The sequence below is a fragment of the Pelobates fuscus genome, chromosome 1 (genome assembly GCF_036172605.1).
Source record: "Pelobates fuscus isolate aPelFus1 chromosome 1, aPelFus1.pri, whole genome shotgun sequence".
NCBI lineage: Eukaryota > Metazoa > Chordata > Amphibia > Anura > Pelobatidae > Pelobates > Pelobates fuscus.
This window is the reverse complement of record NC_086317.1, coordinates 341,294,549-341,405,055: the sequence shown is the minus strand read 5'-3', so window position 1 is coordinate 341,405,055 and position 110,507 is coordinate 341,294,549. Positions and strand designations below refer to the sequence as shown.

At 41.0% G+C, this 110,507-nt stretch overlaps 2 protein-coding genes across 2 annotated transcripts; one reads left to right on the top strand and one right to left on the bottom strand.

Moving 5' to 3' along the window:
• Positions 1-20,112: 20,112 nt before the first annotated feature.
• TGDS (TDP-glucose 4,6-dehydratase) lies at positions 20,113-75,985 on the bottom strand. The gene is made up of 12 exons (XM_063425775.1): positions 75,745-75,985; positions 58,964-59,030; positions 56,131-56,199; positions 49,623-49,713; positions 49,002-49,144; positions 46,630-46,728; positions 34,946-35,005; positions 33,029-33,072; positions 27,837-28,002; positions 26,355-26,413; positions 21,631-21,728; positions 20,113-20,930 (listed from the first exon to the last, which is right to left on the bottom strand). Exons 1-12 carry the CDS (start codon positions 75,789-75,791, stop codon positions 20,854-20,856), a joined length of 1,020 nt encoding a protein of 339 aa, XP_063281845.1. The 5' UTR covers positions 75,792-75,985; the 3' UTR covers positions 20,113-20,853.
• Positions 75,986-76,070: 85 nt separating this feature from the next.
• On the top strand, positions 76,071-93,243 carry GPR180 (G protein-coupled receptor 180). The gene is made up of 9 exons (XM_063444679.1): positions 76,071-76,283; positions 77,761-77,919; positions 78,799-78,999; positions 83,816-83,996; positions 84,079-84,128; positions 85,224-85,381; positions 88,647-88,838; positions 90,210-90,287; positions 92,428-93,243. Exons 1-9 carry the CDS (start codon positions 76,148-76,150, stop codon positions 92,584-92,586), a joined length of 1,314 nt encoding a protein of 437 aa, XP_063300749.1. The 5' UTR covers positions 76,071-76,147; the 3' UTR covers positions 92,587-93,243.
• Positions 93,244-110,507: the final 17,264 nt, after the last annotated feature.

Below are 110,507 nucleotides of genomic sequence, written 5' to 3'. Positions count from 1 at the left end.
TTCGGAAGTACCCGAATGTCCGAATTTATATTCGGACTGAAACGAATTGCACATGTCTAGTGTGAACTAAAAAAATTTCTAGAACCTTGTTCAACTCATTCTGCTAAGACATCAGGCTATCCTGAGTGTGGAAGTGAGTACTAACAGGGTTATGCACTAAAGTGAAAATTCAAGGTCAAAATAGCCCAACTGGAAAAATTCCCTAAGTCAGCTATGATCCAGTTCGGCTGCTTTGGCTTCAAATGTGAAATTCACTTTAAATTCAGTAAATTGTTAGTGCTTCAAAAATAATTCAAAATAAATATAAATTTTAATTGATTTCAAAATGAAAAGGTTGTCACCAGAACAATTAGAGCTTAATGTAGTAGTTCTGGTGTCTATAGCCAGCCCCTGGAGGCTTTGCAAAGAAAAGGCAGTATATACATTGTTGCCTGTAACACCTCTAGAGACAGTCACTCTGGGTGGTTAGGCATGAGGACATCCTGTGTCTGCTAAATCCCCATAGTAAAGAATCGATTTAATGCTTTTCTATGGAGAAGCCTATTGCAAGTGCGGGGGAGGAGCCGGACCCAGCGTCGAGGGATACCAGCGCTGAGTGGGGGCACTATAGGGAACTATAGTGCCAGGAAAACAACTTTGTTTTCCTGGCACTATAGTATCCCTTTAAAAGGAGTAGGAAAAGGTGGAGGCTAAAGAGGAAGGGGTGGGTACTTAATCAGGAAGAGGTAGGAAGGGGTGGGGCAAACTTAGATTAAGGAGGTGCCCAGGTTTAGTCATGCCTAAGGCAGCAGGAAACCAAAATACACAGAGACGGCTCTAGACTTTATGAGGCCTTAGGCGAAAAGCAAACATGAGGCCCCACTAACAAAAAAGTGTCACATATACACATTGATGCATTGTCTACCTGTGTATGTGCCTGTGAGTGTGTCTGACAGAGAGTATCCTTGTGTGTGTGAATGTATGTCTCTGTGAGCATGTTTGCGTTTTTGTCTGAGACCCTATGTGTATGGGGTATCTGCTTGAAGTGTGTTGTGTGTATGGGGGGCGGGTGATGGTGAGGGGGGGTGATGGTGAGGGGGGGTGATGGTGAGGGGGGGTGATGGTGAGGGGGGTGATGGTGTGGGGGTGATAGGGAGAGGGGGGTGATGGTGAGAGGGAGAGGGGGTGATGGTGTGGGGGTGATGGTGAGAGGGAGAGGGGGGTGATGGTGAGAGGGGGGTGATGGTGAGAGGGAGAGGGGGGTGATGGTGAGAGGGAGAGGGGGGGTGATGGTGTGAGGGTGATGATGAGATGGAGAGGGGGGTGATGGTGTGAGGGTGATGGTGAGAGGGAGAGGGGGTGATGGTGTGAGGGTGATGGTGAGAGGGAGAGGGGGTGATGGTGTGGGGGGGGATGGTGAGAGGGAGATGATGGTGAGAGGGAGATGATGGTGAGAGGGGGCGGGGGGTGATGGTGTGATGGTGAGAGGGGGCGGGGGGTGATGGTGTGATGGTGAGAGGGGGCGGGGGGTGATGGTGAGAGGGGGCGGGGGGTGATGGTGTGATGGTGAGAGGGGGCGGGGGGTGATGGTGTGATGGTGAGAGGGGGCGGGGGGTGATGGTGAGAGGTAGAGGGGGGTGATGGTGTGATGGTGAGAGGGAGAGGGGGGTGATGGTGAGAGGGAGAGGGGGGTGATGGTGTGAGGGTGATGGTGAGAGGGAGAGGGGGGTGATGGTGTGGGGGGGATGGTGAGAGGGAGATGATGGTGAGAGGGAGAGGGGGGTGATGGTGTGATGGTGAGAGGGAGAGGGGGGTGATGGTGATGGTGAGAGGGAGAGGGGGTGATGGTGTGAGGGTGATGGTGAGAGGGAGAGGGGGGTGATGGTGTGATGGTGAGAGGGAGAGGGGGGTGATGGTGAGAGGTGGGTGATGGTGTGGGGGGATGGTGAGAGGGTGTGGGGGGGTTGGTGAGAGGGAGATGATGGTGAGAGGGAGCGTGGGGTGATGGTGAGAGGGAGCGTGGGGTGATGGTGAGAGGGAGCGGGGGGTGATGGTAAGAGGGAGCGGGGAGTTGATGGTGAGAGGGAGCGGGGAGTTGATGGTGAGAGGGAGCGGGGGGTTGATGGTGATAGGGAGCGGGGGTGATGGTAATGTGAGAGTGAGAGGGGGGTAATGTGAAAGTGAGTGGGGGGTTGATGGTGAGAGGGAGCGGGGGGTGATGGTAATGTGAGAGGGAGAGGGGGGTAATGTGAGAGGGAGAGGGGGGGTAATGTGAGAGGGTGGTGATGTGAGGGTGGGTGATGTGAGAAGGAGGGGGGGTGATGGTGAGGGGGTGAGGCTGAGGGTGGTGGGGGGGTGATGATGTTGAAGGTGGTGAAGGGTGATGCTGAGGGTGGTGAGTGGTGAAGCTGAGGGTGGTGAGGGGGTGAAGCTGAGGGTGGTGAGGCTGGGGTGGTGAGGCTGAGGGTGGTGGGGGTGGTGAGTGTGGTGAGCTGAGAGTGGTGAGGGGGGTGAGGCTCAGGGTGGTTGGGGGTGAGGCTCAGGGTGGTTGGGGGTGAGGCTGAGGATGGTGGGGGGTGAGGCTGAGGGTGGTGAGGCTCAGGGTGGTGGGGTGGTTATGCTGAGGGTGGTGGGGGGTGGTTATGCTGAGGGTGGTGAGGGGTGATGCTGAGGGTGGTGGGGGGGTGATGCTGAGGGTGGTGGGTGGGGGTGGTGCTGAGGGTGGTGATGCTGAGGATGGTTAGGGGAGTGGTGAGGCTGAGGGTGGTGAGGGGGGTGGTGAGGCTGAGGGGTGAAGGTGGTGAGGCTGAGGGTGGTGAGACTGAGGCTGGTGGGGGTGTTGAGGCTGAGGGTGGTGGGGGGTGATGGTGAGGGGGGTGAGGGAGAACCTACCTTAATTTCCCTGGTGGTCCAGTGGGCTCCCTGGTGGTCCAGTGGCCAGTACCCGCGGTAACCCGCGGCAACGCTGATTGGCCAGTTCTCTCGAGACACATGGTCTGCAGCTCTGCTCACTACCGTGTCTGCGGTGGCTGGCCGGGCAGCCAGGAGGGGCCTCGCAAGCCGCCGGGCCCCCTCCTGGTGTCGGGTCCTCTGTCACTGACCGAGGACCTGACACAGTCTGCCCTCAGGTGGTTTAGGCGGCCGCGAGGCCCCAGCCACCGCTTAATTAGAGAGCTGCCTCTGAAAATACATCACTGCATTTGACTGCACTTAAAGTCTGCATAGTACATTGTAACCAGGCCCGGACTGGCCATCGGGCATACCGGGCAAATGCGCCGGCCCTGCTGTGTGTCTCCATGGGCCGGTAGGGAGATCAAAGATCTCCCTCACCGGCCCAGAGACACTGAGATGCGGCCGCCGGCAGTAGAGGGAGGGAGGCAGGAGAGAACACCAGCGGAGCTCTAGCCAGCAGCTCCGCCGGGTCCTCTCGCGAGGTCTGAGTGTTGCCGCGGTAACCGCGGCAACGCTCAGATCTCGCGAGAGTGAACTCTAGCCTCTAGGCTAGAGTTCACTCTCACCACTAGGACCACCAAGGAAGGAAGCTGCAGAAAGGATCCCCCCTCCCAGGCATGATGTAAGAAGGGAGGGAGAATATTAAGCAATCTGCCCCACCTCCACTAGGACCACCAGGGATCAGGCACCCCCCCATGGAAACCCGGCTTCCCACCCCCTAAAGGTAAGAAGGGGGGAGGATATAACTTTTTATTTTGTATTATTAATAAAAAAAATATATTTAAATTTAAATTCAAAATACACTCACACTAACAGCCCCCCCAGACACACACACAGCCCCCCAGACACACACACAGCCCCCCCCGACACACACACAGCCCCCCCAGACACACACACAGCACTCCCAGACACACACAGCACTCCCAGACACACACAGCACTCCCAGACACACACAGCACTCCCAGACACACACAGCGCACCCCCAGACACACACAGCGAACCCCCAGATACACACAGCGCACCCCCAGACACAGCACCCAGGCACACATAGCACACCCCCAGACACACACAGCACCCTCAGACACACAGCAAACAGCACCTTCAGACACACACAGCACCCTCACTCACACACAGCACCCTCAGACAGACAGCATCCTTGCTCACACACAGCACACTCCCACACATATACAGCACACACACACACACATATATATATATATATATATATATATATATATATATATATATATATATATATATATAATATAAAATAACCCTCAGTGAGTTAACAAAGAAAATTAGAAACCTAGAATGTGACGGCATAAAAAAACACCCTCACACACAGCACCCCTCTTACATACACATACACACTGCGCCCCTCACACATACAATACGTCCAAATATATATATATATATATATATATACACACTACGTCACCTATACACACACACTACAGCCCGTATGCACACACTCGCTACATCCCCTATAACACTATGCCCCTATACACACACTCTCTACAGCCCCTAGCCACACATATTACACCACAAACACAAATGAAATTGACCTATTTACACAATACCACACCACACTCTACACACACGCAATCCCACAAGCAGGCTCCAAACACATGCACCATACACTTTACTGGCCCTTTTGTCCTCTGGTATCCCACTTGTGGAGAAACCAGAGACAATTTAAAAGCAAACACAGCGCAAGCATGTTTTTAAATTTGCTTGTGCTGCGCAGAACAAATTCAGGGCCTTTTTCTAATGCCAGAGCTCTTCAGCGGGCTCTGCGCATTGAACTAACATGCGCACTTTGAGAGGGGGCATGCTTGTCATTAGTGATGACCCTCTCTGGCCCCGCCCCCTTCTTAGGAGGCCGCTCTGATTGAAAAAAGGCCTGGCCTAATTTTTTTCCCAGTGCGGCCCTGATTGTAACTATTTCTGGGAATCTCCTTTATACCTTTATCTAATCACACTACTTTTAGACACCATTTAGAGTGTATTGTCTGTTGGCTGGCAGGGGCTGGAGGAAAATGTATTACTTGCATTACAGGAAGGAAGGGATAGGAATACATATGAGCTCTAGCTGCAATTCAGTCTGTGCTGTGAGCATTGCTTACACTAGATAAGATATGCCTCTTTTTTCTTTGGCTGTGAAAGGGACGTTTCTTTCAGAAACTGGAAATCCGGGACATGTTGAAATTTGAGAGGGTGTGGTTAAGGAGACTGCTGAAAACGGCAAAACATTTTACAGGACTGCAGGAAAGCTACACAGAATTTAAATGGTAAATTTGGATTGCAAACCTGGGAAGCCTCCTTGATGGATACTTTGTACTTCAACCTTTTGGTCATTACATCCCACTTCCTACTGACTAAAATACCATTTTAGTATGGTCTTATTTACTCTTGTGTCTGTATGCCTATATTTGTCCTGATGTATGTTGTGACTGCCCCCTAAAAGGACCACTCTCTCAATGAAGTTATTGTGATTGGAAGTCCTTGGTACTGTCAAAGTGCTTGACTGCGTCCACTTTTCGTGCCCCTCTGCCACCTTTCCAGCTTAATTGCGAAAACCTTTCCGTGGGCCTCTCATTGATGATGCTTGACAAAAATACGTACGCGCTCATACTGGTATGGTGCTTGGTGTGTCACTTTCAATTTGTGGATAAACTATCACTACACAACATTAAAGGGTAATACCACACAACAGTGCAATTATTGTGATCAATTTTATTGTGAGTCAGTAATTGCCACTCTGGGTCATAGTCTATATAATTTTTATTTGTTTGTAGCTTCCTTAAACATGTATTTTACAAGTAGTTTTTACACAGCTTTATATGGGATTGTGTGGCTCTACCAGTCTCACTGAAAAGTCATGGGAACGTGTATAATCTAGATGAGTGATTCACAGATATGCTGATTGTTCAGAAGTGGGATTAATACCCTTGATTGCCTCACTTCAATAAGTATACCATTTAAGAATAGTTTCTAAGCACAGAAATATTTGGACGATAAAGCAAAATGAATCAAGAAAAGCAGTGTATCAACTACAACAGTATGTCAGTTTTGAAACTCGTTTGGAGAACAGTTTGACTTGTATTTACCTATAGCAAATTTGTCACAAAAATAATTGCTTAATGTGAAGAATTTTACATAATATCTAATGCTGCTACAAAATGTCAACTTCGTTGCTAACTTCTATCAGAGGAGCATCATAGGAATCTCTATTGTACCTCCTCACACTGTTCCAATGAGAACACAATGTTTCAATAGAAATGTAATTTATTTATTACTGGTATTTATAAAGCGCCAACAGATTCCACAGCGCTGTACAATTAGTGGGAAATGTACAATAATCACAGACAAATACAAGAGGTAGAGCGATCCCTGCCTGAAAGTTGATAACTAGCCATTGGAGCTTTTTTATATAAAGTGCTTAGCTAGACAGCCTGTGAGTTTACAATCTAAAGCAGGCTTCCCCAAAGTCCGGCCTTCCAGATGTTGCTGAACTACAACTCCCATGATTCTATGAATGAAATAGGCTGATAATCATGGGAGGTATAGTTCAGAAACATCTGGGGGGCCGGAGTTTGGGGAAGCCTGATCTAAAGGATGCAAAGGGGATTTGAGACAAGAGGTAGCAGGGGAAATTTGGAGGTGACAGCTAAAAGAGGTAACAGAGAGAAGCAGTTACTGGTAAAATATAAAGGGAATGGAGAGGTAATTGAGGGAGAATCTCAAACAGCTGGAGGAGCATGCTATATATTTAGGGGGAACCTGGGTGGAGGGGAGGGTGGGTGGGAAGTGGTGAGGAAAAAAAATGCAGAGCTCCACTGAGTATGAGTGTGATATGAGGCCTGAAGGACAGGGATGGAACAGTTATATGAATGTATTTACAGCTGGGAGGAGGGTAGAGTTGCCGTGTGTTATGTACAATTGAAAAGTTTAGCAACCAAATTCTATCGCCCAAAATATTAATAACTGTGTACATGAAATATTGGTCAGAAACATTAAATTACAATAAGGCAAACTACAGGTATAAATGGTATACTGATGGAGCTGCAGCTCCAGGCCCAGGCCCATGGAATAGGCCCAATTTTTTTTTTTTTTTTTTTTTTTTTTTTACACACTACTCTTAGGTTTGCCACCTGACTGGTATTTTATTTGAGGCTGCCTGGCTGTGCCGGTAGTGCAGTAATACTGGCATTATTCTGTTTTTCTCAGAATAAACAGAGATTACTCTGCAATACCAGCACCGGCCAGTAGGTGTCACTGTGTGTGGAGAGAGGAAGTTACAGAATATCCCTGCCTCTCTCTACTACTCACTGATCCGTGGTGGAGCAGCAACACAGCTCAGGTAAGTGAGGGATGGGGGGAAGGCAGCAGGGACACTAGGGGACACATAGGGACACTGAGACACTAGGGAACACTGGGATACCTGTGGACAGTGAGACACATGGGGACACTGTGAGACATTGGGACACGGAGACACTATGTCCCCATGTCTCCCAGTGTCCCCATGTCCCTAGTGTCTCAGTGTCCCCATGTCTCCCAGTGTCCCTAAATGTCCCAGTGTCCCCATGTCTATGTCCACAACTGTCCCCATGTCTCCCAGTGTCCCCAAATGTTCCAGTGTCTCAGTGTCCCCATGTCTGTATCCAGAAGTGCCCCATGTCTTCCAGTGTCCCCAAGTGTCTCAGTGTCCCTGTGTCTCACTGTGTCCCCTAGTATCCTATTAAAATGGGGGCACTGGGAGAAATGGGGACACTGAGACACTGGGAGACTAGGTGACATGGGGACACTGACACTGTGATACATAGGGACACTGGGTGACTTGCGAGACTGAGACACTGGGAGACAGGGAGACATCAATCTATACAGAAGAATCAAACAGAGTAATTTGTTGGTGATTTTACAGACTTTTCCCTTATGTCACTCCTTGTGATTTACATCATGTGAGGTCACGCATAACTAACTAATTATACAGGCTGGTATTTTTTTCCAAGAAAGGTGGCAACCCTAACTACTCTTCACATACTCTTGCTTAAACAAGCACTATAGGGTCAGGAACACAATCATGTATTTCTGACCCTATTATGTTAAAACCACCATCTAGCTCCCCTTGTCCCCTCTTGGCTCCCTTAATATAGTAAAATATTACTTGTATTCAAGTCTGCAGCTGCTGGCTCTGCCTCTGAACTGACTATGTCTGCTGACATCATCAGAAGTGGTGGTCTGAGTAAATTACAATACTTCCACATAGGATTGGCTGAGACTGTCAACTAGGCAGATCAGGGGCAGAGCCAGCACAAGTCAAACATAGCCCTGACCAACCAGCATCTCCTCATAAAGATAAATTTAATCAATGCATCTCTATGAGAAAAGTTCAGTGTCTGCATGCAGAGGGTGGAGACACTGAATGGCAGTGCTACACACTAGACAGTACTGCCCCAGGAAGCACCTCTAGCAGCCTTCTAAGGAGTGGCCAGTGAAGTTATCCCTAGGCTGTAATGTAAACACTGCATTTTCTATGAAAAGACAGTGTTTACAGCAAAAAAGCCTGAAGGTAATGATTCTACTTACCAGAACAAATACAATAAGCTGTAGTTGTTCAGGTGACTATAGTGTCCCTTCAAGTTTGGAAGCTTAAGAGGGATGTATGGGAACAAAACTTGTGTGGACTAGCTGACAATAAAATTAGTTTAGATAATGCAGACATTGGTCTCTCTAACACTGTGGCATGTCCCCTTTCTTCTACACTCACTACATACACCTTTTCTCTGTCCCCGACTATATACCAGCAGTTTCTGCCTGCTATTAAGAAGGTAAGGAGACAAGTGGACCAGCGAGTGCTAGGGGACAGTCCTCAGAAAGCGCTGAGCGAGTGCATCATTAGATGCATTTATGCCAAGCTCAGGGTGCTGTCTGCACAGTATGCCCTTGGTTGGACACCCTGCATGATTGTTAGGCAGCCTGACATGCATTCATGCCAGGCTGTCCTTCAAATTCTTTGGACAGACGTGCCCCCTTTTTGGGCATATTCACCTCTTTTGGCAGGTCTGGTCATGTGATTTGCGCCAGTTGCCCACCTTTTTACCCCGCCCATTGACTTTCTGCTTCACTGGACACTGCTGTTAGGGGGTATTTATTTATTTGAAAGATGAAAGCATGAATTAGAGAGAGATTAGCATAGAGTATGTATTTTCTTATAGCTGCATCCTATAAGTTTCCCTCCAGCACTATCTCCACCAGATACATGACGCTTGGGAGGTAGGACTGTTTTAGTGTTTTTGGTCGATAAGATTCCGTAATTAGGCCCATCATAATTGTCAGCACCAGGCTCAATGGGCTCTTAATCTGGCCACTGGCTGCAGGTTGTTAAATCGGGAGCTCTACTAAGTATGAGATGAGGCCTGAGGGTTGTTGGACTTGCTGCAGGATGTTAAATGCAGAGCTCCACTGAGTATGAGTGTGAGATAAGGTCTGAGGGTTGTTGGATTTGCTGCAGGATGTTAAATGCAGAGCTCCACTAAGTGCTAGATGAGGCCTGAGGATTGTTGGATTTGCTGTAGGATGTTCTAGTGTAATGATCATGGGATAACTAGTGGGATATATAATGCACAATTGTTATGTTTATTATAAAGGAGACATGAGTCCTACAGTGCACATCAACCACATTAATGCATAACTAAACCAAAAGTTTGTCATTACTTTTTATATAGGGCATTCGACCATTCTCTATAGCTGAGACCAACTCGGAGTCAGGAGGAGGTTAGATATTATCTGCATTAGTATTTAATGGTATCTCTAGCTATTCATTTGTTAGTATTATTATTATTTTTGATGATTTGGGAGGGTACACCAGATTTAAAGAAACAGCGTTTTAGGAACCTATAGAGCCAGACCAATAAAGCTCAGAGGCCTATTGCTAGTAAGATACTGGTGATACCCGTATACCTATACAGATACCAAGATATATACATGTATCTACTTGTTGGTTTAGATTACACTTTGTAGGGCTATCTCAATTTATTTGTATCATATATATAATATATATTTTGCATTTATACTAGACTACTGTATATTTCCAGGTAAACACAGCTAGCCACGCTTGTATTTTGGTATTGTGACTAGCTTCTGTGTTATCTTCCCTTTTTTGTTGGTTGTGTAAGGGGTTAAGCCCCTGGAGTTTCCCCACGGTACTTGTGTTGGTCTCTCGCCGTGGCAGCACCACATTAGTAGTGTATGTCCAGCGGCGATAGACCAACTATCATTTCTTAACTAAACCAAGTAGATTGGGATTTTATTGCAAGACACGGAGGCATACATAATAACATAGGCTACTCCCTGACCAAGTCCAAGTATAATAGTGGGCACCTCCCTAAGACCTTCCTCTTTCTTTGCTGCTCCACAGTCAGATAAGTACCTATTTTCTCTGTTCTTTGGGTTTATTTGTGAATTGATTGTGATTGTGCATTGGTTTTCTTGCAGGTGTTACAGACTGTTGTACTATTGTTATTGCTGGGTTCAGGGTCCCAGGCCAGCTGAGGAAACTCTCCCCTGTACTTTTGGGGTTGTTTCTTTTACACCCAGTCTTTTCCCATTTCTCTTTGCTCTGCTTCTGCTGGAGTTTTCGTGCTATTTTTCCTCCTGCCTAGAATTTTCTTCTACTTCTCCATCTTGTCTATCGGTTTCTTCCCTACCTTTTGCCTTGGTCATTTTTGGCACCATTTGGGGGCTTTTCGCACTGCTCCATTCGGCCGTTTTGAGGCTTACGTTCGTCAGTTTTATTCATGCGAACACCAGAGTCAATTGTTTTGTGGCCGCGTTCAGTTTACGATTGCTTTTCCTCGTTCGCGAAATTGTACCCGAACGTTTGGCTGCTTTGACCCGTTTGTATGTTTTGCCTTACTTGACACGTTCGGTGCGTAAATAATATTTAATTCGCAAACCAAAGGCATCCGTTCGGTAGTTTTATTAGCTGCGTTTGCGGGTTTATATCCCGCGATTCTCACGAGTTTAGAGGACTGTGTTTCCTTCTGTTTTTTTCTCTTCCCCCTCCTTTGTATCTGCCTTTTTTCCTGCCTCATATATCTGCTACTGGTCTGGGCCCTGGTGAGATCTCTCCTATTTACCCTTCCCTTCCATGGCTAGTCTAGTTTGGGTGATTTAACCCTTACTATTCTGTATTACTCTACAGCTGTTTAGGTGTTAGTACCTGTATATTATTGTTAGTCTGCTACATAGTGTGGGTCATTTTTGTCATGTCTAAACCTAGAGTGCCTGCCTGTTCCCCAACCTCTGGGGAGATGGATACCCCACTTATTCAGGGGGAGTCCCCCGGCATCTCTGGATCCCCGTCCCCATTAGTGGACCTGTCTCGCCACGGTGAAGGGGCTCAGGCTTCAGCGCTACAGCAATCTATGACGGATGCCATTATGGCAGTCATGGGTTCCATGTCATTGGTCTTAGACAATATCCGAGGCTCTGCTCGTCCATCATTTGGACGCACTATTTTCTGGCTCCACGACGTGTCACGCTCTAGACCCTTCAGGTGAGGCACCCAGAAAGGCTAAGTACAAATCCAAGCATACCTCCCCCTCTGCCTCCAGAACCCCTATGACTGGTGTACCTTTGGTCACCCCAGAAAGCGGATCTCAACCACGCAAGAGAGACTTTCCACACCAGGCAGAACGAGTGCGGCGATGGAAATGTACAAGAGCACAACAAGACAGCGATTCCGAAATCGGGTCTAGTTAGGAGGCTGGTGAAGAGTCTGATAGCGAGGGATTCGTTTGAGTTGGACTTTGACCTTTTTTCCTCTGCTCAGGTGGAGATGGCCAGATGTGATCTTGGGGCTGTTCCTCCCGCGGACGCTGGGACTGCCCTCATGGATACGTTGGGTGAGCCCTTGTTTGATCCGGATGAGTTTCACCATCCAAGGTCAGCCAAGTGGCTCCCAGCAGACCTTGTGGCCCGCTACCTGGAGACCTGAGTGCGTCGCCCACTCAGCAATGCGGCCTAAAACAAACTAAGGGCAGAGGTTTCCCAGGCCTGTGGTGCCTAATAAAGTGTATGACACCCTGGAGGGAGACCCTAAGATGACCCAGTTTCTGGCAAAATTGGGTTGGAACCCACACAAAGGGCTGGACTCAGCACGTAGATCATGCCAGGACAAACAACTTGATATATTTGGCACCCTGGCTAAACTGTTTGACTTGGCGGAAGACACCACAGCTGAAAGCCGCATTGGTCAACCTGGAGGAGCTCCGTAGTTGGGTCCAGAGGGCGATTTGCATCGCTGGGAGTATTAACACCTCCCTGTCCATGGAATGGCGTAAAGCCATTCTATTTAAAATCAAGCCCAAATTTTCCAATCTTGCCCTCACTGAGGCTGGTAAAAACGCCCAAGGCTTATTGTTTGTAGATGGATCTGGGGCTCTTCGTGGGGGCGTTTATTGCCCTTGATAAGGCCCAGTCCTCCATAAGGAGGGGGCGGGTCTCTACCAGGGCCAGAAGATCCATGGGCCGTAGTTATTTCCAGTCCCATGGCTCAGGACGAGGCTCCTTCCAGCACCGCTCCAACTACCAGAAGGCAATGACCCGGTCCCCTTTCTTCCCATCATGGGGATGAACATGGCCGTCGAGAGGTTTCCATGGCAAATCTGCCTCAAGACACCCATACAGTGAGTTTACATATGCCTCATGGTTTTTCACATGTTTGTGTAGGGGGCATTTTTCACAGCTTTGTCAGCGATAACCTCAGACACATGGGTGCACGACCCTGTTCGAGGTTTCAAGATAGAACTCGTGGGTACACCATACGATATTCCATCTCTGCGACCGATCTTCTTCTCCCTCCGGGACCGCAGGTTGATCGATGAGGAATTGTCATCTCTCCTAAGAAAAGAGGTGATCGAGCTGGCCCCACAACACCTTGAAGGGGTCATAAACAATATCTTCCTCATGGAAAAGAAAGGTGGATAAATGCGCCCTGTCATCAATTTACACCCGCTCACTTCATGGTACGCTACCACCACTTCAAGATAGAGGGCATCCACCTTCTGAGGGATCTCCTCCTATACAGGGATTGTTTGGTGAAACTGCATTTGAAGGACGCGTACCCGACGGTTCCGGTGGCCGAACCCTCTCGGGATCTGCTTTGCTTCCTATGGAAGGACAGAATTTGTTGCTTTACATGTCTTCCTTTTGGTCTCTCCTCTGCGCCTTGGTGCTTCACAAAGCTGCTACACCCGGTGATTGCCTGGTTACGCAGTCGGGGGGCGTACGCCTGATCGTTTACCTGGATGACATACTGCTCATGGCTTAGGAACGTTACAACCTGATGCAGCATGGATCATGGATCTACTTTCCCGACTGGGTTTCATCATCAACTGGGAGAAATCCTGCCTGACCCTATCCAGGAGCCTGGGGTTCCTTGTGGATTCTGAGGAGGAATCATTGAGCCTTCTGTCTGCCAAGATTCTGACCATCCGCAAGTAGCTTCGCAGGGCACTTTTTCGCCCCCAGATCACCCTACGTCATTTGGCACGGCTCATTGGTCTATTGGTCTTAGCGATTGAAGCGGTGTTTCTGGCCCCTCTCCACTACAGGGCCCTTCAGCGTTTGAAGATTGCACACCTACACAAGGGCATGTCTTACGCGGACTTAGTTACACTGGATGGTGAAACACAGGACAAACTGCAATGGTGGATCCTAAACCGGTCTGCATGGAACGACAGGGCGATCTTCAGATCGCAACCGAAATTCACCGTAGACTCGGACGCTAGTGGCGGGCTCCTCTGCGATCTGGAGTTTCACGAGGTATCAAGCACATGCTTGCATTCGCCTCCGCATGGACAACATCTCAACGGTGAGGAACGCCAACCACATGGGTCAGCGGTTCTAGCTAGGTTGGCAAAGGAATTCTCTGAGTTTTGTCTGGATCAGAATTTAGTAGTCCAGGCGGAATATTTACCGGGTCTGCATAATGTCCAGGCAGATTGGATTTCACTGTATCTCTCGGACAACAGCGACTGGAAATTGGATGCGGAGGTGTTCTCTGCTGTGTCGTCTCTTTGGGGGCCTTTTGCTAATCGACCTATTCTCATCACGGTTCAATGCCCAAATCCCGCAGTTCTTCAGCTGAAGACTGGACCCGACGGCGGAGGCCATGCATGCTTTCTTGCATGACTGGCATGGGAACCTCCTGTACGCATTTCCCCCGTTCTCCATAATTCCTCACACACTCCATCAGGCTTGCCGCTATCAGGCCGAACTGGTCCTCGTGGCTCCCTTCTGGGGGATGCAGTCGTGGTTCCCTCAACTTCTGGAGATGTCGGTGGATTGTCCCAGACAGTTGCTGTCTTTCCCGGGGCTGCTTCGCGATCCGTCTGGATGTTGTCACTCTCTGCTGGTGGACGGTTCCGTCCTTCTGGCATCGCGGATTTCAGGGGACCCTGGAAGGTCCAGGGAGTTTCAGAAACTACTCAACGATTGTTGACGGATGCATGGACTCCCAGCACTTGTCGATCATATGGCTCAGCTTGGCGATCTTGAGCTGGCTGGTGCCTGGCTAGGGACGTGAATCCCATTTCAGCTCCTGTGACTGCGATTCTGCAATTCCTGATGACTCTCTTTGAAGCTGGCAGAGCTTACCGAAGATCAACCTGTATAGGTCAGCTATATCTTCAACTCATCACAGTTTTGATGGTTGTCCCGCAGGCCAACATCCTTTGGTGTGTCGCCTTCAATGTGGTTCCCGTCTCTCTCGTCCACCCAGGCCTCATTATTGGGATGTTTCTGTTCTGTCGTTTTGTCTGTTTTCTCAGTGCCTGGCCTCCTAATTCGGAGCTCTTGTTATGACAGTTGTCAGCCAAATTGGTCTGTCTTTTTTGCCTCATCTCTTGCAAGAGGGTGTCGGATGTCTGTTCTTTGGATTTTGATGCCAAGTCTTATACCCCAGAGGGTGTGACTTTTAATATTTCCAGGCGTACTAAGACTTCTATTAAGTCAATGTCATATCCAGCATTACCTTCGACACTGGTTTTGTGTCCAGTGGCTTGCTTATACGAATGAGAATCATACCAGGCCGCAGTGTCTACACCCCAACTTTTCCTGTATTTTCATCCTCCTTTTTCTCTGGTAGCGAGTGCCACGTTGGCCGGCTGGTTGAAGTGGATATTAGGCCAGACTGGTATCGACACTTCTGTTTTTGGAGCTCATTCGGTTAGGGGTGCGTCTGCCCCTTCAACTATGGCTTGGGGTGCACGTTTGGAAGATCTTATGAGGATGGCCGACTGGTCGCGGGAATCAACGTTTCCTGAATTTCATTTCCGACCTGTTACTCATGCGTTTTCTGCGGATGTTGGTCAGCTTTAAACTTGCAATATGATACTCCGGGCAATAAAATTACTTGATTTTGCAATTACATGATGAGGTGAGTATTGTCCCACCCAATATGAAGAATTTTATCAGCTTGTATTTGTGTTTTTTCCCACCCATGTTGCTCGTTGCATGTGATTGGATTTGATGGTATGGTAAGTGGGACATTTGTATTCATGGGGGTTTGGTTAGATTATACCTATTTGGACTTTTGGGAGTGACTGTTTCTTTTGGGATGTAGATTAACGCCTATAAGTTATCTGACCTTGTTGTTGGTCTATAGTACCGATTTAACCCTTGGCTCACTTTCTTCTATGTTTAATTTGTTGATGGACTATGTTTGCTGGTTTCCTGTTTTGCAGACATTTTGTTATGGTGTGTCGCATCTTCAAGAAAGAGGAAGGTCTTAGGGATGTGCCTACTATTATACTGGGACTTGGTCAGTGAAGAATACATTTTTTTCCATTCAGTTTTGTATTCTTTGCTGCTATTGGTGGACAGTAAAGATAGGGATATAAAATACCTCCGTGTCTTTAATAAAATCATGACTTTTCGTCAAGTAACAGCTGTAAATATTCAGAGTTTGGCCGTACCAATAAGAACATCAAGCATCTCAATACTATATCTGTCTGAGGGACCATCAAAATGTATATAATGCAAATTGCCATGTCTTCTGAATGTAAATTGTAATTATTTTTTTTTCTCTGTTTATTCCATGCACAAACTGAGAAATCATGATAAACAATTTGCTTTGCCAAATTGAATCTGCCCAATTCATATCTAAGAATGGAATAAAGTTTTTTTTAAGTTCTTTTAACTATATTGTCTGCTTGTAAGTACGGAACGATGTGATTTGAGCTTCTTTAGCCTGTTCTTCCTCTGGTTTTATTCCCATGAAGTAATACATAATTCCCCAAATAAAGATAGTAGAGAAAAGGCCTTAACCTCTTCACTACCATGTGAACACCTCACCCCCAGGAATCCAAGTATTTGGGGTGTTATGATGACCATAACATAATGTCCCTGTAAACATGAATGCAGAACTGGTATATTTCCACCCCCTGGGACTGTAATTGCATTAAAGGGTTCAGAGTTTGACCTATTTTACTAGTTCACCCTATAAAATTAAATCCTGACATTAATTTGTTAAAATACTTTGACATTCTTTCGATATATCCAGGTGAGTGATTTTGCCACCCAACCACATATTAAACAGGCAGCTCACACCGCACTGACTTTTTACAAACATCTCAGCAATGCTGACACCTCTCAGAAGGGGCTTATGACCACATTATATGCACACCTGGGCTCTAACACTACAGACTGGGGCAGACTAGACTACACGGACAAATGGGAGGCAGAATTAGGGGAGGTCCTTAAAGGAATAAACGGTCAGGACATATGGGAGGTCAACAGGAAAAAGTCTATAAGCGTGACCAAGAACAGTCTTACAAGACCATGTTCCGCTGGTATTCCACTCCTGTAAAGCTGTACCATATGCACAAGACCCCAACAGATCTTTGTTGGAGACTGTGTGGGTGCAGAGGCACATACAGATTCCTGTTGTGTCCTATTTCTCCCCCCCCCCCCCATGTATTCTCTCACCCTCTAGGGGAAACCTTATATGCATGACACACCTTCTTATGCCCTGAGGTTAGTGACTTAAAATAGTGCACACGAGCACAGACGCATCACACTATGGTTGCTTACCCATCCTACCTTGCTCACAGCAGCGACAAACCAAGATACCGAAAGCCAGGTTTAGATCTCAGGGCTAACAGATCAGTAGCAGAGCGGAACAGAGTCAGGTTAAAAGCGATATGGAGGCCACACCAAGTTTTCCCATAGACCACCCACGACCTGAGGCCTAACTAGACAATGAGTACGGTTTAAAATAAATAAATAAATAGATAGATGTGAACTAGGGATTGTTGGAGGGGAAGAGAAGAAGCGACAGAAAGAGCAGGTTGCCTGCGTGCAACTCTTCTATACAATTTTTATGTAGTAGATGCAACACTGTGCAACATTTTATACTGATGAAAAATCTGCCGCATAGTGTGATATGTATGATAACTGTCTTTCCAACCTATTGCTCACTTACAAATAAAGAATTAAACAAAAAAAAACGTTGACATTGATTCACCAAATCATGATGTGCTTGTTATATGGCTAAACAAAGACTCAAAGGATTATGCCAAATGTTAATTGTATTGGTAACACTTGAAAAAAAAATAAAAAATCGTTTTTGATAGTATTGCACATTTTTATTTAATTTATAATTACAAAAATGTATTAAATATAAGCATCCTCCCTGAGAATGATTTATACAATACACAAGGCATTTACAGAAACATGTACAGTATGTGTGCACAAACACTGCATTTACATAAATCCCTGTAGGTAAAGTGCAACATCTTATGTAAAAGATATTTATGAAAAAAATATAATGTATAAGTTTTTTCTATGCTGTATCTTCAAAAAATTATTTTGCTTGTAAATTAGTCTAAGATTCCATTAAAAAGAAAATTAGGCATGTGTGTGATTTTTGATAGGAACACTGAGAACCATAACAACCTTATCGGAATGCAGTAATAGTGCCAGAAGGTCCCTGGCGCCAGCCTACCTATAGGGGTTAAACTGCTTGCTCCAGGGTTTTGAATCCAGAGCCATTTAGCCTGCCCATGTCCTACCGCTTCTCTCAAATTCTTCAGCTAACTTTCTAAGCTAATAAACAGTTCACCATCCACAAAGTGGCTTGAGAAACATACATATTTTCTTTTTAAGCCAATTTTATGAACAGGGAGATATTGATTGGCTTAGAGCATCAGTTGACACTCTCAACCAATTAGCATTGCCCTGGTCTGAAGCCGCAGCAGACAGGGTAGAGCAAAACTGCGCTGAATTCTAGACTTTACATCGCTCTTGAATGGTTAAGATAAACTGACTCAGGGACCTCCTGGCATAATAAAAAAACAAACAAACAAACAAAAACAAAAAATCACGAAGCTGTTGTGGTACCCAGAGTGTCTTGTACATTCTAATTTTTTTTTATTTTTTTTTTAAACTTGGTGCCAAATCTAATAAGAAAAAAAAATAGGGTGCAATATTGTGATAAATTGGGATAGGAGAAAAATACTTAGACATCTAAAATGAATACAATTTTTCTAAACATAAAAATATATAGGTCTTTGTGGGTCTATTTTTTTTTTTATCAGATTCCTATTTAATTCATCATATTAAAAAAAAAAAAAAAATTGTTATACAATTGCTGTCTGAGAGTGAAATCCCACCAATCTCGGGCACACCAGAACATGTATGTCCAGAAGCTACCGTAAAATTAAAGATGCACAACAATAATCACATATTATAAAACTGTTTTCAGTTATTTGTGGCAGTATCAACAATGAGTAGCATCTCTTACTAGAAAGCACTGGAAAAACCTTCACAATCGAGAAGAAGGAACACAAAGTCAGATGTCCAGCCTTTTCTCCCCCCCTACATTCTCACCATAAGGACACTGGTCCTTTTTATTATGCACTTCTATCTTTTATTTTTTCTTCTCCTTTTGTGACTTACAACTGAAGTTAATTTATCTCCTTCTGTCCCTAGGAATGTTCAACCACTGTACAACACCAGCAATCCCCAGAGTTAACCAGTGGTTACAGCTTCTGTAATCAACATGGGAGCAGCAGGAGAATCTGCTCTTGGTCTGTTATTTCATTAAAGCTTTTCTATGGGGCGGTCTTAATGCGCTCACTGCGCATACGCATTAGGTCCCTGACGCCTGGGAAGGTGGATCCAAGCTGGAGCCTCACTCAGCACCGAGGGACATCAGCGCTGAATTTAGGTAAGTGACAAAATGGTTTTGTGCTGCGGGAGGGTTGCGCAAGCAAATGGAACATGTGCTTTCTTGAGCAGGGGGACCTTGCGGGCGCTACAGGATTTCAGTCCTTCACGGCATAGTGTGTTACCAATTGTTTTCTGGGTGACTATGGTCCCAGCTGCCTTTGGATAATTATCAAGATCCTCCCGTGTAGTTCTGGGCCATTTCCTCCCTGTTCTCATGATCATTGAAAGTCCACGAGGTGAGATCTTGCATGGAGCACCAGACAGAGAGACTGACAGTTATTTTGTATTTCTTCCATTTGCAAATAATCGCACCCACTGTTGTCACCTTCTCACCAAGCAGCTTGGCGATGGTCTTGTAGCCCATTCCAGCCTTGTGTAGGTCTACAATCATGTCCCTGACATCCTTGGACAGTTTTTTGGTCTTGGCTATGTTGGAGAGTTTGGAATCTGACTGGTTGATTGCTTCTCTGGACAGGTGTATTTTATACAGGTAATGAGATGAGATTAGGAGCACTCCATTTAACCCCTTAAGGACCAAACTTCTGGAATAAAAGGGAATCATGACATGTCACACATGTCATGTGTCCTTAAAGGGTTAAGAGAGTGCTCCTAATCTCAGCTCCTTACCTGTATATAAAAAAAAAAAGACACCTGTGAGCCAGAAATCCTGCTGATTGATAAGGGATCAAATACTTATTTCACTCATTGACATGCAAATCAATTTATAACTTTTTTGACATGCGTTTTTCTGGATTTGTTTTTTGTTATTCTGTCTCTCACTGTTTAAAATACACCTACCATTAAAATTATAGACTGATCATTTCTTTGTTAGTGGGCAAATGTTCAAAACCAGCAGGGGATCAAATACGTTCCCCCCCTCATGGTAACAGGTTAAATTCAAATTAAGAAAAAGAAAAAAAAAGAACTTATTCAAAATGTATTGAGAGACCACGTGTTCTCTCTTCAGCTCTTTAAAGTTCACATACATTAATATATTTTAAACTGGCCTGGAAAACCTTTCTATTAAAATAAATTCATGCTCTATGGTCGAAGATGAGTTAGATTAAAATTTGTGTGTGCATTCTCCAGTTTGAATTTTCCAACAGATCTAAAATAATAAAGTTTACATTGCACACCATCTTCTTTAGCTGGGGTAGGCAATGTTCAGCACAACAGATGTTGTAGGCTAGATCTGCCGTGATGCTTTGCCAGCATTATGCGAGATGTAGACCATGACATCTGTATTGAGGAAGATTGTCAACCCTGTGTTCTATAGAATCACTTTTTTAGCTTGTCACTTGGACTAAACTTTTTTTTCTGCTCTCTCCAGAATTCCCCTTCTAGAATATACAGCTGGTTTCCAATCACACAATTTATTTCTCTAAATGATGCATTATGCATGACATACTTTTGATGGTTGACGCCATTGGATTGATCATGTGACGGTTTTATATAAATCTCAATAAAAATAATTTACAGAATCCCCTCCCCCCAAATGTAAGGAACAAATATTTCATTATTGATAAAACACATAAATACAACAAACAATGCTTGTTTTCTCTTGATCCAGTTCCAACATAACTAAAAAGTCTGTGAGTACTTCATTCATTTGCTTCCTTGAGGAGTCTTACGGCTTCATGTCTACATGATCTTCAGGTTGTCCATATGATCCATGGTTTGTTCTTAAACTTCACACAAAACTGGCTCCAATGCACGCTTTGCATCCTTCCAGTTATGGAAATTATTCTTGTACCATTCAACTGTTAAATTAACACAACAGATACATTGATTTTCACCAGTAAAGCTTCTTATCTTTATAACACAGAATTACAAATGTTTAAAGATCGTATTTGATTATAAATCACAGCATATTTATTCTATCACAGGTATATTTTCAGGTATGAGGCAACCCATCTATTCGTCCCTATGCAGTTATTCCCCTTAATTGTTTTCCTTTGCATATGTGAATCCATTTATCTATAGGGAAATCCTTCTTTCCCTCTCTTGCGCTCTCTATAATCAACCAATAGATCTCTAAGTTAATTATTCGCTAAAATGTTACATATTCATGCATATTACATTGTTGCAAGTATTCATCCAATTGCTGCTTAAATATCTGTATAGACTCTAATAAAACCACCTCTTCGGGAGGAAAATTCCACATCCTTATTGTTCTTACTGTAAAAACCTGTCCTTTGCCTTAGACAGGAAGAAAAAAAGATTTAGTCTAAGTGCTTGACCTTCTCCTGTGTATAGTCCTGTGAATGAATAGATTTCCAGACAATGGTTTGAATTTAAGTAAACATTAAAATGCTGTGTTCTTTATGAACAGCTTTAAATATGGACTTTATTACAGGTCTCTTGAATTTAAAATCTGAATTATTGTACCCATAAATTAAAAAAAAATAAAAAAAAATTGTAAAAGTGACACTATGGACTACTGAAAGTAATTTGACATACTTGTTTTCTTGATGCCATCTTTCCAATGAACTTTTGGTCTCCATCCTAAATTATGAATTTTTTCTGATTTCATTGGGTATCGTAGATCATTGACTGGCCTAAAACAAAAGAGAAGGTCATAAAGCATAAAAGCTATATTGAAAATGTATTGAAATACAAAACCATTCAATAAAATGACACACTGACCACATTTTTTATTTAATTTATTTTAAGGATAGCCCTCTGTTTTCCTTATACTCAGTATATGATATTATAAAAACAGAACTAGAGTAGAAGTTCAGTTCAGAATTCATAGCAGTGTACTGAGCAGAGGAAAGAGTTAAATATATAAATCCTTACAGGAATGTTAAGCTAACCAGTATATAGGTATGTACTTGTATTTGTTTTATTTCTTCTGCTGTCAATGTCTCCTCTTTTATGTTCACTGTGTATTGATTAATTATTTCTCACAAAATTATAGTTTGGTGAGATCAATCAAATATGCTCTCAAGTTTTATATCTTATAGGTAAACACACCAAACCAAAAGTTCTGTCCTACAGCAATTGGACCATTATCAATTTTTTTATTTAAGATCCTATTCAAATATTTCACTTAGCAAGCGCGAGCGTGTACACATTTATGAAAATGAAGATGTTAAGAGAAATCATCTCTTTGTGAAAGTCCATATTTGCACCCTCAAGCCTGTGCTATGTGCTATGGCCATATGGAAATAATTGGTGTTGCACAAGGGATAGGGCTGTAGCCCAATGAATTATAACGAAAATTGTGCTTTTTTTGTAACCATTTGTGAATTTTTCAGAAAAGCTTTATTTGCAGGGTTATCAGCTAGTTTGTGTCAATACATACATATAGTTTGTACTGCCTCCTTTTTGACCAAGTTACATTTTGCAATGTAGTTTTATGGTACATACTGATTATCAGTAGTAGCTTATTATTTACACTAGAGCTGTATATTTTATTATTTTCTTTTGAATACTTTATCTTGTCAATGTAGTTAGTTGACAATTTCCTGTAAGTTTTTGTATTCTTTTGCATATACTTCTGCATAGTTAGTGCTCAGTACAGCCTTCTTGGGTCATATGTTTTGATTTCCAACTTAAAAGGACACTAACCATTTATTCAACATCTCCCTCTTCTGTGCGATTACTAGTGCCTTAGTCCTCTTAATATTTTAAATACAGCAATATACGTACATATATAATGGGTCAATACGGAGTCTATAGGCAGATCCCTCTTTTTTTTTTCTTCTTTTTTTACACATTTCAACTCATCCTTTCTAATTTGAAGCACACTTGGCTCCTTTGGAAGCTGTTGCAATGGTTTATTCATGAATTAAAGCGGCACGGTCATGCCGAATCCCGTTTTTTTTTAACCCCCCTCCCGCCTCCACTACATCCAATCGACCCCCTAGTCACCCCCAAATGCCCCTAAGCCCCCCACATTACCTCTTTTTAATTCTTTATCTTCTGCCCCGATCTTTATTCAGGGCGCCGCCATCTTTGTGTGGGTAGGTGAAGTCCCTGTGGGACACGTCATCTACCCACACTACACAGACTGTGAGATTCCCGCACATGCCCAGTGAAACACCTGGACATGCGAACGGGAATTTCATCTATTCATTCATTCATCAGACAGACGAATGAATGAATAGAAAAAATCAGATGAACAAACTAACACTGTGTATCAGTGTTAGTTTGTTCGTTCAGTTTATTACAAGGAGGGAGCTACCGGCGTGCAGCTCCCTCCTTGTAATATGTAACTATAGAAGCGGCAGGGAGCAGTGCTCCTCGCCACTTCCTAAGCCCCCCATGTCCCCCCCTCACTCTATGGGGGTCAATATGACCCCCATAATAGCACAAGGGAGATTAAAATCTCCCCAATACCCCTACTCGCTATACCGCGAGTAGGGGCATGTCCACTAAACAGTGAGCAGCCTGTGGCTGCTCACTGTAAAAAAAAAAAAAAATGGTAATAAGTGGGGGACCTACTGTCCCCCCCCCGGCCCCCACCCCTGCGCGGTGGGTGGGGGCCCTAATAAAACAATAAGGGGGGGGGACCTTCTGTCCTCCCCCCCGGCCCCCACCCCTGAGCGGTGGGTGGGGGCCCTAATAAAACAATAAGGGGGGGGGACCTATTGTCCTCCCCCCCTGGCCCCCACCCCTGCGCGGTGGGTGGGGGCCCTAATAAAACAATAAGGGTGGGGGACCTATTGTCCTCCCCCCCGGCCCCCACCCCTGCGCGGTGGGTGGGGGCCCTAATAAAACAATAAGGGGGGGGACCTACTGTCCTCCCCCCCTGGCCCCCACCCCTGCGCGGTGGGTGGGGGCCCTAATAAAACAATAAGGGGGGGGACCTACTGTCCTCCCCCCCCTGGCCCCCACCCCTGCGCGGTGGGTGGGGGCCCTAAATGACCCCCCCCATCAAGGTGACTAGGGGTCCCAAGCCCCTAGTCACCCCCCACCCAAAACATTCTATCCCCTACCTACCCCCCTCACCCTAAAAATAGTGAGGGGGGAATAAAATAACTAACCTGTAAAAAAAAAAAAAATTAAACTTACCATTTGACGTCTTCTTTTTTCTAAATTCTTCTTACTTCAGCCCCCCAAAAGGCCAAATAAAAATCCATAAACCCGTCGCACTTTAAAAAAAAAAAAAAAAAAAAAAACGAGCGCAAACAAAAATTAATCCATCTTCACCCATGGAGGGCACGCCGCGTACTGAGCTCCGCAGGGCGGGTCAAGGCTTATAAAGCCTTGCCCCGCCCTGCAATTAGGCTTAGAACACAATGATTGGTTGGTTTAAGCCAATCAGAGTGCTCTGTGTCATTTTACACAGCGTGGGAAAATTCAAAAGAACTTTCCCACGCTTGTAAAATGACACAGAGCAGTGTGATTGGATGGATTTCAAGCCATCCAATCACAGTGCTCTGTGTCATTTTACAAGCGTGGGAAAATTCCAAAGAACTTTCCCACGCTTGTAAAATGACACAGAGCAGTGTGATTGGATGGATTTCAAGCCATCCAATCACAGTGCTCTGTGTCATTTTACACATCGTGGGAAAATTGAACTTTTTTTGTTTGTTTTTTGTTTTTTACAGTGAGCAGCCACAGGCTGCTCACTGCTTACTAGACATGCCCCTACTCGCGGTATAGCGAGTAGGGGCATATTATTTACTAATACTAAGTAATCTTTACTTAGTATTAGTAAAGTTGGCTGAAAGACCAATTCAGGTATTTTAGCCTTTTAGTAGATAGCTCCCTGATACCGTGGGAATTAGGGAGTTATCTACTAAGCGGCTGCAAGATGCAGCCGCGGCAATGAATAGGATCGGAGTTTCATTCATTAGAATGAAATTCCGATACAAACAAAGTACCGAATTGCATCCTAACACCAATGGAGAATTCTGTTAGGATGCAATTCGGCAGTTTTGCCGGCGTTCTGTCTAAGTGACAGGACGTTTGGCAATACTGACAGGAAGCATTGTGGGAACAGGGAGGAAAGCTAGGGATCATGGGAAAATTGCTCTGACCAGCGGAAATGAAGCACACTTTGCTCCTCCGCTGGTCAGAGCTGGTCAAGCGGGGGAATCCTATAAGACAAAGAGTCCCTACTTTGTCTTATGGTTTTAAAGAAAACTAAAGAAGACAGGAAGAAAAGAATAACAGATCCTGAGAGAGGGGGAGAAGAGGAAGAGATTGAGGAAAGGTAAGTTCGGCATGACAGTGCCGCTTTAAGGTATTTCACATATGTATTTTTTTTTTATTTTTTTTGACAAAGTAAATGTTATTTTGTAGTATCTAATGAGTTGGTAATCTGTGTGCATCTTTGGACTATTTTGCATTCAATTGGGGGTTAACCCCGACTGAACACCCTTCCTCTAACCTAGTTTATTTTGCTGCCTGTAATATAGGATACTTGAAAACAGAATTAACTATATCCTAAATGTGGCCTTGTAATTTTACCAGAATGGTGAAAGACAAACATAAGGGGTATTTTTGAACCAGGGGATCAATAGAATACACATTTGGGTATTTTATTACAGTAGAACAAGCTTACAAAGTTCACAGCAAAATACAATGCTGTGTCTGTATGTGTGGATATATATTACCTCAAATTTGGCAGAGACTGGTCATAAAATGTCTGGATTAATACTATCAAATGCACCATAAATACATACGAGGGGGTTTCCATTTTTAGAAAAGATATACTTTCGTTTAAAAATTCTGAATTCAGGGTTTGTATGTCCCAGCTTGCCTAAGATTAGAGCCCTTAAACTGCATGGAGATGATTTATGCACTATTACCTATTCTTTATGGGGAATAATTGCATGTGCATTACCATTAAAATCATATTATATGCACACAGACAAACCGTGGGTGAGGGTGCTTTCATCTTAAAATTAAATAACGAGTCACTTAATTAATAAGGTTAACAAGGTTCATAATATGAATCCCTGGTTTAAAAAAAAAAAAAAAATGTAACCACTCTGGCCCTTGTGAAGCTTTTCAAGAAATATGCTCACATTGAAAGCATGATGCCCCTAGCAAGTATTTACAATAGCTGCATTTACAAAGTGAGATCGTTTCAGACATATGATTTTTCAGCCCACATACACAATGATATACTTAAACCGCAAGAGAGAAAGAAGAGAGTCCTGTAATATACATTGCATTTTTAATTCCAATAAATGACTTTATAATTTTTTCCCCCATATTGAAATTACCTGTCATTTACATATTCCATCCAGTCCTTTGTTTCTGTTTCCGATGTTGTATTTTTGATCTGTGTACAAGAAATATATGCAAGAACCATTGAATTAAATTGTTAAAATTCATTTATTCTCAATGTCTTATATACATCATGCTTGCAAAGTACTTTATATAAGTGATCATGTTACCCTGTGTCTCCAACAACATATACAGCACACCTTACAAAAATTGCAAATATTAGAAAAGGACATTTTAAGGCCTGCACTGGAAGTGTGAACATTTTGACCTGATTTTTTTTTTTTTATCAGTTATGTAACTTAAATAGCTAATTAGATTAGCTATTTTGTTTGCACAAACTAATTTGTACACATTGTATAGTTTAAATACTCAACTCAAGAGGTATTAATGTGGAGCTCTGTGATTTACACGGAAATGCCTAAAATGAGCTCAAAGAAAAAACAGACAAACTGAATGAATGTTTAGTTTAACCAAAATAAGCCAGTTTTCACTAGCTGGATATGTGGTGATAGAGAGGAATATTTAAAGGACCACTATAGGCACCCAGACCACTTCAGCTTAATGAAGTGGTCTGGGTGCCTGGTCCATTTAGGATTAACCCCTTTTTTTATAAACATAGCAGAAACTGCTATGTTTACACTGAGGGTTAATCCAGCCCCTAGAGCCTCTAGTGGCCGTCTCATTGACAGCCGGTAGAGGCGCTTGCGTGCTTCTCACTGTGAAAATCACAGTGAGAAGACGCCAGCGTCCATAGGAAAGCATTGTAAATGCTTTCCTATGAACTGGCTGAATGCGCGCGCGGCTCATGCGCATTCAGCCGATGACGTCGCTAGGAAGGAGGAGTAAAGGCGCTGGAGAAAGGTAAGATTTTAACCCCTTCCTCTCTCCAGAGCCCGGCGGGAGGGGGACCCTGAGGGTGGGGGCACCCTCAGGGCACTATAGTGCCAGGAAAACGAGTGTTTTCCTGGCACTATAGTGGTCCTTTAAACTATTTGAAATATTAAATCAGATTTCTTAATTACTTTATATCAGGTTACAATTTAGACTGACCACACAAAAATATAATTGACCATTAGAGGTTTAAGAATCAAATATTTCACACTCCCACCAACAGACACTTGTAAATAAGAGAAAACTAAGGAAAGTCTTCATTTTAAAATATTTAAAAAAATATTATCTACTGAACACAAAAAAAAAAAAAAAAAAAGGATCATACAAACAGTATACTTAACATAAAGATGATAAGTCCACAGTATTCAGTATTCATATAGGCTTTAACGTGAGTTGTTAGGAGAATCAGAACTGGTCATATCTTATTAATCTTTTTATACAAAATGTATAAAATCTTCTTATATGGAACCAGATGAGTCAATCAATTTAAGAATCTAGGTTTTAAACTACACATTTGCAATAATCATTAAGAATGCTATAATGGCACAACATGTATTAATCTGAGTAATGAATTTACTGTGACTTACCAATTCGATCAGCTCCCTAGCAAGTTGGGTTACGGATATTTCAAAATTTGTACCAATGTTGTAGATTTCTCCAATTTTCCCAGTTTCTAAAACGGTTAGTAATGCTTCTACAACATCTGTAGCATAGAGGAAATTTCGTATCTGGCGTCCAGTGCCATGGATACAGCTTAAAATGCAGAAAACATTGCATTATTAATGGTAACAGAAATCATTCTGCAGAATATTTTTCATCTATGACCTCTTTCTAATTTAGATTTGCCATTATCCAGTGATTTTCTGTACATTACCAACCCAGACACATGAGTTGTTTTAGGAATGACACCAGCATTGACCTATGTTAATTTCTGTTACAGTATGGACACTTAAGCCTACTTTGCACGCTCATTCATGCGATGTGAAATAAGCAGTCTGTAATATATGAAATATATTGACCATACAGTGCCTTTTTATTTATTACTGTAGTTTATCACTTTTCGAGATCAAGAATGTTTATTTGATTAAGGGGAAACAGCATATTAAGTGTTGAATACCACATGATGGAAAGACGGAGGCTCCATATCCAAGTACTTCAGGATCTCAGTCGAAGAACTCCAATCTCACAGAGGAGTGAATGCAACTCCTTTTTAGCTGTACCACTTAATAACTCAATTAGCGAAGGTATCCATCAAGTCTAAGAAAGGCTAAGATAGGAGCACTCTCACCAATCAGTCTCTGAACATTGATTCAATCCAAGTCCTCACATAACACAAAGAGAGACCTGAGAGATACATCAACCTTATTTGATATGATGTAGTAACAACAGTGTTTAAATTACTTATCTGGGGTTTGGATTTAACAGCTCTGCCTAAAGGTTTGCTTCTTTTGGATCATGATTCAGTTCAATTCTTATGCAAGTTACAGACAAATGTTATGTAATGTTAAGTCAACTTCTTTTCCACTTTAATTACATTAAAATAATTTAGCTTCACACTGCGTTATATTATACACCACTTTATACCAACCAATGGGAGACCGAATTAGGGATTCACTTGAAAACCTGCAGGGACTGACTATACTCACCAGAACAAAAACATTAAAGGAACACTATAGACACCAAAATAATGCAGTTTTAGTTTTAGTGTATGGATCACTGCTCAATTCACTGTCATTTATGGGTTAAAGCACGTTGTTTCTGTTTATGCAGCCCTTGCCACACCTCCCCTGACTATGATTGACACAACCTGCATGAAAAAAAACTAGTTTCACTTTCGATCAGATGTAACTTTCCTTAAAAGATTTTATCTCCTGCTCTGTAAATTGAAATGTAATTACCGTATATACTCGAGTATAAGCCGACCCGAATATAAGCGGAGGCCCCTAATTTTACCCCAAAAAACTGGGAAAACTTATTGACTCGAGTATAAGACTAGGGTGGGAAATGCAGCAGCTACTGGTAAATTTCTAAATAAAATTAGATCCTAAAAAAATTGTATTAATTGAATATTTATTTACAGTGTGTGTATATAATGAATGCAGTGTGTGTGTGAATATGAGTGCAGTGTGTGCGTGTATGAGTGCAGTGTGTGCGTGTATGAGTGCGTGTATGAGTGCAGTGTGTGTGTGTGTGTGTGTGTGTGTGTGTGATGCAGAGCATTGGTGGGGGGTGGGCATTTTTTATTATTATTTAATTATTATTCTTTTAACATTTTTTTTTCTTATATTATTATTTATTTTATTATAATTTTTTTATTGTTTTTTTTTTTTCGTCCCCCCTCCCTGCTTGTTAGCTGGCCAGGGAGGGGGGCTCTCACTCCCTGGTGGTCCAGTGGATGGGCTGTAGGAGGGGGACTGGCAGGAAGCTGTTACTTACCTTCACAGCAGCTCCTGTCAGCTCCCTTCTCTCTCCTCCGGTCCGTGCAGCTCCCAGATCAGCTCCCTCTGCAAGTCTCACGGGCGCGCGGAGCGTTGCCACGGGACCCCGCGGCTCTCGCGAGACTTGCAGAGGGAGCTGACCTGGGAGCTGCACGGACCGGAGGAGAGAGAAGGGAGCTGACAGGAGCTGCTGTGAAGGTAAGTAACAGCTTCCTGCCAGCCCCCGGTCTTTGTCTGTATTATGGCAATGTAAATTGCCATAATACAGACAATTGACTCGAGTATAAGACGAGTGGGGGTTTTTCAGCACAAAAAATGTGCTGAAAAACTCGTCTTATACTCGAGTATATACGGTACATACAGGAGGCTACTGCTGAGTCTAGCAAGCTATTAACACAGCAGAAGATAAGAAAATCTAAAGTAAACATAATTTGCAATAAAGGAAGGATAAACTTTAGGTGACTCTTTACAGGAAGTGTTTAGGAAGGCTGTGCAAGTCACATGCAGGGAGGTGTGACTAGGGTTCATAAACAATTTGATTTACCTCCTAAATGGGAGAGAATTGAGCAGTGAGATTGCAGAGGCATGCTCTATACACCAAAACTGCTTCATTAAGCCAACGTTGTTTTAGTAACCATAATGTCCCTTAAAGCTGTAGTTGTTCTGGTATCTATAGTGTCCTTTTAAAAAAAAAAAATTTAATGTTTGGACGGTTGGATCCATAGTACCTTTTACAATGTGTCTTTCTTATTTGCTTAGCAGGACTACAAGAAATACAATTGCATATGTTTCCCACCTTTTTCTTGTACCCGTTACTTTGATTACCATAAGCTTTCTTATGCAATAATAGAACTGTATGTATGCTTATCCTGTGACCATGCTCTGTTTACAATAGTTCTGTTAATATGTACTTTATCATGGCTTGTATTTGATTTCACTGTTGTGAAATGTCAATTTTCATGGACAGTCACTGAAGAGTAATAAAATAAAACAAATTTAGCAAAAAATCTAAAGTCCACATGGATTAAAGAAATAATAAGGCTAGTTGGCATCAGCAGATAATCATTCATTCTTGTTTTTGTGACAGAGCATTAGTAAATAATTAACTCCAAATAACAGCAAGTTCCAGACAAAATTACTAAAGGGTTAATCCCTATCAAGTGGTAAAGCACAGACTCCTTGACCATTTTAATTTTCCAAATTTTTTTCAGTGGTGACCTCTATGTATTGGTCTTGCAAAACCACCACTTTTTATTTTAATAAGATTTAACCAAGGTTGCTCTCTTTGTGTCATGGTGCACAGATGTTTACAGCATTACATTAGGACTTAAGTCAAAAGAACAATAATGTGAAAAATGTGTATGTAATGTGCTGTAGAAATCAGAGTTTGATCCAAGGAGCTTCCTGAGCAGAGGTATTGCAGCTTGTATGAACATTTGTATAACCAAAATTTGTTGTGTGCGATGACACAAAGTTGGCCTCAGTTGTTAAACCAAGTCAACTTAAAATAAAAAAAAGTGGTGGGTTTACATTAACAATACATAGAGGTAATTACTGAAAATATATATATATATATATATATATATATATATATATATATATATATATATATATATATAAAAATAATTAAAAATTTTATTAAAAAAATCCATAAAAGAAAATCTATAAGGAGATTTAAAAATGGTCAAGCAACCAACCAACATTATAACTATTGTACCACTTGAATGACCCTAAACAAAGTTTAATAACTAGAAAGTCTGTGCTTTTTTCCCCCCAAGCACTAAAACCAAAATATATATATAAAAAAATAAATAATAATAATTCCCCAAAAAGCAAAAGGGGATGGAGTTTGACTGCTAAGCACACCAGATCTGTGTAGCAAGAGCTCCCACGTCTGGCAACAAATATCAGGGTGTATACCCTAGCTACCCGCACTTTTTGACCGCAGTCTTCATTACTCTAGCCGTGAGATGCGGCTGTACCCAGCGGTACCTTGCAATACCCTTCTCGAGGCCTACATGAGGCTGAACCACAGAGAGGTGGCAGCTCTCTTGGTTCCTGAGCGGAAACGTTGACTCATGTGAATCCCCATCCCCCCTCACTGGACCGGCTGGGGTTATCCCGGTCCCCACTGATCAACTCCAGTCACCTTGCTGACCCACAGGCAGCTGAAACTGTACAGGGCTCAAGCTAAACTTCCTGAAAATGGCGGACGCACCTACTTTCTCTGATGGTCGCAAACAGCCTGCAGTGCCAGATGGGTGCCAGACCGCATTCTGATGCGCCTGGATAAAAGTTTCTGGACGCAACTAGATGCGGAAGCCACAGCAGCAGCTGGGAGCCAGGAGAGTGGATGGAGGAGAGCAGTTAACAGGGTGCTTGAGCCCCCTCCGGGCACAACTTCCTCCCAAGCTCCTAAATCTCCCACACTACGCCGCCTGGGCAGAGAGCCATCAGGGACCCCCTCCCGACGCATCACCCGCAGAGGACCCTATGCCACAAGCGGCGACCGACCATCAGAAGCTTCTGCCACATCCCAGTAAGGAAGGACTTGGATGCTACAGCGAGACCCCGAGTCCGTGGTAAAGCGATGCAGGCCCTCAACATAGCCCAGGGCTAGAGGGTTTACACACTTCACCCCTGCCCTGGACTACCTCCGAGCTGCCTCCACGTGTTCTCATGTCTTGGTGTAGTCTGACGCTGGACTTTCCATACAGGGCCAGCTTGGCAAAGCAAGCATCTACTCACATGCCCATATCACTTAATTCATGCTGCACCCAGGTTTTATTTGATTTATATCTCAGGTTTAGTTAAATCTTCCTCATCTGCTCTGAGCAACACTGCAGCTTACCTGCTAACTAAGGGAGTGTGCAACTGAAACCTTATCAGACCCTTTCAGTCCCTGTGTTTCCTTTACCCCCTGGGCATATTATTTAAGCATACCTCTATCAGTCCTGTACCATGTTAATGTCAGTGGTAACCCTCAGTGGCAAACTCATGTAACCCTGGCTTGGCACACTTCTACTTCTTCACCTTTACGTATGGCTGGTTTCATGCAAAATTTTGCACGTTTTCTTAATCATAGCATATTGCAACCACTGCCATATTCTGATTTAGCTTGTGTCGACCAGCCAGGAAAGCATAGCTAGCATATATTGTCTTTTTTATAAAAAAATAAAAAATAAAAAATAATAATAATTGTGCGTGTCTTGTCTATGACTCCAAATGTTTTGTGTGATCATGAGCTTGAGGATTGCTGTTGGGGCACCACAAGCTTGTTTGTACTATTCTTCTGCACTGCAAAAACACAATAAAATAATAATAGTAATAATAATATTCACCATTTTCTGTTGTGTTGTAATAAAGAAATAAATTTGGGTATGACCTAAAAGAAAAAGAAAATACAAGTCATAAGTTTGTTTACAATGTCTACGAGAATATTATAATAATCTTATAAAGAGAATTTTTCAAAGTAAAAAAGAAATGTAGATAATACAATTTTTTTACAATTCCTAAGACAACAAAATTGTTCCAAATGGTGTTCACCTACCAGTCGTATCTAAAGTGATAATATATTTATTTTTCACTGTGCATTATTCAATGGCCATGCATGCAGGTGCATTACTGTGAGTTGGGATCACATATTTATGGTCGAACATACCATTCACACAAATTCTATACATGTGGTCTAACAAGTGTTATACCAACATCAAGTAAAAAACATGTAGTCACCATTAGCCCATACTGCCATAACAGCGAAATTCATCTGCCCCTTCTTCCCAACTCACGGTGCAATGTCATGTCATGTGACAACATGTAATCTAGGCTCAGGGTACTCATGTCTTGTGGAAAACATACTAAATAACAAATTTCAAGTATTGTGGTGCTAAGTGCCACTTGTCCACTTTCTCCAAATATACACATGTTGGAACCAAGAGTGTTTGTAGAAAATGTTCTATGGGGCCAAAGACATAATTTATATAGACACGATCACTCTTAAATCTTAAGAAAGGCAAATTCCAATGAGTGAGGGACCTTTGCAGTGGATATCCATGGTTAAGACTGCCCACTTAAAGGGATACTGTAAGCACCAAAACAACTTGTTGATACAGTCCTTATAACACTGCATGTGACTTGCACAGCGTTCCAAAACACTTCATGTAAAGAAACCTTGATATTCTATGTTCCTTTATTGCACAATCTGTTTTATATGTAACTTAATTAAACAGTTTAAGTGATTCTATAGTGCCAGGAAAACAAACCTGTTTTCTTGGCACTATAGGCTGCTGCAGTGTCCCCTCCCTCGCGTCCCCCCTCCAGCAGGGCTAAGCCACTTAACCTGAATCCAGCACCAATGTCCCTCTGCGCTGGGTCAGGCTCCGCCCACCCTCCTTTCCAGCTGGCGGGAGAGACCTAACGCGCATGCTCGGCAATGGCTGCGCTCACGTTCGGATTTTACCATAGGAAAGTGAGTTTGTGTTTTTTCGTTTCTTGTAAGATAGGTGGGGCACAACAAGGGTTAGTCTAACCCAGCGGTTCCCAAACTGTGGGAACACAGGAGAGCTGCAAAATATGTTGCTATGATCATAGCACAGGGAACCATGCCTTACTCTCCCCTGCCGGCTCTGCAGGACCGGATGAGAGATCTCCTTCACCGGCCCGCTAGTACTGTAATGCTGCATTCGACAGGGCAGGGAGAGGACATGGGGAGCTCTGCCAGGTTCTCCTCTCGCGAGCTTGGAACGTTGCCACGGTTACCATGGCAACGCTCCGAATCTTGCAAGAGTGAAATCTAGCTTCACGCACACTGCACCCCTCACATACACACATTCATTCATTGCACCACTGCTCTTTTCCCCTACTAAAGCCTCAATCCCGGCAGACCCCAGGTAAGTTGTCAAACTGTTCTTAAACACTTTGACTACTTACCCAGCGTGCTGTAGTAGTTATTGTACCTGGATTGTTTCTTTAACCCCTTAAGGACCACATTTCTGGAATAAAAGGGAATCATGACATGTCATGTGTCCTTAAGGGGTTAAATAATCTACCAGAGCCCCTCCAGAGTTTAGGTTCTGGATCCGACCCTGACATGCAAATATTTCTGCTGAACAAGGGCCCAGTATATGCCGCAGCGCTGTACATATATACAACCTAGACACTGTTTTTGCCTTGGGACACCTTGGAAAACAACATTTCTGATTTAGTGAATTATTTAGGAAGTCAGCCCTAACGTTTGAGCACCTGTATGTGTCACTAACCTTTTCTGGGTATTGATGAGGTCCATAAACATTGCTACATCTTGTGATAACAACTGGAAACTGAAAAAGAAACAAACAAATGTATTGGTTCTGTGCTGGAACCACACTCTATATGCAAAAATATCAACAAACAAATCTGCCTAACGTACTGCAATACGTTACATAACAGAAAATAAAGTATGATGGCTTGCAAACGTATAAAGAGACAGTGAATTTCATAGGGCATATTTCAATTTCAATCTGTATTTTAACTCACTGAAATTAAACAATTATTTTAAGCGGACATTTGTGCATTGTAAGAAAAATAATAATAAAATGTTGCTACCACATATCTGAAATTTCCACACATGAACATTTGACACAGCCACCTTTCACAGGATATATTGAATTTCAAAGGTAGCGGAGTAGCCGAGTTGAAGTCATAGTTTACTTTAAGATTTTTTTCAAGTTTGGCTATTTTGACCTTAAAGGACCACTCTAGTGCCAGGAAAGCATACTCGTTTTCCTGGCACTAGAGTACCCTGAGGGCGCCCCCACCCTCAGGGACCCACTCCCGCCGGGCTCTGGAAAGGGGAAAGGGGTAAAAACTTGCCTTTTTCCAGCGCTGGGCGGGGAGCTCTCCTCCTCCTCTCCGCCTCCGTTCCTCCCCGTCGGCTGAATGCGCACGCACGGCACGAGCTGCGCACGCATTCAGCCGGTCACATAGGAAAGCATTCATAATGCTTTCCTATGGACGCTTGCGTGCTCTCACTGTGATTTTCACAGTGAGAATCACGCAAGCGCCTCTAGCGGCTGTCAGTGAGACAGCCACTAGAGGATTAGGGGGAAGGCTTAACTAATTGATAAACATAGCAGTTTCTCTGGAACTGCTATGTTTATAAAACAATTAGTTAACCCTAGCTGGACCTGGCACCCAGACCACTTCATTAAGCTGAAGTGGTCTGGGTGCCTAGAGTGGTCCTTTAAGTTAAAAATTCACTTTCAATTTGCACTTTGGTGAATAATCCGGTCAGTCTTTTGGGTTATACATGTGCTAGATTTGTTCACAATATAACCAAACAAAAAAAAGTGGAAAACACCCAGAATACGTTAAATATGAATAAAATAAGACAACCTGAATTCAGGTGGAATATCCGTGAATATGGTCTGTATGGAAAAAATCAGACAACTAACATAGTGTAAAATAGTATGAGATAAGATAATAGTAAGTGAAATATTAGATACACTCACAAACGAACGTGAAATCAGGCTTTTCACCCTTTCAGGGGTAATGTAATGAATATGAGCTTGTATGTCTTCCAGTAAGATATATGAAAATAAAGGAAATCGAATATAGTGAAGTTTGTTATAAAATTACAAAATCACATTTATTGGTTGCACTTACACATAGAAGAATTAAAAAAGCATGTCTCCATATAAACATGGAACTCCTGGCTGATGTTATCAAACATCCACAGTAGAAATCCAGGGGTAGCAGTGTAGAGGCAGCAAAATCCAAATAAACAATAAATACAAATAAAATCAAAATACACAAGAATCCAACACGTTTCGTCCGATAAGATGCTGGACTTCTTCAGGGATGTCACTGGGTTCGTCCTTGTAGGTATATATACACTGTAGGTAATCTCCAATAACCCGGAACACTTGTTATATAGTGTGCGTTTCACTCATGGAACGCACAAACAAGGCGCGAAGTGGTTTGAGATATGAAAAGACAGTTCCGGGTTGTAAAACGCATTTGCGCGCGACAGACGCGCATGCGTAAACGTAAAAGACCGCAACCCAAGAGGGACAAAAAGCAAAGGGCGAAAACTCGCCTAAACGTCTGATACACAGGAAAGGGTAGAAGCCAGAGTAATAACACCGGAGCAATTCATACACTGTACAATTAAAGCCTGGGGCACATATAACAAAAAGTATATATGTATAACAAACAATGTATGAAATAAAATAAAATAAATGAATAGAATAAAGAGTAAATAATTAAATAAAATGAAAAAAATGAAATATAAATATGAATAAAAAATAAAATAAAAAAAAATAAAAAACAAAATAGAATTGAAATTAAAATAAAAACATATAAAACCCCATTATAAACCATATAATAAACATGTAAAAATTAAGTATACCCAAAAAATATAGGTATGCCCATATAAAAATCATGTAAAATATGAATATATGTTCTGTGCTATATTACTCCAAATATTGGTGGAATAGTTTGGCATGCATAAAAATATATATCGATGTGCATATGTATCATGCTCCGATGCATCACACTGAACAATATATACAAACATCCATTGAAAGAATACAATCATAGATGTGACATTCATAGTCATGTAAAACAGATTACTACCAGATTTTCTACCCTTCTTGCTTGAGAATTAAATTGTGTTATAAAGGCGAATTCAAATCTATTGTTGGTATCTTTATATTTATTTTTATTGCCACATGTGAATTTATTTTTCAATTTTTGTCGGACCGTTAAAAGGTCTTCTTCACTTTTATTTCTATTTTCCAAAAGTAGTGATCTATCCAAATTTAGTATCTCAATTTCTGCCTTCTACATGTTTTCAACATTATAGCCCTTATCTGCATATCTTTGTTTAACAATTGTGGATTGTTCCAAAAAAATCTGATTGTCTGTGCAGTTTCTTCTGAGCCGAGTGAACTGGCTCTTCGGGATATTGGAAAGCCACGGGGGTAATAGGTGCTTGAGTATTCAATTGCTGTGTTACAGTCGGTGGGTTTAAAGTATGTTTTAGTTTTCAACTGATTTTGTTCTATGTATATAGTTAAATCTAAGAAATTTATGGTCGAATTACTAGATACGGAAGTAAATTTCAAATTATAGTCGTTATCATTAACTTGACTCAAAAACGAATCAAGATCTTCTGAAGTACCATCCCAGATGATTAGTACATCATCTATGAAGCGTCGCCATAGGACCAAACCACCCCCATTGTGGTCCACCAACTTTATATGCTGTTGTTCCCAATGGGACACATACAAATTGGCAAAACTGGGGGCGAATTTGGTTCCCATGGCGACGCCACACCGCTGAAGAAAGAACTGTCCATTGAACCAGAACAATTTCCTAGTAAGAACAATTTGTATACAGCTAATCAAAAAGCCTTGTTGTAACTTGCGTGTATCTTTGATACAAGAGATACCTTTTATATGGGGAATATTTGAATATAAGGCTGTAATATCTGCAGTGGCTAGAATATATGAAGATTTCCAACATATGCATTGTAAATCCTGCAAAATATGTTTCGTATCTTTAATGAAGGTGTTATGTAAAGGAACACATGGTTGCAGGAACAGATCCACATATTCAGATAAATTGCAAGACAGAGAATTGATACCACTAATAATTGGGCGACTGGGAGGTTTTTTTATATTCTTGTGGATTTTCGGTAGAAAATAAAAAACTGCCACTTTGCAGTTAGGATTGTAGATGAATTTAAATTAATCTAGATTGATTTTATTTTCCAAACCTGTTGTTAATTATGTATTTAGTTCTACCAAAAATTCAGAAGATGGATTTTTATCCAAAATTTGGTATGTGTTTGAATCATTAAGGATATTATAGGCTTCTTGTAAATAGTAGGATTTATTCATAATATCAATACCCCCCTCCCCCCCTTGTCAGCCTCTTTTATAACCAAATTGTGATTCTCTGTCAAAGATTTGAATGCTAGTTTTTCTTTCCGAGTAAGATTGGTTCTGAATTTGCTATCCGCAGTTTTATTTAGGTCCTCTTGTACTAAATCATTAAATACTTCCAAGAATTTACTTTTCGCTGCCCACGGAAAGAAATTAGATTTGGGCTTTAAAGAGGTATGTATAATCGTAGGTTCTACATTAGAAACCTCATTATCATTATTAATTATATTTGTAGAACTCGTTGTATTCAGTTCAGTATTAGCCATATTCATTTCTTTACCTTTAAAGAATCTTTTTAATGTTCCGTTTTCTCAGAAATTTTTGATTATCCAAATAAAAGGTTAAAAGGATTACAATTGGAAGCTGGGGCAAAATGTAAACCTTTTTCAGTAATGACAGTTCTTGTGGTGAAAGAACTATGTCTGATAAGTTAAAAATACCCTCCGAATGGTTTAGTTCTGTCTGTATGAAAGGTGAAGTGGAGAGTCCTCCTCCTCCACCTCTAGGTGCGGTCTTTTCTTTATAGGAGATTTGAGATTTTGAAACCTGTTCTGTGTATGTATTGAATATTGGGTTTGATCTAGTTTTTGGTCTCGCTCCTTGCCAAAATAAACTTCCTGATTTCCTTTAGAATATCTGGAATGATTGGGAGATTTTTTGGAAGGATTACTGTTTGATGTGTATAGGCGGGGTTTTGAATAATATGTAGAGTTATGTGGGATTTGGTCAGAAGACGAATTTGAATAGAAATTAGAATTGGAGTTTGAGAAACGTCTTCCATAAGACTTATTGGGATGGGAAACAGGAAATCTAGATTTTTTTGGGTTTTGGGTAGAGTAATTATTAAACTGCCCATGGTCATTTTTAGATCTAGGCCAGTTCCTTTGATTTCCCTTTTGGTAATCATCTTGATCTCTCTTCAATTTAGTGGATTTTGTGTTTGAGGTTTTTTCATCCACAACTTTTATTTTATCTTTTAAGATTTTGTAATTATTTTCCACTGCTTTAGGTTCTATATGTGTAGATATATCAATCTCCACCTTGCTAATTTCTTCCTCCAATAATTTTAAAGATCTCTTCTGGTAATTGATTAAGCTAGTCATATATTTCCTAGAACATTCATCATTGGCATTATGCCAATCTTGCATTAATATTTTATCCTCTAGGCCAGTGATGGCGAACCTATGGCACGCGTGCCACAGGTGGCACGCCGGGCCCGCTCTGCTGGCACGCGGCCATAGGTCGCCGGGAGAGAGGGGGCCGCTGGCTGTCTGCAGAGTAGGCACCTGCCTGCCCGAAACGGCAGGTGCCTACTCTGCTTCCGGGTCGGGAGGCAGGGGGAGGGCTCTAGCAAGCAGCTCCCCTGTCCTCCCGCGCGATGCTGTGTGGAGCGTTGCCGCGCGTTACCATGGCAACGCTCCACACAGCATCGCGCGGGAGGACAGAAGAGCTACTAGCTAGCTGCCACAAACAAACTTACCACCGGACCACCACCGGACCACCCACAGCACCCCTTACCCCCACAGCACCCCTTACCCCCACAGCACCCCTTACCACCCATTACCCCCGCAGCACCCCTTACCCCCGCAGCACCCCTTACCACCCCTTACCACCCATTACCCCCACAGCACCCCTTACCACCCATTACCCCCACAGCACCCCTTACCACCCATTACCCCCACAGCACCCCTTACCACCCATTACCCCCACAGCACCCCTTACCACCCATTACCCCCACAGCACCCCTTACCACCCACAGCACCCCTTACCACCCACAGCACCCCTTACCACCCACAGCACCCCTTACCCCCACAGCACCCCTTACCACCCCTTACCCCCACAGCACCCCTTACCACCCATTACCCCCACAGCACCCCTTACCACCCACAGCACCCCTTACCACCCATTACCCCCACAGCACCCCTTACCCCCACAGCACCCCTTACCACCCCTTACCCCCACAGCACCCCTTACCACCCACAGCACCCCTTACCACCCATTACCCCCACAGCACCCCTTACCCCCACAGCACCCCTTACCACCCCTTACCCCCACAGCACCCTTACCCCCACAGCACCCCTTACCACCCATTACCCCCACAGCACCCCTTACCACCCATTACCCCCACAGCACCCCTTACCACCCATTACCCCCACAGCACCCCTTACCCCTACAGCACCCCTTACCACCCATTACCCCCACAGCACCCCTTACCCCTACAGCACCCCTTACCCCCACAGCACCCCTTACCCCCACAGCACCCCTTACCCCCACAGCACCCCTTACCCCCACAGCACCCCTTACCACCCATTACCCCCACAGCACCCCTTACCCCCACAGCACCCCTTACCACCCATTACCCCCACAGCACCCCTTACCCCCACAGCACCCCTTACCCCCACAGCACCCCTACCACCCCTTACCCCCACAGCACCCCTTACCCCCACAGCACCCCTACCACCCCTTACCCCCACAGCACCCCTTACCCCCACAGCACCCCTTACCCCCCCTTACCCCCACAGCACCCCTTACCCCCACAGCACCCCTTACCACCCCTTACCCCCACAGCACCCCTTACCACCCCTTACCCCCACATCACCCCTTACCACCCCTACCACCCACAGCACCCCTACCCGCCCACACACACACAGCACACCCCACACACAATGAGCACACCCCCCACACACTGCACCCCACACACACACAGCCCTCCACACCCTTACACACACACACACTGCACCCCTCAATGCAGTATGTGTGTGTATTCAGCAGTCTGTCTGTATGTGTACTCAGCGGACTGTGTGTGTGTGTATTTAGCGGACTGTGTGTTTATGTATTTAGCTGATGGGGAGTGTGTATTTAGTGGAGGGTGTGTGTGTATGTATTTAGCGGACGATGTGTGTATGTGTTTAGCGGACGGTGTGTGTATGTATTTAGCAGACTGTGAGAATGTGTTCTGCAGTCTGTGTGTATGTATTGCATTTGTTGGAGATACTAATAAATATAAGCTGAATTTTATCTATTTGTATCATTATTTAAAATCTGTATAATTGAACTCTCTGTTGTGTTCTTCTTTTAAAACAAAAGTTGTTAATTAGTTCGGACAACTGTACAAGTTGTTTTTTCTAAACTTAAACCTCAGTATTCAGGTTTAATTGCAGTGTTGGCACTTTGAGGAAAAAAAAGTTGGCATATATTGCGGTTTGGGCACTCGGGCTCAAAAAGGTTCGCCATCACTGCTCTAGGCCAAATGCTGCAACTTTTAATACTCTTAGGCCACGAGGAATAATGTCATAAGCTAAATATTGTTCTAGGGATGTGATTTCCCACCATTGTCGGGTCTCTTTTTCTAATAGACGTTCCAATTGGATACATTTATGATTTAAGGAACTATCCATGGGTCTAGGTCCCCCCCAAACAAGGCATCAATTCTTTGTTTTCTTTCATTTCTCATTTCATCATAAACATTTTGTGAAGCCATGAAGATAATGACAATAATGATATACAATAGTGAAGTGACAAGTTATGTGCAAACAAAAACAAAGTATGATTGACATACTTTAAACCCACCGACTGTAACACAGCAATTGAATACTCAAGCACCCATTACCCTCCGTGGCTTTCCAATATCCCCAAGAGCCAGTTCACTCGGCTCAGAAGAAACTGCAAAGACAATCAGATTTTTTTTGGAACATTCCACAATTGTTAAACAAAGATATGCAGATAAGGGCTATAATGTTGAAAACATGTAGAAGGCAGAAATTGAGATACTAAATTTGGATAGATCACTACTTTTGGAAAATAGAAATAAAAGTGAAGAAGACCTTTTAAAACGGTCCAACACAAATTGAAAAATAAATTCACATGTGGCAATAAAAATAAATATAAAGATACCAACAATAGATTTGAATTCGCCTTTATAACACAATTTAATTCTCAAGCGAGAAGGGTAGAAAAAATACTTAAACACTGGTATATTTTGAAGAGAGATGATATTTTGAAACATATGTTACCCAAATTTCCAACAGTAATTTATAAGAAATCAACCAATTTAAAAAACAAGTTGGCACCTAGCTTACTACCTATAACCTCTCCTTGTAACAATGTCCTTAAGACCCCAATAAATGGTTTTTATAGTTGTGGCCACTGTTCTACATGTAAACATCAGAAAAGGAAAAATAATAATTTCGTGGGAACATATACCAAAAAATACCTACACTATAAAAAAACATGTCCATTGTTCTTCTTCCATTGTTATTTATTTATTACAGTGTGGCTGTGGGGCCCAATATGTGGGCCGCACATCCAGAAAATTACATACTAAAATTCTAGAACACGTCAATAACATACGGAAAAACAAAAATTACCACAGTGTACCAAAACACTGCAACTCATGTCCCCTATTTTGCTGGAATACCTTCCGAGCCTTTGGGATTGATTCAGTCCAATTGGGCTGGAGGGGAGGAGATAAAATGCAGGAGTTGGTCAGAAAGGAAGCTGTATGGATCTTCAATCTTAAAACTTTTCATTTAGGACTCAATCAAGAAATTGATTTACAAGGTCTCATCTAAAAAAGTGTTGTTTTCTTTATGTTTTCTCTTTATGTGATTCTTTATAATTATGTACATACTTTCTCTTTTTTTAATTTTCATATACATGATTATGTTTAATATTGGTAGTAATCTGTTTTACATGACTATGAATGTCACATCTACGATTGTATTCTTTCAATGGATGTTTGTATATATTGTTCAGTGTGATGCATCGGAGCATGATACATATGCACATCGATATATATTTTTATACATGCCAAACTATTCCACCAATATTTGGAGTAATATAGCACGAAACTTATATTCATATTTTACATGATTTTTATATGGGCATACCTATAATTTTTTGGGTATACTTAATTTGTACATGTTTATTATATGGTTTATAATGGGGTTTTATATGTTTTTATTTTAATTTCAATTCTATTTTATTTTTATATATTTTTTACAATTATTTTTATTCATATTTAAATTAATTTCATTTTATTCATTTTATTTTATTATTTACTCTTTATTCTATTCATTTATTTTATTTTATTTCATACATTGTTTGTTATACATATATAATTTTTGTTATATGTGCCCCAGGCTTTAATTGTACAGTGTATGAATTGCTCCGGTGTTATTACTCTGGTTTCTACCCTTTCCTGTGTATCAGACGTTTAGGCGAGTTGTCGCCCTTCGCTTTTTGTCCCTCTTGGGTTGCGGTCTTTTACGTTTACACATGCGCGTCTGTCGCGCGCGAATGCGTTTTACAACCCGGAACTGTCTTTTCATATCTCAAACCACTTCGCACCTTGTTTGTGCGTTCCACGAGTGAAACGCACACTATATAACAAGTGTTCCGGATTATTGGAGATTACCTACAGTGTATATATACCCACAAGGACGAACCCATTGACATCCCTGAAGAAGTCCAGCATCTTATCGGACGAAAAGCGTTGGATTCTTATCTTGTGTATTTTGATTTTATTTGTATTTATTGTTTATTTGGATTTTGCTGCCTCTACACTGCTACCCCTGGATTTCCACTGTGGATGTTTGATAACATCAGCCAGGAGTTCCATGTTTATATGGAGACATGCTTTTTTAATTCTTCTATGTGTAAGTGCAACCAATAAATGTGATTTTGTAATTTTATAACAAACTTCACTATATTCGATTTCCTTTATTTTCATATATCTTACTGGAAGACATACAAGCTCATATTCATTACATTACCCCTGAAAGGGTGAAAAGCCTGATTTCACGTTCGTTTGTGAGTGTATCTAATATTTCACTTACTTTTGTCTTATCTCATACTATTTTACGCTATGTTAGTTGTCTGATTTTTTTCCATACAGACCATATTCACAGATATTCCACCTGAATTCAGGTTGTCCTATTTTATTCATATTTAACGTATTCTGGGTGTTTTCCACTTTTTTTTGTTTGGTTGTATACTTTTATAGGTGGTTGTGAAGTACACCTGGGATTACTTCCAGCTCTACGTTTTATAGATCTTTAGTGTATATACTTTGTTTTTGTTTGCACATAACTTGTTCACAATATAACACGGATTTTGCCCATTATATAGACAGCTTTATTGTGCAGGTTGTCTGTCTTGTGTGGACAACGATATTTAAATAGTACCATTTTCTTAGTGGGCTGAAATTTAAATTTAAGGAAATTTACATGTTTTGCTCTAAGCACTCACAAGTTTATCCAAGGTTCACAATAGCGATTACAGTCCTAATGAAAAAGCTAATAGTTTAAAGACTTCACTTTTGTGAGTTTATTTAGTATTTTATTGTTTTTCTATCAACCCATTATTTCATTAAATGATAGCAAAATGCTGAATCCCAGCTGATAAGCAGTTATTTTCAGTTATGAGGCATGGATAATGTCAGTTTTGATTTAGGCTTATGCTATTTGGGATACAAAGTTCTACATGTTGAGACACATTCTATAGTTTTACTTGGTGATTGTTTCTTATTTAGCACATTGCAGAAGAGTAGCACGTTGTACTTTGATAAATCTCACCTTTTATGAAACATAATCTCGGTTTTATAAAACTACAAAACCATTACACTACATTTCAATCGGTACACATTAGTGATTTCTTCACAGGTCACGCTCCACATGTACTTCCAGGTGGTAATTTTGACTAATGGCTTCTTCAGGGTTACACATCAAAGCATGTATTTAGCGAAACCTGTATGTTTGGCTGCAACCCATTCAATGAAATTTGTAGCTCCTCAAAATGAATAATTGGCCTCTATGTGTCTTCTTTTATAAATCATTTTGTTTGAGTGTTGATGGAACACCTTTTCTAGCCAGGTACATACGTTGCAATAGTAAAGCTAATAAAGAAGGCCAATGCTTCATATTTAACCATTTTGTGTGGTGTCTTTAAGCTTTTATAAAAAGAAAAAGTAGTAATGGGGCTGAACACCAGATAAGATCTTAATTAAGAGTTTATTCCATCAAAGTGTGGACCTGGCAAAATGTAACACTTTGGGGGGGTAATTGCTATATTAATGCTTTGGGTAAGTTGTTGTCATCTGATCGTTGCTGAAATGGAGTATGGAATTCTATTTTCTGCCTAGCAAACAACAAAGGGGTCTTTAACTACTCAATGTTTCAGCATAGTCCTAATGTGTTTTATACAACACTTCCTATAGACTGTAAGCTTGTTTAAGCAGGGTCCTCTTCAACCTATCGTCCCTGTAAGTTTTCTTGTAATTGTCCTATTCATAGTTAAATACCCCTTCTCATAATATTGTTGGCGCTAAATAAATGCCAATAAATAATAATAATAATAATAAAAGATGGGAATACCAGTAGTAGATATTTTGCCAGCACCTTTCAGAAGAGGAGTACATTAGGTGATCCTTGGAATCCTTCTGTAGGACTCCTGAACTCCCTACATGGGCTCAATATCTTTAAAAGGTAGTTCTTTCAAACTCAGCCAAATGTTATTACTGGTTAGACCAACTTCATAAACCTACACTGTAGTACGTAAAAGAAATCACTTGTCATTTATTTAATAGTTACAGCTATGATGACAAATCGTGAATGGAAATAAAGCTTTTTGAGCACACATATTAGACCCTTTGTTGTCTTGCAACTAAAGCCAGCAATATCTTCTTTTGCATAAGGACACAGTCTACCGATTCACCTTGGGGGGCATATTGATTAAAATCAGTCCTGGCTGTATCACATATTTTTTTGTGTTTACTGTGATTACAGGCTCTAACTTTATAAACAATTTTTGATATGAAAGAAATTAATGACAGCTGGTGAACTGCAGAGCAGGTGGTAGAATGTGCTCTATAATCTGAATGTATCCAGCAGTCTAAATAATCCTTTCACACTTCACAACATATGGCTGTGCAATGCTTCATTTCCACACATACCCTCCTGAATAGAGTTAAGACTCCCTGTGCTAATGAATCCTTGGCTGTCTCAATGTCTCCTTACCTTGTATGTTTCCCAGAAAGACAGCACAAAGCTTTCTGCAGCTGCTTTGGACGATGCATATGGATTTGTTGGCCGTTTTGGTGATGTTTCATCAAATTCCTAATGAAATATGAATTTTAAAATATGGCAGTGAGCTGGAGTAAAGTCAAATGCCTGCATAAAAACAGATTCTATGCTAAGAAATTAATCAAAGTTAATTTCCTACAGGGCATCCTTTTTTTTTTTTTTTTAATTCAAACTTTTAGAAACTTTGGAATACAAATGTTTTGCATTTTCTGGAGAAAAGAAAGAAAAAAGAAGAAAATAAAAATAACCAATACAATATGGCACTCTGGTGCAGTGTGTCAGTTTTTAGCAAAATGTAGTCAGGCTTGACAAATTTGTTTGGAATCTAGGAGCCAGCTAAAAAACGTTAGGGGCCAGGTTTTTTAAGGGACACTATAGTCACCAGAACCACTACAGATTAATGTAGTTGTTCTGGTGTCTATAGCCTTTTCAGAGAAAAGGCAGTGTTTACATTGCTGCCTACTACTAAGACCTCTAGTTACAGTCAGACAGACAGCCACTAGAGAGTCCGTTTCAGTGCTCTGCCTAGAGGCGCTGAATGTTACCCATAGAAAACATGCGTAATATCCTCCCAATGCTTTCCTATGGGGAAGCATTGGCTTAGCCAAGATTATTAAGATCTCAGCTATGGAGGCGGGACAAGCAATGGCAAAACCAGCACGGTGTGGGAAAAAAGGAGAGTATAAACACCAATCATGTGATCAGAGGGGGGCAGGTACCTAAACAGACATATACACATACATACATACACACACACACACACACACACACACTTTCTCTAACACTCACAAATTTACAGGGCTCGAGTCCTGCAGGAACGCGTGGGAACGGCGTTCCTACACTTTTATTACAGCAGGATCGCCATTCCCGTTGCTCCTGCAGGAACTCAGGGGGCGGCAAAAAATGCCGACCCCAAATGCCCCCCTGCCCCCTCCATCATGTGGGGGGCCCAAGAGGTGGCCTGATGGCATCCCCTGGCAGGCGCCTGCCTCCTTGTAGGACGCGGCGAGGGAGCGGTGTTCTCCCAGCTCTGCTCCCTCTCGCTCCGTTTGATGCCGGGAGCCGGAATATGACGTCATATTCCAGCTCCCAGCATCAGTAGACAGGCCGCGCGGCGACAGGCAGCACAGAGGATACAGCTCCCTCGCCGCGTCTGACAGGGAGACGGGCGCCCGCCGCACTGAAGCCCCACTGGACCCCAGGAACAGGTCCACGCCAGCTCTCCAGGTAAGGAGGCTGGGTGGACTTTTTTAAATTATAAAAAGCAATAATAATTTGTGAGTGTGTGTGTGTGCGTGCATGTGTTTATATAGGCACACGAGTGTATTTTTTATTTTATTTTTTCCTTGGGCAAGTTCCCACACTTTATTCCCCAGGACTTGACCCCTGCAAATTTATATTTTTAATTCTAATCCACCCAGCCTCCCTACCTTTGGAAGATCTGAGTGGACTTTCCCTGGGGTCCAGTGGGGCTGGTATTCCTGTGTGCGAGGGAGCAGTGATCTTCCTGCAGCTCCTTTCTGCTCCCTCGCACTGTCTGCAGTGATGCCGGGGCCGAAATGACTTAGAATACATACACAGCGTGAGGGAGCAGAGAGGAGCTGCAGGAAGATCACTGCTCCTTAAGCCAGCCACCTCCATACAGTCCAGGGCGGCTGGCTATAAAGTTTTCCAAGCCGGCCACCCTAGGCTGTATTGAGACGGCCAGCTTAGGAAACTACAACGCTCCCTGAGCCGGTTGACTCCATGCTCCCGCGGGCGGGCAGCCAGCCAGCTTCATTGGCCAGCCGACCACTTTAGGTAAAAGGCTGACAAATCCCAGGCGTGGGATTTGTCGAGCCCTGATATAAGTGATCACTGACCTTTCTGATCTAGTTATTTCTAAAGATGTAATACAGATTAAACTTGACAAAATTGTACATAATTAAATTAGTAAATCCCACAAACTACAGAATTAAGTATTGGAACCCACATAACTCTAGTGACACTGAAGGCATATATACATAAAACGAAGACTAAATAGAAAAATAAAAAGCTGGATCAGAAGAGAAAGAGATGACAACAATTACGGAGGATTTCCTAGAGTTATTCTGAAGATTTCTGTATTTATATATACACACATTGTTATTGGATGACACCCAGAACCTAATTAACCATTATAGTGTTGCGTATAAAATAATGTGTTAACAGTGATCAAATTCATATTAGTGAACATTCAAATACATACCACTTGACAGGATAGAACACAAAAAGTCAACAAAGCTGATCATTTTTAAAATGTCATTAAAATTTACTAGGATTCTTACCTCATCCAAACTACCACCATAAACTTCGTCTGTGCTTACATAGACAAACCTTTCTACCCCAGCTTCATGAGCATGAGTGAGTAGAATGTGTGTGCCATAACTGTTCACAAAAGCAAATTTAAAGGAATTCAAAAATGAAAGATCTAAAACAGAACACAAACAAAAGCTTAGTGAAGTTTACATACAACATCCCATATATTGGTTGATGTATTAACATTCAATTAATTTTAGACCATGTTTATTTGAACTTTAGTTTTGCTGATTCAATATGGTTTACTTATCAGATAGATGATAGTTTATATTTCATTGGTTTGCCATTTTGTTGTATTTATTTTTATCACTGTGATTTGCTTTGGTTTACTTAAATACTAGTTGTATGCAAAACTGTTATTTCTATATTTCACAGATTCACAGATTCAACAAATATGCAAAAAAAACGAAATAAATTTATTTGCTCATTCTAGCATGTGTGCTTGTATGGAAGCATGTTTGGAAGCATAATTGGAAGAATTATTTAGAAAGCATTAAGCATGGTTTACTGCCAAAAGATTACAACATTTGCAATTATTTGTACACATCATTATTAAACTGTATACGCACATTTGCAATAAGAGTCCTTACCTACATGGGTTTGTGCAGCAAAATGCAATACAACATCAATATTTTCTGTATCGAAGAGATGCTTTATAAATTGTGAGTCACAGATATCACCCTGAGGAGATTTAAAATGATTAAATCAGTGTAGAGATCGCAGATATAAAAATACAAATATTTTGTATGCTTTAACAGACTGTGGTAAGCAGACAGTCATGCTAGTTTACTGTAAAGTGTGCATATCTGATGAAAGGAATGACTTGATTTGAAAGACGTGATTTAAGTGTTTAACTGAATGTGAAATTACGGAACAAATGATTGTTCGTTGCAAATTATGTGGTAGATTTCAGTTGCATACACTGTAAAATTAATAATTGAGAAAGAAGTAATGGAGTACTCTGATTTTATGGAATATTTCTGTAGGGTACATGGGTCACACAAAAAGTCCTTAAAATGATATGAAGGGAATCATTTACAGTTCTGCAAACAGAGCGAGTATAAAAATCAAGGCACAACTAATGCAATGAACCTACCATGACTATAACCCACGCAAACAGAAAGACAGAATGATCTTATAGAATTCTTGTCAACATCATTGGCGGCTCTAGACTTTGTGAGGCCTTGGGTGAAACTCAAACACAAGGCACCCACTAACGCACAAAGGACAAAAAAACCCACAAAAAACAGGGTTTGTATTTTGTGTGTGTGTGTGTGTGTGTGTATGAGGAGCTGTAGTTATATTGCACTGTGTGTGTGAAAAGCTGTATTTAGATTGAAGGCCGGGCTTGCAGCACTGGATACAGAGAGTCAGTCTCTGTATTCATTGTTCAGAGGCTTGCAGTGTCGCAGCGCACTGTGTCAGTGCGTTGTGAGCTCTATGATGGCAGTTATGGCATAATTTGCAAACAAAATTAATTTGCAATAATGTGAAACGTTTATACACGATTGCTGGGTATAGTTACATAGCCTGGCAGTCGTGTATTCATAAGTGTCAGTGTGAAGGGGATATTGGAAACAAAAATAAAAAATTTGGTTGAGAAAAAAATGCGCTTAAAAAAATAAAAAATAAATGTAAAAAAAATTAAATTACATATAAGAAAAGAAGGTCATCAACATTTTCCTTACATAATCTAGAATCCCTTCCACATAAATATTATCCTATATAATATATATGTGTTGACCCTTGTATTGTATATGTATTTATATTATAAATGTTTCCACTTTACCTTTGCATTGTCCATACCATACCACTCTCACATTGCAGCCATAGACACATACTAATACATGCACAAACTCTGTGCATCAGTGTGTTTCTGTGTATATATGTGCGTGTATCAAAGACACACATAGAAAAATACATCAGTGTGTATTTCTGTGTGTGTCTGGAATGGTCTACGTGTGTATATGCCTGAGATGGTGTGACAGGGTAAGTGTGGCATGGTTGTGGGGGTTTAGAATCACAAGGTTGGGGTGAATGTGGCATGGTTGGAGAAGGGGAATGTGACAGGATTAAGGAGGGTGAGTGTGGTAGAGTGTAACATGACTAGAGGCGCTAATGTGAGTGGCATTGTTGGAGGGGTTAATGTTACAGGATGAGTGGGGCAGGGTAAAGGGGGGGTGAGTAACAGAGTTGGGGGGTGAGTGTGACAGAATTAGGGGGTTACTGTAATAGGGTGAATGTGGCAGAGTGAGGGCAGGTGAGTCTGCTAAGCTTGGAGAGTGTGAGAGTGACAGGAACAGGAGGGGTTAATGTGAGTATGCCTGGTCAAAGGGGCTGACAGTGTGTGTGGGGGTGATGACCGTCTATTTGGGTGAGGTGACAGTGTGTGAGAGGGGGAGACAGTGCCTTGATAGTTGGTCTGCAGATCATGTGGTTAGTGTCTTGCGAGCTCTGGAAGTGACAGAGTGCGCAACAGTACACATCTGCAGCTCTACACCCATCGGAGCTGCACACTGAAGGCTGTGGCCTCTACATGCAGACAGAATGAAAGGGCTTTGCACCCGGCAGCATAATGGGCAAGCCGCCAGGCCTCCTCCTGTTGTCAGGCCCTTGGTCGTGGGCAGAGGATCCGACAGGTCACTGCGCTCTAAGGTGATTTAGGTGGCCACGAGGCTCCAGTCAGCGTGAGGCATTAGGCGGCTGCCTAAATTGCCTAATTAGACAGTCGCATCTGGTCAACATTGATTATTTATCTGCACCCAGTGTAGCAAACCAGTGTGCAATATTTATATATTATTGTTTATATTGGAGCACAGAGTATCACTGTATGAAATCACTACACCCTCATCTTTCAAACCACAGCACAGTTTACTAGAGATCACGGTCTGTGTGTGCACGGATATGACTAAATTTTGCATTGTTGAGAATACATGCTTAATGCAGTCTTGTTCATAAACACATGGTTATATCAGTTCAGTTGACCTTATGTTTCCAAATAATCCTGCATTTAAATGTACTGTAGCTTGGGAAAACAACGAACAGATGCTGGTAACAGAACAAAGTCTATAGAACGATTACCTACATATATTTCACATTTCAACTATGCATCTCTATGATGTTTGTATGGGACCACAAGATTTCCAACAAATAAACAGACAGAGTTAATCAAATGTCTATTTATTTCAAATCCACTAAAAAGAACAAGGATAGAAATTGAAGGGACATTATGCTCACCAGAACAACTACAGCTTATTGTAGTGGTTCTGGTGAGTATAATATATTTGTTTACAGGCTTTTTGCTGTAAACATTTCAAAGAAAAGTTGGTGTTTACATTACACCCTATGGATACCTCCACTGGCCACTCCTCGATGGTTACAAGAGGTGCTTCCTGATGTAGTGCTGCAGATTGCCAGATTTGCCCTAAAAACATTATTTTATACTTTCACATTAGCAATATCGATTCCATCAAAAATCTGAGTGCCATTCGTTTTAGGAGTGCACCAGCACACATGCTCTACCAATCAATAATGCCCAAATGTGGACTTAAAGTGACACTTTTTTTATCTTAGGGGTCATACTTTTCCTCTTCTCACTTTCCTATTTTAATATTATTTTCTTTTTTTTATTATTATTATTATTATTATTATTATTATTGCTGAATCTCAACATCTGTGCGCCCCCATCTTGTTCTCCTCTTTCCACAATGTCTTCACTTCTGTGATATTTTTATTCCATTAGGATGGCAACTGATATGGTGCACAGTGAAATTCTGTCAGATTACCAAAGATCTGGAATCACATAAAATAACATAGTTCCTACTTTTTTCTGATGAATTTCAAAAAATAAAAACTTGGGGAAATAGGATAGGGGAAAAGTATCTGCAAAAACAAACAAACCTGCAACTACCATATTAGCAAGCTGGCTAGCAGAGAGCCAGACCATAGGTGCCCATAGGGCATCCTCTGTGTCAATCCTCTTGAAAATTATTTGACATAGAATCAGGGGATGGGGCTAGGGACACACTGGCACCGTTGCCCTACAGCGGGCTGTAGTGGTTTTGGCACTTAGACAGGTCCGTCGTGTCCTATAGGCGACTTAGGAATTTATGGGGCGCACCAAATTTCAGTGACCAGCAGGAGAGCACTAAGGGACAGGAGGGGAGAACACTGAGTGAGAGAAGGGAAGGGGAGAGCACTATGAAAAAATAAAATAAAAAAAATAAAAGAGCTGCTCCCCTCTCAGTCCCTATCCTACCCCACAAACCCTCTCCTTTACACTACAGACACACACAATGCATCCATACACAGACACACCAAAACACACAATGCATTCCTTACGTGCGCACACACACACACACACACACACAGAAACATAAGATGCATCCCTTACACAAACACACACACTACTTCCCTTACACAAATTGGTAAAATCCCCTACATTCCATAAGAACACACACACACTACATCCTCTACAATAACACATCCCTTACACACATACACTCCACTCCACTCCACTCCCTGTGAGAGAAATCATGGGTGGGCCATGTAGGTCAAAAGTAAAGACAAAAGTCAATGGGACCTGATGGAATACACCCAAAGCTATTAAAAGAGCTTAGTGGTGTACTAGCAAAACCATTAACAGATTTATTTAACCAATCATTGTTAACAGGAGTAGTCCAAGAAGATTGGAAGTAGGCGAATGTTGTGCCCATTCACAAGAAAGGTAATAGGGAGGAGTCGGGCAACTATAGACCAGGAAGCCTTACTTCAGTAGTGGGGGAATTAACGGAAACCATGTTAAAGCATAGGTTTGTTGAACATCTAAAAACACATGGATTTCAAGATCAGAGACAACATGGGTTTACTTCAGGGAGATCATGCCAAACTCTACTTATTGATTTTTTTTTTGATTGGGTAACTAAAATTATAGATCAAGGTGGTGCAGTAGACATTGCTTACCTAGATTTCAGTAAGGGTTTTGACACTGTTGCACATAGAAGGCTTATCAATAAACTGTAATGTTTAAGTTTGGATTCCAATATCGTTGAATGGGTAAGGCAGTGGCTTAGTGACAGGCAACAGAGGATTGTAGTCAATGGAGTATATTCGAAGCTTGGGCTTGTCACCAGTGGGGTACCTCAGGGATCTGTACTTGGACCCATTCTCTTTAATATTTTTATTAGTGATATTGCAGAAGGTCTTTATGGTAAGGCATGTCTTTTTGCTGATGATACTAAGATATGTAACAGGGTTGTTCCAGGAAGTACTCATGCCATTGTACAGAACACTGGTGAGACCTCACTTGGAGTATTGTACGCAGTACTAGAGACCGTATTTTCAGAAGGATATTGATACCTTAGAGAGAGTTCAGAGAAGGGCTACTAAACTGGTTCATGGATTGCAGGATAAAACTTACCAGGAAAGGTTAAAGGATCTTAACATGTATAGCTTGGAGGAAAGACGAGACAGGGGGGATATGATAGAAACATTTAAATACATAAAGGGAATCAACACAGTAAAGGAGGAGACTATATTTAAAAGAAGAAAAACTACCACAACAAGAGGACATAGTCTTAAATTAGAGGGACAAGGTTTAAAAATTAATATCAGGAAGTATTACTTTACTGAGAGGGAAGTGGATGCATGGAATAGCCTTCCAGCGGAAGTGGTAGAGGTTAACACAGTAAAGGAGTTTAAGCATGCATGGGATAGGCATAAGGCTATCCTAACTATAAGATAAGGCCAGGGACTAATGAAAGTATTTAGAAAATTGGGCAGACTAGATGGGCCGATGGGTTCTTATCTGCCGTCACATTCTATGTTTCTATGTTTAGGTGAATTTATGGGTGGGCCTTGTAGGCACTCACGGTCAAGCCCTGGGGGCACAGACCATGAGCTGTGTAAGGGGATCCAAAAAATGGACCTGCTTCCTGTTCGTTAATTGTTGTGAGCACTGTTACAAACAAACAGTCTCCAGAGAGCCTCTTCTACACCAGACCTGTGGAGCCAGACTGCAGCCTGAGCCCATCATCATCCTCTCGTTCTCATCTGGTGGTAAGTAGTCAATCCAATATATTATTAGTGGCACTAATCTTTAATTTACCTCACATTAAAGGGCCACTATAGTCACCAGAAGCACTACAGCTTAATGTAGTGGTTCTGGTGTCTATAGCCTGTGCCTGCAGGCTTTTTAATGTAAACACACTGCCTTTTCAGATAAAAGACACTTTGTGCAGAGTCAGCTTTGGCCCATATGGCAGAACATTTGGGTGGGGCATTGTGAGGTCACGTGGTGGGCAGGACATATGGTCGGGGCGGCAAATTTTTGTAAAAAATAAATAAAAAAATCAAACTCTAAGATTGGTCCCATTCACGTGCCTTGACTTATAAGTATATATATATATATATATATATAAAAGCAGGGATGGGAAATATTTTTACAAAGTAAAACGTACACACTACACCTCTATAAAGCGCTCAGCAGAATGAAAATACCTTCATTCTTGACTAAAATGGTTGGATAAAAATGTTCATTCTATCTATATCAATTTCCTGAACTAACTATGTACTATAGGGATTTTAGAACAGGGGACTGAACATCCAATGGCTAATTCACAGGCATATAAATTATATGTAACAGGGGTTTGGCACTTGTGTTAACTATTAAATTACTTCCTCAACCAAAACTCTGAAGCAGTCATACTCTGTCAACACTTGGCACACATCACACAGAGATCAGCGAAACCTATGCAATTTTCTGTCATATTTCCCTATTTCTTAGGCAGAGAAATTTTTAAATAATAAAGAAATATAAATTTTTAAATGTGCCTTCCAAAGTGGACATTTATTTGGAAAATTGTTGTTTGATAAAATATTTTGTTTTCTCCAGAAGACATCAAACTGCTTTTAACTGTAAACATTTGCATGTTAGTGGTTACTTCTTCACACCTTCACACCTGACCATGAACTGGCTTTGCTAAATTAATAAAAGTACAATTTAGGGCCAAATTTAGAGATCATTTATGACTGTTGCATTTAGGAAGCACACACTCAGTCCTGAGTGAATAACGCATATTACGCTGCACTGTATATTACCTGCAAAAACTTGTAATTTGGTCGATGAGCCACAGCTTCAAGATTCTTCAAACTTGCACAGTAATCAAGCTGAAGAAAACAGCAATGAAACATTAAGATACTATTAAAAGCAAATATATGACGCATAAATAATAAAAGTTTTTTTCTAACTTTTAGAAATGTACAATTAACAGTTATTCAGTATGCACACAGGTGCATGGAGAAAAAAAAAAAAAGTTTCCAGCGCTCTTCCCAAATCCCTATGCTGATTTAAATGAAATGGAGGTTATTTAGTTACTCCAATGGCCATTAGATGGAAGCTCACCTGCCACGTCAAGGCAAATGTATCACATGGGAATTAACAAATTGTCTCTTTAGTGAAATGCTGTATATAAAGAAAAGCAGTTCTAAACTAAAAAGACAAAATACTGCAAGGACTAAAATATGGTTTTCAAATAACATCTTGGCAAAAAAAAAAAAACCACACACACACACAATAAGTTTGCCATAAACGAAGTGTAAACATTACATGACTTTGCGTTTAGGAAGGTATTTAGGAAGGCTGTGCAAGTCACATGCAGGGAGGTATAGCTAGGTCTGCATAAACAACGTGATTTAACTCCTTAATGGCAGATGATGCATTGAGACTGCAGGGGCATTAAGCCAATGTTGTTTTTTGGGATTATAGTGTCCCTTTAAGTCTTTTCAGGTTGCATAATACATTATCTCTAGCAATAGTATTCAATTTAGCAAGTAAAGTTTATTGTATGTAGAGAATCGTTGTGTTAATGTGTTTTATGAAAATTCAATGCATTTTGTAGGTCTGAGCGTAGTTTTGACATGTAGGCCTGGGGGTTGAAATGCAGAGCAGCAGATCTTTGAGCCTCTGACATATACTTTGAAAGTTGCCCAAAGAATGCTTTCACTTATCTTCTATTTTCGTCAAAGAAAAACCTATTGTCTTCTTCTAATTCCTTAACTATCAATTTGTCACAGAGGAGGCTGTTTGCGCGCCACCATTAATTTAGCATAAATCATTATATTTAGCAAAAACTGGGAAGTGGTCAGGCCATGAAGAAGAGTCTATCCACGAGTAATCAATACATTTGGCATTATTCTGTGAGAGCAGCATGAGGTCCATTCTTGAGTAGGTTTTGTGAGGGTGAGAGTAAAAAGAATAATCTAATAACTTTGGGTTAGTTGTTCTCCATATACTGCAGAAATGTTGTGATGCCAAGAGTTTTCTGAGAAATTCTGAATTGGAAAGAAAGTTTCTTTAATTGGCAGTGGGGGTGCAGTCCAAAATGTTATTTAGGATAGCATTAAAGTCACCACCTATCAAAAGTAGAAGAGGTCTGCCGCCTGTTTATTTTTTAAAGGGACACTACAGTCACCAAAACAACTAGAGCTTATTGTATTTGTTCTGGTGAGTAGAATCATTCCCTTCAGGCTTTTTGCTATAAACACAGCCTAGTGATAACTTCACTGTCCACTCCTCAGATGGCCAATAGAGGTGCTTCCTGGGGCAGTGCTGCACAGTGAGCAGCACTCATTCAGTGTCTCCACCGTCTGCATGCAGACCCTGAACTTTCCTCATAGAGATGCATTGATTCAATTTATCTCTATGAGGAGATGCTGATTGGCCAGGGCTGTGTTTGACTTGTGCTGGCTCTGCCCCTGATTTGCTTCCTTGACAGTCTCAGCTATGGGGAAGCATTGGGATTGGCACAGACCACCACTTCTGATGAGGTCAGCAGACAGCAGGCAGGTCAAAGGCAGACAGGGGCAAAACCAGCACCTACAGACTTGGATACAAGTAGGCTTTTACTATATTTAGGGAGGCATGGGGGAGCCAGGGGTGCTAGATGGTGAAAGCAGGAATATATGCTTTAAATTTGTATCAAAATATTGATTGGAAAAAAAAAAACAGTTTATAAAAGATAATAAAAACACTAAATAGAAATTAATTAAGGCAGCTTGTAGGTGGGGACAGTGTTTTCCGGTATCAAGCCATGAAAGCACATTTAGGAGGAGAGAGCTGACAGGAGCTGCAGGACAGGTAAGTTACAGCTCTGCCAGCCCCCCTCTCCCCCCCACTGAACTGCCAATGCTGGACCACCAGGGAAGGAGAGCCTACCTCCCTGCCATGCAAATTGCCATAAAACAGACTATTGACTCGAGTATAAGCCGAGTTGGGGTTTTTTAGCACAAAAAATGTGCTAAAAAACTCGGCTTATACTCGAGTATATACGGTAGATAAAATGAGTACCATTAAATTGGCTAATAGTAGCATTGGATGTTGGGCAAAAGTAACATCCCCAGGACATACTTGGAAACCATAAATACTGTTATTATTCGCCATTATCTAAAAAGGTACTGTAGAGAGTACATGGTTGTGTGATGTAGGTAATTCTTCTAGAAGAAAATATTAACTATGTAGCAGTGCAACAAAGAGATCCTTGTGTTCCCTAAGAATTATCAAGTTACAGTTGTTAGCAAAATAAAATGTAGTATATGGTAGTGGGCAACATGGACATTAGCAGGGTAAACATTTTAACCATGCATACTCCATGTCTGGTAATAGGTACACCAAACATACGTGTGGTTGACAAGATCACCATCATATATTGATCACAATCATATATTTCATCAGTCCAATGGAGTGCATCCTGGGAATTGTAGGATGCTGAATTTCTAGCCTTTCATGTGCATCTCTAATGGTGCACATTACAGAGGATCAAATTTCATCTATATTGCACATGTATAGATAACAGGTAAGCAAAGCAGACCACTCCTCTAGGAGGTTCTCCTTTTCATCAAAACAACTAGAGCGTTTTTCTAGTACAGGCCTTACCTTATCAAGGTTTATAATTAGATAGTCAGCATGGTTTTCCACAAGTGATATGATCATGTGGGAAGCTCTGTGATAGAAAGAGGAAGAAATGAATGGAATTAATTTCTGTAGTATACATGCACATTACCATTGCAAGTTTTTAGGTGTATCACACTATGATTGATCTATTATTATGGAAGAGGTGCAAAACAATTTGTAGATTGAATACAAAGATTTGGACAATATAATTTTAATTATGTGCCATGAATAAGGTTTTGTTTTAATTATGTGTTCCTGTGAGTACTGTATTCCCCAATACACCTTTAGCAGGAGGAGAGGGTGAGTGAGTATATATTACATACATACATACATACACAGTTTACACATTCCTAAACACAAATACACACACCAGTCAAGCCATAAGACTTGCTTTTCCCACAGAAATCTCACTTTAACAGTGCTCTCACTACTGCAAGGGATCCTGGGTAGGTGTGTGCAAATGAGACTGATAATTCCACTTTATACATGGATTCATTGGAGTATGTGTCTGCTGTATACAACAGCTTTAAAACACAACTCAGGAAGAGGCTCAAAGCCAGTTAACCACTCATGGACAGCTGTTTCGTTGTTAATGCAACTGATCAGCATGAGGTTGGCTACTGGCTTGCTATGGAGTTCCATTTATAGAGTGGATTTATGAGACAAAATGTGGTTTGTTGTTGAAGGGGTTTTCAAAAGCCATAAAAAAAAAAACAAGCACTCCTGAGTTGACTATGGATGGTGCAGTAATGAGTGAGTGAGGGCGAGAGAGAGAAAAAAAAATAAAATAAATAAACAAACATGTATTGTCTATTGCTATGCCCAATGCAAAAATAACTGTGGGCAAGTTCATAGCAGCCACAGTATAGCAGTTGTTAAGACCTGCAGTAGTGATGGTGCTGCGGTCTCCTGTTCCTTTCCCAGCTGCTGAGTATTAGTGATTATAGCTCCAGCAGGGGGTAGAGATGAATACAGCTTCCCAGACAATCCTTCCCAGTAGATAGAATATTCCTTCCCCAAACATGAGCCAAGACTTCATGAAGGGTGTAACAGAACTAAAGCTTTATTGAAACAGGCTGGCTTTTATGGGGGATCCTCATGCAAGAGGGCCTCCCAAAACAAACAAACATATTACCAATCACTGTACAGTATTTTTTTAATACACGCCCTCTCTCTGCCTGGGAGATATTGAGATAAGTTAAGGAGTAAATCAATTATCTCCAGGCAAAGGGCACACATTTTCCCCAAAAGTTGGAACACCCCTTTCCCCACAAGGTATCCCCACAAAATACATATCCCCTGATAGCCCCGATCTGGGAGGTAAACATATCCAAATTTCACCCAGATCGGTTCAGGGGTTCTTAAAAAGTGTGGAAGTCCTGTTTTACCGACCACACACGAGGCTCCTGCCCAAAACAGTTCCACGAATTCAGCGTGCGCGGTCGGTCAATTGGGAAAAAGACGAAAAACTGTCAAAATACAGAATATACCCTCCTGGCTCATAGTAGTGATTGTTCCCCTGGTCTGTACGAACATAACTACCGAATGCCGCTCTTCTGGCTGTTCGGTAAGTAGGAGAAGCGGGCGTTCGGTAGTTCACAGCGGTACTTCGTGCGGTCGAGTGTCCGATTTTAGTTCCAGACACTCGACGACCAAGTCCCGCTGACTCGCCTCATGTGAACAAGATGGCCGCCGTTTTCTTTTCCACGTGGCGTTCGGCTATACGAACAGCGGCCATCCAGGGAACATTGGATTGACAGTGCTTTTGATCATAATAAGCCAGGAGGGAGGTCTGGGTTCGGTAGTTGCAAACTGCCGAACTAATAATCCATTGTAGGCAGGAAAAATGAAACAAAATACAAGAAACCAGAAGAAAAGGTCGGATAAAGTCCCTTTTTCTTTACAGTTTACAGAAAATTTCCATTCATAGTGAGGAACAGAATTGTTTCATGGTGTGTTACCAAAAATACAATTATACAGCTTTCCAACTTTTCAATTAGCATTATTAGCAAGGACTGTATATGGCAGACTCGAAGCTTGTCTTTACTCTAGCAGAGCTTTCCAAACCGTGTTCCGTGACACGTTAGTGTTTCGGCTGCGGTGTGTACCGAGAGTGAGGTGTCTGGCCGTGGTGTGCATAAACGGATACGACAGAAGGGGAGCGCATTGCACAGCGTTCCCTTCCTGCGGTTCATTGCATGTAGTGTGGCCAAGCAGGCGGGCTGCGATAGAGTAGCTTCTGTATCTTCTACCTGGTCTGACAGAAAATGCACTGCTAGACCGGGTACATAAAACAGAGACTCCTCTGCCATAGATCACCTGCTCAGCCACGCTACATGGAGAGAGGAGAGGTGGAGCGAGCATGGGTAGGGAGGAAAAAGAAGGGCACAGGAGGGTAAGGAGGCAAAAGAATGGCACAGGAGCAGGAGACACAAATGGGGTAAGGTAAGACACACAGAGGTGCTGTGGAGGGACAAAAAAGACATACAGAAGGGCTTGGGAGGGAAGAGACACACAGAGAGAGGAAAATAAGGCATACAAAGGGAAAGGGGGGAGGGGAGAGACACACAAAAAAGGGTTGGGATATGGTAAGCACCAAAACAACTTTATACCGTTTTAAAATCACACCTCCCTGCATGTGACTTACACAGACTTCCTAAACACTTTCTGTAGAGTTATATAATAATTACACATCCTTTATTGCAAATTCTGTTTAATTTAGAATTTCACATCTCCTGCTCTGTTAATAGCTTACTGGACCCTGCAAGAGCCTTCTGTATGTAATTAAAGTTCAATTTACACGTGAGACGTCAGAGGCATGATCTATACACAAAAAAACTGCTTCATTAAGCTAAACTTGTTTTGGTGACTATAGTGTCACTTAAATATTGTTTGCATACATTATCCCCCTAATGTATCAAAAAGTAAGAGTCATATTTTCACCATAGTTTCCCTTTAATTCACGGACACATATCAGCACTTTAAAAACCTCAGAGGAAGTGAAATTGCTTCCAGGGTTTCTGAGAAGAAAAAAATAAAAAAAGTAATTTATTAGGGCACAAGACCCTCACAAGATTCTATTAAGCTTTGTAGTTACAAAGGGTTACCTCTATCACGAGAAAAAATTAAGTTCACAAAACAAAGTCCGCAAAAGGGTAGAAAACAAAATGTATTTTGTTCTAAAGCCATGACCACATTGCACTTCTCAAACCGTATTTAATTCAGTGTCAATAAGTATCACTGTTGAGACACTATGTTGCCCTAAGGAACATAACCAAAATAATAGCTTGGTTTACTTACTACGTCGATCTAGTGACCCAAGTTCCCAACCGCTAATACTTCAGAAATAAAATCGTATGTACACGCAATATTTAGTTGAGATATATCGTACAATGTTATCAGCGCTATATTAAATTGCGGAACTTCATTCTGTCTATCAGTAATGCCCCCATCAGAAGTTATTTGCTAGTACAGGTAATCCATAGGGCCTGCTCATATTTCGGGATGAGCTTTTGGTTTGGTATGCCAGCTACAGGCAATTAAAGTGAAAGTAATTATATTAATGATTATAATTATTTTAAGCACTGAAGTGGTTTATTCAGTAACTTTTGAAAATTATTTATTCATAATATTTATGGTTTAAAAAAAAAAAAAAAAAAAAATGGATGAGCGCTGATTACTAATATTTGAGTCTGTTAGAGATGGATTCTAAATGAAAACTCGCCAATATATTTCAAGGGAATTTTGATGAAGCCAGAACAATACACACATTTAATCTCACGCACATTGGCGTACACACTATCCATGGGGCCCCGGTGCAAAACTGATCCATTTAGGTGCAGGAGGGCGACTTTCCCTAGGGTCCAGTGGTGGCTCAGGTTGATGGGAGTCAGAGTTCCCACTCTGACTCCCTCCTCTGCTTCCTCCCGCGTGGGCTCTGTGTATGCTGTGAGGAGTGACCAGGGCTGTCACTTCCCCCCAGCATGTGATGAAAATCCATACTCATCGCGTGGCCCTAACAGGATGGGCCACCCGATGGGCTCCTTGAACAGCAGCCTCAGCGGTTTACTGTGCGGGCCGGGGCCACAAAACATGACGGCGGGCACCCGATCACAGGGGTCCGCAGGGCGTCTGGGTCCCCTGGAGTGACGGGCCCGTTTGCAGCTGCGAACCCTTTATGTACGCCACTGGCTCCAACTATGATTTGAGCCAATGGGCAAAATCTCTGTGTTGAGATTGGGGAGTTGGTCTTGCGAGACCAGCTATTATAACTATATCTAAGGCCAGCACCTGACCCTGAACAGCCAGTTCTTTGACCCTGGTCAGGGGCTTGATTAAGAGAAGATGTGAACATAATTGTGAAACATACCTAGCCAGCCACAAATTGTGATTCCTTGAAACAAAAGACTCCCTATGAGAGCTAAAAACATAAAAAGAAAAAAGCCACCTAAGTACTGTAGTGTGGGAGTTCTTTAATAATAGGGCTGACAGTTTATTCTTTGTGACCGAGACCCAAGAATGCTAGTAAATATAGAATATGTTACCATATTCCTGAAGAAATTCATGGGTAGTAGCAGAGGGAAATAAAAGGAGGAAGTTGAACAAAAAAATATATTGCATATTGTAGAGAAAGAAACTTGAATTTTAAAGTATCTTGCGGGAAAGCAGGAGCAAAAAGGCAATACAAGATTACAGGGTAGTTGACCCTCGGGATATCTGAAATTAAGGCATCGCATGTAAGCCAACAATTGGTTGTATATCCTTATAATGCCTGAAGAAATGCATAGAAAAGTGGCATACATAAGCCATGAAAGTAAACCCCCTCTAAGTGTATGAGCATCATAACAAAACATAATTATTCTAATAACGACTATGTAGTTCTAATGAATGTAAAATAAATTAGGACACCTTATAACTACGAAGAATAACATACAAAGTAGAATAATTACACTGCTCCTGACATGTGAAAAATCCTATATACATGGTAGCCCATAAGATTTCTTAACCGAATTGTGTCTAATACCCAAACTTGTCTGAAATATTTAGGGGGAAAACTTATGAATGACTGTCCACTAGATTACACACAATTATTGTAATTACCAAAATTCTAATCTAACAATATCCATTCCATACGAAACAAAACTGAAATGTACGAATGTAACAGGACTAAGCATAACAAGCATGAAATAGGAACAAATTAACAAGGTTTATACGAAAAGGTAGCAAATAGACAAATGAACCATGAACAGTGAATGTAATACAAAAGAACTGAAATCTTACGCACGGTTTTTATGGCCGAACACATGTAGGGAGAGTAACCCTGTGTAATGCCAGAACGGTGGGAATAGCCCGAACGCGGCTATCCTCGCCTGTTACCTGAAGATCCATTTGTGTTGTTTGAGCGAGAGGCAATTTGTCTGAAATTTCGTGTGAAACATGTAGTGATGAACTCCGAGAACGCTGAAACAGACGGGAGCTGCAAACAGAGGCCGGAACCAGAAAGACAGGTCACGGAGGAAATGGGTGAACTGATCGCCACGGCAAAGGTAAGAAGGGGGGTGTAGGGTTTTATAGGAAATCTAACTCCTCCCATAAATACAGGCCTGCGGCCTTTAAACTGTTTACAGGCTCAAAAGTGAGTTTAGTTTAACCTGACAATTAATAAATAGATAGTCAAATGCAAATCATTGGCATTATCTCGGCTCTGCAAGAAGTCCAATTTGAATACCTTCTCCTTAGGACTGAGGTAATCCAAAAATTAATTTAAGTAAATCAACAGCCCCCTCCCAAATTGTAAAATGATTTATTTATTTTTTTATTTTATTTGATTATTATTATTTTTTTTAAATCACACGGTTACACTATGTATGGTCTTGTCTTGATATTTTGCTATTTGAAATGTGTTACTTCCATGAAATTGAAAACACCTGACACTGATCCATACTGTTTAAAGGACCACTCTACCAATAAATCACTTCACATTAGAATTACAGTTTATAAAAGTGCAACTGCCTGACAGTCATGGGTTTCTTCCTGCTTCCATTAGCTCCCTTGAAGTACTAGATGTGGCAGGCATGCTCTACTTGAGCGCGTGTGCCCCCTCCTTCATACCTTAGAGCAGAGTGCTGTAGGTGGCCAGCAGGCACGTGCATGGAGGGAGACATTCAGTGGCTTCTCGATGAGAAGCCTTTGACTGGCTTTTTCCCCATAAAGAGACTGAAAGTCTCTTCCAGGAAAGAAAGGGGAGCATAGGCAGAGGCTGCAGTTCATATGAAACGCAGCTTTTGCAATATCTTTTAAGACATACCCCAGTGGATACATGCATGAATTCATTGTGGGTATATCTACTAAACAAGGCTTATTTCATATTTTGCCCATTTGGTCAGTGAAGTGTTCCCTTAAGTATCTTTTTGTCTTTGGTTTCTTTGGTAGAGAAGACACTTTTTTTGTGGCATAGCCATTTTCAGTGATGGTTAAGATATTTTAGTGCTAGTATCACGTATCTATATAGAGTAGCTGGTGACTTGCTAGCTTGCTTTTACATTCATGTTGCATTGATCAGTATATATTCATAGAGATATGTTCTTAAAATGTCATTGTAGCGGAGCACCCTGACTCCGCCAAACACGCTTCCTAGCGATTGCCGGAACACCATCAGCACTTCAGCCACTGCAGCTTGGCTGGGGTCTCGCGTTGCTTCCTGTGGTCAAAGCTCTCCTTCCAGGCAGGTATCATCCTCTGACGATTCCACTGCAGCTCTGCTTCCAGTGGTTATAGTTACTGCCTTTACAAAGGCAATTAGATGACACAAAACTTTGTCAAATAATACAATGTGAGCAAGATATTACTTTGCTGCAGAGGGATTTAGATAGACTGGAGGACTGGGCACTCGAATGGCAGATGAAATTTAATGTTGAAAAATGCAAAGTTATGCACTTCGGCGTAAAGAATACACAAACAATGTATACCCTTAATGGAAGCGAATTAGGGATAACAACACACGAAAAGGACTTGGGAATTGTTATAGACAACAAACTATGCAACAATGTGCAATGTCAATCAGCAGTGGCCAAGGCCAGTAGGGTATTGTCATGCATGAAAAAGGGCATTCATTCTCGGGACGAGAATATCATTTTGCCTCTTTATAAATCACTGGTAAGACCACACATTGAATATGCTGTGCAATTTTGGGCACCTGCTCTAAAGAAGGATATTATGGCACTAGAAAAAGTGCAGAGGCGGGCTACAAAATTAATAAAAGGAATGGAACATATCAGCTATGAAGAAAGGTTAACAAATTTAAACCTATTTAGTTTAGAAAAACGTCGCCTGAGAGGGGATATGATAACATTATACAAATATATTCGAGGCCAATACAAACCATTGTGTGGAAATCTATTCACAAACCGGACTTTGCATAGGACACGAGGTCATGCGTTTAGACTAGAAGAAAGAAGATTTTGTCTAAGGCAAAGGAAAGGTTTTTTTACTGTAAGAACAATAAGGATGTGGAATTCTCTGCCTGGAGAAGTGGTTTTATCAGAGTCCATACAGATGTTCAAACAGCTACTAGATGCATACTTGCAAAAACAGAATATTCAAGGATATAATCTTTCAATATAGGGTAATAACTGCTTGATCCAAAATTGGAAGTGCTTCAAACTGGGTTTTTTTTTTTGCCTTCTTTTGGATCAACAGCAAAAAACATATGTGAGGAAGGCTGAACTTGATGGACGCAAGTCTCTTTTCAGCTATGTAACTATGTAACTATGTAATTGCCGCTCTCAAGCCTAGCTCACTTGATTTATCCCAGAGCTAGAGGGATCAGATCGTGCAGCCAGCCAACAGGTCCAAAGACTGTCACTGGGATTCCCAAAAATCCACACGGGACACAAGTTCCAAATAGAACTAAAAACATTATTTTACTCAGGACTAGTGCATATGTTCATTACATCAACCTTGCTGTGACAAACTTAATAAAATACAAATACCAAAACATGTCAGAAAACATACAGGAAATTATAATAACATATTAAAGGGACACTATAGTCACCTGAACAACTTCAGCTTAATGAGGTTGTTCAGGTGAGTGCTACAGCTCCCTGCAGCCTTTTTCTCGTAAGCACTGTATTTTCATAGAAAATACAGTGTTTACATTGAAAGCTAGGAACACCTCCAGTTGCATGCGCACCAGATCGTGGTGACTCTTCTCTGAGAGAAGCGACTGATAGAGTCCCCCGATTTCGTCATTTTGACGAAAAAGGGGGCGCGGCATGGCTGGGAGCTCGGCGCTGGATGGAGGTAAGTTTATATGATAAGAAAGCTTCGAAAATTATTTTTATTAACTGTAAGTTCATATAAAAGCAAGAAGGAAGGCTGGGGGACCTGTCTTTCTTGTTTTTATATGTAGACTATAGTGTCCCTTTAATAAAGCTGTGGGGAAGGCAATAATTAACCCAAAGTATCTCTCCTGCCTGCAGAATTAGCAATATGCAAAGCTACTCGGATATGCAAATTAATAAGCCTTGCGATTCAGGTAGTGCATATATCTGTTGCTATCAACAGAGGGCACTATACAGGATCCATAGCTAAATCCACCTAATTGGTAGCAAGCATCAGCAGGACAGGAGAGCACACAAACAATTAACAATACCAGTGGCGTACATACCAGGGTCGCAGGGGTCGCAGGGTATGTACGCAATGGGCCAGCCTCTTCTCCTGGGGGGGCCCAGGAGCCGGCCACCTCCGGCCCCCCCGAGGCTGGTCCTGGTTACACCCGGCGGGCAGTCAGGCTGGCCAGTGCGCGAGGGAGCACTCTCCCCTGAGTGCTTCCTCTTCAGCTCCCTCACGCACCGTACTGATACCGGAGCCGGAAGATGACGTCATCTTCCAGCGCTGGTATCAGTACGCGGCGCGCGAGGGAGCTGAAGAGGAAGCACTCAGGGGAGAGTGCTCCCTCGCGCGCCGGCCGGCCAGCCTGACTGACTGACTGACTGCCCGCCGGGTGACCGGCCCCCCAGGAGCCCAGCAGCACCACTGGACCCCAGGGAATCCCCTCAGCACTCCAAAAGGTAGGGAGGCTGGGGGATTAAAGTTAAAAAAAAAATGTGTTACTGTGAGTGATACTGTGAGTGTGAGTGTTACTGTGAGTGTGAGTATTAGTGTTAGTGTGAGTGTCACTGTGTGTGTTAGTGTCACTGTGTGTGTTAGTGTGTGTGTTAGTGTTACTGTGAGTGTTAGTGTTACTGTGAGTGTTAGTGTTACTGTGAGTGTTAGTGTTACTGTGAGTGTGTGTCTGCCAGTGAGTGTCAGTGAGTGTGTTACTGTGTGTGTCTGTTACTGAGTGTGTTTGTGAGTCTGTTTGATGTCTGTTAGTGAGTGTGTGTTTGTCAGTGAGAGTGTATGTATGTCTGTCGCTGAGTGTGTCTCTGTCAGTAAATGTGTGTGTCTTTTAGCTAGTGTGTATGCGTCTGTCTTCAGCACTTACCTTTCTCCAGCGCCGGACTCCCTTGGCGCTGGGGATCCCTCCGCCGCTCAGCTCCGAATGCACGGCAAGAGCCGTGCGCGCATTCAAACCGCCCATAGGTAAGCATTACTCAATGCTTTCCTATGGACGTTCAGTGTCTTAGAATCGCGGAAGCTCCTCTAGCGGCTGTCAGTGAGACAGCCGCTAGAGGCTGGATTAACCCTTAGTGAAACATAGTTTCTCTGAAACTGCTATGCTTTTAGCTGCAGGGTTAAAACTAGAGGGACCTGACACCCAGACCACTTAATTGAGCTGATGTGATCTGGGTGTCTGTAGTGGTGCATCTGCATGCACTGGTGTACATACCGCGGTCGCAGGGGTCGCAACCCTGCAACCCCTGCGACCAGGTGCCCGCCGCCATGTGTTGCGGCCCCGGCCTGCGCAGAGTAAGCGTGCGGGGGGGGCCCACGGATCAATTTTCGCACCGGGGCCCCATAGGTCATGTGTACGCCACTGAACAATACATACATATAACACATACAATACACACACCTTGCACCTACAATGGACACAGGGTGACTTAAACATAGGAATCCTCCAGGGATTTAATTAAAGTGTCCATCTTATGTTCGCAGTGATGGTGACTACCATAAGTACAGCAAATCCGTTGCCGATGCAAAATCAGTCAAGTTCAGATAATCACAAATTCTCTATGTTAAAGGATCGCTATATGTATTCCTGACCCTATAGTGTTAAAATCACCATCTAGCCCCCCTGGGCCCCTCATGCCTAAATAAATATAGAAAAATCTTACTGTATTCAAGTCTGAAGTGGTAACTCTGCATGCTGTTTGCCTCAGAAAAACAAGCAGTCTGCTGACATCATCAGCCTGATCCAATCACAATGCTTCCCCCATAGGATTGGTTGAGACTGACAAGGAGGCAGATCAGTGGCAGAGCCAGCATGATTCAAACACAGCCCTGGCCAATCAGCATATCCTCATAGAGATGAATTGAATTAATGAATCTCTATGAGTAAAGTTCAGTGTCTGCATGCAGAGGGAGGAGACACTGAATGTGTGGATGCATTTTAGGCAGACATGACCCAGGAAGGATCTCTAACAGCCATCTGAGGAGTGGCCAGTGAAGTTATCACTAGGCTGTAATGTAAACACTGTATTTTCTCTGAAAAGACAGTGTTTACAGCAAAAAGCCTGCAGGTAATGATTTTACTCACCAGAACAAATTCAATAAGCTGTAGTTGTTCTGGTGACTATAGTGTCCCTATAATGCTCAGTAAAAGTGGTATATTTCCTTTCATATCAAGTTTCCTGACATCTTTAGGATGGTTTAATTTAAGAAACCTAAATGAATGAAAATATTATTTCTCTTCTTAAGGGCTAGTACACATCCAGAAGCAATCTAAAATGTATCCTTATGTGCAGCATTTCAGACTGAAATGCTATACATACAGACTCCAAGCACCATAACCACTTCAAAACACTAAAGTAACAATGTTGCTTCAGCTAACGATCTAACTCTAGTGTAGTTCCGCAGTGAGACGAGAAAGCTGTTCCATGATGCCCTGTCACATGCCAGGCACCTAGCAGAGAAACGCTGTACATGAGCATAATCAATTGACCTTAACTCTAGCAGGTTTGCCCAGCAGAATATAATAAAGAAAAAATATACTACTGATAATTTTTTAATATTTTTAGAATAGCCTATAGCTAACTTTAAGTTAACTATTAGGTTATATTAAAATTGGAGAAGTGACAGTTCCTCTTCAATGGAACACTACTAACTCCATAACAACGTTACGTTAGCTCATCAAAATTGTTAAGGGGCCAGGAGTGTACAAGAGCAATTTCACCCTCATGAGTTAAATAGCTATGTGCAGTGATTTAACTCAGACTGCTGGTGGAACACCAGCTACCGTATATACTCGAGTATAAGCCGACCCGAATATAAGCCGAGGCCCCTAATTTTTCCCCAAAAAACTGGGAAAACTTATTGACTCGAGTATAAGACTAGGGTGGGAAATGCAGCAGCTACTGGTAAATTTCTAAATAAAATTAGATCCTAAAAAAAATATATTAATTGAATATTTATTTACAGTGTGTGTATAATGAATGCAGTGTGTGCGTATGAGTGCAGCGTGTGTATGAGTGCAGCGTGTGTATGAGTGCAGTGTGTGTGTGTATGAGTGCAGCGTGTGTGTGTATGAATGCAGTGTGTGTGAGTGCAGTGTGTGTGTGTGAGTGCAGTGTGTGTGTATGAGTGCAGTGTGTGTGTGTATGAATGCAGTGTGTGTATGAATGCAGTGTGTGCAGGGCCGGTGCAAGGATATTTGCCCCCCCCCCCATATGTCCTGACCTCCCCTCCTCCTCCCTCAGTGGTCCTTACCTCCCCACCCCCGTGTTCCTTCACCCCCCTCCCCCAGTGGTCCTGACTCACCCCTCCCCTAGTGGTCTTACCCTCCCCTCCCCTAGTGGTCCTTACCCTCCCCTCCCCTAGTGGTCCTTACCCTCCCCTCCCCTAGTGGTCCTTACTTCCCCCTCCCCTCCCCTAGTGGTCCTTACTTCCCCCTCCCCTCCCCTAGTGGTCCTTACTTCCCCCTCCCCTCCCCTAGTGGTCCTTACTTCCCCCTCCCCTCCCCTAGTGGTCCTTACTTCCCCCTCCCCTCCACTAGTGGTCCTTATCCCCCCCTCCCTCCCATAGTGGTCCTTATCCCCCCCTCCCTCCCATAGTGGTCCTTATCCCCCCCTCCCTCCCATAGTGGTCCTTATCCCCCTCCCTCCCATAGTGGTCCTTATCCCCCCCCTCCCTCCCTCCCTCCCTCCCATAGTGGTCCTTATCCCCCCCTCCACCCCTCCCATAGTGGTCCTTATCCCCCCCTCCCTCCCATAGTGTTCCTTTTCTCTCCCCCTCCCTCCCATAGTGGTCCTTATCCCACCCCCCTCCCTCCGATAGTGGTACTTATCCCCCCCTCCCTTCCATAGTGGTCCTTATTCCCCCCCCTCCCTCCCATAGTGTTCCTTTTCTCCCCCCCTCCCTCCCATAGTGGTCCTTATCCCCCCCCTCCCTCCAATAGTGGTCCTTATACCCCCCCTCCCTCCCATAGTGGTCCTTATACCCCCCCTCCCTCCCATAGTGGTCCTTATCCCACCCCCTCCCTCCCATAGTGGTCCTTATACCCCCCTCCCTCCCACAGTGGTCCTTATACCCCCTTTTTTTATTATTATTTTTTTTATTATTATTATTATTTTTTATTATTATTTCTTATTTTATTTATATTTTTATTTATTTTTCGTCCCCCCTCCCTGCTTGATACATGGCAGGGAGGGGGGCTCTCCTTCCCTGGTGGTCCAGTGGCAGTTCAGTGGGGGGGAGAGGGGGGCTGGCAGAGCTGTAACTTACCTGTTCTGCAGCTCCTGTCAGCTCTCTCCTCCTCCGCGCCGTCCGTTCTGCTCTTCTGTCAGCTCCCAGTGTAAGTCTCGCGATACAGTGGGAGCTGACCGAGGTGCTGACCGGACGGCGCGGAGGAGGAGAGAGCTGACAGGAGCTGCAGAACAGGTAAGTTACAGCTCTGCCAGCCCCCCTCTCCCCCCAGTCTGTATTATGGCAATGCAAATTGCCATAACACAGACCTTGACTCGAGTATAAGCCGAGTTGGGGTTTTTCAGCCCAAAAAATGGGCTGAAAAACTCGGCTTATACTCAAGTATATACGGTAGTTATTCCATAAATGTCCTGTGGACAGAGGTTTATGGGAGGATACCAGATCTCTCAGAAAAGAACAGTTATTTAAATGTGCTTAGGGATTTGAGAAAGTGCGCAAGAATTTTTTTTTCCCCTTTGGTTTTTATTGTATGTATTGGGGCTGATGTGTACTATAGTCATTGCTGCCGCCCAGGAGTAGTGGGAGTTTGAGCGCAGTACTTCATTTTCAATGTTTGTATTTGCTTTTGTAGTACACAGCCTCCTGGTTGGCGCAGACACTTTCTGTACCTCCTGAAACTTGCTGTTAAAGTGTTGAAGCTTTAGGACCTTAACCCCATTACGGCGTTCTATGCCGTCCCGCATTAAATGGGCTTTAAAGCCGTTGCGGCGGCATAGAACGCCGTAACAGCTTGCAGCCCCAGGAGGTCCCTGTGATCCTCTTTGGGAGGACTGCCTAACAGCTCAGGCAGCCCTCCTACGACAAGTCAGGCCTCCGGGGGCCATGTGACGATATTATTGTTGTAATATGTTTTACTGCTTTGAAACACTTATGTTTGTGTTCAGTGAAGTCTCCCAAGTATAACAGTACCCACCATGTACATGTTTTATGGCGTTTTGGAAAGTTAGAGAGTCAAATATAAGGTTTGCATTTCATTTTTTAGCATTGAAATCTGCCAGATTGGTTATGTTGCCTTTGAGACCGTATGGTAGCCCAGGAATGAGAATTACCCCCATGATGACATACCATTTGCAAAAGTAGACAACCCAAGGTATTGCAAATGGGGCATGTCCAGTCATTTTTAGTAGCCACTTAGTCACAAACACTGGCCAAATATTAGTTTTTTGCTTTTTTTCACACAAAAACAAATATGAAGGCTAACTTTGGCCAGTGTTTGTGACTAAGTGGCTACTAAAAAAGACTGGACATACCCAGCTTTCAATACCTTAAGTTGTCTACTTTTGCAAATGGTATGCCATCATCGGGGCAATTCTCATTCCTGGGCTACCACACAGTTTCAAAGGTAACATTACCAATCTGGCAAATTTCAATGTGAAAAAACTAAAAAAATGGAATGTACTATATTTGACCCTGTAACTTTCCAAAACACAGTAAGTGTGGGTGCACTTAATGTGACAGCGGTGAATAACGGTTGGACAGACAAATAGCGCAAATTCCAGTTTTTGTTTACGTTTTGTTTTGATCAGAACGTGCACTATTGACTCCGTCCTGAAAGGGTTAAAAAAGTGTTTCTTTGTTATGACTACATTGTTTATTTTGTTTGTCTATTTAACCCCTTAAGACCGGAGGGCGTACTATTACGTCCTTTTAAAAGCGGCTCTAAACGCCGCCGGACGTAATAGTACGCCCTCCGGTTTTTAGTAACTTACCCGGTCGCTGGCGGTCCCACGCCGGCGATCGCGGTTCGGGGGACTCCCAGGGAGCCCCCCGCGGCACGTCCGCCCTCCAGGAGCCCTCCCGGCCATGTGAGAGTGAGGTCCTTGCGAGGACCTCACAATCACATGGCCGGTATAGCTGCCTGCTGCATTGCCAGCAGGGGGACCAACTGTAATGACAGTTGGTCCCCCTGCTGGCTGAAAATCAAATAAAAATGTTTTAAAACAGTGTAAAAATAAATAAATTATATACTTAGATCATATATATATATTATATATATATGATCTAAGTATATATATACACATATACACACATACACATACACCGTCTAGGTGTATTTTAATATTAATATATATATAATTATATATATATTAATATCAAATTACACGTAGACTGATACCGATTAAATATATATATAATTATTGTTATATATATATTTATAAATAATATAAAAAAAATTAATATGTAAATACGTAAAAAAATTAAATAAAAAAATTAAAAATAAAATATTAAAAAATATATAGATGTGTTTTATTTCGTTCTAACTGTATTCTGATATTAATATATATATATTTATATCAAAATACACTTATAACGAAATAATATATATATCTATATACATAAATATATACGTATATATCACTATATATACCTATATATAAATAAAAATATTAAAAAATATATATATATATACGTATATATACACATATGTATATATATACATATATTAATTCTACACATATATTTATGTAATAATTTTACATAATTAGGTATCCTAATTAATTACAATTAGCGGGACCTGCCTGACCACCCATGCCGAAAGTATAGGGAATTTAATTTGCTAGCACTATATTTAACCCTATAACTTTCCAAGACACCATAAAACCTGTACATGGGGGGTACTGTTTTACTCGGGAGACTTCGCTGAACACAAATATTAGTGTTTCAAAACAGTAAAATGTATTACAACCATGATATCGCCAGTAAAAGTGACGTTTTTTGCATTTTTCACGCACAAACAGCACTTACAGGGACGATATTATTGCTGCAATACTTTTTACTGTTTTGAAACACAAATATTTGTGTTCAGCGAAGTCTCCTGAGTACAACAGTACCCCTCATGTACAGGTTTTATGGTGTTTTCAAAAATTACAGCGTCAAATATAAGGCTTGTGTTTAATTTTTTTCACATTAAAATTCGCCAGATTGCTTACGTTGCCTTTATGACCCTATGGTAGCCCAAGAATGAAAATTACCCCTATGATGGCATACCATTTGCAATAGTAGACAACCAAAGGTATTGCAAATGGGGTATGTCCAGTCTTTTTTAGTAGCCACTTAGTCACAAACACTGGCCAAAATTGGCGTTTTTTGCATTTTTCACACACAAACAAATACAAACGCTAACTTTGGCCAGTGTTTGTGACCAAATGGCTACTAAAAAAGACTGGACATCGCTTATTTGCAATACCTTGGGTCGTCTACTATTGCAAATGGTATGCCATTATGGGTGTAAATTTATTTCCTGGGCTACTATACAGTCTCAAAGGCAACGTAACCAATCTGGCGAATTTCAATTTCAAATGTAACACGCTATATTTGACCCTGTAACTTCCCAAAACACCATAAAACCTGTACATAGGGGGTACTGTTTTACACGTGAGACTTTGCTGAATACAAATATGTGTATTTTATTGCAGTAAAAGCAAACAGTATTATGACATTGACAGTTAAAATTTCATGAAGAACGAAAAAAATAAAAAAAAATCTTATTTTCTCCCATTCTCCCATTTTTTTCATATTAAATTATGTTTCATAGCTAAATATTTGATATTAAATGAAAGCCCTGTTTCCCCTGAATAAAATGATATATAATAAGGGGGGGTGCATTTAATATGAAAGAGGTGAATTACGGTTGGACAGACATATAGCGCAAATGCCAGGTTTTGTTTACGTTTTATTTCGTTCACAACTTGTACATTTGGCTGCGGTGTTAAGGGGTTAAACAGATTAAAACATCTGTAGCCATGTAAATGGGGAGCCAGACATTGCAGAATGGCCACCCATAGTAATGTAATGTATAATGTGAGTCACTGACCCAGGCACTCTCTGCCCAGCCTGGGCTACTCTCACAATAACTTCCTACACCCATGCCTGGTGCCCATTATCCGCTTACTTACATGAAGCCCGCCCCGCCTGTCACCAGCAGCCTCTTACAGAATCCCATTTCGCACCCACAGCGGCTTCTAACGTTCAATGCAGGTACCGGCGGCAGTCAGACAGCGCTGCCATCAACCAGCCGCTCACACACAGGCACAGCAATCCACCCCCGTAAACCGCATCCATTGCCAACCTCTGTGGCAACGTCGCAAAAATTATGCCTTGGCAGTCCTACTTTACAGCTTTACCTGACAACGTACACGTCGCAGGAACAGAGCTTCCCGCTAGCCGATTGGACAGCGGTTGGATGGATGGGCTCTGTGTCACGTGACCAGGCCCCGCCCCCCCCACCCTGTGTTTCCTGCTGCAGATGTGGCGGCTTGGCGCTGCACATGTCACCCTGCAGGAGGAGAGCGGACAGAGATGCTCGGGGGGCTGGCGCTGCTCGCTGGGTTAGCCCTGCTACATAATGCCGGGGCCAAAACCGTGCATGGGAGCTTTGACAGTGCCCTGGCTTGGCATAGCCGGGGGCAGCACATTGTCACCTTCCTGTTCCATGGTGGGTACAGTATGGGCATGGAGGGAATAACAGCATTACCCAGGGCAGAGCCCACCATGGTCTGGGCCTATCACAGTCAGCATTGCCAAGCAGTGCAGGCCTTCCCTATTAAAGACTAAAATAACATGTTATCACTATGATAAATCACTTACTGCCATTCCAGCTGTTCTGATACACTGCATTTCACATGACCCTCAGCCATCCCAACAGCCCTTTAAACATCATGGGAGCAGTAACCTTCAATGCCTTGGATACCAAATTGCATTTAGACATCACTGTATATTGTAGTAGGGAATGTCTGAGGAACAAGTGTGATAAAAAAATTGTTTTGTCAATAAGTTTTAATTCAGAGATAACCATGAGAATGTACCATGTATATTTTATTCTAATTGTACAACTATTTTCCAACCATTTCCAGGTGTACGACAGAAGAATAAAATTGGTGCTGAATGCAATGTGCCATTTTTGTCATAGTGACGGGTACATGAGTTCTCTGATATTGTGGTGTGCACTCATACTGATGTGAGAGAATTGGTTTAGTCTTCCTTGTTCGTTGTTAAAATCTCCATGCGCTACACGGGCATTTGCAAACGTTGGGTCAAAGTGACCTAAATGAAAATATTGACCCACTGACATATTTTTACAGTTCAGGTTTCGTGGCTTAAAATGTGCAATGTATTTGCCAATTCTACACATTCCAATATTGCATGGTCATTTTACCTGATCTAAAAAAACCTAAAAATGAATGTTTCATATTTTCCAACATGTCATTTTCTTCTCTCATGTGACCTAAATACTATAAGTGCATAATTAATGCATTGTTTAAAGTTGTTTGTTTTGCTATGATAGCAAGTCAATTCATTCAGCCAGGTGAATTTACCATGAAAAAATTAATAGTCATTAAATTTTCAGAGGAACCCAATGTGAGTGGAAAAATCCTACACCTGCATATTTTCGGTCATGTTATACTTGGAAAACAAAGAATTTTGGATGGTGCAGTAGTGTTATTAAATGTATCTGTGGCATTGGCGATTTTGCTAATTTTATGAATCTGGGGCTTGGAATTATCCTGGCTAAAATACCTGATATGAGGTCATAGGCTAGTGTTGTGGTCCTAATATTTAGTTATTGTATTAAGCTTTGTTTTCTTCTGATTTAACTTTTTTTTTCTACTCTGCACTGGGAGGCAGACATCTGCAAATGTTTGGGGGGTGGGAGGGATTTCTGAATGTCTAGCATGTGTTGAGGTTATGGCAAATAATTTTTATTACCTTGCAGGGTACAGTGCAGATAATACAGTACTAGTATTTTGTTAAAATACAGTACATTTAATAAAGTAAACCTGTCCATAATGTGTGTGTGTGTGTGTGTGTGTGTGTATATATATATATATATAATCTATAACGTGTACATACGAAAATTGGTAGCATCAGTTTATCCTCTGTAGATTATGATTGGATTTGTTTTCATTTTAAAGGAGACCAGGCTGTTCTCTGTGTTAGAATTACTAATGTTGCTGCTGCTGCTGGGAAAGATGCCACTCTTTACCTTTATCAGAACGAGCAATGTCTGAAGATGCACGGCAGCATGGAGGAATACAGCTGTACAGAGAAGTTGTCACTTGCACAAGTATTAAGTAAGTGGTAATGGTTTTAAATTTTCTTGCAAACTAGAGGTGGACGGACCTTCATATATGGTGAACCTGCTCCTTGTTAAAGCCGATCTTTATATTAGCTTCCTAAATATTCAAAACAAGCATTCAACCTGTTCCTTGCATGGGTTTTCTGTACATATTCCCAAATACCTAACTGAAATCTATAAAGCATATACTATGCCACCTCTTTATAACCACTAAAAAAAACAATGGTTTTCCTCCATCAGCTATTGAATTGATGTCTATAAAATTATATTATTTGATGCTTGAAAAACCTCATAAAAAAATGTTCAGTGTGTGAAAAAAATCTGTAAAACATCAAAATAAAAAGTGCACAAGTGAAAACCTCATGAAGACCTTCATATGAGCAGTCTATACTGTGCACTTAACCGGTACACAGTTGGTTAGCATACAGAGTGTCAACTCAAACATTTGCAAACTTCTTAAATCAGTCACTTACCATTGATCCATTCTATCCAATGATGGTACGTTGGGATTATGTCAGGGCATTGAATGGGCTGTATTAGTTATGGTGCTTGGTGTTTTCCTTTAATGCTCTTTTATGTGACTATTTTTATAAAGCAGTATTACAACACAAAAGACAGACTATAATAAAAGAAGCAAAATGAACAAGAACAATAGCCATAGATGTGCATAAATTCTGAAATGAAACCTGGTATGAGCTTTGAATGCATCTGAATATATAACTCGCATATCAACGTTCAAATTACGCCGCAGGCAAAACACTTAATACAATATTGTATAGAGTTACAAATTAGAAAATGTGTTTGTTTTTTGTGGGCGGTGAAGAGGTGTTTGTGTTACAGTTACCTGATATATATTTCATTTACTTTGTTGTAGTACCCTTGAATCAAACAGAATATAACTACACTTTACCCCAGATTGTGTATCCAAAAGCATGGTACGCAATTTATGCAGACAAATACACATGTCTTATGAGCTATGAAGACCCTAAATCAGATGATATCACATATGAAGTCACTTTATTGAATCCTGATGCTGCAGGAAATCCGTTTGATCACTTTGGAGCTGATGAATCAGGTACAATTTGTATTATTTACAGGTTAAAAGGAAACAATTTCTCTGATTTGATTTAATGAATACATTTTATCGCTCTGTTTTGCTAATTACATTGTGACGGACTGCCGTCACTGAGTACCATGCCCACATATGCCCACTTGCTTGCCCGCATTGTTTCAGATCCTCATGTCGGGGATCTCCCTATCTAAGAGGCAATGTATTGGTTGTGGGATCCCCTTGTTTGGCCTTGATTGGAAGAATGTGCTTGTCCCATTCTGGATATGATTTTGAAACACAAGTGGTTGTTCCTGAAAGCTGATGAGCATTAACATGTCATAGAAACATGGAATGTGACGACAGATAAGAACCATTCGGCCCATCTAGTCTGCCCAATATTTCAAAACTTTTAATTAGTCCCTGGCCTTATCTTAAGTCTAGGATAGCCTTATGCCTATCCCACGCATGCTTAAACTCCCTCACCGTGTTAACCTCTACCACTTCAGCTGGAAGGGCTATTCCATGCATCCACTACCCTCTCAGTAAAGTAATACTTCCTGATGTTATTTTTAAATCTTTGCTTTGCCCCTCTAATTTAAGTCTATGTCCTCTTGTTGTGGTAGTTTTTCTTCTTTTAAATATAGTCTCCTCCTTTACTGTGTTGATTCCCTTTATTTAAATGTTTCTATCATATCCCCCCGTCTTGTCTTTCCTCCAAGCTATACATTTTAAGATCCTTTAACCTTTCCTTGTAAGTTTATCCTGCAATCCATGAACCAGCTTAGTAGCCCTTCTCTGAACTCTCTCTAAAGTATCAATATCCTTCTGAAGATACAGTCTCCAGTACTGCGTGCAATACTCCAAGTGAGATCTCACCAGTGTTCTGTACAATGGCATGAGCACTTCTCTCTTTCTACTGCTAATACCTCTCCCTATACAACCAAGCATTCTGCAAGCATTTCCAGATGCTCTATAACATTGTCTTCCTTTAAGTCATCTGAAATAATTACTGTACTCCTAAATCCCTTTCCTCAGATGTTGAGGTTAGTAGGGTATCAAATATCCTATACTCTGCCCATGGGTTTTTACGTCCAAGGTGCATTGTCTTGCACTTATCCACATTAAATGTCAACTCTGGCCATTTTTCTAGCTTTTTCTAGCTTACCTAAATCATTTGCCATTTGGCTTATCCCTCCTGGAACATCAACCCTGTTACATATCTTAGTATCATCAGCAAAAAGACATACCTTACCATCAAGACCTTCTGCAATATCACTAATAAAAAACATTAAAGAGAATGGGTCCAAGTACAGATACCTGAGGTACCCAACTGGTAACTAGACCTTTCTTCGAATATACTCCGTTGACAACAACCCTCTGTTGCCTGTCATTTAGCCACAGCCTAACCCTTTCAACAATATTGGAATCCAAACTTAAAGATTGCAGTTTCTTGATTATCCTTCTATGTGGAACAGTGTCAAAAGCCTTACTGAAATCTTGAAAGCAATGTCTACTGCACCACCCTGATCTATTATTTTAGTTACCCAATAAAAAAAATCAGTAAGATTAGTTTGGAATGATCTCCCTGAAGTAAACCCATGTTGTCTCTGATCTTGAAATCCATGTGTTTTTAGATGTTCAACAATCCTATCCTTTAACATGGTTTCCATCACTTTCCCCACTACTGAAGTAAGGCTTACTGGCCTATAGTTGCCCGACTCCTCCCTACTACCGTTCTTGTGACTCGGACGGGTACAACATTCGCTAATTTCCAATCTTCTGGGACTACTCCTGTTAACAATAATTGGTTAAATAAAGCTGTTAATGGTTTTGCTAGTGCACCACTAAGTTTTTTTAATAACTTTGGGTGTATCGCATCAGGCCCCATCGACTCATTTGTCTTTACTTTTGACAGTTGAAATAGAACTTTTTCCTCTGTAAACTCACATGTAACAAATTACTCCTTTTTTTATTAACTGAGGCCCCATTTTCTTCATTTTCATCTGTAAATACTGAACAAAAATATTAATTGAGGCAGTCAGCTAGACCTTTCTCCTCTTCTACATACCTTCCTTCTTTTGGTTTTCATCTAACTAATCCTTGTTTTACTTTCCTCTTCTCATTTATGTATCTAAAAAATGTTTTATCCCCCTTTTTCACTGACTGTGCTATTTTCTCTTCTGTGTGTGCTTTGGAGGCTCTTATAACTTGCTTAGCCTCTTTCTGCTTAATCTTTTAGATCTGTTTGTCTTCCTCACTCTGTTTTTTTTTTTTTTTATAATTACTAAGCGCTAACTTTCTGTTTTTCACTATTTTGGCCACATCTGTGGAGTACCACAGTGGTTTCTTAAATTTTTTGCTTTTACTGACAAGCCTAATGCAATTTTCTGTTGCCTTCAGCAGTGCAACTTTTAAATAATCCCATTTCTCCTGGACTCCATTTAAACTGCTCCAGTCTGACAGACTCCTTTACACATATTCTAATTTTAGAAAAGTCTTTTTTTCTAAAGTCTAAAACTTTTATTTTTGTGTGGTGTGACTCAGTCACTGTTCTTATATTAAACCACACTGAATGATGATCACTGGATCCTAAACTTTCAAGTACAGTAATATCTGATACTAAATCTCCATTTGTTAACACTAAATCTAGTATGGCCTCCTTACGAGTTGGTTCCTCAACGACTTGTTTTAGAGACAATCCCAGTAGGGAGCTTAGAATATGTGTGCTCCTGGCACAAGCAGCTATTTTGGTTTTCCAAATCACATCAGGAAGATAAAATCACCCATGATGATAACTTCCCCCTTCATTGTCATTTTAGCTATTTCTTCAACTAGTAGATTATCTCACTCTTCTATTTGTCCAGGGGGGCTGTAAATCACACCTGCACGAGTTACTGTGTGATCTCCAAATTCTAACGTACCCCTAACAGACTCTATGTGTGCCTCACTAACTTTTATTAGGCTAGATTTTATGCTATCCTTCACATACAGGATCACCCCTGCCTACTTTCATCTGAAAAACATAGCCAGGGTACAACATTTAATTCCACCGGATGATATGCCAACATTAATCCATGCATTTGTATCCTCTTAGCTAGATTACTGCCATGTACTTTACTTGGGCCTCCCAGAAAAATAACTCCATCACCTTCAGACTGTACAAAATCCAGCAGCTAGATTACTGACCAATCAAACTCGCTCCTGCCACATAACACCTGTTCTCCACTCCCTGCATTGGCTTCCAATTAAAAGGCGAGCATATTTTAAAATTGGCCTGCTAACCTTCAAAGCCTTAAAGGGACACTATAGTCACCAGAACAACTATAGCTTAATGTAGTTGTTTTGGTGAGTATAATCATTGCCTTCAGGTATTTTAATGCAAACACTGTCTTTTCAGAGAAAAGGGAGTGTTTACATTACCCCTAGGGACACCTCCAAGTGGCCACTCTTCAGATGGCAACTGGAGGTGCTTCCTGGCTCAGTGCTGCACAGTAGGCAGCACTGCCGGTCAGCATCTCCACGCTCCGCACGGCGCTGGAAATAAGGTGAGTTTTAATTTGCTTATAAGGGGGGAGTAAGCAACCCAAATGGTGGGTTTAACATTATAGGGTCAGGATTACATGGTTGTGTTCCTGATCCTATAGTGCTCATTTAAACAATCAAGGCCCACTGTACCTGAAAGAGCTCCTGACAGCCTACATTTCATCCTGTTCTCTTCGGTCAGCCAGCAAATCCTTCCTGTCAGTGCCAAGAATAAAGACAAACTCAGTTTCCAGGGTATTCAGCCACGCTGCCTCTACCTTCTGGAACTATTTACCGTGCGCAATCAGAGAGGCACTATTCTTACAGCCTGTTAAAAAAAAAAAAAAAAGCTAAAGACCCACCTCTTCCATCAGGCATTCAGTCCGCTCAGCTGACCTTCAGAAACCCCTAACTTTTATGTCTTTATGTTTGTATACTTGTAAAGTGTCTCACAGGGAGAAAAGCGCTATAAAAATTGCAAATTATTATTAATGTGATTAGATTTGCTATGGAGTTCTGTCAGACACAAACAATATGAAGCTGGGGCGGGGCCCGACCGCCATGCTGACCGGTCGCGGGCTGGAGAGGCTCCTGCATGAACTGGCCTAATTTGGAGCAAAAAAAACAAGTTCAAAGCCTGATTCAGAGCCAAGAGATCACCTCTCATGTCCGGGTGGTTGCCGGTGACACTGCGGTCCCCGAGATCGGGGGTTTTGCAGCCCCAGGGAGAGATGCGAGGTTTCAGGGTCTGCGGCCTATGTGGGTGGCGAACAGGGCGGATGGCCGCCGCGCAATAGCCCAGTGCTATGTCTCATGGGCCCCTGATATTTATGTTCGGGTTAATGTATATTGCTTGCCTTACTCACTTATGAACCGTAATACTTGACATATGTCCTGCTTTCCGCTACCTGCTACCACTCATTACCTATATACTTAAAAAAGGTGCATCTCTCAACTGCCATAATTGTGAAGCGTTATATCACTGAGCTTATCACTGCTATTGTGGCAGAATAAGCTGATGTGTTCACTCATGCATCCAAAAACAAGAATTAAAAAACAAAACAATATGAAGCGCAAAGAAAAGAAGGACATTAGTGTAAAGAAGAGGGTCAGATGAATTTGGGACCAAACCAGGGACCTAAATAGGGGCAATTAGGAGGTTGGAATTAAAAATAAAATATTCACTGTTTAATGTAATTTTAATAGATGATCTATCCTTTTCAGAATTGTGAACTACATATGTTTTCTCATTTATGTTACTGTTGCCTACATTAGTTTTCTGTTTAAATTCCAACACTTCCTTTTTTTCTGTCTCTAGGATTACATGAATTTTATTTCCTGCTTGTGCTGGTGTACTTTGTGGCTGCTTGTATTTATATCCAAGCTCTTTGGCAGACGATTAAGAAAGGAGGTCCGATGCACACCGTTCTTAAAGTTTTGTCAATTGCATTGTTGTTGCAGGCTGTGTCCGCTTTGGCAAATTATATACATTTCTCAAGGTAATCTATTGAAATCTTTCCACTAGTCTTCCTGCTATTTTTAAAGTGAAAATCGTATTCTTACAGTGTTACTGTTTCTTAGGTATGCAAGAGATGGCAAAGGAGTACCTTTCATTGGAGGTTTTGCTGAATGTGAGTATAGTACCTTACTGAATTAGCGCTTTCAAATGCAGTGAATTCACACATTTTACTGACTGTACCGACTTTTAAAATAAGCCACACATTTGCTAAATGTAATATAAATAATAACACAGTTTTAAAGGCCTAATTCATGCGTGAATTGAGCTTTGGGTTGAATTGTCTGTACTCACAATGTGCTTTTACAAGTGTTAAAGACCCGCATGAGTCTGCCTGCATGGTTGTACCTGTGGAGAGAAGTTAAATGAAGATATATTTACCCAAATCTCTGCCTCTTGTGCACCCCATTTTGGGACTTGAGTTGCTGGCAGATGCCTCAAACAGCTGCTTCACCTTTGTGCTCTCATGAGGTATTCTTTCATGCCATATTCTTCCATTATGCATTAGTTTGGAAGATCCCACATCGGTCCTAGTTCGCATTACCAAGCACAAGTGATAAGTAATTGCTTGTGATAAATGACAAGTTGTGGGGGCTAATTAAAACTCTGCCTCTTGCCAATAATCCCTATGTATGTATATATTTTAACTACTTTGGAATTTCAGTGGAATAATGGCACAATGTGTATGGATTTAGTGTGTGTGTGTGTAGATAGATAGATATAGATAGATATATATATATATATATATATATATATATATATTTATTGATTTTAATAATACTCAGAGGTAACAGTGTTATTTTACATATTGTTCATATACAGTGCCCACTTGCTAATTGCTTTCAGAAAAGTTTTGTAATGTTGTTTCTCTTTTGAGCAGATGAGGAGTGAAAATTGCAGTGATTTGGACAGCAATATAGTGTAAATTTATCATTTGTCTCTAAAATGTACCCTTGTTTCAGGACTCCATCGTGTCTTGAGTTTGCATCGTGATTCTGTCATTAAACATTAAAATTGTGTAGAAATTACAAAATTTTAAATAGCTCAACAAACTGTGCAACGTAATAGTGTGTATCAGAAACATTACTTGGCTCAGAGATAATATTTGTCATGTGTAATTAACTTTACACAAGGTTCTTCTTCTGGTCCACACTTCTTAAAAAGAATTGAAACTCCTAACTGCTCACTATCGATTCTCATATTTTCATAGTGTGTGACATCGCGTCAGAGGTGCAGATGCTATACTTGCTGCTAAGCCTGTGTATGGGTTGGACTCTCAGCAGAATGAAGAAGTCTCAGGCAAAGCCCCTCCAATGGGATTCTACCCCTACATCCACTGGCTTTGCTGTTGTGGCTGTCACTGCACAGGTCTGACATTTTTTAGATTTATTTACTTTACATGATGTCATGTACCCTGTGGATATAACAAAGTGCACTGTGTGACATCATAATAAATGTAATGTTAAGAAACAAGTAAATTGAGTCTTCACTGTTAACTTTTCTTCTTTTCCTTGCAATATTTCACTGTGCATATATAGGTCTCATACTTTGTTAGCTATATGCAAATTTCAAGAGATAAAGAAACATTTCTTGTCATTCTTTTTAGTACTTGAATGTGATTTGATCACTTACATATTCCTCATGTGTCTAACTGTTGGAACATACTTTTATGAAAGGTGGATTTGTCCGGATTGTTAAAGGGAAACTATAGTGCCAGGAAAACAAACTAATTTTCCTGGCACTATAGATTCCCACGCAGTTAAGCTGCATCAATGCTTTCCCAGGAGGTTTGGGTGACGCTGGATGTCCCAATGCATAGCGTGAGGACGTCCAGCGTCAGGTGACCAAAAGTCGCCTAACTGCACGGAAGTCCCTCTAGTGGCTGGCTGGTACAGCCACTTGAGGTGGAGTTAACCCTAGCAGGTAATTATTGCAGTTTCTTAAAAACTGTAATATTTACCTGTTTAGGGTTAAGGGACCTGGGACAGTGTACCCAGACCACAAGTGAGAAGTAGGGGCAATACATAAACGTTAAAACTTTTATGCCATCATCTTAATGATCAGAGGGGTAAAAATAATGTGCCAGTTACATTGCAAGTCCTAGTCAACATAGTAGTAATTGTTTTCACCTCAGAGATAAAGTGTATCAATTACATTGCATCACAGTCTGTCACTAAGGCTTCAATAAGGGGTCCTGTTTACTTCGCATCAGAATAGAGCAGAAGAAAAAGGAATATTAAGATGTTATTCATACAGACAAGCTAAAACTGAAATGAGAAAATTGTAGAAATATGGAGGAAAATGGGAAGAATATGGTTGAAAAACACCGGATGTAATAATGGTGGGTCTGGTTTTGTTTTTTATTTAAGACGTTTTGGCAGTTGATGCAACAGCATATATTCACTTTTTATCAATGTTAGAACTTGCTTTACTGACAGCTGACAATTCCAACATTACAAAGAACCAGTATGTGTAACTCTGAATGAAAATGTGGTGATATGTTTCAAGCCCTGTTGCTTTATTATGTTGTGATATTCTATAATGTAATGCAATTTCAGTCTTTCGATTTTGTCTTTCTTTCATATGGTAATGATGGCTGTCTTTCTAGTGTTACAATAATGCATTCCTTCTGTTGTCTTGGTAACCTTATTCATAAAATGCAGCTTATCCAGATTATAATTAAAAAACAAATATGTCTCGGCAAACATTTATACTACACAAGCTGCCAATATTAAGAAGCTGTGTAGAAAACCTTAAGATGTACAAAGGGTAATTCCAACCATTATACAAATATCAGTGATTACATTCTTACTCCAGTTCCTTTTTTTCCTAGTGATTGCTATTTACAAAATAAAAGGGAGTACCTGACATTGAAACAATATCATCTTAAACATGTAATATTTTGTCTTAAATCCACTTGAGGTAAGGGCACAGTTCTGTCACCCCAAGTCTGACTGGTGGTAAATGTACTTAGCATTGCAGTGCAGACAATCTTGAATAAATGTAACGGAATGCTGTAAGTATAGTGGTGCTTATTAAGGTCTCAATTTAAAGTGGCTCTGCCACATCAAATTTTCTCCTATTGCTTCTTCTTCTTTTAGAATATGTTCTCCACTTCTGATCTATTTCTTTTTAAAACATAAGACAAAGTAGAGACTACTTTGTCTTATGTATTTTTGCTACTCTTGACAATTTTGATAAAAGGGTGGTGCTTAAATAGATACTATAAGTGCCAGGAATAAAGAGCTGTATTCCTGGCACTATAGCTCGCTGTGCCTCCCCCCTCCCACTGCAGTAAGTAAAGGGTTAAAACCCTTTATTTTCTTACCTGATCCGAGCACCAATGTCACTTGCCGCTGGGTCGCAGCTCTGCCTCCTCTTCTGTCCCATGATGAGCGGGCGCTAATGTGCATGCGCAGCAAATACCGACCTCCTCATAGGGAAGCATTAAATCAATGCTTTCCTATGGGGAAAAATCTGACGCTGGATGTCCTCATGCAGAGCGTGAGGATGTACAGCGTCAGATACTGGACCAAAGGTCCATTTGGGTGCAGGAAGTACCTCCAGTGGCTGTCTAGGAGACAGCCACTAGAGGCTTACTTAGTGCTGCAATTGTAAACATTGCAGTTTCTCTGGGCAATAGGAACACTGTACCCAGACCACTTCAATTAGCTGAAGTGGTACCCAGACCAATTCAATTAGCTGAAGTGGTACCCAGACCAATTCAATTAGCTGAAGTGGTACCCAGACCAATTCAATTAGCTGAAGTGGTCTGGGTGCCTATATTATCCCTTTAAGGCAAACTCCACTTCCTTTGTCAAGCTTAACCCCTTAAGGACACATGACATGTGTGACATGTCATGATTCCCTTTTATTCCAGGAATTTGGTCTTTAAGGGGTTAAACTTGCCTTGAATAGACACCATAGTCACCAAAACGCGGAGGAGGAGACCTAATGCGCATGCACACATTACACCTCCCCATAGGAAAGCATTATTCAATGCTTTCCTATGGGGATTCCGGCGCCGCTGGAGGTCCTCATGCAAAGCGTGAGGACGTCCAGCGTTGTTTAAAACACTTTTCGTGTTTTAAGAACCCAGAAGTCCCTCTAGTGGCTGTCTAGTAGACAGCCACTAGAGGAGGACTTAACCCTGCAAGGTAATTATTACAGTTGATAAAAACTGCAATAATTACACTTGCAGTTTTATGGGTGATGGGAGTTTGGCACCCAGACCACTCCAATAGGCAGAAGTGGTCTGGGTGCCTGGAGTGTCCCTTTAATGAAGCTGTTTGAGTGTATAGATCATGCCCCTGCAATCTAACTACTTCTATTTGTGATTTTTGTAGATAAATAATTTTGAAAGTTTTTCTAACAGTATTGAATCATTTTGAAAACGTATTAAATCAAGGCCTAATTTAGTGACCTAAAGAGGTATACATAAACATATAACTGGGTGACTGGATCCTTGTTTTGTTTTGTTCTTTTATTTCATCTTATGTGTTTTTATAAAGGTTGTAATGTTTGTCTAAAATATTCACAAGTCCAATATGGTGTTCTCTTTGTAGAACTTTTGACATTATTATAGATTTAGATTTATTTGACTTACTGAAGACTTGCATTACTGTGTTTGCAGGTTATCTTGTTAGTCTGGGAGCAGTTTGAGGAGAATGAACATCACAGTTTCCATGCCCATCTGAGCTTGGCAGGAACCCTTCTGATTGCTTTGAAAATTTGCCTTGCAATGTCTTTGGCTTTTGGGCTGTATCAGATAATCCGCTTGGAGCGGAGCACTATGAAGAGGCAGTTCTATATCACCTTTTCAAAAGTATGTATCTTATGCCTTAATTGTGCTTTGCACTGCTCTCATGGCTTTGTTTGCTTGCATTGTGTGTGAGTGTGAGAGAGTATTTTTAAATATTCTACGAGTTTCATTATAAAGAAATAAAAAACAACAACTTTTATAATGCATTGTATATCTCTCGAATGTACTGAGAACTTGAAGGCTGCTGTGTTGTATACCTCTCTACCTGAATGCCTATTTATAAAGAAAGAATAAAAAAAAAATAATAATAATAATAATTTTTATTATTCATTACTTAATCTTTGAGGTTTTGCATAACAGTATTTTAGGAGATGATGTGTCATGTTTTAGATTAAACTTATTTTATCAGTATTTTATATCTAAAAGCATGCAGAACAATAGATGACTATAAACTGAGCCTCTGACAAAGGGATAAATGTCCATTAAATGTTAATCCAGAGGTTCTGTTCCATTTAAGTTGCTTGATATCTGTGATGATACGGACCCCTGGAGCCAGTTAGTGACTATATCTCCCCCAGGATGCTGGTCTCCATAGAGGAATCTCCCTCAAGCGAGGTTTAATAGGTGTTGGCTGAGTACATGGAGCAGGCAATGACCAAGACCTAGGTAGACCCTCACCCCCCTCTAATTACTGGAGCTGGTCACTGGAAAAGCAAATATCATCCCCTCTGCCTAGAACTCAGTACCAGGGAATAGTGCAGCTACACTCCTGCTGGGACTGCAAGGGAGTGATTGCAGAGGTGTGCACCCGCCATAGGTGCAAAACCACATGCTCCCTTATTAGATCATTAGGGATCCAGAATCCCTTCTATACAGCCAAACAGAGTTAACATCTGCTGGACCACCAGGATGTATGACCAACCGGGATGAAAGCTTGCCTTCCTGCAGAAAGCTGTCTAGAAGTGTCACCAGTGACTGCTGGAGGGATATTAGCTATTACTATGGAGGGTCTCATGGGAGAATCCATAGACATTTATGCTGTACTCTTGTGCCAGAAGCAGAAGAGGACCAGCTGAAGAAGATGGCGGCAAGTAAATTCCCTTGCCCCAGCCACCCGACCACCAGTGGCGATGTCATAGTCCAGGGGGCGGGGGGGGGGGACTTTGCAAAGTCCCCAGACATTTGTTGGTAATTTTTCTAGCATAGTGTAAACTCTTTTTACACTTTTTCATCTAAATATATTTAGTGTACAATCAAATTTCAGCTAAAAGCATAAACTATTATATCTTTTGTGTAAATTTTCATTGTAAAATATTAATGGTAACCTAAAAGTGATAGGTTTTCTGTTTTGCGCTGTTTGTGTTATTTTGTACTGGATTTCTTTGACTCAAGTGTCAGTAGACATTAATCAGCATGCATTTTGTTTTTTTCCAGGGTTGCTTCTTGTGGTTTTTGTGCCACCCATGCTTTGTAGTCATTTCTTACTTGTTCAAAGAGTATCAAAGAGAAAAGGTATGCATTAAATTACAATCAAAATAAATAAATGTCTTAAGTTGCATCTTTAAAATAAACCATAGCATTAAACAATTACTTATATACTTGGCTGTATAAATAAACCCTATCTTACTACAATTCGTTATAGATTCAGCAGTTTGAGTACTCATAGTAACAATTATTACTTTAGTTCTCTGTGATTGTAGACTAATAAAAAAATAATTAGAGAATCTATGATGAAAAAAATAAGGCTTTGTTTTGATACCCTGCATGTATACATAGTGCAATATTAAAATATTTTAAAATAGGGAAATAAATAAAATAAAACATTTTTTTTTCCAGTTTTACATGTAGTCAAGGTTTGCATACCAAATGCAGCTAAAGAAAACTAAATCAAAATTGATTTACTAATTAGTCCCGATTTGTTAAAATGCCCAGTATATATAATTAGGATTGAAATACATTTATGGTTTTAAAGTTAAACCTTTGTAAAATTTGTGAGGCTGAGATTACTGTATTTATAGTAGTGATGGACTAATATTAGCTAAATTTGGCGGGCTGAGATTACAATGTTTATATTTGTCACAAAATCCATAACCACTACTCAGAAGTATATATTTGTAAAAATGACATCCTCCAGGCTGTGTAACTTAGAGCTTTTTGACACTTTTCATTTAACCATTTGATCACAAGCCTAGGTCAAATGAGTATTTTCACACACTTTTTGTTTTGGGGAACTTCACAGACCACGCAAGTCTCACTACTGCGAACATCCTATATTTGTGTTCTTCTACTGATCTCAAGTGCAATGAAACCCCACATGTATACCAATTCCTGTAATCCAACCCTTAATTCCACCCATAATTCAACCTCTAACCTACCTCTGAGGGATTCCCTCTGCTGATGTCTGTACTGACATCAACAGAGGCATTTTCTATCTCACACAGTACAGAGGGCTCTGTGAGAACTGTGTGATTGCAGCGTGAGAGCGAATTCTCCAGCACACAGAGATCGGTGATGGTCAGCTGGCAAAGCCCAACAATTGTACGTAATTGGCGTACAACTTCAATTACATATCAAGGTATCAAATTAACCAGACCTAGCAATCTTTTAATGCAAATGTGCCTTAAGGTGTTGAAACATACTTGGGGTTTCTTAGTACAAGCAGGGATTTAACCCCTGCTGGTACCTGCACTGCATGACTGTCTATGGTGCCAATGGATGTTAAAGCCCTGCACTGCATGATGGCATAGATCGTCATGTGATCCTTAAGTGGTTAACATATAAAATGCAAATATGTTATAGACATAGCCATTTAATTTAGAAGATGAGTCGGTTTTATTTCCTCCACCAGTCCATGTCAAGCTGCTGCCATTGTTCCATACAGTATGCCAGAAATGGCTGTGAAGATTACAACTTTGCATAGTGAGGAGATATGTGTTACAACACATCAAAATTGAAATCAAAAAGTGCTTATTATGTTACGTAGCATATGTTTTTTGTTTCCACTCTGAATGTATATGCTGAATATATATCATATTTAACTTCTCAAACTTTCTGAGGGAGATTTACAGGGTTATTCACTAAAGTCTGAGTGGCCTTGTTCTGAAAAGGACAAAACCATCTGGCTCACACTATTTAACAGTGTCCTGATGTGCAAAACATTACCAAGTGTCCCCCTTTTTTTGTCCCCAAATGGATAAAGTGACATCCTGAAAGTAACAGAGGGTTCCATCAACAGTATGAACTACTACAAGTGGAAAAAACTAAACACGATTGTTTAGTAATGCATATACAATGACTGTTATTGTATTTTGTGTATTAAAATAGATTTTCCAACATCCATTAACTAAAATGTAGGCAAGATGGTATTTGTCTAAGAAAATGTATACCGTACTTTTTTCATTTTGATAAATGTCCTGAAGAGCTTTGCATTATTTTTTAACGGTTTTAAATCAGAGCATCTTTAAAGTCTCCTTTTAACATAAAATCCTATCTGCTACAAAAAAATCATAAGATTTCAAGGGCTTGTGTATCGTATTTGTGAGTTGTTGTTTTTTCTTCACATTCAATCTAACAAATTATTTGAAAAAATATTTTTTTGTTATACTAAATGATTTTCAACATTGCAATAACTTCTCCTTTTTCCTTTCCACAGGTGATCACTGTTGGCGTTGTCCTGTCTCAGTCACTCTCTATGGTTATCCTTTATAGACTTTTCTTGTCACATAGTCTGTATTGGGAGGTATCCTCTCTTTCATCTGTGACTCTTCCCCTAACTGTGGCATCAGGGCACAGAAGTCGCTATTACTCTTGATACCATGAGCAGGGATGTCTTAACAGTCATGGAATTGCACTGCAGATAGACAAAGACCACTAATGTGCTCCTCAGCGCTTGAGACATTTGTGCTTTTTCAAATGTCAGAGGAAATATCTGGTGTTAGGATAGCAACGTGGTGCTGAAAAGCATTCTGTTTGAAGAAATTTAAGCCGGGATTGTGCTCTCCCAAAATAAGCCAAGTACACTTATTCTCAATTGAAAAAAATATCATTGGGTGTTTGTGAAAGCATGTAGCATAAAGGCTAAATTTTTCCTTGTAACCACCAAATTAATTTTCATGTCACATCTACACAGGGAGCAGTTAAACAAAAATAGTTCAAGAGAACAGACCTACATTTCAAAATCCAATTACATTTCATAGTTCTGGACCAGGTAACATTTTTGGGCCTTGAGTATGAACTGTGTTACCAAACCAATTAAATTAAATGTCATTGTATGCATTGAGATATATATGTGAGTATGAGTGTATGTATTTTATTCTGTTATTGATTTTGTTTTTCTAGTTTTAAAGTAAAAAGTGAGGAGTTTTTGTACAAGTCTAAACATTTTATCTAAGCCATATGCATTAATATAAAACTACATGATCGAGATTTAAGGTTTATGGTACAGCAATAAAGGTTGTACAGAAAGGTATTTGATGAAATATGTTTTTCTGCTACATGACTTGTGTCCAATTTATTTCATATTTTTTACCCTCTTTGAGGAGTGTAACCCCTTTGTTTTGTGGGGTGTGTGTGTATTTATATTTGTTAACACTGTTCAGACACAATATTAAAACCACTGACAGAGGAAGGGAATAAAATGTATTATATTGTTACAATGGCACTTGCCAAAGGGTGGGACATATTAGGCAGCAAGTGAACAGTCAATTCCTGTATTTCATGTGTTGGGACCAGGTAAAATGGGCAAGCAACAAGATCTGAGTGACTTTGATATGGGTGAACTGGCATCAAGGCTCATTGATGCACATGGGAAGTGAATTCTAGCCCATCTGTTCCAGTCATTTGTAACTTAAGTAGCTGAAAAACTTAAGACTGGTCACAATACAAAGGTGTCAAAACACACACGCAGTGCATCACAGTTTTTTGCGTTTGAGACTGTGTAGCCGCAGACCGGTGAGAGTTGCCATGATGACCCCTGTCCACCGCTAAAAGTGCATTCAATGGGGACATGAATGTCAGAACTGGACCATGGAGCAAAGGAAGAATGCTCTAATGAATATTGTTTTCCTCTAGGTGGATGGCTGGGTGCGTGTGTGTTGTTTACCTTAGAAAGAGATGACAGCGTGATGCACCATGTTAAGAAGGCAGGCCTGCAGAGGCAGTGTTATGCTCTAGGCTGCTAGGACCCTGGGTCCTGGCATTCATGTGGATGCACCTTTGACACATACCATCTCCCTAGAGATTTTTGCAGACCACATACCCCACTTCATAACAATGGTGTTCCTTGATGGCAGTGTATTTTTTTCAGCAGGGTAATGCACGCTGCCACTTTGTAAAAAAATTTCAGGAATGGTTTGAGAAACATGACAAAGAGTTCAAGATGTTTCCTTGGCCTCCAAATTCCCCAGATCTCAATCCACTTGAGCATCTGCAAGATGTGTTGTAACAAGAAATCGAATCCATGGAGGCCTCACCTTGCAATTTGTCTTGGTGCTAGATACCACAGGACACGTTAAGAGGTCTTGTGGAGTCCATCATGCATCAGAGCTGTTTTGGAAGCACGAGGGGGACCTACACAATAATAGGGAGGTGATTTTAATTATGTGGTTGATCACTGTGTGTGTATTTATTTGTGTGTGTGTGTGTGTCTATAGATAAATATATATTAGATCCATAATAGAATGCTTGCTCACCGGTCTTTTAAAATGTAGATTCTTTATTTGGTAAAGTTTAAAAAACGACCAACATTTCAGTCCCCGCTCTGGACTTTCCTCAGGGTCAATAACAGGACAACAAAACATGTATGCATACAAAAACAATATATAGCTACAGGTATAATTAGAATAACTCACCCAGGTGTAGTGCACCCTCCTCCACTGCTGCCGAGTGAACTTCCGGGTGTTCGCGCACGCATCTGCTTACGTGCTCCGCCCCCTGTCGTGCACGTGATATGTGCTGATGTGACCGGCATCAGAGTCCGGTTGCCAGGTTACCAACAACAATCCCTCTCCGTGTTAGTGAAGGGACCGCATAAGATATACTGAAATCTTCAATGGACCTTATGCAATATGATAGAGTGTATAAAAAGAGCATGTGTAAATAGGGAAATATAAAGAAGTCTGGCCAATTGCAAAATAGACGGTCTGAGTGACCAGATTTTAGAGTGCAATAATGTTGAATACGTGCAAATAGAGGTAGTGACCCTTATTGATATGAGAGGGTATTAAAATACCTCAGTTAGGATAATGCAATATAAAGTGCTACAGTGGAATAAAGTGCTACAGTGCAAAATATAAAGTGCAGTGCCTTAGTGCAAAATCATCAATGTCACAAAAAATCATACGGGATCATCCACATATATACAAAAAAAATCAAACATAAACATAAAAACATGTTCTCTATTGTACATATAATTCTTACATAGAAAATCTATATCTATTTCCCTAGGGGATATTCCCATGTCATACTATAAAAACAGTAGTAACAAGCTGGCTATACAAAAGAATGATAAGTGAGGGTCTCATTAAACCCTCTAGGAGTCACCGTGTTTAACTGATGTATCCAGAATACCTCCTTCTGGAGCAACATTTTACCCCTATTACCACCCCTCCTAGAGGGGGAATGTGGTCTATACCCACAAATTTAAGGGATGCTAGCGGGTGTTCTTTCTCCAAAAAATGCTTGGCCACTGGCTTGTCTGATTGCCCGTCTCTATACGCCAATCTAATGTTAGCGTGTGGCCCCTAATCCGCTCGCATAGGGGTGTCTCTGTTTTCCCCACGTAATATAGGCCACAGGGGCACATTAATTTGTAAACTACAAAGGGATTTCTACAAGCAATTGTGTGTCTTATCTCATATGTTTTGTTAGTATGTTGGTGATTGAACTTTCCAGATGGAATCATATGGCCACAAGTCACACAGCCTAGACATCGTATACACCCTTGTGCGTTGCTCTTTATATTTTGCACTGTATCACTTTATTCCACTGTAGCACTTTATATTGCATTATCCTAACTGAGGTATTTTAATACCCTCTCATATCAATAAGGTTCACTACCTCTATTTGAACGTATTCAACATTATTGCACTTTAAAATCTGGTCACTCAGACCGTCTATTTTGCAATTGGCCAGACTTCTTTATATTTCCCTATTTACACATGGTCTTTTTATATACTCTATCATATGCATTATATTGCATAAGGTCCATTGAAGATTTCCGTATACTAGTGGATTCATTGAGGATTCATTGGGTATCCCTTCACTTCCTCACTTTCCACTATCTTATGCGGTCCCTTCACTGACACGGAGGGGGATTGTTGTTGGTTTCCTGGCAACCGGACTCTGACGCCGGTCACAATGTCAGCACGTATCACGTGCATGACGGGGGCGGAGCACGTAAGCAGATGCGCACAAGCACGGACACCCGGTGAGCAGCCATTCTATATTGGATTTGTGTTTTTGGAGCTCAGGCTTATGCACCCGGCAGTGAAGGAGTTAAAGCGTGAGTGCAGGGGATTTTTCCTTTTATATATATATATATATATATATATATATATATATATATACATATATATACAGTGTAGATTGGATTAGCCATATTAGTCTAGTAGACAAGATACCAAAATACCAAAGTATTGCAGTATGCAATTATACATTTTTCAAGGAAATTGAAAAAAGGTGTCATGATTACCTATAGGCGATCTCACCTGCAGTCACTTCCGGGATTTTACTGATTTGGCCCCGCCCATACGTCTGACGTCACACGCTCCCATGTTAAAAGGAAGCCGCAGGCACTCCGAAATTGCTCAGTCAACTTGTTTCTAAGTGCCGTCTCAGCTCCCTGTGTTTTCAAGCTGTTTACCGAACCTCTGAACTTCCAAATCAACCTTGCTGAACTCCATACTCCCTGAACACTGAAAGGACTCACACTATTCACCAACCTCCTCCAACAAGCTAAATTATTTTGTTATACAAGGAATTGCTACTTTGTTCAATTCATTCAGTTTAATCTTTCCAAGGGGTGATCTCAGCCAATTCTTAAGTTAGATTACTGTGCTTCCATTTATACCTGTATTCAAATTGCATCCTAAATATGTTCATGTTGGCTTTTATTCAATTCTCCATGCCAGAGGAACACCCCCTGGACCTGATGGGGCACAGGAACACAAAGGACATAAACCAATAAGAACAAACATACAGTCTGTGACACGCCCCAGTACAACACACAATCCCTCCGCTCTGCTTGGGAGATAATTGAGAAAAGTCCTGTAAGTAACTCAATTATCTCCAGGCAGAAAAAACACATTTTCACACAGTTCAGAAAGTACCCCAAAACATAACATATCCCCAATAATGTCTCATCCCAGATAGCCCTGATCTGGATGAACAACATATCCAAAAATTACACAGATCAGAGCAGGGTTTCAAAAGTTTCATGGAATTCTCTTTTTGACTGGCCGCAAGCATGGTTTCATGCCCAAAACAGTTCCAGAGAATCAGGGCTTACGCCGGTCTAATTTGGTAGTTTGCAAACTAGTCTTACCCTGGAGCTTGTTCCCTTCATCCAGACGCATGATCTCACAAAACAGTGCCCTTCTAAGCTGAATAGAAACAAACGCAGGCGATGATGGAAGTTCAACAGTGTTCGAGAGTTTCTGTATCCGATTTCACTTCCATGAGATTCATGCCCATTCACCACTGTCTGCATTATTGCGAACAAGATGGCCGCCACCTCGTGGTTGTTCATAGGAATCACGGCCACCCAGATGAACAATTAGAACACTGCGGTGAGAAACGTTCCAAGCTGTTAATAGGTGTTAACAAGCTCCAGGGTGCCAACTCTGTTCGTGCGGTTGTTCGGTAAACAAACCATATAGTCCCAATTGCACAAACAGAGCCTGGTTGGAGTATATTAGCCAGTTCTATTGCAGGGGCCATAGTCACAGGGTAGGAGGCTGGCAAACAGGCCCTTCCAAAATCTCGTGGCAAACTCACAGAAAAAGGGGAGTTTGTCACACAATCTCAGACTATTCTTTTCCTGGGTCTTCAGATCTACTGCATCCTTTCGTTTCTTCAACTCCCGTTTTCAAAGATAAAATCCATCAAAAAGGTTTTTCGGAAGCTGCTGTCCCCTCAACAAGTTTATCTTTGTGATTTAGCGCTAATCATAGGACTACTTTCAGTCTCCACTCAGTTAATTTAACCAGGCACTCTACACTACAGGACAACACAACCTCTCAAGACATATTATCTTTACAGATCCAGGTCGTTCAACCAACGAATTTTCTTACTGACGAGGTCTGCCTAGAGCCAGATTGGTGGCTCCACAACACGGAAGCTTGGAACGGGAAAGCTATATTCGAGTAGCACCCCAATTTTATCCTGGAGTCAGACGCCAGCCTCCTGGATTGGGAGTCGGAACACACTTTGCATATCAATTGCCAACTGATGGCAGCTTCCTTTATGATTCGCAGCTTCGCCAAGGACGCCTACAAATGTCCTTTGGTTCTCAGAATGGACAACGTTTCCACTGTCCGTAAAGTCAATTGTCTAGGGGGTTCTCGATCAAAGCTCCTGTCAGACCTTACGAGAGAACTTTATCAGTTCTGTCTGGACAGGAACCTCTCTTTTCGAGCAAAATACCTTCCAGGACTGGACAATCTCCTGGCAGACTGGTTCTCCCGTCACTGGCCACATGCCAGCAATTTGCACCTGGATCAGGGCATTTTCCATCATCTACATCTACTTCACATGCCTCTCACCATGGACCTGTTTGCTTCCCGACTGAATCATCAGGCCGACGCAGTTTTTCAGTTGGCTACCAGATCCGATGTCTCAAGCCGTCAACGCATTTTTACAGTGACAGTGGCAAACATTGACCGTGGTGTATGCCTTTCCACCCTTTTCGATTATATCTTGAACTCTTTATCATCTCAGGGTTCTTGGAGTCAAGATCCTCTTAAAGGACCACTATAGACACCCATACCACTTCAGATTAATGAAGTGACCTTGGTGCCAGGTCCAGCTAGGTTTAACCCTTTTTGCAGTAAACATAGCAGTTTCAGAGAAACTGCTATGTTTACCTATGGGTTAATCCAGCCTCTAGTGACTGTCTCATTGATTGATTTTCACTGTGAGAAGACACCAGCGTCCAAAGGAAAGAATTGATAATGCTTTCCTATGAGACTGGCTGAATGCGCACGCGGCTCTAGCCGCCCATGCGCATTCAGCTGATGACTGAAGAAGAGGGAGGAGAGTCCCAGCGCTGAGGGATCCCGGCACTGGAAAAAAGTAAGGGATTAACCCCTTCCTCCCCCTTCAGTGACCACCTTAAGGCCGCCCAGATGCAGGAAGCCATGCATATTGTAGGTGGGCGGGAAGGGATCGCTGATCTCTGTGTTATTCTTGTTTGCTCCTCGTGCGCCCTGCTGTGATGCCAGTAGTCAGAATATGACAGCACGCCGACCCTGGCTTCACTAAAAGGCACATGAGGCCGGCCAGCAGTTACAGCAGTTACACTGGACCCCAGAAAAATAATTTTTCTTCAGCTCATCCAAAGTTTAGTAAGTTGGATGGACTTAAATTAAAAATAAAAATTATTTGTGAGTGTATGAGAAAATGTGTGTGAATGGGTCAGTATCTGTGTGTTTGTCTGTCTGTTACATAGTTACATAATTACATAGGCTGAAAAGAGACATGTGTCCATCAAGTTCAGCCTTTTATTTGCCAAAAGCACTTACAATTGTGCAACAAACTAGGAAATAATTATCTCTCTTGACCGCAGAATGGCAGTCACATTTACCCTTGGATCAAGAAGCTGTTACCCTATGTAATGAACCCTGAAGTGGTAGCTATGGGTTCGTATGATTTGAGCCGAACGGTACTTCTGGTCGGTAGTTTAATTCCAAAGAAAATAAATCCTCTAGTACAGCTTTTCCCAAGTAGCAATCAGGTACCCAAACACCAGCCGAAACATGATGAAGGGTGTAACAAGACTCATGTTTATTGAGACCACACAGGCTTTTATGGAGGTCCCTGTGAGGAAGTGCCCTTCGCCACTTGTGCCTGGAGGGGACTACTGGCTATCCTCCTGCCTTCCGACTATGGCCCCTGTGCTGATAGCTGTATTTTCCCCTGCAGAAAGGTTTATTTGTGTATTTCTGCATATTTTTGACTTTCAGTATGTGAGTAGTGCTACCCCAGATAGCTATGCCATGGAGCCTATTCGTGTAACGAAAGACTATGGCAAAGACTTTGGCTCCATGGCGATTGAATTGTATGTATGTGATCTGAGCGCCATTCAATAATAATGTGCACTCAGATCTAAGCTATCTGTGGATATGTTGCATGTATATGTTTTATGTAGTAATTGTAACATTGTGTAATTTTATGTCTTTTTGTAACCATGTGGTTAATGGAGTCTTGCCTCTGTCCTGTGAGATAATTTGATTGCTTCCCATTTATCTCCAGGATAGAGAGGAGGGATTGTGATGTTACTGTGGGAGTGTTTTGTTTGTATTGTCTGTGATTGGTTGTACTGTGTCCCACCCTGTGGGATGTCCCCTTGCATGGGGACTTGCATAAAAGCCAGTGTGTGGTCATTAAAATCAGATCATCTTGTACCTTTCTTGAAGCCTTGGCTCATGTTTGGGGGAAAGGATACCTACACTCTGGGGATTGCTATAATCACTTACTCCCCAGAGTAAGCTCTTGCAATAGCTTGATTTGTTCCTGCTACGCTCTCTGGATTTAGGAGAGGTTCACCCACTGGGAGCTGGATCCTGGTCGTGGATCCAGGGTGGGTGGAGATGGTGAGACCCCGGTGCAGCTGCATGCTGGAAGTGGGGTCTGCAGTGCTGATGGTGTCGGTTGGAGTGCTTGGAGTCCTCAGCGAGCACTAGGTGCATCGATTGGCGGAGGTACTCAGTCGGAGTGCCAGCGTTTCGTCACAGTCCCCCTGCAGGTGGACCTCCCACAGTACACAAACCAAATAGCCAATCATAAGGTATAGTTACACTTAAACACTCCCTGTCTCCGCCTGTGAGATAATGAGATACGTTAAGGAATCACCCAATTATCTCCAGGCGAAGTGCACACATTTTCCCCAAAACTCAGAACACTGCTTTATGCTTAAGGTATCCCCACAAATGTCACATCCCCTGATAGCCCCGATCTGGGGGAGCAACATTTTCAAATTTCACCCAGATCGGTTCTGGGTTTTTTAAAAAGTGTGGAAGTCTTAAGTTACCGACCGCACACGAAGTCCTTGCCCAAAATAGTTCCACGAATTCAGCGTGTGCGGTCGGTCAATTCTGAAAATGTTAAATAACTCTAAAATCCACAAATGGAGCCTCCTGGCTCATAGGAGCGATTGTTCCCCGCCTGCGAATACATCAAAGTACCGAAAAGCGCTCTCCTAGCTGTTCGGGTAATACAGTTCCATCGTTCGTATGTTTGAGACCGGTGTTCAGGAAGTCGATGGTCCGATTTTAGTTCCAGACACTCGACGACCAAGTCCCGCTGCCTTTGTCCCGAACAAAGAAGATGGCCGCCGTTTTCTCCGCCATGTGGAATTCGTATATACGAATTGCGGCCACCCTGAGAGAGCGCTTAATTGACGGGCTCCTTTGAAGTCAATGAGCCAGGAGGGTGGTCGGTGTTCGGTAGTTTCAATCTACCGAACTAATGTGGCATAAACTAACCGAATGCTAAACAGATGAATGTTCAGAGAAAACCCCAAACTCCCGGTGGGTTTTCTCACACCCTACATTAAAAAATAATATCCTTGAATATTCTGTTTTTGCAAGTATGCATCTAGTTGCTGTTTAAACATCTCTACAGACTCTGATAAAACCACTTCTTCAGGCAGAGAATTCCATATCCGTATAGTTCTTACGGTAAAAAACCCTTCCCTTTGCCTCAGACTAAATCTTCTTTCTTCCAGTCTAAATGCATGACCTCATATCCTATGTAAAGTCCTGTTTGTGAATAGATTTCCACACAATGGGTTTGTATTGGGCCCGGTTATATTTTTATAATGTTATCATATACCCTCTGAGGTGACATTTTTTTAAAGACGTTTAAATTTGTTCCATTCCTTTTATTAATTTTGTAGCCCGCTTCTGCACTCTTTCTAGTGCTATAATATCCTTCTTTAGAACAGGTGTCCGAAATTGCACAGCATATTCAAGATGTGGTCTTACGAGAAATATGAGAAAGTTACCATGGGTTGAATGAGCATAATCAAATATTTTGGATTTTGGTTATAATCCCTTGACATAGTGGATTAAATTGAGTTAATGGAATGCATTTCATTGGCTCTTAGAAGTAGATGTGTGAGCAGATTTTAAATTAATAATCTAATGATTTGACCAAATAATTTCAATGTAAATATATATACCCATAATATTTGACAAAATCAACATACTCACCGTTCTGGGGTTAATAGAAGTATCTTGTATCTTTGGAATACCATGGTATGGTGCATGATGAACAACACATTCTTCCACCACTAGAGGGAGATACAGGGCCACAAATCTCCATTAACTTTTCTCTATGCGACCAGGAGATCAATACCTCAGCAAGTTGTTCCATAATTTTTCTCACCTTACACTTATCTTGAAATTATCACAAACAGCACGAAGTCCTTAAAATGGACATATTTTGGATCAATGATTCTGCATGTTACAGCAAACGGTAAGATCGCGTAACACTAAATTACCTTAAATTAATCATTACTTGGTAATAATAGACTTGGTAATTAATAGTTTACTTATCTAATAATATAGTTATAGCTGAACAAAAATGTGTGCATAATATGCGAGCAGGCCAACTTACAAATAAAAACATCATCAAATCAATGTTCTCATTACTGAACTTGTAAGTAAAAAAAAAAAGTATCATTTTATTTGATCTATCTTTAATTTTATATGTAAAAATATTTTAAATGCAGTTTTGACAGGTTTAATTGGTACACACTTTCCTACGCCACACAGGTAAAAAGTCATTAATGTCTCGTTTCGATTATACATCTATAAGAGCAAATAATAATAATAATAAAATAATACATTAAAACTTTAACGCAATCACAAATTGAAAAAAATAAACACAGAAAATTAGAAAATAACTAAAACGCATGCAAATTCTGAAGTAGATATATAAGATCGCCATTTATGTATGCAGAATTTTCAATAATATATCATTTTTTTAGTTCAATCTGGGGTTTAATTATTCAGTGGATACATTTAATTATCAGTACAAACGATTATATTAATAACATATTTACAGACATTGAACAAAGTTTCATTTCTCAAGACTAGAAAGTTTACATACACAATCATATTTACTATAAATATATATAAAGTATATTTTATACATCTATAATTAAAATATATGAAATTTGCACTACATCATTATATGATGTATATAGTAAATAGTATATATCGATCTAACCAGGGGGGCTTTGCAAACAGTAAAATAGAATATATATATATATATATATATATATATATATATATATATATATATATATATATATTAGTGCATATTGTACTATATATAAAAAGGTAATACGTACCTATACATACTTATCAGAATGTAACATTGTATATTGTTCTACAATATTTGTGTTCTTTGATCTGTGGAATTCCCATAGATATATTCCCCCCCCCCCCCCCCCTCCCCTCCTAAGCTAAATGTCTGCCTGTCAGTGATGTGGTTTTAAGTAGCCCTCCAATAAAATGGATTTATTTATTGAAGCCTATAAAAGTTTCTGACATAACTCCAAAAAAAAATCTCTTTTCCAAACAAAGCTTTATACATATTAATATGAGCTATAATCAGGAATATGTATTTATTTATTTATTTGAAAAAAAAAAAAAGGGGGGGCAAAGCAAGATGGAAAAAAAAAAAAACCTTTTGCAGAACTGCAGAGTTAAACTATATGTAAATACTTCAAGTAATAGGCTTGTTGTGCAAATCACATCATTTTATCTTCAATTTTGCATTCGTTTTTCAGGCTTAAAGGTGCATCAGAGATATGCATTTTTAGCATATTCAGAACATGGGGCCGTGAAATTAAATGTTTGATGGAGTGAAAAAAATATACAGACTTTTGGAGATGCCTTAAAAAAATAGTAATTTATGCAGATCTAAAGCAGTGAAATCATTTGCAATGAAGTGACCCTCTCTCTAGGAATTTGGTGCATAGTGTTCTTTTTGTAATCTATAGCTGTATCTCCCTTTCCCATTCAGCCAGCCAGTCTCTGCCAAGCAGCCTTCCTGATAAGGGAAGTGCTAGAAGAAGAAAGAAGCTGCTTCATATGGGCAGATTTCATTGCACTTTTACCCAAGGCAATGGGCAGAATTTAACGGATTCCTTCCAACATATGTTTTTGCCAGATAAGTAAACAGTGTGTGTCGAAAATGAAAAAGCATTTGCAATTTAATGACATTACAGCTCCCAGCTTAGGCAGGCCCTGCTGCTAGGCGAGAGGCAGAAAAGCAAGAAAAAAAATGAAGAAAAAAATGAAAAAAAAAAAAGAACAAAGTTCATCTTCTCTTTTGTGCATTTTTTTTATCAAGAAAATATTACTTCTTCCCCCCCTCTTGTTCCCTTTTCTTGTTTCTTTTTTGTCTCATCAATTTGCATTTTTTTTCTTTTCTCCCATTCTGTCTTTTGTTCCCATTCTCCTTTTTTATAAAGCCTTTGATTCGTTCCTTTTCATGCATTATGTGCACTTTCCCAGTTTTCTGTTTTTTTTTCTTTTTTCCCCCTGTTCCTCTTTAAACTCAGTGAAAGTGTTTATGCAGCATTGTTACATTGCTGTATTGTGACTTGTGTGCTGTAGTTCAGCCTTACAAGAGGGATTGTTGCATTAAATGGAGGATTTGAAAAGCTCTTTAAATCATGTGCCCATCACTTGTGTGCCTGGAGTTTGTCTTCAAGGACACAACCACCCTTAGGTGTAATCCTTGCAAATAAAAATAAAATAAAATAAAAGTCTTCCACTAAGATGCTCAAATATTATCTCGCCATTAATAATCTGCTTTTAAATGCATTTTGCCTAGAACAGGAGATTTCTATAGAGAAAGGTCCAAGTCTCATGAGAGAACTCATGATCCAGTGAAAGAAGATAGTAGTTATCCCTTTGAAACATCATTCTTCTATAAAATGGCTACACTGACCTGTAGATCTACACTATGACTGCAATGACCAGGATCACAGGCTTAACAGTATGTTTCTCCTGATAACCAGCTCACATGGTGCATCAGTTACATATAACCTCCTTTTCATATCAGCTGATGTTTGCTCTTTCAGGGGACCTTGTGTGACCTTAAAATGTCTGTGTAATCACAATTACAGTAAATCTTGTTCTTTACTTGAATTACTAAGGTTCAATACATCCACATAACTATATAGCTGCTTCAGTGTTTGTAATATGGTAGCAGATCATGATAGGATTTCTCAATACTTGAAGTGCCAGAATCTACCTAACCTAATTAATGAAATTAATGATTTGAGGTTCCTTTTTTATTTTTTATTTTATTTTTGTATCCTGATCCTGTAGCCCTTTAGCACATTGTTAAATTAATGGCCTTGCTTCATTTGAGCCAAGTAACATAATTTGTGTCTGATGCTATTTGTGTCTGTTCTTTCTTGGATTCTATTGAGGAGGTCTATTAACCATTTGTTTTAGAACCTTTAAAGCAGACAGTTATTGATATTGTACTATTTTATAGAAAGCTCTCATAGAATCTTAATTTCTGCAACATTTAGAATAATTTGTGGTGTGCTTCACCTACGCAAAATAGAATTGTAATGTACTATACATATTGTTAATTATTATTATTATTATGAGAATTATGTGTATACTTTCCCTTAATTAGCTCTTTGTCGAACACAGGGATAAAAAAAATATTCGGTTAGAAGTAAAAAAAAAAAATTGTTTTAAATGCAGTGATAACTATTTATTAAATAAATGAACATTGTGGGATGATTAAAATGTAAGTGTAACTGAAGGATGACTGTTCATATATATATATATATATATATATATATATATATATATATGAACAGTCATCCTTCAGTTACACTTACATTTTAATCATCCCACAATGTTCATGGCAGTAAAGACTAGTGCTTCACAAATAAGCAAATTATAATATAAATAGCATCAAGAATAAACACATATAAGACCTTTAACATATATTTCTCAATTGTTTAAGGTTAAAAGGACACTACACTGACCAAATAAAAAATAAATAAAAATGACTGTTTAATATATGTGCCCCAAATGAAATCTTGCATGCATTTAATTATGTATTTTTCCATTGGGGTTATATCTAAAAAGACGCTTGCAAAACTTGCTGTTCTCTTGTCTGAAGCCTTTACAAGCCCTCCCCTTCTAACCACGCCCAGACTTTCTGTGACTGTCCAATTCCAAATTTCCTAATGCAACTCAATTAGAAGTCTTTGCAAGGCAGGTGTTCTAGGCAATTGCTGTCTGCTTGAGTTTAGCTCCACTGAGGTAAACTACAAGGAAGTAACACAAGGATTGTTGTCTGCTGGAGAGCCAGGGGGTGTAACCAGGTTAATTTATAAAAGTTAAAATTTCTATTAAAATCTCCACTTTTTGCAAAATGAAAAAATAAGACACTCTTTTCATAGATAAAGCTTTTAAGCTAGCTAAAGTGCTTTAGGGGCATGGAGTGTCCATTTAATTTTGTCCTCTTATCATCACCCAAAATAAGAGGGTTAATAGGCATTTTATGAACTATTGGATTAATGTTAATTTCTTCTTGCAGGTTCGTCATGGATTTGTGAGTACTCAACATTTTTCGAAATTACTGAAAAATTAACTACTAATTAATTACTGCTCAAGAATAATGTTTCTCACATTGTGTCACCCAGAACTTTCAAGATGATCTTTGGGAGGATATGTAAGAGGTTATTAAAGGTTAAGTTAGTTTGCCAACAACATTCACAATATTAGGTGAAAAAGAAAATTTGCAAAAACATTTTTAAGAAAGTTTTCCCTAAAGATTTAGCATAAAGATACAAGAGGATCGAAAAGTACCCACGAAGTCCATGGTAGGTTACTCCACTTCACTTGTATTATAGGAATGGGGAGTATGGCAACACTTTATGGCCAAGTATATTCATGATGCCAGATCTCATATTTAATCCTTGGACCTTAGACAGGTTAGCTTGATTCATGGTTACTCTGGCTATGAAAGCAACAACTGGCTTGTAAGTAGAGGAAATCAAGCATCCATTGGTCAACAATTTTATTTGCTAAGCAGACCGTGATCTAAGGTCCCATGCTTGTGATATTCTGTCTTGGGAAACTGACTAGTTTAAGAGCACTGCCAGCATTTGTTTACTAATCAGCACTAACAATAATAAAAAAGGTTTCTTTCTTGTAGACTAGTTTTTTTCCTTTAATAACAGGAGTCACAAGGAACATGCCAAACTATAGGAAACAGCAATGCATGCTTCATCCCTTAACTACGGGAGACCTGATGAACTGCCTTTATATTTAAAACCACGCTAGCCTCTATATTTATCTTTCTTAGGGGCTTTGGGCACTCATTGGTCCATGTACATTGGGAGAGCAGTACACTCTATTTAGGGCCAGGAGATTCTGCACCACCTGATTGTTTAATATGGTAGCATATATTTTGGAAAACCTGGCATGTCATAATGAGTTACAATCCCACCCTTATGGGTGTGGGTGGAATGGGAAGGGTGCTTATGAGGTCATTTGCACGTCAGGTACATACTATTCCATTGTGATGTGAAATCCTAGAGAACCTACAATTTTAGAGATGTGGAATTAAGTCAGACTCTGCCTATTTACTATGTTTTTGTTTGAAGAACTTCTACTCATTTAGTTTTAAAGAAGGGATATAAAACAGACATTAAATTAAGTAAGGAGGAATTCATTCTTACTGGCCTAAAACATTCTATAGAAAATAAATATCCTTCTTTAAAAAGTTTAAAACATTACAAATTGCTGCTGTCTTTTCAACAACCACCTCTTTATTCTCTCCTATACATTTCCCTTGTTCCCTAATTCATATCTATAACAGTTCTGATTTTTTTTATCTTTATATCTCAAGCATTCTGTTATTTTTATGAGCCCAAAATGAGTTACAGAGTCTAACCCTGATCCTGAAGGAATTACTTTTAATTAATTAATTTAATTAATTAATTGTATCTATATGTTATCCAGTCATTGCTAATATGCATTGTAATTTTTTTATTCCTTTTACTAACTTTTAATAAAGGTAAATAGTTGACTTCTTTAAGATGTTTACAGTGAGAGAAAAAAGTATTTGATCCGCTGCTGATTTTGAACGTTTGTCCACTGACAAAGATATCATCAGTCTATTATTTTAATGGTAGGTGTATTTTAACAGTGAGAAACAGAATAACAAAACAAAAAAAAAATCCAGAAAGAACGCATGTCAAAAAAGTTATACATTGATTTATATGTCAATGAGTGAAATAAGTATTTGATCCCTTATCAATCAGCAGGATTTCTGGCTCACAGGTGTCTTTTATACAGGTAACGAGCTGAGATTAGGAGGGCTCTCTTAAAGGGAGAGCTCCTAATCTCAGCTTGTTACCTGTATAAAAGACACCTGTCCACAGAAGCAATCAATCAATCAGATTCCAAACTCTCCACCATGCGCAAGACCAAAGAGCTGCTCAAGGATGTCAGGGACAAGATTGTAGACCTACACAAGCCTGGAATGGGCTACAAGACCATTGCCAAGCAGCTTGGTGAGAAGGCGACAACAGTTGGTGCAATTATTTGCAAATGGAACAAACACAAAATAACTGTCAGTCTCCCTCTGTCTGGTGCTCCATGCAAGATCTCACCTGCTGGAGTTCCATTGATCATGAGAATGGTGAGGAAGGGTGAGGAACTACATGGGAGGATCTTGTTAATAATCTCAAGGCAGCTGGGACCATAGTCACCAAGAAAACAATTGGTAACACACTATGCCGTGAAGGACTGAAATCTTGCAGCGCCCTCTGCTCAAGAAAGCACATGTACAGGCCCATCTGAAGTTTGCCAATGAACATCTTAATGATTCAGATGAGAACTGAGTGAAAGTGTTTGTTTAGATGTGACCAAAATCGAGTTCGTTGGCATCAGCTCAACTCGCCGTGTTTGGAGGAGGAGGAATGCTGCCTATGACCCCAAGAACACCGTCCCCACGATCAAACATAGAGGTGGAAACATTATGCTTTGGGGGTGTTTTTCTGCTAAGGGGACAGGACAATGGCACTACATCAAAGGGACGATGGACGGGCCATGTTGTAATACTCTCGCGAGAAAATACTGTCACTTTAAGAAAATATATTTTATTGAAATTAAGAACTTGATCCTTGGCAGTCTTCTGCAGCAATAATGTTTTAAAATAATAATGCATGAAGAATGGGAATCTTGGTTAAGTATAAATTCACAAGAAAAATAGTAATTGGTTGCAAATGAAAATAAGGAATGCTTAATTAGCAACAAGCAGTAAAGTCCATTAAACTTTAATATGAAGTTGACAGAGCAGGTGATTCCTGTTGTACAAAGTAACAGTCTTTTAAATTGAAGAAATAAACTTGATAATGAAATATGTCCTGGTATGCAAAGTGGTTGTAGTCATTTGACTCAAATAATAATAATTAACATTTGAGTAATTTGGCAAGTGACATTCAAAAGTGATAGCAAGGAGAATCCCAGAAGGCAGACTTTAGCATTCCTTATCCTTCTCATATTACTTAAGGTAAGAACCAATTAAAGGGACACTCCAGGCACCCAGACCACTTCTGCCCATTGGAGTGGTCTGGGTGCCAACTCCCACTACTCCTAACCCTGCAAGTGTAATTATTGCAGTTTTCTATAAACTGCAATAATTACCTTGCAGGGTTAACTCCACCTCTAGTGGCTGTCTACTAGACAGCCACTAGAGGGAGCTTCCTGGATTATAGCACAGATTATCTATGCTAGAGCGTCGCTGGACGTCCTCACGCTGTGTGAGGACCTCCAGCGTCGCTCATTTCCCCATAGGAAAGCATTGAAAATCTTTTTCAATGCTTTCCTATGGGGAGCGCTAATGCGCATGTGTATGGGTGGGCAGTGTATGTGTGTGTGGGGCAATGTGTGTATGGGGTGGCAGTGTGTGAATGTGTATGGTGTGTGTGGGAGCAGTGTGTATGGGTGGGCAGCATATATATGTGTGTGGGGCCATGTATGTGTGTGGTGGGGCAGTGTGTGTATGGGGGCAGTGTATGTGTGTGTGTATGGGGGCAGTGTACATGTGTGTATAGGGGGGCAGTGTATGTGTGTGTATAGGGGGCAGTGTATGTGTGTGTTGGGGCGACAGTGTGTGTATGTGGGGGAATTGTTTATGGGGGCAGTGTATGTGTGTATGGGGGAAGTGTGTGTATGTGGGGGAAGTGTGTGTATGGGGGCAGTGTATGTGTGTGTGTGTGTGGGGGGCAGTGTATGTGTGTGGGGGGGCAGTATGTGTGTGTGGGGGGCAGTGTGTGTATGTGGGGGCAGTGTGTGTGTGGGGGGCAGTGTGTGTGTGGGGGGCAGTGTGTGTGTGGGTGGGCAGTGTATGTGTGTGTGGGGGCAGTGTGTGTATGTGGGGGCAGTGTATGTGCATGGGGTGCAGTGTGTGTGTGGGGGAAGTGTATGTGTGTGGGGGAAGTGTATGTGTGTG

What these genes read in the sequence shown, in the direction of transcription:
- TGDS (XM_063425775.1), bottom strand. Translation starts at nt 75,791, where the DNA reads ATGGGATTCTGTAAGAGGCTGCTGGTGACAGGCGGGGCGGGCTTCAT. An exon ending in CTAGGGAGCTGATCGAATTG is followed by an intron (nt 26,414 to 27,836) that starts GTAAGTCACAGT and finishes TCTTGTACACAG; the next exon opens with ATCAAAAATACAACATCGGA. An exon ending in AGATGGCATCAAGAAAACAA is followed by an intron (nt 20,931 to 21,630) that starts GTATGTCAAATT and finishes TTAATTTAACAG; the next exon opens with TTGAATGGTACAAGAATAAT.
- GPR180 (XM_063444679.1), top strand. Translation starts at nt 76,148, where the DNA reads ATGCTCGGGGGGCTGGCGCTGCTCGCTGGGTTAGCCCTGCTACATAAT. An exon ending in AATTATATACATTTCTCAAG is followed by an intron (nt 83,997 to 84,078) that starts GTAATCTATTGA and finishes ACTGTTTCTTAG; the next exon opens with GTATGCAAGAGATGGCAAAG. An exon ending in CATTGGAGGTTTTGCTGAAT is followed by an intron (nt 84,129 to 85,223) that starts GTGAGTATAGTA and finishes ATATTTTCATAG; the next exon opens with TGTGTGACATCGCGTCAGAG.